Source organism: Dendrobates tinctorius, unplaced genomic scaffold, assembly GCF_039654945.1.
Source record: "Dendrobates tinctorius isolate UK_male_01 unplaced genomic scaffold, ASM3965494v1 ptg000022l, whole genome shotgun sequence".
In the NCBI taxonomy this organism is placed as follows: Eukaryota; Metazoa; Chordata; class Amphibia; order Anura; family Dendrobatidae; genus Dendrobates; species Dendrobates tinctorius.
The window spans coordinates 111,895,853-112,040,031 of NW_027361690.1; the positions used below are offsets into that span (position 1 = coordinate 111,895,853).

At 46.1% G+C, this 144,179-nt stretch overlaps 3 protein-coding genes across 7 annotated transcripts in view; 2 read left to right on the forward strand and 1 right to left on the reverse strand.

The window, feature by feature from the left end:
* The first annotated feature begins 1,170 nt into the window (after positions 1-1,170).
* Positions 1,171-110,250, forward strand: DUSP26 (dual specificity phosphatase 26). 5 transcript variants are annotated; one of them, XM_073569043.1, is made up of 5 exons: positions 1,171-1,257; positions 1,395-1,539; positions 102,600-102,762; positions 104,424-104,635; positions 109,811-110,250. In XM_073569043.1, the coding sequence occupies exons 3-5, from the start codon at positions 102,608-102,610 to the stop codon at positions 110,002-110,004; spliced, it is 561 nt and encodes a 186-aa protein (XP_073425144.1). In that variant the 5' UTR covers positions 1,171-1,257; positions 1,395-1,539; positions 102,600-102,607; the 3' UTR covers positions 110,005-110,250. The 5 variants fall into 5 exon arrangements, with proteins under 5 accessions (XP_073425144.1, XP_073425146.1, XP_073425145.1 ...); XM_073569045.1 differs by lacking the exon at positions 1,171-1,257 and adding an exon at positions 4,594-4,669 and having other exon boundaries at positions 1,292-1,539; XM_073569044.1 differs by lacking the exon at positions 1,171-1,257 and adding an exon at positions 66,523-66,554 and having other exon boundaries at positions 1,292-1,539.
* Positions 76,509-79,035, forward strand: LOC141084000 (uncharacterized). The gene is made up of 2 exons (XM_073568385.1): positions 76,509-77,426; positions 77,533-79,035. The coding sequence occupies exons 1-2, from the start codon at positions 77,119-77,121 to the stop codon at positions 78,371-78,373; spliced, it is 1,149 nt and encodes a 382-aa protein (XP_073424486.1). The 5' UTR covers positions 76,509-77,118; the 3' UTR covers positions 78,374-79,035.
* Positions 110,251-144,175: 33,925 nt separating the features above from the next.
* LOC141084354 (disintegrin and metalloproteinase domain-containing protein 9-like) overlaps positions 144,176-144,179 on the reverse strand; it is a 135,152-nt gene continuing 135,148 nt past the window's right edge. The window contains exon 21 of the mRNA XM_073569048.1: positions 144,176-144,179. This exon is cut by the window's right edge and continues 241 nt beyond it. The gene's annotated coding sequence lies outside the window, so the exon portion shown is untranslated.

Below are 144,179 nucleotides of genomic sequence, written 5' to 3' on the forward strand. Positions count from 1 at the left end.
GGGGCTGTTTCTCTGCAAAGGGGCCAGGACGACTGATCCGGGTACATGAAAGAATGAATGGGGCCATGTATCGTGAGATTTTGAGTGCAAACCTCCTTCCATCAGCAAGGGCATTGAAGATGAAACGTGGCTGGGTCTTTCAACATGACAATGATCCAAAGCACACCGCCAGGGCAATGAAGGAGTGGCTTCGTTAGAAGCATTTCAAGGTCCTGGAGTGGCCTAGCCAGTCTCCAGATCTCAACCCTATAGAAAACCTTTGGAGGGAGTTGAAAGTCCGTGTTGCCAAGCGAAAAGCCAAAAACATCACTGCTCTAGAGGAGATCTGCATGGAGGAATGGGCCAACATACCAACAACAGTGTGTGGCAACCTTGTGAAGACTTACAGAAAACGTTTGACCTCTGTCATTGCCAACAAAGGATATATCACAAAGTATTGAGATGAAATTTTGTTTCTGACCAAATACTTATTTTCCACCATAATATGCAAATAAAATGAAAAAAAAAACAGACAATGTGATTTTCTGGATTTTTTTTTCTCAGTTTGTCTCCCATAGTTGAGGTCTACCTATGATGTAAATTACAGACGCCTCTCATCTTTTTAAGTGGTGGAACTTGCACTATTGCTGACTGACTAAATACTTTTTTGCCCCACTGTATGTCTAACACTCTGGTCCACGTTACATCACCAAGAAATTATGTTCTAGAGGGCAAGAAATGGGCATCAGAAGCGACACCTTCCCCAATTTCCAACCACATAAATGCCACTGTCACAACAACTCCAGGGACTAAACTGCTGGCTCTATTTGCAGCAATTACTCTTATGTGCCAACTGTATACCACACCCGGCACCCGCACTGCATGGAGCAGTTGTTGGCCTTAGCCGCCATTACATTGATTGTGTTCCTGACCTCTGCGGGTTGCTATGGGCATCCATTTTTTTAAATGTTCTTTTTATTTTATCCTAAACATTAGGCTTGTTTTTATGCCAATAGTAAAGATGATGACTGCCATTTATATCCTGCTTTTTTCCTAATACGAGCTGCAGATTAGACAGGTGGATATTTTCTTTTCATATGAAAATTAAACTGGCATCTACAAGAAAATGGGAACAAAAAAATAAATAATGCTGCAAATGACTCATTATTTTCCTTTTTTTTTTCCCCCAATGCAGCATTGAAATGGAGGATTATTTTTCGCCGCCGTCCATTCACAGGACTGTCTGAGGGACACACAATGAGAAGAAATCATTTACCCGTAATTTACACATTGCTAACAAAAAATACCTATATCGACGGAAATGAAAGCGGGAGAGAGAACGTGCCGCCATAATGTAGAGTGTTTATATGTCATTAACTAGACATATCTGACTGTCTCCTTGTCTCCCTTCCCAGATCTGCACTTGTCACGGCTTAAAATAGATGTTTACTGAGCGGTTTCCTAGTGCCGCGGAGCAGGGATTATAATTAAGGCGCACCAAAACAAGCTACATGTTAACCCCACACACCGGTACTCGCTGCTAGACTCCATTACAGGAAGGTAAGTTGTGTCTGCTTTATTGTCCAGCTATGGTCTGGAGGGACATGGGGAGAATGGATTTGCTGCCTCCTAATTACACATGTAGGTCGCAGCACCGAATTCATCAGACGTAGCAGGAATGAGCTTGGGTGATGTGTTGTCTGTGGTTTTACATAGACCAGCGAGTCGATCTGCTAAGAGCAATGAGGTTTTAATTATGGGCAAGTAAGGCAACCCTATATAGTTCAGATCAGCAACAGTTTATATTTTACCCTTTGTTCCAGTTTGCTTTACTATCTTCCTAACTTTTTATATAGATTTGGGTGCTGTCTTTCTTTTTTATTAAAAGCGTTACCTATGGCATATTATTGAAGGGTTATTTCCCCGCGAAAAAAAAAAGTTATTCTATACCCATGAGATAGGGGATAACATGCTGATCGATTATGGTCTGACCATTGGGACCCCCAACAATATTGAAATAGGGGATATAGAACCCAGCAAATATGATTATGCAAGCCCCATCCTGAATGGAGTGAAAATGGGACCACCGAGTGCAGCCAGCGGCTATTTCCCACAAGTACCACAGACAGTGAAGGGAATGGAGGCTGAGCATGCACACCTCCACTCCAATCAGGATGAGGCAGCAGATTCTAGTTCTATAGGTTTCGAAGTTCCGTTCTCAGGATCATTTGGGTTCCCATCAGTCAGCAAGTTATCATCTTTCTTTTTGATCAAGAATAACTTGATTTTTGGTGGTGAAAAAACCCTTAAGATGTTGTTCACCATGCAATCTCACCGCATACAAAAAACCTATGCATAGACCCTCATCCACATAACATACAGATGTAACAATTGCCACCATGATAGTCAAAAAAATACATTAATAATTTAGTGCGCTTTGCTGTCCTATGCTATATACACTCACTGGCCACTTTATTAGGTACACCTGTCCAACTGTGTGTTAAGACTTAATTTCTAATCAGCCAATCACATGGTGGCAACTCAGTGCATTTAGGCATGTAGACATGGTCAAGACAATCTCCTGCAGTTCAAACCGAGCATCAGTATGGGGAAGAAAGGTGATTTGAGTGCCTTTGAACGTGGCATGATTGTTGGTGCCAGAAGGGCTGGTCTGAGAATTTCAGAAACTGCTGATCTACTGGGATTTTCACGCACAACCATCTCTAGGGTTTACAGAGAATGGTCCGAAAAAGAAAAAAAATCCAGTGAGCGGCAGTTCTGTGGCCGGAAATGCCATGTTGATGCCAGAGGTCAGAGGAGAATGGGCAGACTGGTTCGAGCTGATAGAAAGGCAACAGTGACTCAAATTGCCACCCGTTACAACCAAGGTAGGCAGAAGAGCATCTCTGAACGCACAGTGCGTCGAACTTTGAGGCAGATGGGCTACAGCAGCAGAAGACCACACTGGGTACCACTCCTCTCAGCTAAGAACAGGAAACTGAGGCTACAATTTGCACAAGCTCATCGAAATTGGACAGTAGAAGATTGGAAAAACGTTGCCTGGTCTGATGAGTCTCGATTTCTGCTGCGACATTCGGATGGTAGGGTCAGAATTTGGCGTAAACAACATGAAAGCATGGATCCATCCTGCCTTGTATCAACGGTTCAGGCTGGTGGTGGTGGTGTCATGGTGTGGGGAATTTTTTCTGGGCACTCTTTGGGCCCCTTGGTACCAATTGAGCAGCGTTGCAACGCCACAGCCTACCTGAGTATTGTTGCTGACCATGTCCATCCCTTTATGACCACAATGTACCCAACATCTGATGGCTACTTTCAGCAGGATAATGCGCCATGTCATAAAGCTCGAATCATCTCAGATTGGTTTCTTGAACATGACAATGAGTTTACTGTACTCAAATGGCCTCCTCAGTCACCAGATCTCAATCCAATAGAGCATCTTTGGGATGTGGTGGAACGGGAGATTCGCATCAGGGATGTGCAGCCGACAAATCTGCGCCAACTGTGTGATGCCATCATGTCAATATGGTCCAAAATCTCTGAGGAATGCTTCCAGCACCTTGTTGAATCTCTGCCACGAAGAATTGAGGCAGTTCTGAAGGCAAAAGGGGGTCCAACTCCTTACTAGCATGGTGTACCTAATAAAGTGGCCAGTGAGTGTACATAGCATGATGTATAATCCGATCATGTCTGATGCTCTGGCCGAGGAACTCCCACCAAATGGCGAGAGGACATAGCATGTAAAGACAGGAGTGCAGTGGATCCCGGGCACTGCTGCTGCTGACAAAGGTTAACCCATGAAGTAAGTGTAAAAACTTCCAATTTATTGCTACACTACTCCTTCCTCAGGCATAACTTATACTCTGAAACGCATTGAAATAAATTGGAAGTTTTTGATACTTACTGCCTGGATTAACCTTTGTCAGCAGCATTGCCCGGGATTCACCGCACCAAACTCCTCTCTTTTTTACATGCTACATGGGTAGTTGTGAACGACCAACCCTCCAACTTGCCCTCACTTGTTGCCCATGGTGTTGCACAGGGAGCGTCTCTAGCTTTTTATCTCTTTAGATACACAGAGCATGGTCACCATCGTTCAGTTTGAACAGGCGGCCAGCTATGCCAGCATGTGTGCCATGTTGCGACCAAAGCGCGCAACAACCTTCAATATAATGACTACAGTTGCATGCTACAGGAATGTTCTTTTGGCCTCCATCAGGCTGATATACATTTGTAAGGTCCCATTCAGACGTCTGCTTTTCATGTACATGTTCTGCGTTTTTTGTCTATGGAACCGTTCTCATGTCTGAATTTTTGAAAAAACAAAATGGGGACATCCATTTTTATGTTGCTTATGGATCAAATTCCCTAATGCAAATCTTTGGGTTAGTCAAAAACATACACAGAACTCATATGGCATCCACACTGTATTCTTGTGCTGTCTATTTTTTCCTGTTTGCTGGGAGAAGCTTGAGAAACCTCCATCAAGTATTTTTTCCATATGAGAAAAACTGAAGAAACTTTGATGGAAAAACTGACACAAAAAGCATCAGTGTCCCGGCCTTCCCTCACAGAGCATTGTGTTTCACTCTTCAGCGTACCTGCATCTCCAGGTTCGGGTCCCCCTGGGCACTTCCCAAGTGGCATTGGCTCTCCTCCAAGGCGACTTCCAGTAAGTGAGACACAGTCCAGAGTAACTTGAACGTTTCCTTTACTTAAAACTTCACACATTATATCCACAGTTGGCACATCATGAGATACACATTCAACTTCACTTGCTTCCTCAGCTCTCCCTACTTTGCTGACGCTTCTATATGGCACACGTCCGGACCGGACCATATTAGACTGTTTCCCAGCTTCTTCCTGGCCTAACCTTGCCATGATGACAATTCCTTCTGCCTGTTTTGCCCCAGAATTGAAATCATCAGCCATCTGGTTTGGTTGCCTCTGGAAAAGCATCCGACCCATCTGTAACGTTCCCTGCGAAGCTTCAACTTCCTTCTGTTCCTCACTCCAACTGACTCCCGCCCTAAAGGCGTCCACCCAGGCTATGAGTCGCCACATCTTCTCTCTACTGTACTGGCCCACTGTATTGATGTCCAGTGGCCGTGGATAACGTGGGCTGTCGCTGCTTGACGTTACGTGGCTACCGAGCCGTCCTGGGCCTATAGCCCATATGGACACTTCGGGCACCCTGGCCCCATCTGAACTAACTTCCCTTCTTCTCTAACCTTAACTCCTGGCAGCCCCTTCTACTTAACCCTATCCTACCTACTATGAGTGCTCCCCTCTAGTGTCCAAAACAGAGCACTACGCTTTCCCTGTACTGTGACTGACAAACATGAAGTGCAATAAACATTATCACAAGTATGTACAAGTAAATGCAACAACACAGTAAAACGTGAAGGGAAAACGATGGTAATACCCAGAAGGGGTAGCAGTACCATGTCATACGTGCGGTAATGCATGTAAACATGTAGCAATACCAGTTAGCAAAGAGTAATAAATACAACAAAGGACATAGAGCAAAATTGTTATTATGGAGACAACTTCATAGGTAACTGGAAGACCAAGCAAATCTGCTACAAGGCCATTATACTGCCAGACACAGGATCAATCACTGACATTTTTTCCGTTGGAATCACACCCTCTCAACACTGAAGATCATAACTAAGGGTGGTTTCACATTTGCCCTTCCAGCAGCAGCATCGGCCTGCACACGGCCACCGCTAAGCCCCGCCCCCTGCCGCGCCTCCTCCGGTAGCTCCGCCTAGAGGCGCATGACGCTGCATGCAACCTGCGTCCCCTATCTTTAGCATTGGGGACGCAGGCCATGTGCAGATATGCGTTTGCCAACACATCCGCCCTTTTGACGGTGTGCCGACCAGCGCCAAACGCAACCTGTTGCAATTTGGTGCGTTCGGCGCAAGTTCAAAAGGATGCATGCGCCGCCAAATGCATACCTGCGCACGGCCTGCGTCCCCAGTACTAGAGACAGGGGACGCAGGTCGCATGCAGCGTCATGCGCCCCTAGGCGGAGCTACCGGAGGAGGCATGGCAGGGGTGGGGCTTAGCGGCGGCCGTGCACAGGCCGACGCTGCTGCTGGAAACGCAAATGTAAAACCACCCTAAGGGAAATGTGAGCAGAAGCTCAATGAGCCACTTTTCACGAGGGCACAGCTGTTTTCACTTGTTGCATTTACTCTGCTTTCCACTCTGTGGTCATAATTTGAATTGCATATGTGGTGCCCCTGAGGCTCAGTCGCCACAGAGGTGGTGCCCTACCATCCAGGTAAGTTGGAGGCTCCTGACCACGCTCCAACAGAGTAGTTAAGCAAAACCACATTGTGGCTCCTTGCTTAGAGAGTAGCAGAGCACCTTTGGTGGTTCCCTGCTTGGAACACTAAACGTGCTGGGAGGCGGGTGGAGTGGAGAATACATAAAAGTGCGGGAAGATTTAGAAAGTCAGTCAGTCAGTAGGTCAGTCTGAGAGAGGAAGCCACTCAGAGAGAAGTGAGGAAAGAAGATCCCTGAGAGAGGGATGGAGGAAGGAGGTGCTGCAGCAGACCTGAGTGACCCGGGTCTGCTGGCACTGGAAAGGGAAGAAGGAGAAAGACATTGAACGGAAACCTGATCTTCCATAAGAAGGAAAGAATAGTACGGAACGTAGGAGTAAAAGGGAACAGAGAGGATGTGGGTTAGAGGAAGAACCCTGCCTAGAAGTTCTAAGCGCAAGGCCGGGGCCCGGTCCCCGAGGTTGTATGGACACTAATGGTTCTTCAGCAGACACCGGTGGAGTAGTGGGCTGTAAATGCACTACTCCCATCTAAGACTTGGGGCACAACAGCAACTCGGATAGTGAGCCGGAACTCAGGAGTAAGGAGTCCCCGAAGCAGGCTACAGCTGTCTGCCGTACAAGTAGAGGTCTTGGAAACATCAGTCAGGAGGCACTCCAGTGTAACTAAGTACAGGGAGTACTTCACACTTAAAGGCGCTATAGAGGAGACGTTCAGAAAGGTACATGTTGGCGGAGCATTGGAAGGGAGCATTCCATCTTGCCTGGAGGTTGACTGAGTCCCTGACCTGGAGGACATGACACGGAGGCAGGCACCTGTGTGTACTAGAGACTGTGAGTAAAGCTTTGGAACTACAAGCCCCAGTGTCCTCCATTCATTCTTGCATCAACGCACCCAGCACCGCTACATCTGGGTACCAGCTTCTACACCGCTTGTGCCTCTCCTCTAATTCCACATCTATACTGCCCTGGGACTACAGCTCCACCTGTGGGGAGCTTCACCATTTTGGCTGCAACACACCATCAGTCCCAGAGGATCTGCATGCAGCGTCGGCCTAACACCTCACTTGCCGAACACCACAGGTGGCATCACGAACTATTCATTTAACTACATTACACCACCATTCCAATTCCCCCATTATTGGGCGCCCAGGGCCACGGTCCGGGTCACCGCTGCTGTGACACATCCCGCTGATACCGGCCCGGTACCGAGTACCCCACGGCCGTGGGAGGGCGACCCATATGTATGTACGGTCGGGATCACACATCCAAGGAATACGGCCGTGACTGCCGCCGGCACTCAGGAGTGGAGCGTGCGGCTGCATGTATTGCTATGCGGCCGCACACTCCGCTCCCAAGTGCCGACGGCAGTGCCGGGTATTAACATGCGAGACTCGGCCGTGTTTCTCGCATGTGTGATCCCGGCTTAAAAAAAAATATTTCACAGCTCAGACCCAAATTCATCATGGCCAGCTGTTTTCACACCAGACTTGATGAGGTGATGAGGTGGTGTGGTAGAGTCAGACGCTCTTAATTCATAAAGAGGATCACACAGGTGACCGTTTGCCTCACCAAAAATCTCACTCTAGTCGTGAACTGGAATAAGATTTCTGATATATGGAATGCCACAGCTTGTCATGAATTAGGCCACGTTCACACGTTCAGTAATTGGTCAGTATTTTATATCAGTATTTGTAAGCCAAAATCAGGAGTGGAAGAAAGTATAACAGAAACCCGTCAAGTCTTCTGCATCATTCATCAACTCCTGCTTTTAATGTAAAATGCAGAACAAAGACTGAACGTGTGAACATGACTAAGTAAAACAGGTTTAGGTAAACAAGGCAACCAGTTCAGTAGTTAACTTATCAAACCAGCGACTTCAGCAGTTGGAGTCCTGGGTGTAAACGTTGGCACCAAGGCCATGGCACACATGGCATTGTCCTGGGGAAGATGGTGCCTTGGATCCTGGTGACGGCGGAGATGCCTCATGGTCCTGGCGACGGTCCTGGGTCAGAAGGATGAAGGGACAGGGAGAATAAAGTCTCTATCCTGGGCAGAGGTTAACACTGCGTGGCAACTGTATGCGGACTTATCAGGGTACAGTTCAAAACGGATCTCCCGTATTTCCTGCCAGTATGGGCGCATGTCTACGTTCCACCCACGGGCCTTATGACTCACGATCAGCAGTATCAGTGGCGTCGGTGGTGTCAGCGGTGTCAGTGGTGTCAGCGGTAGCAGCGATGTCAGCAGACATGGGACAGTTGTCTGTCGACAGTCTCTGGTTGTGGCGCTGCGGCCCCTCAGGCTTGAACCTACTCGATTGCGATGCTCTGAGGTCGGAGCACTCACTCTGTTCACCTGCGTGATGCACGTTCCCGCCAAGTCTCATAATAGCACATAATGAATTTTGGCATAGAGAGTAATAATCAATCATGAAAGGAAAGATCAAGGCTGAAAGGCACATACCGATATATTGTACTGTGAGGTTCTTAGTGACTGGGCTTTGTGAAATAAACCTGAGGGAGAATCAAGGTGCTATAAAAGCCAAAATAACTTTGTGAGTGATGAGATAACTATGTCACCTGAGTTACATACCAATCCTATGAGGAGGCACATGTGGCCGTCCCACTGCTGAAAACAAAGAACAGCGCTGAAATGATACTAGAGTGACGTGACTTGCTGCCACTAATCCATCTGTGTGAAGCATATAGATCTTACCGTGGTAGTATGTGGAGTGTGGACGCGGTATCCGCCGCGAATCCAAGGCGCTGTAGTGTGGGAGATTGTCAGGGTTATATAGCCCTGTAAATCATGAACCCTGAATGGGAGCGCGCCACTGGAAGTCGGTGGGCGTGTACTAAACATGTCATAGTGCGCTCAGGCGCTGGGAGAGAACAGGAGGGGGCGTGTCAGCAATGAGCCCGGGGAGTGTACTACAGCCTGTCAGGCTGGTTCACAGGGCAGTGCGGTGAAGAGGAGTTATAAAACCCTGGGGGCTACCGCGGTGCCGGTATCACAGGTGCCAATGGTGAAGATAGTGGCTATTCAGTGCTTTGGAGGTGACGATTCAAACAATCACAGTTGTTGATTCTGTAAATGAGATAAAGTATAATTAGTATCGGGGGGTATACAGTATTACAGTGGTATTCAAGAACAAATACAAAATTGGAAAGTCAAACGAGGTCATTATTTATACCATTATCACAATGGTGACGATTGCAGAGAGATAGAGTCAAGGTATCAGATAATGCCAGACATTATGATTGTAAGAAGGCCTGTGTGTCATAATCTTTATTTAACCCCTTGGGTGTCAGGGTGTTGAGCTCATGAATCCAATAGGCCTCTCTCCTTTTTAACATGTTAATACGGTTGCCTCCTCTGCGTAATGGATGAATTTGCTCAATAACTTGAAATTTCAATTGAGCAATGGTATGGCCAGCAGTAATAAAATGGTACGGGATGGGGAGAAGCATGTTCTTGCACCTGATCGTAGATTTGTGCTTGGATATACGATCCCTGATATGTTGTGTGGTTTCCCCACCATGTATATACTTTCTTTTGAATTTTATTATTTTCATCTTTATTTATATTTCACAGTACATTGATGAAGGTCCTAGACCGAAACGTCTGTGTATGTACAGTATGTACTGTTATTTATTAAAATCACCTTTCTGCATCAGAATCTTTTGGTGTGTGCCAAGTTTATATATATCAAGTTCACAGATTAGGATCCTACTTGGGCACCACCTCTGACCTCCAGGGTTGTGCCAACGGTTCTGTTCCCGCCAAGTCTGACTTGTTTTCCGAGCGCCGCAGTTTTTTAAACTTAGCCGCACCCCCTATCACTGAGTGCAACAACTGTTCCGGGACCTTAAGCTTTCCCCCGTGCAATAAAGGTGACAGCCCCGACATTTCCGGATCCATCCCGGAAAAGGTACGCCTGAGCTGGTTCTTCTCCTTACATTAGTGCTCTCCTTCGGAAATTAAATGTGCTGTCTCATCTAAGGTTATTATTGTATGCTTATATAGTTGTGTTATGTTACCTTTCTATGTGTTCAGTCTTGCATTTGGTCTGCTGCCACCTGCTGTCCTTTTTCTGTATAGCAGATTGCAGCTAATTATTTTTAGTACATGCCTTCAACTTCCTGGTCAGGTGACTCCTTCTCTTCCTGCCGGTGGCCATTACTAGTTTCTTTTTCTCCTGGGAGAGACAGGTTTACCAGGCTGTGAAAGGCATCAGTTTTTTGACCACTCACAGTTTGCTAAATTTGCTGAATCATCTTGCTGCACAACTTGCTGCACACACATTGCTGTGCCACCTCGGTCGTTACACCTGCATTTCTGGAGAAGTACTGCATTACCAATCATACGCTTTATGTCCAGATTTCCAATAAACAAGTCTGCACTTCACCATATCTGGTGTGTATCATCTCTCCGGACGCATGAACAGCAAAACAGCAACAATGGTCCTGTCTGCTCTGCATTGAGGTAACGGAAGGTAGGTATCTCTCCCAGCACCAATCAGCTACACCTCCATTTGCCTCATGTGGGGACAGAACAGTCAAAAAACTGCCTTGAAGCCCGGCAAAAAATCACCCTTATATCCTAACCCGTCTGCCCGCTCACATACTGCAGCCCTGCTCTGCTAAGAAATTCTGCAGTGTCACCACAGACCGCATTGTGCATAGAGACTGTCTGCATATTATACAACATCGCTGCAGATTGTCGGACTGCAAAACCCCACAATTCTCTAAAAGCACATTGGGAATCTCGTCAGGATGTCTTAACTAAGCTGCACTGCAATTTCCAGCACCCAATTCAAAAGTTCAGTTTCTTAAAGAGACAGTGCACCTTAAATCAAAATGGCCGAAAAAGACCCTGCACAGTCTCCCACTGCTGAAACAGAGCAAATACTACCCGATACTGTCCATTATGAAGAGGGGGAAATAGAGCCAGCTTCAGAAACATATTTTTACATATTTCCCATAAGGGATGGAGGCATTGCTCTAGAATCACTGCATTGAGAAACATGTGATGGTGTCTACGCAGTGTTGGATGTTGATCTCCTTGAGTTCATTCATCCTCATTTTTCAGTCTTCTACTAGGCATTGCTCCTACTGGCCAGTTTCCTACTCCACACGGATGAGGGGCAATACCCCGAAACAGCTGTCTGTGGATGGATACCATGTTTTGGCATAGGTGGTTTCCTTTATTGGAGACTGCCCTTCCCGTGGTTGTTCCTTCCCAGGGAAAGACCTGGCTAGTCATTGCTTGCGTTGAGAAACATGTGATGGTGTCTCCGCGGCTTGTGTTTTGTATATTTTTGCATATTTCCCATAAGGGATGGGGGCATTGCTCTAGAATCACTGCGTTGAGAAACATGTGATGGTGTCTCCGCAGTGTTGGATGTTGATCTCCATGAGTTCATTCATCCTCATTTTTCACAGTCTTCCACTAGGCATTGCTCCTACTGGCCAGTTTCCTACTCCACACTGATGAGGGGCAATACCCCGAAACAGCTGTCTGTGGATGGATACCATGTTTTGGCATAGGTGGTTTCCTTCATTGGAGACTGCCCTTCCCGTGGTTGTTCCTTCCCGGGAAAAGACCTGGCTAGTCATTTCTTGCGTGGAGAAACATGTGATGGTGTCTCCGCGGCTTGTGTTTTGTATATTTTTACATATTTCCCATAAGGGATGCGGGCATTGCTCTAGAATCACTGCATTGAGAAACATGTGATGCTGTCTCCGCAGTGTTGGATGTTGATCTCCATGAGTTCATTCATCCTCATTTTTCACAGAAACAGACCAAGACTCACGACCAAGACGCTCTGTCAAACCAACCATAAAGGTCGTCGAAAACTATCACAGTACAAAGGATGAGTTCAATGACAACCTGGATGACCTATGGGAACAAGTCACCTCCCTCATGTCAAGCATCCAACGCCACAAAAATGATGCAGCGAGTCTACAGGACTCTATAAAACGGCTAGACATGGCCCACGGAAGATACAAGATACAAGAGACTATCCGCAAGGTCCGTTGCCTTCCTAAAAGACTCTAATATTGATGAAACCTCATCAGAATTATGCAATGTAGATTCAACAGAAAGAGAAAGGGATGCCGTCGTGCAAGACGCCAAAGATAAAGCGGAGCTCCCTATTGCTCATCTGCAAGAATCAAGATCCCACAGGTCAGGCTCATCCAGACACTCTGCTCGGTCATACAAATCATCCTGCTCAAGAACTTCAGCCCTCAGCGACAGAATCCTAGAGGCCCATTTAAACGCAGAGCGATCCAAGCTAAGACGCTCCTACACAGAAAAGAAAGCAGAAGCAGAGGCAGAAAGCAAAAAGGCAGAGGCCGAGGCAGAAGCCAAGAAAGCAAAGGCAGAGGCCCAAGCAAAGATCCTTCAAACAGAAATGGAGGAAAAAATCGCATTAGCTGAAGTAAAAATACTTGAGCAAGCATTGAATCAAACCCTCGACCTGATTTGCCTACCACCACTGGAAGAAGAGGACCCAGCTGTCCGTACCAGTGATTACGTGCAGAAACAGATATCTGCAGCACACAACTTCTCCAGCGACGTTCAACCCACCAATGTGGAAACGTCCAAGTCAGCCCAATTTACGGTGCCAGTGTTACTCATAGCATCTGCAGAGACCCAAGACTAACGCCATAATGTGTCCCCTCAGGTGCAGCAATCATCACAAGACAACCTCAAGATGCACTTCAGTCCATCAACACAGTTCAAGCCGCAGTCATCAAAATCTCCAGAGGTTAAACCACAGCTCATCCCTGCAGCAACATCATTCTACCCGGGAACAATTCACCCTTCCACGCCACACAGCTTATACGCCCGAGAGGCAACACAAGCTAACATGGTAACAAGGAGTGAAGGATCGGATATGCCCGAGTTAGCCAGGTTTATGGTGAGCAAAGATCTAATCAGCACCAGCCTCTCAAAGTTTGACGACTGTGCAGAGAACTACAGAGCCTGGAAGGCAACCTTCAAGGCCACGATTGCTGACCTCAACCTATCTGCAGAACGGGAGCTCGACCTCATGGTAAAATGGTTGGGTCCAGACTCCACAAACCGCATCAAGAGTCTTCGGACCGTCTACATGGGGCAAGCTGACGTAGGTCTCGCTGCTGCCTGGCTGAGATTCGAAAGAACCTATGGCAGTGCTGAAGCCATAGAAAAGTCCCTATTCAAGAGACTGCAGAACGTTCCAAGGATCAACCTTAAGGAAGCCCACAAGCTTCTGGACTTAAGCGACCTGCTTATGGAGCTGGATCTTGCAAAAGGAGACCCTCGTCTGTCTGGGTTCACCCCATGGGCAGTGTCCAGGTAGCATAATCCAATCATCTCAAAGCTGCCGCATAGTCTGCAAGAGAAGTGGGCAGTATGCGTTTCCAGGTACAAAAGATCACATGATGTCACCTTTCCTCCGTTCAATCAGTTCTGCAAGTTTGTCGCCGAACAGGCCCAAATGAGAAACGACCCTAGCCTAGACTTCCTGGAGTCTAACACTACAGCTCCAGCAACACCGTCATCAAAGTATGAAAGCGTCACACATAGGTGCAAGGACTTGAGGAGCATTATAAGTGTCAGAAAGACTAACCTGCCACCACCTGCAGTAACCGCCGATAAACAGTACACTATTCCATCGAGAGATAAGTCTTTCAATCGTTAGTGTCCCATTCACAAAAAAACACACTCATTGAACAAATGTAGAGGCTTCAGGTCCAAAACCATGCAGGAGCGCAAGAAAATCCTCAGCGAACTTGAGGTATGTTTCAAGTGCTGCGCCTCATTAGAACACATGGCTAAGGATTGTGAATCTGCCATTAAGTGTGAAGAGTGTCATAGTGACAAACACCCTTCAGCTTTGCATCCAACCTCAGCCACCAGCGATCCAGCAGTCGCAATTACCTCTAGTCCGGCTACAAGCCATGAAAGGGAGCCACAGAATAACGCCAATTCTACCACGGCTGTCTCCTGCTCATGCTCAGAGGTATGTGAGGAGAGACAAAGTGATAAATCCTGTGCCAGGATATGCCTAATCAGAGTTTATCCAGAAGGGCAACCAGAGAAAGCCGTAAGAATGTATGCCATCATTGATGATCAGAGCAATCGATCCCTAGCTGGACCTAAGTTCTTTGAAGCCTTTGGAATCAAGGGACCAGCAACGCCCTATACTCTGAACACTTGCTCAGGCCGCATAGAGACTAGCGGCAGGAGGGCACAAGGTTTCATTGCGTCTCCTGTCAACGGAGGCGTATAAATACCCCTACCTACGCTAATCAAATGCGACCAAATACCCAGCCAAAGGGATGAGATTCCTACTCCAGAAGCTGCGTTCCACCAACCACACCTAAGGCACCTAGTCAGCGTTATCCCACCTGTGACGAACAGCCCACCGCCGTTCGTCCACTTACGGGCGACACTAACGGGAGTCCCGCTGCCACCAAAACGCGACGGACAGCGGACCCTGTGTCACCACTATGTCACAGTCCCACCACTGACACGGGTGTATCAGCGGACGGAGGGGCGTGACACAATGCCGGCACACGGCTATCACAGGCGCAGTGGGGCTTATCTTAGTTATCCCAACACTGGCACCATGTGACCAAAAATATCCAGCAAGCTAATCTCGCTCTACAATTTGCCGCAGGGGGAGTTTAATTTGGATGCCCCACCACTGCTATCAATCTTCCAAGTACTGCGGGGATTTATGTATATCCCACTTTCTCAGTTCCACTTTGGAACTCGCAGCTCTCCGGCGCCCCCCCTTACCCTCAGGTCAGTCAGGGAACTGCACCTAGGATAATTGGTCGCCGGACGGGCTGCCTGTTGTGAACCGGCAATTAGGCTTCTGCAGTAAGGGAATTATCAATGCTGTGGCTGAAGCCCCTTACTCAGCAATATAAGACCCTTCTAGACTGCCAGCCAGCCGTAATAGCCATACACAACGCGCTGCCACCAGTCACGGTTACTTAATTCACAGTGTTAAATTAAGAGGGTCCGTGGCAAACCCCTTGAATTAGTAGCGATTATCTATCAAAGGCGTATAGTTCGATTCTTAGAGCATGGAGACAGATCTAAATAATTTCATTTATTTTCCGAAAGAGGACAGTGATTACAGATAAAAGTTGCTATAAAATTGAGACATAAAATATGTACAGTACAGGTATAAAATAAAAGTGGAGAAAACAAAGAGATTACACTCACAGTTCCATATTGTTCCTTAGGCAGACCATGCGGCTTTAAGGGGGGAGGAGCCACACGTCTCCATTCATCTGGAGTTCTTGTCAGCACGGACTCTGCAGCTGTTCTGAGCTGGTTTGCCCAGGAAATGCCTTATAGACTTTCCTATGTGACATCACGGAGAGGTGCATTCTGGGTTGATCCCACCTCTCTTATCCAAGTTATGTTTTGGCTACAAAACTTAGATTAGCTATAACTTTATGGGAGAAGCTGGTATGGACTCATCAGTGGTATCATGTTTCCCAGCGTAATGAGCCCATCAAGAAAACATCAAACATCTATGCGATATGACCGTCCATTTGGGCGCAAATCATATCTCGGGTTCTGGACATCCGAGAGTTTTGCAACAGGCACCACAGCGAAGCTGGGTCTGCTCGGATCGCAGAAATATGATTTTTATATTTCTGCTGGGTATGGTTTTCGCGGGACAATCCCTTATTGTTTTATTCAAACTCCTGGTTTCAAACAAAGAGTTTAGTTCCCGCACTTTTTTTCTCTTTCAGCTGAGAGAAGCCAAATGGTGTGAGGAAGATGGTCTAGCTAATTAACATTCCTGCTCTTCCAGAGGAAGTGGCAGGGTTGATAACCTGGGGGGAAGGAATTCCTATTACTGACAGTTTACAATGTCCTAGGATGGAGGATTTGTTAGCACATTGCAACAGAAAACATATCTTCGGGCATTGTACATCACACCTCCCCCCTTAAGAGGGCGCTAAGGAGGCATTACCTCTCGGTAATCTGCCATGCGCACCTCAGCGGGTTCGCCCCGGCGGGACAACCCATCGGCATTGCCGTTTTCACTGCCCTTCCTGTGTTTTACAGTAAAATCGTACTGTTGAAGGGCAAGGCTCCAGCGGAGCAATCTTCCATTGGTTCCGGACACTGTGTGCAACCAGCTCAGAGGGTTGTGGTCGGTTACCACCGTGAAGGCGCGCCCGTACAGGTAGGGCTGCAAACGTTGCAGTGCCCACACCATGGCCAGACACTCCTTCTCGATGGTCGAGTATGCCACTTCCCTCGGCAGAAGTTTCCGGCTCAGGTACAACACGGGGTGCTCTTGGTTCCCCGAGTCGACCTGGCTAAGCACAGCACCGAGGCCAAACTCGCTGGCGTCGGTCTGTACCAGAAACGGGCGACTGCTGTCGACTGCTCTCAACACTGGAGAGTTGCACAGGGCTGCTTTCAAAGCTTGGAAAGCCGCCTCACAGTCATCTGTCCAGTTGACTGTTTGGGGTAGCCTCTGCTTGGTGAGGTCAGTCAAGGGTTTGGCAAGGGCGCTATAGTCCTGTACGAACCGCCTATAGTACCCTGCAGTGCCCAAGAAGGACTTCACCTGTTTCTTGGTCCTGGGGGTGGGCCAGGACACGATTGCGTCCACTTTTTCTGGCTCCGGACTCATGGAACCCCCGCCTACCCGGTGCCCCAGGTAGTGGACCTCGCGCATGCCTATCTGGCACTTCCCCGGCTTGATGGTCAGGCCTGCCTGGTGAAGACGCTTGAGCACCTCCTGGAGGTGCTGAAGGTGTTCCTCCCAGGTGGAACTGAAGACGGCAATATCGTCTAAGTACGCCACTGCGTACTCCTCCAGTCCCCGAAGCAGGTGGTTGACCATCCGCTGGAAAGTGGCAGGGGCATTCTTCATGCCGAAGGGCATGACCGTGGACTCGTACAGTCCAAAGGGGGTGATAAAGGCGGATTTCTCCTGCGCCTCAGGGCTCAGGGGAATCTGCCAGTATCCCCGACTCAAATCCATGATGGATATGTAGTTGGCGTTTGTCAACCGCTCGAGCAGATCCTCGATGCGCGGCATCGGGTGGGCATCAGAGGTTGTGATGGCGTTGAGCCCCCTGTAGTCCACGCAGAACCGGGTGGTTCGATCCTTTTTAGGCACGAGGACTACAGGTGAAGCCCACGCACCTTTTGACCGTCGAATCACTCCCAGCCTTAACATCTCATCGACCTCTCGGCGCATGACTTGTTGCACCGTTTCAGAGATCCGATAAGGTGTTCGCCGTAATGGGGCGTGATTCCCGGTGTCCACCTCATGAACCGCTAACTCCGTCCTCCCAGGACGGTTGGTGAACACGGGCCGGAAGAGTTCCAGGGTGGCCATCAACTGCAACCGCTGGGACACGGTGAGCGAACCACTTATCTCCATGTCCTCAATGGACCCATTGGCCTTGGCCTGGGCCAGCATGTCCAGGAGGGAATCTTCCTCCCCATCCTCTGGCAGATTGCAGACCGGTAGGATGCAAGCTTCACGTTCGTAGTGCGCCTTCAGCATGTTGACGTGAAAGGCCTTGCGCCTACCCCGAGCATGGTCAAGCGTGACCACGTAGGTGACCGGGTTGAGCTGTTGGTGGACGACGTACGGGCCTTCCCAGGCTGCCTGAAGCTTATCCGTTGGTACCGGGACCAACACCCACACCTTTTGACCCACCTGGTAGGTCCGCTCCCGGGCGTTCTGGTCGTACCAGCGCTTCTGGTCAGCCTGAGCCTGCGTCATGTTGTCATGCACCAACTGCGTCAAGGTCTGCATCTTGTCACGGAAGCGCATGACATAATCCACGATGGACACTTCTGTGGGGTTTGGCTCATCTTCCCAGGATTCTCTTATCAACCCAAGGGGTCCCCGGACTCGCCTGCCATACAGGAGCTCGAAGGGGGAGAACCCGGTCGAGGCCTGCGGAACTTCTCTGTAAGCGAACAGCAGGTGTGGGAGGTACCGCTCCCAGTCGCGCCCTTGGGTCTCAACCAGTATGCGGAGCATCTGTTTGAGGGTACCGTTGAAACGTTCACACAAACCATTAGTCTGTGGGTGATACGGACTCGATACCAGCTGCGTCACCTGCATTTTCTCACAGAGAGCCTCCATTAGGCGAGACATGAATTGGGGCCCTTGATCGGTAAGCATCTCCCTGGGAAATCCTACTCTTGAAAAGATGGTCACCAGTGCGTCAGCCACCTTATCTGCCCTGGTTGAAGACAGAGCTACTGCCTCTGGGTACCGGGTAGCGTAGTCTACCACGGTGAGAATGTATCGCTTTCCGGAGCTGCTGGGGACGGACAGCGGTCCTACAATGTCCACCGCGATTCTCTGGAAAGGCTCCTCTATCACCGGCAAAGGAATAAGGGGAGCCTTAAGAGCAGGCCCCGCCTTACCCACTTTTTGACAGGTGGCACAGGAGCGGCAGTAGTGTGTTACATCTGTCCCCATCTTGGGCCAATAGAAGTGTTGAGACAGCCGTGCCTTTGTTTTGCTGATCCCCAAGTGTCCAGCGAGTGGAATCTCATGGGCAATCCGCAACAACTCAGTTCTGAACTGATAGGGGACGACCAGCTGTCTTTCCCTCAACCACTCCTTTTTAGGATCTCCGGGTACTGTCTCCCGGTACAACCTTCCTCGTTCCCAGAACACCCTCTCCTTATCAGACTTGGAGGTGGGCGTCTCGGCGAGACCTCTCAATTTCTCCAGGCTGGCATCTGAGTGCAGAGCAGCCTGGAACTCCATGCTGGAGGCTGCCAGAAGTGACGTCAGGGTCCCCTCTTTACTGGGACCCTCTGGAACCGGCTCTGGGTTCACCTCTGGTTCAGTCTCTCCTGTAGCAGCAGAGGGTCCAGAAGACAGTGCGTTACCTGCGATCTGGGCACTCTGACTGCGTGTGACAGCTGCTATGTATGCTGTCTCCCTGGGGATTTCTGCAGACCCACCAGCTGGTGCTGCCCTGGGCTCTACCTCCCCATCCACCCCCAACACTTCAGGAGCAGTGCTACTTATGGGCCAGTTACCTTCCTCGGTGGCACTGGTCAGCTGCATGGCATTACCTTCCTCATGGTCCCCATGCACCTCCCCATTTCCTTGAGCACCGTTGCTTACTCCTGCCAGGGGTTCCTCAGCCGTCTCACTCCGCAGAGTGACGGGGCTGAGCACTTCGGTACCTGTGGACACATCTACCGCTTCAAAGAAAGGGTTAACGGGTTCAGTCGGCACAGATACATCAACATCATCATCATCCTTCCTAGGAGAAGAATGGTTATCAGTTTGCTTTGGTACATTCACATCAGCATCAGCATCGTACCTGGGGAAAGAATGGTTGTTAGTTGCATCATTACTCATCAAGGCATTAGCAGGTAACACATTCAGTTTCCCATCATCAACATCATCAGGGTTAACGTTACCCTTATTATCAGTTTGGGGAAGGGTGTCAGGGACATAGTATGCAACCATCCTCCCCAAGTCAGTCCCCAATAAAACATCAGTGGGCAAATTTTCAGACACTCCCACCTCCCTCAACCCGCTCCCGGCACCCCAATCAAGAAAAACTCGTGCCACTGGCAAGGGACAACGGGTTCCTCCAATCCCGGTGACAGTCAGGGTTTTCCCCTCAACAAACTCTTCAGGGGCCGCCAGTCCAGGACGGATGAGGGTTCGTTCAGCCCCGGTGTCCTTGAGGCCTGTAGCAAGACGGGCCCCCACCTGAACAGGTTGAACGTTGTCGTCAGCCCTCCCAACCACACCTCCCACCAAAAGAACAGAGGCGTTGGGCCCGGGGGCCTTGGCTGGGGGGTTCTTCGGCCTATTCGGACAGGTGTAAAAGAAGTGACCAGGCCGCTGGCAGTGGTGACACAGGCGACTGTCAGTAGCCGGCCTGCTGTTGGCAACAGGGACTGGGCCTCCGGAGGGACGGCTAGCTGGGGCATTGGGGTTGGTTGCTGGCTTACCCCCTTTCCAGCTGGTGGCGACTGGCCTCCGCGTCTCGGGCTTCCGGTTGGCCTCGTGGTTGTCGGCGATCTGCGCCGCTTTGTCCGCGTTCGTTGGTTCGCGGTCCAGGATGAACTGTCGGACCTCAGCTGGGCAGAGATGCAGGAACTGGTCTTTGATCATCAGGTCCCGTAGCTGCTCAAAGGTTTCAACGGACAGTCCATGGATCCACTGGTCAAAGTGGGTCCTGAGTCCTTGCACCACATCACTGTAGCTATCGTGTGGGCCACGTTGGAGGTGTCGGAACTTCTTTCGGTATACCTCAGGTGTCAGCCGGTATTTGGCGATCAGCGCCTGCTTTATGGCGTCATAGTCATCATCGGCTTCTGGCGGAAGAGAAGCAAATGCCTCCAGGGCTTTGCCTTTTAGCCCTGGGGTCAAGTACCTTGCCCATTGGTCTCTAGGCAGCTGGTACTGTCTGCAGGCTTTCTCAAAGGCTCGCAGAAATGTGTCCAAGTCCCCGTCCTTTTCCATCACGGGAAAATGCTCTGGCCGGGGTTTAGGAGTCTGGACGCTGCTGGGCTCACGGCTTCGGGCTGTGAGGGCATTCCCACCCCGCTGGAGTACCTCCAGTTCATGGGCCCTCTGCGCCTGGCGCTCGGCTCTCTCAGCCTCAGCTTGGCGCTCAGCTCTCTCTGCCTGGCGCTCGGCTCGCTGCTCTGCTCTCTCTCGAGCTTGCTGGATCAGCCTCACCCGCCCATCACTGTCTTCGGCGGGGAGTTCGTCCAAGGCCATTTGCAGATAGGGGTCCACCCCGTTCTGGTTGAATGTGGGGCCAGCGCTCAGGAGTGGAGCCTCTGCTGCAGCCCCATTGCAACTTGGGCCAACTTCTGCGCTCGCTGGATTCTGGTCGTTGTCCAGCTGCACTAGAGCCGCGATCATTTGAGCTCTGTTTTTGTTCGTGGCGTCAAGGCCTTGGTACGTGCATAACGCAGCAAGAACTTCCTTTGTCTGCCGGGTGTACCAAGGTTCTCCTTTTGCCGCCATGGTTGCCAAATAAAAGATAGAAAAAGAAAAACGAAGAAACGGGAGGGGGATACTTGCAAGTACACACTAATGTCTCAGGACTAGTAACCACTGAGTCTGTTCTCCAAAACCTATGATGCAGGATTCCCGCAGGAACCGTGCAGGTTTTTAGTGAGAGGAATGATTGCTCAAACCAAATCACTAATGCTCTAGGATTATCCCACCGCGCTGCCACCAATATGTGACGAACAGCCCACCGCCGTTCGTCCACTTACGGGCGACACTAACGGGAGTCCCGCTGCCACCAAAACGCGACGGACAGCGGACCCTGTGTCACCACTATGTCACAGTCCCACCACTGACACGGGTGTATCAGCGGACGGAGGGGCGTGACACAATGCCGGCACACGGCTATCACAGGCGCAGTGGGGCTTATCTTAGTTATCCCAACACTGGCACCATGTGACCAAAAATATCCAGCAAGCTAATCTCGCTCTACAATTTGCCGCAGGGGGAGTTTAATTTGGATGCCCCACCACTGCTATCAATCTTCCAAGTACTGCGGGGATTTATGTATATCCCACTTTCTCAGTTCCACTTTGGAAATCGCAGCTCTCCGGCACCCCCCCTTACCCTCAGGTCAGTCAGGGAACTGCACCTAGGATAATTGGTCGCCGGACGGGCTGCCTGTTGTGAACCGGCAATTAGGCTTCTGCAGTAAGGGAATTATCAATGCTGTGGCTGAAGCCCCTTACTCAGCAATATAAGACCCTTCTAGACTGCCAGCCAGCCGTAATAGCCATACACAACGCGCTGCCACCAGTCACGGTTACTTAATTCACAGTGTTAAATTAAGAGGGTCCGTGGCAAACCCCTTGAATTAGTAGCGATTATCTATCAAAGGCGTATAGTTCGATTCTTAGAGCATGGAGACAGATCTAAATAATTTCATTTATTTTCCGAAAGAGGACAGTGATTACAGATAAAAGTTGCTATAAAATTGAGACATAAAATATGTACAGTACAGGTATAAAATAAAAGTGGAGAAAACAAAGAGATTACACTCACAGTTCCATATTGTTCCTTAGGCAGACCATGCGGCTTTAAGGGGGGAGGAGCCACACGTCTCCATTCATCTGGAGTTCTTGTCAGCACGGACTCTGCAGCTGTTCTGAGCTGGTTTGCCCAGGAAATGCCTTATAGACTTTCCTATGTGACATCACGGAGAGGTGCATTCTGGGTTGATCCCACCTCTCTTATCCAAGTTATGTTTTGGCTACAAAACTTAGATTAGCTATAACTTTATGGGAGAAGCTGGTATGGACTCATCAGTGGTATCATGTTTCCCAGCGTAATGAGCCCATCAAGAAAACATCAAACATCTATGCGATATGACCGTCCATTTGGGCGCAAATCATATCTCGGGTTCTGGACATCCGAGAGTTTTGCAACAGGCACCACAGCGAAGCTGGGTCTGCTCGGATCGCAGAAATATGATTTTTATATTTCTGCTGGGTATGGTTTTCGCGGGACAATCCCTTATTGTTTTATTCAAACTCCTGGTTTCAAACAAAGAGTTTAGTTCCCGCACTTTTTTTCTCTTTCAGCTGAGAGAAGCCAAATGGTGTGAGGAAGATGGTCTAGCTAATTAACATTCCTGCTCTTCCAGAGGAAGTGGCAGGGTTGATAACCTGGGGGGAAGGAATTCCTATTACTGACAGTTTACAATGTCCTAGGATGGAGGATTTGTTAGCACATTGCAACAGAAAACATATCTTCGGGCATTGTACATCACACCACCTATGTACACAGATGCTGAAATCCTACTTCTGCTCAGCAGAGACAATTTAAGAATACATAAGGTCCGCCAACAGTGCAATGGTCCTGACTATGCCCCCTACGCACAGAGACTCGACTTGGGGTGGGTAATCATAGGAAATGTGCGCTTGGACCGAACAAGAGGCGATTCCTTTAAGACCTATATACGCAGAGACGGACGAGCTACTTTCTGCAAACCATGCCCTCATCACTATGAGGTGAAAGAGAAGCCTCCAGATCCCGTACAGCTGCCTGATGTCATTCCTTCTCCCTATGCAGATGACTTGGGAAGATCGGTGTTTCATACAACTAAGGATGACAACAAAGTAGCCCCGTCAATGGAAGACAAGGAATTTGTAAGGATAATGGACAATGAGTTCCTTAAGGATGAGACTAATCACTGGGTTTTTCCCCTACCCTTCCGAGCTATCAGGGGAAGACTCCCGAACAATCGTGAACAAACCTTGTCCAGATTCAACTCTCTCCAGCGCACACTTAGCAACAAACCAGAGATGAAAGAACACATTGTCACCTTCATGAGCAAGATATTCCGGAATAACCATGTGGAGCCAGCACCTCCCTTAAAGTAAAGCGAGGAGTGCTGGTACCTACCCTCATTCGGAGTATATCACCCACGGAAACCTAAGCAAATTAGAGTTGTCTTTGATTCAAGCGCCAAACATCAAGGTGTATCTCTCAACGATGTCCTCCTCACGGGTCCTTACTTTACAAACAACCTAGTAGGAGTGTTGATGAGGTTACGGAAAGAGCCCATTGCCATCACCGCCGACATTGAACAGATGTTCCACTGTTTCATAGTCAGAGAGGACCATAGGAATTTCCTCAGGTTCCTGTGGTACAAGGACAGTGACCCCAGCAAAGAGATGGTGGAGTATCACATGAGGGTGCACGTATTCAGGAACAGCCCTTCCCCAGCAGTGGCATCCTATGGCCTGCGGAGAACCGCACAAGAAGGAGAGGCAGAATATGGAACAGATGCCAGAGACTTTGTAGAGAATTCTATGTAGATGACAGACTAAAATCTCTGCCCACAGAAGAAGCGGCTATCGATCTACTCAAGAGGACCCAAGGTATGCTGAACCAAGCTAAGCTTAGATTGCACAAAATTGCTTCAAACAGCACGGTTGTCATGAGAGCCTTTGATTCAAGTGACCACGCACCAGGATTCAAAGACATAGACCTGGGACCAGACTGTCTGCCTGTGCAGAGAAGCTTAGGCTTGAGGTGGAACCTGTCAGTCGACACCTTCAGTTTCCATATAAACTGTGCAGACAAACCATTCACTAAACGTGGTGTCCTGTCAGTGGTGAATAACTTATACGACCCACTGGGGTTCGTAGCCCCAATTACCATACAAGGTAAATCCCTTCTGAGACAGCTTTCCAAAACCGTCAAGGACTGGGATACCCCACTCCCTCCTGAGAAGGAACCAAAATGGGAAACCTGGAAGCAGTCTTTGTGTGCCTTGGATGAGATCCACATACCAAGATGCTACACCAGAACCTCACTTTTTGCTAGCACTAGGAAGGAACTCCATGTGTTCTCGGATGCATCCACGGAGGCCATTGCAGCAGTTGCCCATCTGAAGGTGACGGGACCTGGCAATCAAGATCACGTTGGGTTCATCTTCGGCAAGGCTAAGTTGGCTCCCAAGCCTGACCACACTATTCCCAGTCTTGAACTCTGTGCGACAGTGCTTGCAGTAGAACTCGCAGACTTTATACAGCAAGAGCTTGACACCAACATAGACGACGTACCATACTACAGTGACAGTAAGGTTGTCTTAGGTTACATCTACAACCAAACAAGGTGCTTCTATGTGTACGTCAGTAACCGCATTGAAAGAATAAGGAGGTCTTCCAAGCCTGAACAATGGCACTATATCCCATCTGAAACTAATCCAGCTGACCATGCCACTAGACCTATGTCTATAAGGTCCTTTGCTAACTCTTCTTGGCTTTCAGGTCCTAAGTTTCTGTTTTTAACAGAAGGGAAGCGAACGTGTCCAGGAAGTCTTCAGCATCCAGGATCCGGATGGCGATCCAGAAGTCCGCTCTGAGGTCAGTACTTTGGCGACGAACACTAAACCAACCTCCAGCCTCGGTTGCCAGCGCTTCGAACGCTTCTCCAATTGGATAAGACTCGTCAAGACTATTGCAAGGTTAGTCCACATTGCAAGATCTTATCACAACTCATGTGGAGGCAAAAACTGTCACGGCTGGCACGTCTGCCATAAACCACTCTCTGCTGAGGACATTTCTCACTGTGAGTCCCTTATAATACGTTACGTCCAGCAGAGTGTATTCAGTACTGAATGGGAATACCTACACCACAAACAGCAGTTCCCTCTGAAAAGCCCCATTGCCCATTTGAATCCAGTAATGGACAGCTTCGGTTTGCTGAGCGTCGGTGGTCGTTTAAATCAAGCCAAGATTGCGGCTTCAGAGCAACATCCTTGCATCATTCCCAGTAAACATCATGTCACTGATCTACTGATCCGGCACTTTCATGAAAAAACCGAGCACCAAGGCAGGCAGATAACAGAAGGCAAGTTACGGTCTGCAGGGCTTTGGATCATAGGTATGAAAAGACGTGTAGCAGGATCACTACATCGCTGTGTGCAATGTCGGAAAACCAGAGGAAAACAGGTACATCAACAAATGGCCGACCTGCCCTCTGACAGACTGAGTGCCGAACCGCCTTTCACCTACGTTGGCCCAGATGTCTTTGGGCCATGGATGGTATCTGCACGCAGAACTCGAGGTGGCCATGCCAACAGCAAACAATGGACCGTACTATTCACTTGCATGAGTGTCCGTGCCGTCCACATAGAGGTAATAGAGTCTATGGACACATCCAGCCTGATCAATGCTCTCCGGCGGTTTCTAGCGATAAGAGGATCGGTGAAACAGTTGAGGTCCGACCCCGGAAGCAACTTCATCGGTGCATGTTGAGAGCTGGATATTGACATCAAGCCAATTCAGGATCAGCTGGCAGAAAGAGGTTGCACCTGGATCTTCAATCCTCTGCATAGTTCTCACATGGGAGGTTCCTGGGAAAGGATGATCGGGATCTCAAGCAACATCCTGAATTCTATGTTTATGGATGTAAACTCTTCAAGGCTTACGCATGAGACCTTGGTTACTCTTCTGGCTGAAGTTTCTGCCATAATGAATACCACTTGTCCCAGTGTCCATGGATCCCGAAAAACCGACCATTCTTACGCCAGCTACTCTTCTCACCCAAAAGACCGGGAACCCGCTAACAGTCAGCGGAGAGTTTACTCATGCAAACACCTACCAGAAACAGTGGAAACGTGTGCAGTACCTCGCTGAATACTTCTGGAACCAGTGGAGAAAGGAATATCTCGTGACTCTCCAAGGAAGAAGAAAATGGCGACAGAATAAACCGAACTTGAAAGAAGGAGACGTGGTACTAATGAAAGGACAACAAGCCAGAAGGATCGACTGGCCTATGGGAATCATTACAAAGACTTTCCCTAGTCAAGACGGTAAGGTCCGGAAGGTGGAACTGAAGGTCCTTAGGAAAGGCGAGCCTAAGACATTTCAGAGGCCAATCCACGAGCTCGTATTGTTACTACCAATTGAGGACATTCCGATAGGATGAACCACGAACAGAACACTACCCTACTATTTCATCCATTGGATTACCTTTGGGTGGGAGACAGTTTGGCCTAGTGCGGCTTCTCCGATCCGAAGATGGGTATCACCGGATTGTCTCACGAACTGACTGTCATCTATCTCCTTTTGAAGTTGTTATTATTGTATGCATATTTGTGTTTCGAAAAAAAAAATCTGCAAGATACATTTTTTTATCATTACTATTAAAACATTTTTTGTCTTTGGGGGGGATTTTTTCAGGGATAATTCTAAGTTATTACCCCTGTCTCCCTTGGCCATATGTTCTGACACCCTCTTTCTTCTTTCTGGGTGAGAAGTGTAGGGGTCAGTAAGGGTCAGCCCACGTGGAGCGGGGGCACCAGAGTAACGTAGGGTGTAAAAGCTCCGCTGTCAGGCAGGGAGACACCTAAATAGGGTTATTTAGACCCCTTTTTCCTCCCAAAGCAAATGTTTACAAATCTGCCAAAAATTAGAGTTTTTTCCAGTTACTATTCCTTACATTTTTGTCTTGGTGGTTTGTGGCATGGGGTTATTATCTATTATATTTTTGTCCCCGGCCATCTGGTGTACTCCAAGCTGATGTTATTTAGATAGGAGTCAACAGGGTGATTAGGGAGAGCCGCCGAGGGGCAGGGGCGCCATTTGCGTATCAAGAAGGTACAACCTCCGCTGTCAGGTAGGAGAGAGATATAGGGCCCTATAGGGACAAATAGGTTTGTGACCCTCTACCTGACATTGGAACGACTCTCTAGTGTTTGTGGCTGGATTTTGAAAATCAGCAATAAGCCTATTTTTGTTTGCCTGTTTTTTGAAGTTTTGAAAACTTTTTAATGATTGGTCAATAAAGTATCTTTTAAGGATTGATTTTTTTTTTGTATGAGCCGTTGAATAATTAATCCAGAATTATATTTATTAAGAATTGTTGTTACATATTTGTGTTTCCTTTCTAGGTTATTGAACTTTACTTAAACAAAAAACATTAATATAGTGAAATCCCTTTCAGACGGGGAGTATGCTGTCCCATCTAAGGTTATTATTGTATGCTTATATAGTTGTATTATGTTACCTTTCTTTGTGTTCAGTCTTGCATTTGGTCTGCTGCCACCTGCTGTCCTTTTTCTGTATAGCAGACTGCAGCTAATTATTTTTAGTACATGCCTTCAACTTCCTGGTCAGGTGACTCCTTCTCTTACTGCCGGTGGCCATTACTAGTTTCTTTTTCTCCTGGGAGACAGGTTTACCAGGCTGTGAAAGGCATCAGTTTTTTACCACTCACAAATTGCTAAATTTGCTGAATCATCTTGCTGCATAACTTGCTGCATACACATTGCTGTGCCACCTCAGTCGTTACACCTGCATTTCTGGAGAAGTACTGCATTACCAATCATACGCTGTATGTCCCGATTTCCAATAAACAAGTCTGGACTTCACAATATCTGGTGTGTATCATCTCTCCAGACGCATGAACAGCAAAACAGCAACAATGGTCCTGTCTGCTCTGCATTGAGGAAACGGAATGTAGAAATCTCTCCCAGCCCCAATCAGCTACACCTCCATTTGCCTCATGTGGGGACAGAACATTAAATTCCCACATCACTGTATTGTAATATGCTGCAGGTGCTGAGGATGTCGCCAAGGATCAGAGTCTCTTTGAGTCTGACTTTCCAGAGGAACGTTATTGCACTTACTGAGAAGTCTCTCTGCCACACTCAGGGGCTCCAGCCTCTCATCGCGGTCACCGGGACTACGCACTCGGGTCACTGTCTCTGCACTGTCAGGGGGAGGTCTCCTCTGGTCATGGAGGCCACATACTCATATACAGCGATTACTATGTCTTGTACTTCAGTCCCAGTCCTCTGACGGGGAGTTCTCTCTCTCTGGGAGTGCGGTGCAGCAGCCTGCTTTCTCTCTGGCACGCTCTCCCATCTCTGGCGCGCTCTGCTCTGTGCGTGTCGCGCTCTCCTTTCGCACCCTCAGCCTACACTGCTTCTGGCCCACCACGCCTTCCCTTCCCTCACTGCCCCTTACAGTCACACGGTCCAGTCGGTCCAGGGCAGAAAGTCTTCCCCCCAGCAACCCTACTGTCTGGCTAGGTGGTTCCGGATACGGAGTAGTAAAGGTAACCCCTTTTTGACTCTTCTTCCTCTTCACCCCCTTACAGTATCAGTAAAGTTTTGTCAATGTCAAATGCCAGGAAGTATCAAAAACAAATCAGCTTTAAAAATGACATACCAACAAGAGACAAAAACGCAGGTGTGGTATTTCCTGATGAAGGGGGCATGAGACCTCTGAAACGTGTTGAATAAAACCACTGCAATCCCACAACATTCTCCTGAAATTTGACCCAGCAGCAGCGCAGAATATAACTATGAATTCCCTTTATATCATTTCTTCTGGTCATTGAGGACCTGTGGATCTGCAGCAGCCGCTACCTACATGCTCTTATCTCATCCTAACCAGGTGAGCATATTTCATGATATACTCTATCCTTTGTAACGTGGATAAGACCCTATTGCGCGTTTTGTCTCCCTCCCTTTTTTTGCAAATGCGATAAAACATGGCATAGCATTTGGTCCAGTGTTACTGTATGGGGCAGCTCAGATCTGCGATAATTTACTCATGCCAATTCGGCATAAGAGAACAATTGCATCATGCTGTGATTAGGAGCGAGATTAGGCCGAATCTCAGCTCAATCGCACCCATATAAGTCTATAGGTGCGAGTGACACATCGCACTGCACTCGGATGCAACGGAGGTAAAATACTGACCAAATACTGAACATGTGAACATGGCCTTAGTGGTTTACCTTCCATTTAAGCTTGTTTTATTTTATTGAGCACTGGATGCCGGATGGATAAAGAAAATCCAACCCGAAGTCCAAAGGCAAAACACACAGATTAGAAATACATATTCTTTTTATATAAAGTCTTACTTTAATGAGCAGAGCCCTTAGGACGTTCTGTGGACAATAACACCGCTGCTCCACAATGCTAACACAGAGATTTGCAGTGATGAGAATAGCAGGTGGATGGAAAGTAAAGATTGCCCTGCAGTTGTGCTCCGTCTGGGTCTGCTTCGTCTATAATTAAACCCAATCTGTGGCTGGCTGCCATCACTGTGTCACTCCCTTATTATTTGGGAAAGCACCTGTTACCAGGAAGATTAGCGCGGCTGTGTGGTGCAGATAAGTGAGCTTCCAAGTATCTTTCCTTCCAGTGGAGTGCATTGTCATCGAGATCACGACTAGCAATAGGCACCATAATTAGGAAAATTAGCTCTTACAGAACAACTGTTTACAGACTTGTCTTGGATCGTTGAACGGGAAACCAAAATATATCAGAGAGGCTGCAGTACCAGGCTGGCCTAGATGGGTGTTGTAAGGGACAAGGACAAAGCATTTCATTTCTTAAGCTCTATAATCAGGAACTGATTGTGAAATTATAATGTTTTATAAGTTATTACAGCCCTTATTTTTGGATCATGCCCTTTTTCTTCAGTGCAGTTTGCAAGAAAAACACATCCTATGAGCAACTTTTATATCAGCAAAAAATGGCCCCGTAAGGAAGAGGGCCACCGCCATCTTCAAAGAAAGGTGTCCTCTAGCCTTCGAATAAAAATCAAAAAAATGCAGCACATGTTATAAAGTTAACTGTACTTACCTTTTCTCTTCCCTCAGTATTCCAGCAGAGAAGTACAGCCAGTCCAACCAGTCTTTGCATATAAGCGACTGACATGCGAGCACTTTAGTCAATCAATGGCCTCAGCGGTCCAGTGCATTATAAAGGGTCATTCACACAACCGATTATCTAACATATGAGAAAAACAAACCGATTATTTTGATTATAGTGTGGTCAGAGTACCATCAGTTTTTCTCATATTTGGATGGAAAAAAAAGTTTCTCCATCTTCTCCCTTCTGGCAGTCCGTGAAAATTGGACGAAACTCTGATGCTATCCGAGTGCGGACCAATCTTTTTACGGACTCAAAGACTTGCATTGGCCAGTTTGATCTGATGCTCGATTCAAAATCGGACATGTCTCTGAAAGTCTCCACGGACCACTCTGTCAGAGTTAAAAATCAGATTCCGGTATGTGACCAGCCCTCATAAGTGCAAGTGTTAGCTGTGAAAACCATGGATAGCATTCATATGAGGAAGTCAGACATGTGAACGAGCCCCAACCACTTTGCAGTGGAGGACCATGATATCAGTAACACAATGCAGCATTTTTCAATTTTTTTATAGCTGGAAAACCTCTTTCTTACACATACATGTTATGGTCAAAAATCACGGTGCGACATATGGTCTGATAACTCAAAGAAAAGACAGGAATGTCTAAAATATGTTCATTTAGGCAACTAAATCAAAAATGTGCCCAAAGGCAACATTTTCTTTCTAGTAGTAAATCTATTCTATTATTTCTAAACACTGTTTTTCGGTGACTACTTTGTATCCCCGTTCATACTGCACCCACACACACAAATGGTACACCATTTGAAAAGTAAACTTGCCCCCTTCAAAAAGAAAATAGCCCAACAAACCACATATCCACGATTTGATCACAAAATACAGTTTAAACATTTATTTTCATACACGTGCAGTAAGGAAAAATGACCTGCAGATGGCACCACAGTACCCCAAAGCACACTACCACAAAGCTGCTTACAGACTTCACAAACAAATCCAAACATTTGCCTTGGGGGCTTTGCAGCGTGCCAAACTGCTTACCCAGCCTATTTCAGCCAAATTGGAGGATTGCTCACTTCACTGCAGGTGAGGCACATATGCAAACACATTTGCAAACATGCACTGCCTATTGAATTGCACACTTGCTCCATTCATACTCCACTCACACAAACAAATGATACACCATTTGAACGGTCAGATTACCTGCAGGTGGAAGAACACTACCACAAAGCTGCTTACAGACATCACAAACAAATCCAAATATTTGCGTTGAGGTCTTTCCAGCTTACTCAAGTACTTGCCCAGCCTATTTCAGGCACATTGGAGGATTGCACACTTCACTGCAGGTGAGTCACATATTCAAACACATTTGTATACATACACTGCTTTTTCGGTGATTACTTCGCCCCACACACAAAAAGTGAGTCACATATGCAAACACATTTGCAAATATGCACTGCTTTTCCGCTGGTTACTTCGCCCCACACACACAAATGATGTACCGTTTGAAAGGTAAACTTGCTCCCTTCAGCAAGAAAAGAGCCAAACAAACCACACATTCACGATTTTATCACTAAATACAGTTTAAACATTCATTTTCATAAACCTGCAGAAAGACACAATGACCTGCAGGTGGCACCTCAACCGGAAGACATTTTTGGCCTCTACATATCAAGCCAATTTATTGTATTACCAATCTACATATATAATTATCTGTCTGTCTGTCTGTGTTCATCATCTCATGAAATACATTTACATTTGACCAGCTTGCTTTTTCTTAAATTGCCTGCACCCCCGATGACCAATGTGCGAAAATTTTTCACGGGCTAAGCTAGTTATCATCTATTTGGAGGGTAGATAAAAAGTTTCTGATTGCTGGAAGTCCAATGCTAGGATTCTGACAAATCACAAGACTGTGGTCCCTATTACTTCACCTGAATTAAACAGCCAGACCATTCAATCAGTCCATTCAAAATCTTTGGGACTGATGGAGATGGCCAACTGTGCAATGGCTGCCAGTCCCATAGGCTTTGAATAGAGTGGCAGTGCACATGCTGCTTCATTGAAATGGGGAAATTGTGGGCAGTGGGCGACTGGAGGGCACACAGTAATTTGGGGGTTTATAAGCTATTCAGCAATTTCAGAACAATGTTATATAGAAAGCAACACAAAAAAATCTATGCATAGACCTAGTCTAAAGTTGAGACAAACCCATAGTTTGTAGTAAATCCACATGACTGCATAATTTACAGTAGTATCAGCACCGTGCCACTCATAGATTTACAGAGAGCCTGTCATGAAAAATCGTATTTATTTGCAGCCATAGGGATAATCTGATTTGCAATTCTGTTTAACCCCTTCCTGACATGAGACGTACTATCCCGTCCACGGTACCCGGGCCCGTATGACCGGGGACGGGATAGTACGTCTACCGCGATCAGCGGCGCCCACGTGGTGAGCGCCGCTGATCGCGGCCGGGTGTCAGCTGATTATCACAGCTGACACCCGGCACTACGTGTCAGGGGCGGTCACGGACCGCCCCCGACACGTTAACCCCTTGCACACCGCGATCAAACATGATCGCGGTGTACCGGGGGTTAAAGGGAAGCATCGGCAGGGAGGGGGCTCCCTCCTTGCTTCCCTGAGCCCCCCACGGCAGCGCAATGTGCAGCGCTGCTGCGGGGGGCTCCTTTCCTCCAGGCCCCCGAATCCAAGATGGCGACGGGGGCCTTCGGGGGCCTGGGGAAGCTGGCTTCCTCAGTGCCTGCAAAGCGCAGGCATGAGGAAGCCTTGTGCACTGCCTGTGACAGATTGCTGATCTGTCACAGTGATCTGTGATGTGACAGATCAGCGATCTGTCACAGGACAGTGATGTCCCACCTGGGACTATGTAATAAAGTAAAAAAAAAATTAAAAAAAAGTGTAAAAATAAATTAAAAAAAATCGCCAAATAAATTAGTAAAAAAAAAAAAAAATAGTCCCCAATAAATTCATTTTTTGAAAATAATAAAAAAAACAAACAATAAAAGTACACATATTAGGTATCGCCGCGTCCGTAACGACCTGCCCTATAAAACTGTCCCATTAGTTAACCCCTTTAGCGAACCCCTTAAAAAATAAAAATAAAAAACGAAGCAAAAAATAATGATTTATTATCATACCGCCAAACAAAAAGTGCAATAACGCGCGATCAAAAAGACGCATATAAATATCCATGGTACCGCTGAAAACGTCATCTTGTCCCGCAAAAAACAAGCCGCCACACAGTATCATCAGCGAAAAAATAAAAAAGTTATAGCTCGCAGAATAAAGCGATGCAAAAATAATTATTTTTTATATAAAATAGTTTTCATTGCATAAAACCGACAAAAACATAAAAAAACGACCTAAATGAGGTATCGCTGTAACCGTACTGACCCGAAGAATAAAACCGCTTTATCAATTTTACCGCACGCGGAACGGTGTAAACGCACCCCCCCCAAAAGAAATTCATGAAACGCTGGTTTTTGTTCATTCTGCGTCCCAAAAATCGGAATAAAAAGCGATCAAAAAATTTCACGTGCCCGAAAATGGTACCAATAAAAACGTCAACTCGTCCCGCAAAAAATAAGACCTCACATGACTCGGTGGGTCAAAATAAGGAAAAATTATAGCTCTCAATATGTGGTGATGCAAAAACTATTTTTACAATAAAAAGCGTCTTTTAGCGTGCGACAGCCGCCAAATATAAAAACCGCCATAAATAGTAAATCAAACCCCCCGTTATCACCCCCTTAGTTAGGGAAAAATAATAAAATAAAAAAAATGTATTTATTTCCATTTTTCCATTAGGGTTAGGGCTAGGGTTAGGGCTAGGGGTGTGTTGGGGTAGGGTTGGGGTAGGGTTAGGGCTAGGGTTAGGGCTAGGGTTAGGGCTAGGGGTGTGTTGGGGTAGGGTTGGGGTAGGGTTAGGGCTAGGGTTAGGGCTAGGGTTAGGGCTAGGGTTAGGGCTAGGGTTAGGGGCGTGTTGGGGTTCGGGTTGGAGTTATAATTGGGGGTTTCCACTGCTTGGGCACATCAGGTGCTCTCCAAATGCAACATGGCGTCTGATCTCAATTCCAGCCAATTCTGAGTTGAAAAAGTCAAATGGTGCTCCTTCCCTTCCAAGCTCTGCTATGCGCCCAAACAGTGTTTTACCCCCACATGTAGGGTAGCAGCCTACTCAGGACAAATTGCAAAACAATTTTTGGGGTCCAATTTCTCCTGTTACCATTAGGAAAATAAAAAATTGGGGGCAAAAATATCATTTTTGTGGAAAAAAATGATTTTTTTATTTTCACATCCGAGTGTTATAAACTTCTGTGAAGCACTTGGGGGTTCAAAGTGCTCACCACATATCTAGATAAGTTCCGTGGGGGGTCTAGTGTCCAAAATGGGGTCACTTGTGGGGAGTTTCAATAGTTTAGGCACATCAGGGGCTCTCCAAACGCACATGACACCCGCAGACCATTCCATCAAAGTCTGCATTCCAAAACGTCACTACTTCCCTTCCGAGCCCCGACGTGTGCCCATACAGTAGTTTTCTCCCACATATGGGGTAGCAGCGTACTCAGGACAAATTGGACAACAACTTTTGGGGTCCAATTTCTCCTGGTACCCTTGGGAAAATAAAAAAATGGTGACTAAAAGATCATGTTTGTGGAAAAAATACGAATTTTTTATTTTCACGCCCGGGCGTTGTAAACTTCTGTGAAGCACTGGGGGGTCAAAGTGCTCACCACACATCTAGATAAGTTCCTTGGGGGGTCTAGTTTACAAAATGGTGTCATTTGTGGGGGGTTTCCACTGTTTAGGTACATTAGGGGATCTCCAAAGGCAACATGACACCCGCAGACCATTCCATCAAAGTCTGCATTCCAAAACGTCACTACTTCCCTTCCGAGCCCCGACGTGTGCCCATACAGTAGTTTTCTCCCACATATGGGGTAGCAGCGTACTCAGGACAAATTGGACAACAACTTTTGGGGTCCAATTTCTCCTGGTACCCTTGGGAAAATAAAAAAATGGTGACTAAAAGATCATGTTTGTGGAAAAAATACGAATTTTTTATTTTCACGCCCGGGCGTTGTAAACTTCTGTGAAGCACTGGGGGGGTCAAAGTGCTCACCACACATCTAGATAAGTTCCTTGGGGGGTCTAGTTTACAAAATGGTGTCATTTGTGGGGGGTTTCCACTGTTTAGGTACATTAGGGGCTCTCCAAAGGCAACATGACACCCGCAGACCATTCCATCAAAGTCTGCATTCCAAAACGTCACTACTTCCCTTCCGAGCCCCGACGTGTGCCCATACAGTAGTTTTCTCCCACATATGGGGTATCAGCATACTCAGGACAAATTGGACAACAACTTTTGGGGTCCAATTTCTCCTGGTACCCTTGGGAAAATAAAAAAATGGTGACTAAAAGATCATGTTTGTGGAAAAAATACGAATTTTTTATTTTCACGCCCGGGCGTTGTAAACTTCTGTGAAGCACTGGGGGGGTCAAAGTGCTCACCACACATCTAGATAAGTTCCTTAGGGGGTCTAGTTTCCAAAATGGTGTCATTTGTGGGGGGGTTCCACTGTTTTGGTACATCAGGAGTTTTCCAAACGCGACATGGTGTCCGATCTCAATTCCAGCCAAAAACGTCAAATGGCGCTGCTTCCCTTCCGAGCTCTGCCATGCGCCCAAATAGTGGTTTACCCCCACATGTGGGGTATCAGCGTACTCAGGACAAATTGCACAATAACTTTTAGGGTCCTGTTACCCTTGGAAAAATAAGAATTGAGGGTGAAAAGATCATTTTTGTGGAAAAAATATGATTTTTTAATTGTATGGCTTTATGTTATAAACTTCTGTGAAGCCCATGGGGGTTCAAAGTTCTCACCACATATCTAGATAAGTTCCTTAGGGGGTCTAGTTTCCAAAATGGTGTCATTTGTGGGGGGTTTCCACTGTTTTGGTACATCAGGGGTTTTCCAAACGCGACATGGTGTCCGATCTCAATTCCAGCCAAAAACGTCAAATGGCGCTGCTTCCCTTCCGAGCTCTGCCATGCGCCCAAATAGTGGTTTACCCCCACATGTGGGGTATCAGCGTACTCAGGACAAATTGCACAATAACTTTTAGGGTCCTGTTACCCTTGGAAAAATAAGAATTGAGGGTGAAAAGATCATTTTTGTTGAAAAAATATGATTTTTTAATTGTATGGCTTTATGTTATAAACTTCTGTGAAGCCCATGGGGGTTCAAAGTTCTCACCACACATCTAGATGAGTTCCTTAGGGGGTCTATTTTCCAAAATGGTGTCATTTGTGGGGGGTTTCCACTGTTTTGGTACATCAGGGGTTTTCCAAACGCGACATGGTGTCCGATCTCAATTCCAGCCAAAAACGTCAAATGGCGCTGCTTCCCTTCCGAGCTCTGCCATGCGCCCAAATAGTGGTTTACCCCCACATGTGGGGTATCAGCGTACTCAGGACAAATTGCACAATAACTTTTAGGGTCCTGCTACCCTTGGGAAAATAAAAATTGGGGTGAAAAGATCATTTTTGTGGAAAAAATATGATTTTTTAATTGTACCGCTGTACGTTATAAACTTCTGTAAAGCCCTTGTGGGTTCAAAGTTCTCACCACATATCTAGATAAGTTCCTTGGGGGGTCTAGTTTCCAAAATGGGGTCACTTGTAGGGGGTTTCCACTGTTTAGGTACATCAGGGACTCTCCAAACGTGACATGGCGTCCAATCTGAATTCCAGCCAATTTTGCATTGAAAAAGTCAAACGGTGCTCCTTCCATTCTGAGCTCTGCCATGCGCCGAAACAGTCGTTCCCCCCCACATATCAGGTATCTGTGTACTCAGGACAAATTGCACAATAACTTTTGCAGTTCAATTTCTCCTGTTACCCTTGGTAAAATAAAAAAAATTGAACCTGAAATATTTTTTTTATGAAAAAAAGTTAGATGTTCATTTTTTTTTAAATATTCAAAAAAATTCCTGTGACGCACCTAAAGGGTTAATAAACTTCTTGAATGTGGTTTTGAGCACCTTAAGGGGTGCAGTTTTTAGAATGGTGTCACTTTTGGGTATTTTCTATCATATAGACCCCTCAAAGAGGCTTCAAATGTGATGTGGTCCTAAAAATAAAATGGTGTTGTAAAAATGAGAAATCGCTGGTCAACTTTTAACCCTTATAACTTCCTAACAAAAAAAAATTTTGGTTCCAAAATTGTGCTGATGTAAAGTAAACATGTGGGAAATGTTAGTTATCAAGTTTTTTGTGTGCCGTATCTCTGTGATTTAAGGGCATAAAAATTCAAAGTTGGAAAATTGCGAAATTTTCAAAATTTTCGCCAAATTTCCGTTTTTCTCACAAATAAACGCAAGTTATTTGAACGAAATGTTACCACAAACATGAAGTACAATATGTCACGAGAAAACAATGTCAGAATCACCGGTATCCATGGAAGCGTTCGAGAGTTATTACCTCATAAAGGTACAGTGGTCAGAATTGTAAAAATTGGCCCGGTCATGAACGTGCAAACCACCCTTGGGGGTGAAGGGGTTAAAGTGTTTTCAATATCAGACCACCACCAATCTGATATTGATTACCTATCTTTGGGATAAGTCATCAATATGCTGATAATAAAGTATCTTGGCACTCAACTGAATGATCCTTTGCAAATTAAGTTTATTTTTTATGTTTTTTTGCTGTCCTAGAAAAACGTTTCGGCCCACAATCGGCCTTCGTCAGTCTGCCGACTGCTATCACGGTATAATGACCCGGTATCAAACCAAGAATTCATGTAAGTACCTGTTGAGAATACCTGTTGGTAGCTACCAGACGAGCGGGGGAAACCGCGTCTAGCCCTACACGCTGACACCACACTTCCAATGTCTCATATGGACCTAGCTTCCTACCGTACCTCACAGTGACAGTTCCAACAGGTATTCTCAACAGGTACTTACATGAACTCTTGGTTTGATACCGGGTCATTATACCGTGATAGCAGTAGGCAGACTGACGAAGGCCGATTGTGGGCCGAAACGTCTTTCTAGGACTGCAAAAACACATAAAATATAAACTTCATTTGCAAAGGATCATTCAGTTGAGTGCCAAGTTACTTTATTATTTACTTTGGTCTTGGTAACCTACTTGTGCACCTTGTGGTAATGCCACGCTATATTTGACATCAATATGCTGATGACTTTACAATTCCATACACATAGGAGCAAAAATATCAGAATATTCCAATTTTTAAGGATTGGACAATTATCTTGTGTATACCGTCTTGACCAAATGTTCTCAGATAGACAGAAATTTCAGTTATTACACAGTTCAGCAAATTGTGTGAAAACTGAAAATTTGCATCAATCTGAAAATCTTCAGTGTTTTTAGATCTTTTAGTTGGATTTTTCTATGGTTAAGTACAATTATGTTTTTTTACACTTTTATTGACAAATGCATCAAGTTTAGGCAGAGACTCAATGGTTACAGGGTTGATCATTATTTCGCAAAACTTCTGCGATTCGCGCTACCAAGCTGGATATCAGCTTCTGGGCCAAATCCTGACTGATGCATTGACAACTGATTCTTTCCTAATCAGTGCCTGGAGGTTATCACAATTTTGGTGTTCTCGCTTGCCCTCCTGTTTTTCTGTATTGACCGAAGGTTCTCAATTGCATTGAGATCTGGGGAGTTTCCTGGCCAAGGATCCAGAATGTTAATGTTTTGTTCACCAAGTCACTTAGTTATCACTTTTGCCTTGTGTCATGGTCTCCATCGTGCTGGAAAAAGCAATGTTCATCGCAAGATTGCTCCTGGATTGTTGGGAGAAGTTACTCTTGGAAGATGTTCAGATACCATTTTTTATTTATGGCTAGAGATGAGCGACTTTGCCTTTTTTCAGGTTGAGTCGGGTTTCATGAAACCCGACTTTCTCAAAAGGCGGGTCGAGCGCAATCTTTCTTCTGCACCTTCCTCTTTGTCACCATGTAAGGTGGTATAGTATGCGGGAAGGGGAACCTGAGTTTCATCAGGGTCAGATTCTGGCTGTGTAGAGTGCGAGGGGAATGTAGTGGTCTGGGTCAATGTACCAGCAGAATCATCTAGCAGTGTCTGGGCATCAGTGCACTTGTGGCGTCCCCGGGAGTACGGTCGCCACAGTGGCATTACCTTCCTCCTAGGGAGTGTGATGACATGCTTGGGAGCCACGAAGGATCTCTCTAGCAGTTAAACCAACACACACAACACAGTTCCCACTCCAGGCCAGCAGGGAGACCTCTGAATCTGACTGCTGAGGAGCTGCTCCCTGTGGTCAGGAGGAGGTAAGTTAGGGCAGTCTGTGAAGGGAAGGGGAAGTGTGTGGACGTGAGAAGGGGAGCTGGAGGATGAGCAGAGTTAAGGCTCACTCCTAGCTGGAGCGCATGGTCCAGATTCCGGTCTCCGAGTTTGTAGGAACACTGACGGTCCTGCAGCAGAAACTGGAGGAAGTAGCAGCTGTAAATGCTCTGTTCCCAACTAAGGCTCGGAGGCCCCAGCAGCGACGTGTGTGAGCCAGAAGGAAAAGGCTATGGCTGCCTGCCATACGAGAAAGTTCCAAAAGAGAGTCAACAGGGGGAACTTCAGTGAACGCAGTGCTGCGAGTACCTCAGATAAGCACTAGAACAGAGGCCACACTACCTATCTGCAGAGAGAGAATTCCAAATTTGCCTCCAGGCTGACCAACTCCTTCTCCATCTGTACTCTGGGTCCTGGACGGCACTTACCAAGTACAGGTAAAGGAACTGCACGACTGTGTCTGTCATCTTTCTCCTGCGCCTGGCACATGGCTCTGCTACATCCTGCACTGCACACCATCTACCAACTCTTTCATCTGCCCTGCGACTACGGCCCTACCTGTGCAAGGCTTCTACATCTTAGCTGCACCACAACATCTGTCCTAGAGAAGTGACACTGCAGTGCGGTCAATCTGATCAGAAACCACAGGTAGCGTCACGTATCATTCACCTATAAACGTTATTCACCCCTTTGCATGGACGCCCAAGGCCACGGAATGGGTCATCACCACCAATGTGACACATCCCTCTGAGACACCGGCCCGGTACCGATTAACCCCACTGCCCTGGCTGGCCACCCACACTCCATGTCAGATTCATCTTGGACTGGGGAATTCACGATTTGACTTGATAACTCAGGCATGGCATGATAGAGCTACATGGACTAATTTGAAGTGTGGCCTGCTGCATCATTCACTTTTGGTGGGGGTGAAGGACACAAGGAAAGGGGTTCTTCCTGACCAGGAGCCAGCACTTGATGACTCAGTGCTTGCATTTTTGGAAACTTCAGAAGAGGAGGGCATATTTGCTGGAGTCTGTTTCGGCAATGTAAGACAAAACCAGTTCCTGATGCTCCGGCTTTAAATGCGGTTAACCTACTCCCAGAAAAGGTAGCCTTCCAGGCATTCCGGAATCAGACGATGACGCAGGCTCAACACCTCCTGGCTTAGCTGCTATTGTGCTTTTGCCACTACCAGAAGATGCACCACCACCATCTGCACCAGCTGGCCCCCCAACGCCCACATCCGCGGCCTCTTCCACCAAACTTCAAAATTTTGCAGAAAATAAACCCAAAATAGCATCAGATATATGGTACTGTATCAGAAGCGTACAGCTCTATACATTCAAAGGATAATTGTCAATCTCCCTATATATTCCATCAGTCGCTCATAGGCTCAGTATGGATTAGACAAGAATATAAAAAGTAGAAAAAGTGTACAGTATCATCAGATAGCAGGTATATATAGTATAGTTTAAACATTCTAAATCTCTGTAGATATTTCAGGAGGCAGACTCAGACGCTCTCAGGCTCAGTATGGATTACAACACAATATAAAAAGCCATAAAACGGTAATGGATCTGAAGAGTACAGCTGTACACAGTGTAGGCGTCATTGTTGTCAATCTCAGTATTTATTTCCACAGTCAGACAATATCTCTCACTTGGTCAGTTTGGATTAGACCAGAATATAAAAAGCAGGAAATGGGTAATGTATCACAAGCGTACAGCTGTATACACTAGTGTTGTGGTAATTTTTATATGTACATCTAAATTGCAGGAGTAACCCACAGACTGTCACATGCTCAGAATGGATCACACCACAATATAACAAGAAGATCCGCAAGAAATAATCACACATGTGGGACAATGTTCCAAGTGTCAATGATACACTTAGAGTGGTGGGTGGAGGAGGACTTCCTGGCAGAAAGGGTACAGTATCACCAGATACCAGGTATATATAGCATAGTTTAAACATTAAAAATGTACATCTATGTATCAGGAGTAGTGTTGAGCCACCCCGCTTGTGTTCAAGTTCGTTTTGGTTCGTTGAACAGGAGGCAAGTTCGTCGAATGTTCGTCGAACGTTCGACAAACACCTTCGAACACCATTGAAAACAATGGCAGGCAAACACAAACACATACTAACACATAGAAAACAATTACAAAACACCTTAAAAGATGTCCCAAAGCAGACAAAATACTCAGAATACAAAGATAACATATGGAAAAGGGCTACTACATATAGAAAAGAGGTGGAGGAGTAAAAGGAGGAGGAGGAGACACAGATATAGGCATGTCATGACCTTATGAAGTCAAGAAAGGCTGGAATAAAAATGTAAAATACAAAAAAAAACAAAAATCTGAAATCGAAGACGATCATATACCGTCGGACTTCCCACCATAAATTATGCCAACTGCCGATCAGGTGGCGTTATTCCCACGAACCTGCGAACAGCGTCCATGAAGGCAAAGTGTTTGCTTTCTGGGGGCAGTATGGTTGCAAAGCTGAGCCTTAAAGGAATGTCCAGAAGGGCACCACCAGGAGTGGAGCCTGCGGCTTAATTCGACTCCACCCGGGAATCCTCAACCATGCCAGCAACAGAAAAGATGGACAGATTGCAAGCTTTGTCGATTCAGTGGGTGGTGGTGGATGTCCATTTTTAGTTGTGCTAGCGATTTGTCACCTTAATTCCGTTAACGAACGAGACTCCGGCATGCCCCCGCGAGGCTCTGGCACGTGAGATCGAGCAATAACAGGTCTGTCATGCCCTTACATGTCCGGGGCTGCATGCGCGCTACACTGAAAGGACCAGCATGTGTCGCTTACGGGTGCAGATAATCCGCTGAACACCGTTAGTGATGGGGATCTGGGATTACAATTCTTCCCCGTGAACGAGGATTTCCCAGTAAGTGCAGGACAACCGGAATTCCGGAATTATGCCTAACCGGCATTCCAGAAAGAATGGAAAAATTAAGTGTCCAAACCACAGGTGCTGTAGCTTGCTTAACAGCTGGGCTCCTATGCTGAGTAGCATGCAGTTCTTACATAAACAGGCGGCATAGCTTGGTTCACGGGTGGGAAACTCTGCTGAGTAGCAGACAGTGCTTACATAAACAGGCGGCATAGCTAGGTTCACAGGTGGGCTCCTCTGCTGAGCAGTAGACACCGGTAATAGTCCCAAAGTATTCACTGGGCTAAATGGAGTTAAAAAATGGTTCTCACATAAACAGGCGTCATAGCTAGGTTCACTGGTGGGCTCCTCTGCTGAGTAGCAGACAGTGCTACAAGGTCCTAAAGGATTTTCTGGACAAGATACGGTAAAAACTTATTAGAAACACACACGGTGTAGCTCCTTGACAGGTGTACTACACCGCTTGCTACCACACACCGCTACTATGCCATGAAACAGTCTATTAACATTGAAAACCATTATTAATGTGAAAATGAAGTTACGCTTTTGGTGAATGAACCGTTCTCAAACGGAACCTCAAACAGCCGAATTTTAAGCAAAGTGTTCGAGTTCGACGAACGGCTTGAACACCGCCCAAAACAGCTGAAATTTTAACTTGGCGAACAGGTCGACTCGAACACCGCTCATCTTTAATCAGGAGGCAGACTCAGACGTTCTCAGGCCCAGTATGGATTCTACAAGATTGTAGAAAGTTGAGAAAGGGTACAGTATCACTGGATAGCAGGTATATATAGCATAGTTTAAACATTCAAAATCTGCGTGTATATTTCCGGAGTCCAACAAAGACACACAGCCTCAGTATGGATTAGACAAAAGTCTAAAAAGTAGAAAAAGAGTTATGTATTCGAAGCGTAAACCAGTATACACTGTTGGGGTGTTTTTCAATCTTCATATATATTTTAGTCTCAGTAAGACAGTCCAGACTCTCCGCAAGAGGAAGCAAGATGGATACAAGTACAGACGGAAAGTCAAGTGATTGCAGAAATTTTGGAATTACTAATCATGGGAAAAACTCCCGGGAGAATTCTCCGTGGCGATGCTGACCCTCAATTACTTTGTCTGTGGAGACAGCGAATACAGTTCTTGAGAAGAAAGGTTTGCTGTATCGCAGTACCGTGGAACCCATCACCGTTACGCATCTCCATCAAATTGTGATCACAGGGAGAGATGTAGACATTGTCCTCACTGCCTATCATGATCTATCAGCAAACTTTGGAGTGCAAAAGACACAAGCCACAGGCCGTAGGCGATTCTATTGGATTGGCATGACAGGACACATTTAAAAATGTGGGCAGGAATGTCACACGTCTGTGAGTGGGAAAACAGTGAAAGCTGATGATAAACCACCACTGCATCTCATTGTGAGTCGACGTCCATAACAAATGGAAGCCATTGATCATCTGAAGATAGAGCCCAGCAGGACAGGGCATACCTACATCTTAACCATCATCTATCATTTCACCAAATTTGTATTGGCAGTCCCAGTGAAGTATTTAACAGTCCAGACTACACAGTGGTGGAGCAGGGAGAGGTAAGTATTGCAAGTGCTGGTGCCCTGAGCAAGCGGGGGGGCCCACTCGTGGCCGGCGGTACTGGCACAGGGCCCTCATAGTACGCCGGTGTGTCTGACAGTGGGTGTGCACCCCCACCGTCAGAGACACTTGATTGTACTATGAGGGACCCTGTGCCAGTGCCGTTGCCCAAGAGTGGACCCACCCAACTGTCCAGGGCAACGGCACTCGCACGGGTGCGTGCGCTAGGTGGTGACCCCGGCCCTGTGGGGGGAGGCAGCCCAGTTAGGGAGGTGGAAAAAATGGCATATGTTGATGTTGGACATTCAGCAGCTGCAAATGGAGGAATTGGAGAAGTCCGCGGAAGAGGAGGACAAAAGCGAGCCATTTTTCTGCCAACCTACGTGTCAGCAGGGGAGGGTGGGACAAAATCCTTTGAAACCCATGCATGGTTCATTTTAATGAAGGTTAGATCATCAACATTTTGGGTCGACAGACGGGTCCTTTTTTCTGTCAGGATTGATCCAGCAGCACTGAAGACTCTTTCAGATAACACACTAGCAGCAGGGCAAGCGAGCTCCTGTAAGGCATATTGTGCCAATTCAGGCCAGGTGTCAAGTTTACTGGCCTAATAGTCAAAGGGGAGTGACCGGTGAAGGAGAACATCGATATGGGAGGAGAAGTAGTTTGTTACCATAGTTGACAACTGCTGTCTCCTGTCACTTTCAATCGATGCAGTATTACCAGTCGTGTGAGCGGTACTTGAAAAATCAGTCCACAACATGGTCATGAAACCCCTGTGTCCAACGCCAATTCAGCTGTGTGCTCCACGAACACCTCTTCCATGTTGCCCCCTACGGCTCGTGGGAGAAACATCACCGCCGCTGTGTGCTTGGAATGCCTCAAACGGTTTACCAGAGTTGCTTCTTTGTTAGCCAATACTAGCTCTAGGCTCTCCTGTGGCATGATGTTTTGGAATTTGCCTTTATAGCGTGGATCCAGTAGTCATCATCGTTCTTCATTTTGGCAATGTGGGGATCCCTTTTTAGATCTGCAAGGCATAATCAGACATGTGGGCCAATGTTCCAGGTGTCAATGATGCATTGCGAGTGCTGGGTGGAGGAGCACTTTCTGGCAAATCAACATCCCTCCAGTCACGCACAAACCCTGTACCTGACCTTGCCATGCCAACATTTTTTCTTGCCCCCTGAGAAGCATTTTCCTCCTCAAAATAATCATCCCCATCATCCTCCTCCTCTTCCTCTTCTTCCTCCACCTCGTCCACGAGACTTCCCTGAGCAGACAATGACTGACTGTCATCAAGGCTTCCCTCCTCCTCTTCCTCCTCGGCTGCAGACGCCTGCGCCTTAATGTGAGTCAAAGTTTGCATGAGCAGACGCATAAGTGGGATGCTCATGCTTATGATGGCGTCATCTGCGCTTACAAGCCGTGTGCATTCCTCAAAACACTGAAGGACTTTAAAGAGGTCTTTCAGCTTCGACCACTGCACACCAGACAACTCCATGTCTGCCTTCAAACTGCCTGCCCGTGTATCCTCCCACAAATGCATTACAGCCTGCCTCTGTTCGCACAGACTCTGAACCATGTGCAGGGTGGAGTTCCACCTTGTTGCAACGTCGATAATCAGGCGGTGCTTGGGAAGGTGGAGCAATCGCTGCAGCTTCCGCATACGACTGGAGTGTACGGGTGACCGGTGGATGTGTGAGCACAGTCTTCGCACCTTATGGAGTAGGGCTGTTAACTCTGGATAATTATTAAGGATGCACTGCACCACCAGGTTCAAGGTGTGAGCCAGGCAAGGTATGTGTCAGAGTTTTGAAAGGGCTATGGCTGCCACAAAATTCCGACCGTTATCATTAACTACCTTGCCTGCCTCAAGATGTAGACTGCCCAGCCATGACTCAGTTTGTCGCTGCAATTAGTCGGCCAGTACCTCCGCGGTGTGTCTGTTGTCGCCCAAACACATCATCTTCAACACAGCCTGCTGACGCTTACCACTAGCTGTTCGATAGTGGGACACCTCGTGTGCAACACTGGCAGCTGTGGATGGAGTGCTCATGCGACTGCGCTCTGTGGATGAGCTTTTGCTTCTGGAGGAGGGTCGAACGCCTACAACCAACTGTTTCCTATACCGTGGGCTAGGCAGCACTGTCCCACCGCCGCTGTCCCCTGTGGACCCTGCATCCACCACATTAACCCAATGCGTAGTGATGGACACGTAACGGCCCTGGCCATGCCTACTGGACCATGCATCTCTTGTGAGGTGCACCTTTCCACTCACTGATTACTTGAGTGCATGGACAATGCGGTCTTTCACATGCACATGGAGGGCTGGGATGGCTTTTCGCGAAAAGAAGTGCCGACTGGGTAGGTCATAGCATGGTACTGCATAGGCCATGAGCTCGCGGAAAGCTTTGCATCATTAGGGCATCATCTCTAATGAGATTAGTTTGGCAATGTTGGCGTTCAAAGCCAGTGTATGCGGATGAGAGGATGAGTACTTTCTTGTCCTACTCAGAGTCTCTGGTAGAGTGAGCTGGACTTGAGAGCTGCATATGGTGGAACTAGCGGTGGACATGGCGGAATGAGAGAGGGTTGGTGATGGTGATGGTGTTGGTGGTGTTGCTGATGGCCTAGATTCAGTCTTTCGTAGCAATAACATTGTGATTCCATGACTGCTTTGCCCTTGCGACGATACCTCGACAATTGCTGCTGGTGGTGTGCTAACCGGTGGGCTTACAGTGGGGGAAGCGATGTAGCTTTGCTAACTACCTTCATTCGGAGCAGGTGCACATGTGGTACGTGAGGTTTGGTAGTCCGTCCACGCTTGCAAGTGTGGGTCGCCCCTTACACCCAGGGCAGCGGGGTACTCGGTACCAGGCCGGTGCCAGGGGGATGTGCCACAGCAGCGGCGACCCGGTCCGTGGCCCTGGGCACCCAATATCAATGGCAGTGATGTCAATAGTGTTATAGCTTAGTTGAATAGTTTGTGACGCCACCCGTGGTGTTTGGCAAGTAAGATGTTGAGCCAACGCTGCATGCAGATCCACTGGGAGTGATGGTGTGATGCAGCAAAGATGGTGTAGCTCCCCACAGGTGGAGTTCTAGTCCCAGGGCAGTGTGGGTGCAATGGATGAGGAGAGGCGCAGAATGGTATATATGCTGGTACCCAGATGTAGCGGTGCTGAAGGTGTTAGCGTCGAATGAATGGAGGACACCAGGGCTTGTAGTTTCAAAGCTTTACTCACAGTTCATGGTACCCACTGGTGCCCACCTCCGTGCTGTGTCCTCTGGGGTAGAGACTCAATCAACTCCCGGGCAAGTCAGGGTTCTCCTCTCCAACACGCCGCCAACATGTGCCTTTCCTGAACGACTCCTCTATTGCGCCTTTTAATGTGAAGAGCTCCAGTACCGTAGCTCTCTGGAATTCCTCCTGTCAGATGTTCCAAGAACCTTATTTGTATGACAGACAGCTGTAGCCTCTATTGGGGACTCCTCTCAGAGTACTCGCTCGTAAATCGGTTGCTGTTGTGTCTCAAGTCTTGGATGGGAGTAGTGCATTTACAGCCAACTACTCCACCGGTGTCTGCTGCAGAACCATAAGTGTCCATACAACCTCGGGGACCGGGCCCCGGCCTTGCACTGAGAACCTATAGGCAGGGTTCCTCTTCCAACCCACAACTCCTCTCTGCTCTCTTACTCCTTCGTTCCACGCTGTTCCTTCTCTCTCTTATGGAAGCTTAGTCTGCAGGTCTACGTCTTTCTCCTTCTCTTCTCCTTCCCGTGCCAGCTGGCTCAGATCACTGAGGCAGCTGCAGCACTCTTTCTAAACTGAACTCAAACTGAACTCAAAACTGAACTTCTCTGGGACTCACCCCAGACTGACCTTCTGTCAGACTGACCTACACTTCTTCACTTTCCCCCTCTTTTATACTAACTCCACCCACTTCCCAGCACATCTCGTGTTACGAAGCAGGGTTCCACGAAGGGTGCTCTGCTACCCCCAGCCTGAAGCTGCTAGGAGGACCTACTGAACTATCCTGTGTGTGGGATGCAGGTGTTGGAGTGTGGAAAGGAGTTCCCAACCTACCTAGTTGGTGGGGCACTACACCTTAGGAGAAGGTGCAGTACCTCTGTGGCGACTGAGCCTCAGGGGGCGCCACATACCCCCCATTAAACACAGCACGTCCGCGGGCTGCAAGATAACAAAGTTGACAGTAAAGAAACATACAAAAATTTTGTAATGCATAACAACTTTTCTTATACTAATCTTCCTAGTATAGGACGTACTCATCTTGAACATTACAAACAATTCTATCTTAGATTCTATCTAAAAATTTTAATTCTAAGTGCAATTCTCAATTCAAAGTTCTATTCTCTGCAATACATTTTCTCTCATTTTTCCTTCTTTCTAGTACACATTTATTTTTCTACTTTCACTGTCTCTTCTAGACGCAAGACACTGACCGCAAGTACCTGGTCTGTCACCTGTCTACTTTCAATTCTTTATTCATATCACTCATCTTTATATCAGACATTCCTAATTCTTCTATAAAAGCCATTTCTCAATTACTAATACTCAATAAACACATTATCAAATACTTCACAGTAAAACATTCAACAGTTATTCTTGTAAGGTGCTGGACACTGCTTCCAGCCGGGATATCTTGCAGTGTCCTTTGAGGTAGACATCATCTTCGAAAAGTGTCCATGCAGAAACATTATCTTCGCAAAGAGTCTCTAAATGTAAAACCAAGAAAGGGCACCTAAAGAGGTGCAACTATTTACAAGTAAGAGTTTTTGGATCACTCCAAGTTCATGATCGCTAGTTCAAATTGTGAAAACGCTGCCATTGCAAAAACTAGGCAACAAAAGTGCTACCAGAAAAACAAAAACATGATAGCAAAAATAGAAAAAGGCACAACTGGTGCAAACAAACGATCCTGGGTAACGAGATTTGAAAAGTGTAATTCCTAGTGCTGATCCCCTCCTGGGGTTCTGGAAGCTGAACTGGAACTGTTCTCAGAGGTGGTATCATCGTCAATTCGGTGGCCACCCCCTGATGTCGGCGCGATCACGGGACCGTTTCTGTCTGCGGGTGCGGCTCCCAATACTAGGATCATGGTGGGGGCAGTCATCATACCTGCTACCTCCCGTTGCTGTTCCAACTCCTGCGGGGGCACTGGAAGGTGAATGATGGCAGCCGCAACCCCAGGGGTTGTCTGTCGTACGGCCGGTAGCTGTATCCGTTCCGGTTCAGGACCAGGACAGGCCGGCAGGAGCCTACGCAGCCGCGCCTGCTTCGGGCTGGGACTCCGCTCCCGTCCCACAATCTCCGGGACACTCAGGTATCTTCTCCTGGCATGCCGCATCCAGTAACAGCACCGGCCTGGCGGCAGCGGCGGCCGCAGTAAAGGGTGTCAAAGCAGCAGTACGCTCCGCAAGCGCTGCCTGGGGGAAGGTGGCTTCCCCCCGCCATTTCCTTCTGGCCTCCGCGTTCCTTCCATCATGGCGTTCTCGCGTTCTTCTTCCTGCCTTGGCCCCTTTCCCGCCACTGGCTTCTTCTGCCCCTCCTTCCGGGGGTGGCGTCTTCTTCCCGCGCCTCCATACCAAGCCAGGATGTGTGCCCCTCGGGGGGTGGGCCATGTATCTGTCACATAGTAATTCAGGCAGGGAAGGCCCAATACTCTTCGCGGTCTTTTCTTAGGACCTCCCATCTCTTCATGCCCTTCTTCTCCGTGACAGCGGCCATTTCTAATGTCCATTTTACAGTCTATTAAATTTGGTCTTCTGCGCATTTTCTAAAGCACAGTCTCACAAATGTCAGGCACACAGAACCCGATGGCATCGGGTCTCGTCATCCTGTTCGTGATGCCAAAATTGGGTCGCCCCTCACACCCAGGGCAGCAGGGTACTCGGTACCGGGCCAGTGTCAGGGGGATGTGCCACAGCAGCAGTGACCCGGTCCGTGGCCCTGGGCGCCCAATATCAATGGCGGTGATGTCAATAGTGTTATAGCTTAGATGAATAGATTGTGACGCCTCCCGTGGTGTTTGGCAAGTAAGATGTTGAGCCACGCTGCATGCAGATCCACTGGGACTGATGGAGTGGTGCAGCAAAGATGGTGTAGCTCCCCACAGGTGGAGCTGTAGTCCCAGGGCAGTGTGGGTGCAATGGATGAGGAGAGGCGCAGAATGGTATAGATGCTGGTACCCAGATGTAGCGGTGCTGAAGGTGTTAGGGACGAATGAATGGAGGACACCAGGGCTTGTAGTTTCAAAGCTTTACTCACAGTTCGTGGTACCCACGGGTGCCCTACTTCATGCCGTGTCCTCCGGGGTAGAGACTTAATCAACCTCCCGGGCAAGTCAGGGTTCTCCTCTCCAACACTCCGCCAACATGTGCCTTTCCTGAACGACTCCTCTATTGCACCTTTTAATGTGAAGAGCTCCAGTACCGTAGTTCTCTGGAATTCCTCCTGTCAGATGTTCCTAGAACCTCACTTGTATGACAGACAGCTGTAGCCTCTATTGGGGACTCCTCTCAGAGTCCTGGCTCGCAAATCAGTTCCTGTTCTGTCCCAAGTCTTGGATGGGAGTAGTGCATTTACAGCCAACTACTCCACCGGTGTCTGCTGCAGAACCATAAGTGTCCATACAACCTCGGGGACCGGGCCCCGGCCTTGCGCTGAGAACCTATAGGCAGGGTTCCTCTTCCAACCCACAACTCCTCTCTGTTCTCTTACTCCTTCGTTCCGCGCTGTTCCTTCTCTCTCTTATGGAAGCTTAGGTTGCAGGTCTACGTCTTTCTCCTTCTCTTCTCCTTCCCGTGCCAGCTGGCTCAGATCACTGAGGCAGCTGCAGCACTCTTTCTAAACTGAACTCAAACTGAACTCAAAACTGAACGTCAGAACTGAACTTCTCTGGGACTCACCCCAGACTGACCTTCTGTCAGACTGACCTACACTTCTTCACTTTCCCCCTCTTTTATACTAACTCCACCCACCTCTCAGCACATCTCGTGTTACGAAGCAGGGTTCCACGAAGGGTGCTCTGCTACCCCCAGCCTGAAGCTGCTAGGCGGACCTACTGAACTATCCTGTGTGTGGGATGCAGGTGTTGGAGTGTGGAAAGGAGTTCCCAACCTACCTAGTTGGTGGGGCACTACACCTTAGGAGAAGGTGCAGTATCTCTGTGGCGACTGAGCCTCAGGGGCGCCACAAGTGCATGGCGGTTAAATGTCTAAGCATGCAACTGGTATTCAAATTTTTCAGATTTTTCCCTCGGCTAAAGGTCTTTGCGCACTTCTTACAGATAACTTTTGCCTGATCATTAGGATTTTGTTCAAAAAAGTGCCACACTGTACTCTTCCTACTATGGAAGACATTTTGAGGCCTTGCACGCTGTGCTAATTTGACCGTCTGGCCAAGCTGTCCTGCTACTCTTTTGGTTTTTGTAACACGTTTTTGGACTGCTACGGTCCTGCCAGATAACAACTGTTGCGATGTCGTTGCCTGCTGCGGATCCTCCTCCTCCTCTTCTGAGCTATTGGCAGTGGCACCCTCTTCCCCCAATAGATGCCAATCTGGGTCAACAACTGGGTCATCCATCACCTCCTCTTCAATTTCATGTGCACCTTCCTCTGTGTCACCGTGTAAGGTGGTATAGTATGCGGGAAGGGGCACCTGAGTTTCATCAGAGTCTGATTCTGCCTCAGTACACTGCGAGGACAATGTAGTGCTCTGAGTGAATGTACCAGCAGAAAAATCTAGCAGTGGCTGTGCATCAGTGCACTCCATGTTAGATTCATCTTGGACTGGGGAATTCACGATTTGAATTGATAACCCAGGCATGGTATGTGAAAAGAGCTCCATGGAGTAATCTGTAGTGTGGCCTGCCGCATCCTTCACTTTTGGTAGGAGTGAAGGACACAAGGAAAGGTGTTGTTCCTGACCAGGAGCCTCCACTGACAACTCAGTGCTTTTATTTTTTGAAACTTCAGAAGAGGAGGCAAGAGAGCTGGAGGCTGTGTCAGCAATGTAAGCCAAAACTTGTTCCTGAAGCTCCGGCTTTAAAAGCGGTTTACCTACTCCCAGAAAAGGGAGCCTTCGAGGCCTTGTGGAGCCAGACGATGACGCAGGCTCAACACCTCCTGCCTTAGGTGCTATTGTGATTTTGCCACTACCAACAGATGCACCACCAACACCACCACCATCAGGACCAGCTGGCAACCCCCACCCACTTCCACGGCCTCTTCCACCATACTTCCTCATTTTTGTGAAAATGTACCCAAAATACCACCAGCTATTTGGTACTGTAAAACAAGGTAGAAGGTGTATATAGTATTGGTGATAATTTGAATCTCACTAGAGATTTGAGGACGCTGAACTAGTATCTCAGGCCCAGTAGAGATTACACCTCAATGTAACAGGCTGAAATTGGATGGTGTATGACAAGGTGGAGGGTGTATATAGTATTGGTGAGAATTTGAATCTCACTAGAGATTTGAGGACGCTGAACTAGTATGTCAGGGCCAGTAGAGATTACACCTCAATGTAACAGGCTTGGATGGTGTATGACAAGGTGGAGGGTGTATATAGTATTGGTGAGAATTTGGTTCTCACTAGAGATTTGAGAAGGCTGACAATGATGCTCTCAGTCCAAGTATGGACGTAGGCAGCCTAATTAGCAGGACTGCTGCACACAAAAGGGTGGAAAAATGAGTGCTTGGTAACTGTGCAGAAAAGAGGAAGAAAAGTAGAAAAGTATTTTTGCTTTTAACAAAGCAGTTTGCACAGCAGTGTGCAAACAGCAATGCAGCTATCAGGGAGCCTTATAAGGCAGCCTAATAACCAACAGAGCTGATGCACAAAAATATAGCCTCCTGTTATGAATGGGTCACCGAGGAGAAAAAGCACAACAAGCTAAGTCACAGAAAACCAGAGAGGTTGGTAACTATGCAGATTGCAGATCCCTGATCTTACAACACAACTAGCAGTAGCCGTGGAGCGTGCCTACGATGTTCCTAGACGCCTCGTCATGGCCGAAGGACTGCATAAGCCTAAAGCAAGAAAAGGGAAAACTAACTGCCCCAGAGCAGACCCCAAAGGAATAGATAGCCCCCACACATGTATTTATGGTGAAACAAGATGAAGGCAGAAACACAGGCAGGAAAATAGGCTGAGCAAATGATGGGGCCCAAACTAACTAGACAGGAAAGGAAAGGAAAGGAAAGACACTGTCTGCAACCTGCAAAAAACCATACAAAAATCATGTCCAACACTTCTGATAGCAAAATTAACCCTGAAGTCACTAGACTTCTCCCACTATATCAGCACTCTGAAATATTCTGAGACAGAGCAAAAAGAGATCGAACTAGTAAGGGAAAAAAGCCAATTGGCAAAATACTGATAAATAAGAGTGGAAATTCAGCACAGCCCCCAGCAGGGGCTGGCTGACCACACCAAAAACTGACTAGACCAACAAAATCAAGTGTGAACATTAGCAGAAAAACTTAGCTTTAGATGACTGGAACAGAGCTGAAAACCAAGAGCTGACAAGCCAGGAGGAATCACCAGCAACTGAATAGGGCGTCGGCTGTCTTAAATCCAATCTGAGACTCCTGAGATCCAATCGTCATCCTCATTCTCAGGTGGCAGATTTCCATAGATCAAATCAGCCTCTCTACCTCCTGTTACCACCAGAGGGAGTCTGGAAGGAGAACTCACAACTAGTGAACCAGAGAATGAACTCACAACAGCCTCCCCAGTCACTGCACACAAACTGTTGTGTTGTAAGTGGAAAACGCTAACAGCAGAAGCAGTTTTTTGGTTCTTCTTCCCTGCCTACCGCTCTCCCTTATTCTGAATCAGCAGCAGCAACCTTTCCCTAATGCTAAGATCGGCAGAAGTAAGATGGAGGTCGGCGTGCATGCCCTTTTATAGCCCCTGTGACGCCACACAAAGCCAGCCAATCACTTGCATGCCCTTCTCAAAGATGGTGGTGACCGATGCCTATGTCATCGCGTTGCCCACAGTGTGTGCGTCCTTCATCATTGGCTGAAAAAGGGCACTGGAAGCATCATTTGAAACGCGACTTTGGCGCTCTGGTCGCCGACCTCGTGGCCGACCTCACGCTATGGTCGGGTTTCGTTTCATGAAACCCGACTTCAGCGAAAGTCGCCAACTTTTGAATTTGACCGACCCGTTTCGCTCAACTCTATTTATGGCAGTCATAATTTTGAGTGACCCACTCCCCTGCAAAGCTGCCCCACACATGAATGGCCATGAATATTCTCAGGATGCCTCACTATCTTTCAATCCCCAAAAAAGATGGCGGACAAACACAGAAATTGTATTAAATTCCAAGCAGAAGCAGATATCAAGCATGTTAGGGCAACTTGCATAATATTTGGAGCTGCAACTATATCTAGCAGTAATCTAAAAAGAAGCTTGAAACAAGTAATGTTTTGTAATGCATATGAGCAATCATTTCGATCATATATTAGTGCGTATTATAATCCATAACTTATTATAACTTATTATAACTTATCATTATCTACTACTAAATTATTGCTACTTATTATAATCTACTGCTAAATTAGCCAAGTGTAGACAAAAACTGATCTGTATTATACCAGCCTCTATGGCTTCGGCATGGTCACTTTGGCACCTTGGCCCTTGACTGTGAAGCTCACATTATACAATTAGGGATCCAATACAACAGAAGGCCAGGAGAAAAAGCAGATGTCATTTTTCAGTGTACGAAAGACCTTTCTTCACAGGGTTTTGCTGAGAAATATAGAGATTCTTATTACATAAACAAGCTAAATTCTTCCCATGGTTATAGAAAGTAATGCAGCATTTTCAGCACAAAACAGAAGAATTTGCTGAGCCGACTTCAAGATTTGACAAGTTTATTGTATTTTGGCGTTCTATAAATTAGCAGGCAAGCATAATTATCTGCTAGAATGTAACAAGGCAAAACATGAAAAAGTAGAGCTTTAATTTATTGCATATGAACTCTAACATAACACAAGACAATAACTTAGTGATAAACTTGAAGGTTTCCAATTGTTTGCAATAAATCTATAGATGAGTAGTCTGTTAAAGGGAACCTGTCACCCCCCCAGGGCGTTTTTCAGCTAAAGAGCCACCTTCAGCAGCACTAAGGCTGCATTCTGTGAAGGTGGCTCTTCTTTCTCTGACCCCTAGTAACGTTGAAATATCGACATTTATAACTAGCTCCTCATACCTGTAATGTGTCCCATAGGTTTGGTGTGTCCCCCTGTATCAGTCGCCTACCATCCGTCCATTATGCCTGTCCGGTGTCGTGGCGCCGCCCACCATCTGTCCATCATGATGCCCCTGTGCGCCACCACCTCCTCCTGTTTTGAATGCCGGCGCTTGCGCTGTGACAAGAGTTCTCGGGCATGAGCAGTGCGCACTGCCCGAGAACCGACATCAGGCTATTGCACCTGCGTGTCACAGAATTCAGCCTTTATAGATGACCTATCCATGAATAGGTCACTAATATCAGATTGATTCAACTCCAGCACCCCCACTGATCTACGGACATTAATGCCCCCTTTACACGTCCGTTTTTTATGTCCATATGCAGCGCATTTTTTAAGGACCGCAAATACGGACACATGCACACCCATTGTATCCGATGGTGGTGCGGACATGTCTGCGGATTTTTCACATGGACACATGATACATGTGAAAAGCCTGATATGTGCGCACAACCATTACATTTGACTATGAGGTTAGTAATGGATGTGTCTGATAAACACCTCTCCATTGCTAACCCCTGGGCTTGATGTCAGCTGATATTACAAAGCTTGCAAAACAGAAGCCGCAGAGACACCATCACATGTTTCTCAACACAAGCAATGACCAGCCAGGTCTTTCCCTGGGAAGGAACAACCACGGGAAGGGCAGTCTCCAATGAAGGAAACCACCTATGGCAAAACATGGTATCCATCCACAGACAGCTGTTTCGGGGTATTGCCCCTCATCAGTGTGGAGTAGGAAACTGGCTGGTAGGAGCAATGCCTAGTAAAAGACTGTGAAAATGAGGATGAATGAACTCATGGAGATCAACATCCAACACTGCGGACACACCATCACATGTTTCTCAACGCAGTGATTCTAGAGCACTGCCCCCATCCCTTATGGGAAATATGCAAAACATGCAAAACAGAAGCCGCGGAGACACCATCACATGTTTCTCAACGCAAGCAATGACCAGCCAGGTCTTTCCCCGGGAAGGAACAACCACGGGAAGGGCAGTCTCCAATGAAGGAAACCACTTATGCCAAAACATGGTATCCATCCACAGACAGCTGTTTCTTTTTTTTTTTTTTTTTTTTAAACCATTCAGGTTAGTTATAAACAACTCAATATAAGCTCATCAACTTAAACGTCGTTGTTTTTTCAACTCTCATCATCATGGTTCATATTTATTTTAGTATAACAAACCAAGGGTATACACAAAAGACATCCTGAACATCAATAAGCATCACTAAAATTCATTGATATTTAATCAGGTGCTGCCATTTTTTAAATTTCCAGACACCCTCTGCATCAGAACCACCACCGCCTTCGCTGCCTAATTTATAAATCAAGTATAATCTAGAAAGGATCAGCCCGACACATTTATTCACAGATACATGCTTCTCTTTGAAAATTCTTAAATTCCTCACATCCCACAAACTCTGCATCACACAAGTCATAATTAACCATAGGATTCTATTTTTCACACGACCACATGCACCAATTCCAAACATCGCAACCCGCCAGTCAATAAAACTCACACCTGCTAACTCCTTACACAACCCACCTACACACTTCCACACACTGAACGCGTAATCACAGTCCCACATAGTATGCCACACAGTTTCACATCCACCACATCCTTCCCTCGGGCACACATCAGTTCTGGTCAGACCTCGTCTCTTCTGAACCTGTCGCACAGGCTAAATATTGTGCAAGGACATCCATACAATATCCCTTTGTCTATTAGACATCCCGTGCATTTCCAAACTCTTCCATGCAACCGAAACTTCATTCCCTCTCAACCCCACAATATTACATTCCACATCGTTCTTACGTATTATTTTCATCACATTCTTAGCCATTCTAAAATCATTCATCGGTACACTCAGCAAATCATGCTTCCTCACAAACTTCTCAATCACCTCATACCAGACCGGACACTTGAAAGCAACAGGCACTCTAGCATCCCTCTTTCTCCAACATAAGCCATATAACATCCAACCAGCAGAATAACTTGCCATATACGCTCCCTTATTTCCTTTATTCAGCAAAATAACAACAGTTTTGATATACTGAAGCCCCAGAAAAATCTCAATGTTTGGAAAGGCCATGCCACCATGGTGACACGCCTTGAAAAGACTCTCTCTCTTAAGTTTCTCTATTTTACTGCTCCAGAAAAAAGTAAAAACTAACTTTTCCACTCTTTTTATTTTCCTACATGATGGTGAAAAAACTGTTGCAATAAAAAGCAAAATCGGAAGAATCACCGCTTTTATGACCAAAATCTTACCACTCAAGGTCAAGTCTCTCAGTCGCCAAAAATTTAACTTACGCTCTATGCGCAATCCACACTCCTCCCAGCTCTCCTTACCTTCCAAGTCCTTATTAAATAATACTCCCAGCACTTTGATAGCACCCTCCTCACACTTTAACCCCTCCATTTTAACCATGTCATCCCCAAACATTTAAAACTACATTTATTCCAATTCACTCTAAAGCCAGATGCACCACAGAAAAACTCCAGAAGCAACTTAACCCTACTCATAGAGGCAACACTTTCACTCACAGCCACAACATCATCCATATATCCAAGAACTTTCTCATGCTTCTCACCACTCCCAGGTACCAACAAACCTCGCATCATTTTATCACATCTCACTAAGCACAACAGAGGTTCAATCACACATACAAACAAGACAGGGGACATGGGACACCCCTGCCTTACACCAGACTTAATATTCACTTTCTCACTCAACCACCCATTAACAAGAAACTCACTTGACACACAATCATACAAAGACATTATCCCATTCACAAATTTTTGAGGAAATCCCATTCTATCCAGAACTTTAAACAAAAACACATACGAGACCCTATCAAACGCTTTCTCAAAATCAATTGACAGAACCATACACTTCCGTTTCCTTCCCATGCAGTCTCCAATCAAATCCCTTAATAACGATAAGTTATCACTCATACTTCATCCAGGCACAGCACACACTTGATCCTCATCCACAACACTACCAATCACCTCACGCATACGATTCGCCAACAATTTGCTATAGATTTTGTAATCTGCGTTCAGCAATGTTATAGGTCTCCAATTCTCTAAACACTTTCTCTCACCTTTCTTATGCACAAGCACAACCACCCCCTCTTTCATTGATTCACACAACTTACCACTCTCCCACATATACTTACATATCTCAGTCAAATCAGCACCCAGAAAATCCCACGCCTTCACATAGAATTCTACCGGCAATCCGTCTTTACCTGGAGTCTTATTCTTTTTAGCACTCTTCATCACATTTTCTACTTCTTCCAAAATTACTTCCTCATTCAAAATATCACATTCTCCACTATCCAACTTGTTCTCTAACCCATTCAGCACTTCTGAAACAAGACCAGAATCAATCCATTTTTTATCATATAACTTGCTATAGAACCTATTCACCTCCTTTATCACAATCTCACCTGACACACACAAACCATTCCTATCCAGGATTTTATCCATATCAGCCTTCCTCCCATTCATTTTCTTAAAAAAGAACCTCGTGCACTTTTCATCTTTCTCAAGATGTTCTATTTTGGTGCGATAGATGATTTCTTTCCCTTTTTCATCCATAACACTCTTTAATTCACTCTTTGTCTCAGCCAGCAGATCAGACACATCCATGCCACTTTCTCCACACTTCCTTAACCAGTCTAAGCGCCTGTTTAAATCATTAAATCTACTCCGATAAATAGCAGCTTTTTTATAGCCCCACTTTTTGAAGAATTTTTTGCAACACACCTTAACCCAGTCCCACCATTCCAGTACACACGCAAAATCCCTCTTACATACTCTCCACTCTTCATACTTTATTTTTAATTCATTCATCACATCCTCATCTTCTAACAATCTTGCATTCAGCTTCCAAACCCCACCCCCATACACACGGTCATCAATCGCACTAAACACACCTGTCAAACACTCATGATCAGAAAAAGGTACAGCATTTTGTTCAAAATTCATACACAACATATTTTTGGAAAACAACATTTTATCTATCCTGGATGCAATACCACCCCTATCAGCATTGTACGTTGGCGGTGGTGGGATGCCAAATTTCAGAGCAGCAGCATCTAGAAGGGAAAAATCAGAAATAAGATTGGATAACTTTTTACCAGTTATGTCACAATTCCCTTCTGTGGTGCAGTTAAAGTCTCCAACTAAAACTGTAGGCATTTTGCCCGGAAGAAACAAAATTAATTTTTCCAAAAGAGCCAGACGCTCCTTTTTCCTGTCGTGTCCTGATGGACAGTACACATTAATAATTCTAGACTGCCACCCCCTATAGCTAACATGTGCAATTATGCATCTACCCACCTCTACCACCGTGTAGCTATCTAAACTAATCTCCCTGTTACCCATTAATATCCCTACACCATTGTTCCTATTAACACATGAGCCAGACCATACATGCTGTCCGTTAGGCCAGTCCTTATCGCTTGGAGCGTCCACAATCCCACATTCCTCCTCAGTAGCAAACCAAGATACACTGGGGGTATTGCCAAGAGTACTCTCCAACTCCCCCTCCCCACAGACATCAGACTGAAGAGGGAGCTCACATTCAACATCAGTAGCTTCCAAAACTGCCACCTCTGGGCTGGGAGACTCCGTTTGGGGCTGGGCCTCCTCATGTGCCTCCATGATTTCAGGTTCCTCAATAAGTTCCGAGTCTGAAACCTGTGGAATGTCAACAACAGCAGCAACTGCGTTGAGAAACATGTGATGGTGTCTCCGCAGTGTTGGATGTTGATCTCCATGAGTTCGTTCATCCTCATTTTCAGTCTTTTACTAGGCATTGCTCCTACCAGCCAGTTTCCTACACCACACTGATGAGGTGCAGAGTGTCCTGAATACCTTGAGTGTTGTCTCTTGGCCTTCCGGCATCGCCACTTCAGTGGCTTAAGCCGGTCGCTGCTTTTGGGAGATAGCCAGGAGGTTTCGGGTAGGAAATCCTTGGAGCTGTGGACGATGGGAGTCTGCCTTCAGTTCTCTGGGACCGGTGATAGCCGGGTCAAAAATGGATTCAGGATTGACATCGCTGAAGATAAGAAGTTGCATTTTTCCCTGGGATATTTGGTCAACATGGTGTTTTATGACATCCTGAAGATTCGGAAGTCCGATATAATATGCCTGCAGGAGTTTAGGAGAGAAGGCAGGTATGTACTGGTGCTATCTTCTATGGCGGCTTGCCAGAATTTGTTTACTGCCCTGAAAAATGGAGTGGCAAATCCTTTGCTGGAAGGTCTTACCTTTACTGTGCTGTACTCTAAGGGAGATATCCCAATTGTAGTATTCATGCACAACCCTTTTGTTTCCCTGGAGGACATTGCTTTATTTTTGAAAAGACATTGCATTTATGTTCAGTACTCCCACAGGGTCCTGAATGGAGAAGGGCTCTGGACTGGGAAGTACAAATTTTTTGTGAGATTTGGGATGGATCCCCAAGGCCCGGGAGGCATCCATTACCCCCCTCTTAATTTTTCAATTGGGAAAAATACTGGTTTTTTGTTCTTTCCAGATGCCCGATGTATTGCAGGAGGTGTAAAAATTTCGGGCATACCCAGGATAGTTGCAAGGAGATGCCAACTTGCAGGAATTGCAATGCTTCTGGCCATATGGCAAAAGACTGCACAAATCCTGTTATGTGTAATGCTTGTGGTGAGGAGGGCAATAAGTATCGGGACTGTAAGGCCAGGATCAGTCCTAGGTCTTACGCTGAGGTCTCAGGTGGGGCAGCTGCACCCCCTGCTGCTGTTGTTGACATTCCACAGGTTTCAGACTCGGAACTTATTGAGGAACCTGAAATCATGGAGGCACATGAGGAGGCCCAGCCCCAAACGGAGTCTCCCAGCCCAGAGGTGGCAGTTTTGGAAGCTACTGATGTTGAATGTGAGCTCCCTCTTCAGTCTGATGTCTGTGGGGAGGGGGAGTTGGAGAGTACTCTTGGCAATACCCCCAGTGTATCTTGGTTTGCTACTGAGGAGGAGTTGGCCAGTTGTGGAGATCAAGGTGACTTCACTCTTGCGAGGTCCTCTGAGGATGAGGAGCCTGGAAATTCCTGTAAGAAGCCCAGAATGGATTGGGCAGACCCCGGTGAAGTTGGTTTAAGTCCGGTGAGTGAACGTAGTTACCCTCAGAATGTCTTCTCTCCTGACACCAATGCTTTTTTAGGCATTCCCGCAGACGTAAACAGATTCAAGGAGTTGCAGTTCCAGATGGAAGACGAAAACGGCTGAAGAGGAAGTGGCGTGTTTGTCGTCATGTAAATTACACAGTCATGTTATGGCTCCCCAAGCTGGTTGGGGCATTGCGTCCCTGAATGTCAGGCAAATTAGATCCAAATTCAGGAGGGCAATCGTTCTAGATTATATTAAACAGATGAATGCTCACATCTTTTGTCTTCAGAAATGTGGGATTGTGGATGCTCCAAGCGACAAGGACTGACCTAACGGACAGCATGTATGGTCTGGCTCATGTGTTAATAGGAACAATGGTGTAGGGATATTAATGGGTAACAGGGAGATTAGTTTAGATAGCTACACAGTGGTAGAGGTGGGTAGATGCATAATTGCACATGTTAGCTATAGGGGGTGGCGGGCTAGAATTATTAATGTGTACTGTCCATCAGGACACGACAGGAAAAAGGAGCGTCTGGCTCTTTTGGAAAAATTAAGTTTGTTTCTTCCGGGCAAAATGCCTACAGTTTTAGTTGGAGACTTTAATTGCACCACAGAAGGGAATTGTGACATAACTGGTAAAAAGTTATCCAATCTTATTTCTGATTTTTCCCTTCTAGATGCTGATGCTCTGAAATTTGGCATCCCACCACCGCCAACGTACAATGCTGATAGGGGTGGTATTGCATCCAGGATAGATAAAATGTTGTTTTCCAAAAATATGTTGTGTATGAATTTTGAACAAAATGCTGTACCTTTTTCTGATCATGAGTGTTTGACAGGTGTGTTTAGTGCGATTGATGACCGTGTGTATGGGGGTGGGGTTTGGAAGCTGAATATAAGATTGTTAGAAGATGAGGATGTGATGAATGAATTAAAAATAAAGTATAAAGAGTGGAGAGTATGTAAGAGGGATTTTGCGTTTGTACTGGAATGGTGCGACTGGGTTAAGGTGTATTGCAAAAAATTCTTCAAAAAGTGGGGCTATAAAAAAGCTGCTATTTATCGGAGTAGATTTAATGATTTAAACAGGCGCTTAGACTGGTTAAGGAAGTGTGGAGAAAGTGGCATGGATGTGTCTGATCTGCTGGCTGAGACAAAGAGTGAATTAAAGAGTGTTATGGATGAAAAAGGGAAAGAAATCATCGATCGCACCAAAATAGAACATCTTGAGAAAGATGAAAAGTGCACGAGGTTCTTTTTTAAGAAAATGAATGGGAGAAAGGCTGATATGGATAAAATCCTGGATAGGAATGGTTTGTGTGTGTCAGGTGAGAATGTGATAAAGGAGGTGAATAGGTTCTATAGCAAGTTATATGATAAAAAATGGATTGATTCTGGTCTTGTTTCAGAAGTGCTGAATGGGTTAGAGAACAAGTTGGATAGTGGAGAATGTGATATTTTGAATGAGGACGTAATTATGGAAGAAGTAGAAAATGTGATGAAGAGTGCTAAAAAGAATAAGACTCCAGGTAAAGACAGATTGCCGGTAGAATTCTATGTGAAGGCGTGGGATTTTCTGGGTGCTGATTTGACTGAGATATGTAAGTATATGTGGGAGAGTGGTAAGTTGTGTGAATCAATGAAAGAGGGGGTGGTTGTGCTTGTGCATAAGAAAGGTGAGAGAAAGTGTTTAGAGAATTGGAGACCTATAACATTGCTGAACGCAGATTACAAAATCTATAGCAAATTGTTGGCGAATCGTATGCGTGAGGTGATTGGTAGTGTTGTGGATGAGGATCAAGTGTGTGCTGTGCCTGGAAGAAGTATGAGTGATAACTTATCGTTATTAAGGGATTTGATTGGAGACTGCATGGGAAGGAAACGGAAGTGTATGGTTCTGTCAATTGATTTTGAGAAAGCGTTTGATAGGGTCTCGTATGTGTTTTTGTTTAAAGTTCTGGATAGAATGGGATTTCCTCAAAAATTTGTGAATGGGATAATGTCTTTGTATGATTGTGTGTCAAGTGAGTTTCTTATTAATGGGTGGTTGAGTGAGAAAGTGAATATTAAGTCTGGTGTAAGGCAGGGGTGTCCCATGTCCCCTGTCTTGTTTGTATGTGTGATTGAACCTCTGTTGTGCTTGGTGAGATGTGATAAAATGATGCGAGGTTTGTTGGTACCTGGGAGTGGTGGGAAGCATGTGAAAGTTCTTGGATATATGGATGATGTTGGGGCTGTGAGTGAAAGTGTTGCCTCTATGAGTAGGATTAAGTTGCTTCTGGAGTTTTTCTGTGGTGCATCTGGCTTTAGAGTGAATTGGAATAAATGTAGTTTTAAATGTTTTGGGGATGACAGGGTTAAAATGGAGGGGGTAAAGTGTGAGGAGGGTGCTATCAAAGTGCTGGGAGTATTATTTAATAATGACTTGGAAGGTAAGTAGAGCTGGGAGGAGTGTGGATTGCGCATAGAGCGTAAGTTACATTTTTGGCAACTGAGAGACTTGACCTTGAGTGGTAAGATTTTGGTCATAAAAGCGGTGATTCTTCCGATTTTGCTTTTTATTGCAACAGTTTTTCCACCATCATGTAGGAAAATAAAGAGTGGAGAAGTTAGTTTTTACTTTTTTCTGGAGCAGTAAAATAGAGAAACTTAAGAGAGAGAGTCTTTTCAAGGTGTGTCACCATGGTGGCATGGCCTTTCCAAACATTGAGATTTTTCTGGGGCTTCAGTATATCAAAACTGTTATTTTGCTGAATAAAGGAAATAAGGGAGTGTATATGGCAAGTTATTCTGCTGGTTGGATGTTATATGGCTTATGTTGGAGAAAGAGGGATGCTAGAATGCCTGTTGCTTTCAAGTGTCCGGTCTGGTATGAGGTGATTGAGAAGTTTGTGAGGAAGCATGATTTGCTGAGTGTACCGATGAATGATTTTAGAATGGCTAAGAATGTGATGAAAATAATACGTAAGAATGATGTGGAATGTAATATTGTGGGGTTGAGAGGGAATGAAGTTTCAGTTGCATGGAAGAGTTTGGAAACGCACGGGATGTCTAATAGACAAAGGGATATTGTATGGATGTCCTTGCACATATTTTGCCTGTGCGACAGGTTCAGAAGAGACGAGGTCTGACCAGAACTGATGTGTGCCCGAGGGAAGGATGTGGTGGATGTGAAACTGTGTGGCATACTATGTAGGACTGTGATTACGTGTGCAGTGTGTGGAAGTGTGTAGGTGGGTTGTGTAAGTAGTTAGCAGGTGTGAGTTTTATTGACTGGCGCGTTGCGATGTTTGGAATTGGTGCATGTGGTCGTGTGAAAAATAGAATCCTATGGTTAATTATGACTTGTGTGATGCAGAGTTTGTGGGATGTGAGGAATTTAGGAATTTTCAAAGAGAAGCATGTATCTGTGAATAAGTGTGTCGGGCTGATCCTTTCTAGATTATACTTGATTTATAAATTAGACAGCGAAGGCGGTGGTGGTTCTGATGCAGAGGGTGTCTGGAAATTTAAAAAATGGCAGCACCTGATCAAATATCAGTGAATTTTAGTGATATTTATTGATGTTCAGGATGTCTTTTGTGTATACCCTTGGTTTGTTATACTAAAATAAATATGAACCATGATGATGAGAGTTGAAACAACGACGTTTAAGTTGATGAGCTTATATTGAGTTGTTTATAACTAACCTGGTTTAAAAAAAAAAAAAAAAAAGAAACAGCTGTCTGTGGATGGATACCATGTTTTGGCATAGGTGGTTTCCTTCATTGGAGACTGCCCTTCCCGTGGTTGTTCCTTCCCGGGGAAAGACCTGGCTGGTCATTGCTTGCGTTGAGAAATATGTGATGGTGTCTCCGTGGCTTCTGTTTTGCATGTTTTGCATATTTCCCATAAGGGATGGGGGCAGTGCTCTAGAATCACTGCGTTGAGAAACATGTGATGGTGTCTCCGCAGTGTTGGATGTTGATCTCCATGAGTTCATTCATCCTCATTTTCACAGTCTTTTACTAGGCATTGCTCCTACCAGCCAGTTTCCTACTCCACACTGATGAGGGGCAATACCCCGAAACAGCTGTCTGTGGATGGATACCATGTTTTGGCATAGGTGGTTTCCTTCATTGGAGACTGCCCTTCCCGTGGTTATTCCTTCCCGGGGAAAGACCTGGCTGGTCATTGCTTGCGTTGAGAAACATGTGATGGTGTCTCCGCGGCTTCTGTTTTGCATATTTCCCATAAGGGATGGGGGCAGTGCTCTAGAATCACTGCGTTGAGAAACATGTGATGGTGTCTCCGCAGTGTTGGATGTTGATCTCCATGAGTTCATTCATCCTCATTTTCACGATATTACAAAGCTGACATCAACCCCACAAGTATTACCCCACTTGCCGAATCAGGGAAAGTGGGAAGAGTGGAGGCTAAGCGCCAGAATAGGAATTCTCACCATGATCAGCGGTGAAGTCACTGAGCTTGAACTGCGGTGAACTAAGCGACTTTTTCCCATGGTGCCGAGGTCACTGCAGTTCAGCCTGGCTGAGAACGCAGCCTCAGTGACCCGTAGTAACCTTGATGATGTCACCGCCGGTCACTGATGCTGCGCTCTCAGCAGCTCATTCACCAGTGGTTCTCAGCCTGGATGATTGCATTTTGGCACCATCCAGATTGAAAACTATTAATCCACAGATATGGATTACGGCGTAGGACAGAATGATGGAAATATAAGAGATATTGTTGATTTTTATTTTTGTTTTATTACAGGAGACGAGCGATTCAGTGGAATTAGGCATTAGGTGAGTATAACTGTGTTTTGTTATTTTTAAATAAAAAGAAAAAGTGTGGGTTTTTTTTAATTTCTAATGGCTGTGTCTTTATTTACCAGATAACTATAGGATTAGTAATGGATAGGTGTCTTATAGATGCATCTACATTAATAAGCCATGGGCTTGATGTCACCAGACAATGCAAAGGTGATATCAACACCACAATTATGAACCCCACTTGCCACGAATACAGGGCAAGTGAGAAGAGCTGGGCAAAGCACCAGAGTTTTCACATCTAATAGATGTGCCTTTTCTGGGTGGCTGCGGACTGCTATTTTTAGGCTGGGTAGTCAATATCCTTGGCCCCTTACCAGCCTGAGAATACCAGCCCCCAGCTGTCAGCTTTAGCAAGGCTGGTTGTCAAAAATGGGGGGACCCCATGCCATTTTTTTCATTTATTTATAGCGCAGGCAACAGTTGAGGAATACTCCCATCAGGCTCTCCTGCTGTCACTTTTATTAGCAGCAGCAGGTGTAGGCAGATGGGAGTAATAATCTCAAAAGTCGCCACCTGCTGTCATAGTTCTCACTTGAATACAACTATCATCATTCTCCCCTGCTCATGCTGATCGCCGACAGATCAGGGGAGAATGATGAGAGTCGTCCTCAGTACTCGGCGCTGGGGAACAGCCCTTACTGTACTGCTGCTTTCTCTAGTCACCTTCCACGACAGCCACCTTGGAGGTTGTCTCCCTGCCCTAATGGGGGACAGGAAACACAAAGAGGTTAAATAACCCTCCCCTTCCTGCTACCTCAAGTGTTTTTCCTGTCCCTCACTGGGGCATGAAGAGGTTACAAGGGGCTGTAACCTCGTCGGCGCGCACTTCCGTTTCGCGTCCTCCAGCGTTCCCTGTGATGGAGGACGCGCGTCGGCATCCAGCAACCCGGGAAATCCTGTAGCAGCATGGGATCGGGCGATCGTTCCTCCCCACGGACCAGGAGAAAGGAGGGGCACGAAACAAGCAACGCTGCAACACCCATATAAGGGTGCCACAGTCTCCAGGTAAGCGCAGTGTGTCTGTGGTGTGAGTGCAGACATGGATGGTGAAAAGCCTTCGACTGCTGCATCTGCAGAGCCCAGCGTTCCCCCTCCTACAGTGAGTAGCAGGGCCAGTCCTTTACTTGTCAAACTTTGGTGGCACGGGTCTGAGTAAGCCTTCTCTCTCTTCTTACAGGAAGTCAAGGCCTCTGCCCCAAGAAACCCCCGCAAATGTGTTATCTGTGGTGCCAGGTTCCCTTCTGATTATAAGAAGTTATGCCAACCCTGTACGCAAAACATTTTGTGCACTGAACAACCCTCCCTGCTTGACAACATAAAAACTCTTATTAAACAGGAGGTTCAGACCTCCATGGCAGCCCAGTCCCCAGTGACCCAGGGCCCTCCCCCAAAAAAGAGGTGTTCCAATTCAACACATCAGCACCCTTTTTAGTCAGATCAGTCAATGGCTTGGCAATACTAGAAAATTTTGCTATAAATTTCCGATAAAAATTAGCAAACCCCAAAAACTTCTGGAGGGCCTTCAAAGAAGTGGGCTGAACCCAATCATAAATGGCCTGTACCTTGGCCAGGTCCATTTCAATAGTTGACGGAGACAAAATAAATCCCAAAAATGAAATCCTCTGTACTCCAAAAAGGCATTTCGATCCTTTGACATACAGGGAAGACTCCCTCAAGATCCGGAACACAGTCCGAATATGTTCCACATGAGAATCCCAATCCTTGGAGAAGATCAAAATATCATCCAGATAGATAATCAAAAATGTATCGACAAAGTCTCGGAAAATATCGTTCATGAAGCAGTGGAAGACAGAAGGGGCATTAGTGATCCCAAAAGGCATCACCAGGTACTCAAAATGTCCCTCCGGAGTATTAAACGCCGTCTTCCATTCATCCCCCTGCTTAATGCGGATAAGATTATACGCCCCCTGAGGTCAAGATTGGTGAACCAGCAAGCACCTCTAACTCTAGAGAATAGATCCGAAATCAGGGGTAACGGATACTGATATTTAATAGTAATTTTGTTGAGGGCACGATAATCAATACAAGGCCTTAAAGAACCATCCTTTTTGGCCACAAAAAAAAACCGGCACCTAAGGGTGAAGAGGATGGTCTAATATGACCCTTCTCCAACACCTCCTTAATATAGGATCGCATAGCCTCGTGCTCGGGTACAGATAAATTGAAGAGCCGACCATTGGGAAATTTACACCCCGGGCTCAGTTCAATTGCACAGTCATAACTCCTATGAGGAGGCAAAGATGCAGACTCATTCTCACTAAATACATCATAAAAGTCTGCCAAATAGTCAGGAACATCATGCAACTGAGGAGAGGTGGAAAAAACCGGAGCCTCACTAAAGGCACACCAACAACCCCAACTCACCACAGACACAGATTTCCAATTCAAAACTGGATTATGAATTTGCAACCAGGGAAACCCCAGAACAACGGCATCATGCAGACCATGCAACACCAAAAATCTGCAATTTTCTTGATGGTCTGGGGTGACCCGCATGACCACCTGGGTCCAAAACTGAGGTTTATTTTTCGCCAAAGGAGTAGCATCAATCCCCCTCAAAGGGATAGGCGTCTGCAGAGGTGTCATCGGAAATCCACAACGTTTAGCAACATCCAAGTCCATTAGGTTTAGCGCTGCTCCTGAATCCACAAAAGCCTTGGCGGAAAATGTGGACAGGGAGCAGATCAGAGTAATTGCCAGAAGAAACTTAGGTTGAACACCACCAACAGAAAACGTGTGTGCAAAGCGTTTCTTTCGTTTACGACAAACAGAAATAATATGCGAGGCATCTCCACAGAAGAAACACAGCTTATTACGCCTTCTGAACTCCTGACGTTGCGCCCTAGACAAAACTCTATCACATTGCATAGGTTCAGACGTCTGTTCAACCAGTGGCAACACCTCTCGTGCAATCCTGCGTTCACGTAAACGCCGATCAACCTGAATGGCTAATGACATAGAATCGTCCAGACCAGAGGGAACAGGAAATCCCACCATAGTATCTTTTACGGCTTCTGACAAACCCTTCCGAAAGAGAGCAGCCAAGGCATTATCATTCCAGGTAGTAAGGACCGCCCACTTTCGGAACTTTTGACAGTACAACTCTGCAGAATCTCGACCCTGGTTCAATGCCAACAGGGTCTTTTCAGCCTGATCAATAGCATTAGGTTCGTCATACAACAACCCCAAGGCTTGAAAGAATGCGTTCACAATAGTCAGAATAGGATCATCTGGTTTCAAAGAAAACGCCCAATCCTGGGGATGGCCACGCAGCAAAGAGATGACAATTTTAACCTGCTGCGCGGAGCTCCCTGACGAGTTAGGCTTCAAGGCAAAAAATAATTTACAATTATTTTTGAAACTCAAAAATTTAGATCGATCCCCAAAAAATACATCAGGTGTAGGGATCTTTGGTTCAACAGCATGCGAACGAGCAAGGTAGGCGGAAATTCCCCGCACTTCAGCAGCGAGCTGCTCCACCCAATCAGACAATTGCTTGATCTCCATTGAGAGAAAAAAAAAATTCCCCCTACGGCCTCAGAGATATAGAGGAAAGAATATACATACTTTTTTTTTTTTTTGTTAAACACAATTCTTTCCTGCTATTGAGTACCCTAGGATCTGCGGTATGGCGGGTGATTCTGTTATGAATGAGTCACCGTAGGATGCAAAAAAAGGAATGCTATCTAAGTCCAGAAAACCAGAGAAGTTGGCAGCTATCGGATTGCAGACCCCTGAACCTATCAACACAACTAGCAGTAGCCGTGGGGGGTTCCTACGATGCCCTAGACCCCTCGATCACAGCCGGAGGACTATATAGCCTAAAGACAGAAAGGGAAATCTGAACTGCCCCAGAGCAGACCCCAAAGCAAAAGGCAGCCCCCAACATATAATGACGGTGAAGCAAGAAGAAAGAAGACTAACACAGACAGAAAGATAGACTGAGCAACGACGGGGCCCAAGCTAACTAGATAGGAAAGGACAGGAAGGCTGCTGTCTGCAATCCGTGAAAAACCCTATGAAAATAAGAGCCAACAGACTGACAGTGAAAAAGGCCCTGAAGACGCTAGGCTTCAAAAAGCTATGTCAGTACTCAGGAATATTCTGAAGACAGAGCAACCGGCAAAAGGAGATTCAGCTCACCCCAGCAGGGAATGGCAGAATCCAGAAAAGCAAGGCAAACAAAAACAAAACACAAATGCTAACAGGCAAAGCAGAAAACTTAGCTTTAGAGGAGCAGGAATCAGACTGGTATCCTAGAAGACCACAGAGAAATCACACGCAGGGCAGAAGGGCTTCGGCAGCCTTATATCCAGTCCGTGACTCCACTCAGCCAGTCATCCTCATTAGGCTCAGGTGCCTGATAACCAGGCTCATTACCTTCCTTTACCAGAATAGGGAGTTCACCAGACCTCAGTGACGAAGGGGAAAATGAACTCACAACATGGCTCCTTTGTGGCCAGGACGGAGCTGGTACAGCGCCCTGTTGGACATGGCCCTGGAGGGTCCCTTGCTCCTACCCCGAAAGACCGACCTCCTGTTCCAGGGTCCCTTACTGCACCCAAACCCCAGCAAATTAAGACTAGCGGCTTGGCTATTGAGGCCAATATTCTGAGGGCCAAAGGACTATCAGATGAAGTAATCCGGACCCTTCAAAAAAGTAGAAAGCCGGTAACAAATGCCATTTACGGCAAAATATGGAAAACATTTTCGTCCTGGTGTCTTCCTAGGGTTTCTGATCCCTTCCATCCCAATATTGCCCAGGTCCTAGGTTTCCTGCAAAAAGGGTTAGAGCTAGGACTTACTCCAAGCACGCTAAGGGTACAGGTATCTGCCCTTAGCTCCTTTTTTTACCAGGACCTAGCCAGACACCACTGGGTCAAACGATTCATGACCGCTGCAGGTAGAATACGGCCTTCACTCCCTAGTCGGGTTCCCCCCTGGGATCTTAATATAGTGCTGAATAGCCTAACACAGGCCCCGTTTGAGCCCTTGTCAGAAATTTTAATTTAAGATCCTCACTCTCAAAACAGTCTTTCTCGTAGCAATCACCACTGCTAGATGGGTAGGGGAGCTTCAGGCCATATCGATACAGGAACCATACCTACTGCTCAACTCAGACAGTATAGTGCTGCGCTTAGACCCCTCCTTTATGCCCAATGTGGTGTCACACTTCCATAGAGGTCAGGATATTGTGTTGCCCTCATTCTGCCCGAATCCTTCTATTACGAAGGAAGAGAAGTTCCACACCCTGGATGTCCGCAGAGTGGTTCTCCATTACCTTGAACTAACCAGGGATTGGAGAATCGACCAGAACCTGTTTATTCAATATTCAGGACGGAACAAGGGAAAGAAGGCAGCAAAAAACATGATAGCAAGCTGGATCAAGCAGTCCATCTCCCTGGCATATTCATCAAGAAATCTCTCTCTCCTCCCGAGATGCTAAAGGCCCACTCTACTCGATCAGTTGCTCATCATGGGCAGTAAGAGGGAACGCGTCTTCGGAGCAGATATGCAGAGCTGCCACCTGGTCCTCTGTACACACCTTTACCAGACACTACAGACTGAATTTTAATAGGGATCTAACATTCGGCAGACGCGTTCTGCAAGCCGTGGTCCCTCCCTAAAAATTAGTGTTGGTATAACTCCAAAGTGGCTGTCGTGGAAGGTGACTAGAGAAAATAGAACTAGACTTACCGGTAATTCGGTTTCTAGGAACCTTCCACGACAGCTCTAATTTCCCTCCCTATCTAATATCTTTACCGGACGATTCCTGCTCTACTGGTGGTAACTATTCATGTTAGTATGTCCAGAAAAAACACTGGAGGTAGTAGGAAGGGGAGGGTTATTTAACCTCTTTGTGTTTCCTGTCCCCCATTAGGGTGGGGAGACAACCTCCAAGCTGGCTGTCATGGAAAGTTCCTAGAAACCAAATTACTGGTAAGTCTAATTCTATTTTCCTGGTGCTCACCATGTGGTACTGATGTGGAACATTGGGCGCTACACTATTGCACACGTCTGCCACACGTATTACACACACGGACACATGGACACTGACATCTCCGGTACCATTTTTTTTCCGATACCAGAAATATCAAGACATGTGAAACCTGCTTTAGAGTGTAAATCGGATGCTAGGTTTTAAAAATCGGATAGTACTCCCATGAAAAACACGACACTTGCATTACACTCATCTGACTATGCAGGAACAAAACTGGACCGATTTTAAAATCACTAGTGTGACTCCAGGCTTAGGCTATGTGTTCACGTCTAGTATTTGCTTGCAGAAATCTCTGCAAAGTCTCTGCATCTCCTGGCAGCAAAAACTCTGTGGCAAAAATGAGTGTTTTGACACTTTTTTTGGCTCGTTTTTGTACAGCAATGAAGGCTTTTTTGAGCTGAATAAAGATATTTGAAAAAAAGTTTTGTGATGTAGTTTACTTTTTCAACACTTTCTTTTACATTCTGATGCAGTAGCATCAGGGTAATGGGATTAGGGCTTGGTGTCAGCAGCTGTCATTGACACCAAGCCCTAGGTTTAGGAATAAGTTGTCAGTCAGACACCCTCATTACTAAGCTGGTAAGTAAACACATGCATATGCATGAACACATATGCATGCACGTACATGTAATTGTTAGGCGTCGGGTTCCTGCAACTGCCCAGCAGGGATCCAGAGCCTCTCATTCTGCGGTCTCCCATTCTCCATCGACCGCGGAGGAGCTTGCTCAGCAGCCCCGTCGTTCCCGACGCTCTGCTCAGACCAGCTCTGTGGGCCTGGCTGTTGCTGCCACAAAAGCAATAGCAGTGCAGGCTGATCAGCAGCAAGTCACTCCAGAGGCTAAGTCCTTCCGTCGCTCCGCTGAGCATGCTCACGAGACGATCTCCCATTGGAGATCGGGAGTCACATGCACAGGTCCTTCTCCAGATCTGATTGGTCTATCTCAGGGATCTGGAAGCTTCTGGAAGGTCCTGGCTATAAAAGGTTCACATGGCCACTTGGCCATGCGCTAGTATAGACTCTAGTTGCTAACTGTGTGAATGATGATGAATGTATGGACTTGCAAATGACTCATTAAGATTCCCCTCCCTCTGATATTATGAGTGTGTATAGGGAACTAGTGATAGAGTCAGCGCCAGTCAGTGGCAAGCCACAGTGAACATCCTCCACAGTGCTAGCGTCCGACAGTGCGCCTGCTACCGGGCATTGTCATATAGCAGCAGTGTCTATCGCCTCACTGCAGTCAGCAGCTCTTCTTGGCGTCCGTGGTTGCGGTGCCGCACGCACGGTAGGTCTAGACAGATGTGGACTCTGTCTTTTGGGCCAAGTCCTGTGAACATATACCATGCTGCATTCCTCTGAGCCCTGTGACGTTAACAGGCTCAGCCTTTGTGTTTAGCACTTCGGCGTCTCTATGAAGGAACAGAGGTCACCCAGTGCACTCCGGGTGACGTTCAACCCGCGTGTGTTACACCACCATATAGTGCATCTGCCATTACCTAGCAGCAGTGTAACACCTTCTGCACGGTGGACCCTGGGCGGCGAATGCACTTATTATTTAGTGCGTTCCGCCGTCCCTAACATGTAATAACGTGCAGGAATGAGAGTATGTCACCACGGAACTGATGTACCAACAGTTAAAGGGAGGGTTTTTTAAAGGGAATAATACAGGCAAAATAAAGATGCAGTATTGATATTATGAGAACAAATTAAGCAAGCAACCAAATAAACAGTATTAAACAGTAATAAAGGTGATTGTCCTATGGGCTGCAGGGGTCTTGATTGAAGGGTCACTCTTCTCCAACGTTGGCGCTGAATCACCAGCAGCACTTGTAATCTGCTGTCCTTCTGTACTGTGTCTTTACGGTCCTCCACTGGGGTCTCAAGGGTTAATGCTGGAGGCAGAGGGGGTACTGGGCAAACCGGGTCCCCTCTGCTATGAGTCCTTTATCTAAGCACAACAGCCTCTCCCAGGGGAAACAACACTCCGTCCCCTGTTAGATTTCTAAGCACGGATCACTACCTCTGCACGTGCTGCTGTCTCCACACTAGCTGCTGTCTTCACACCAGTTGCTGCCTTTGCACTAGACACAGACTTCAGGTCAGGACGCACCTCATCAGTCACTGCAGACTCCAGCTTTACGTAGTCACAGGCTACGGTCTCTGCTCTTGCCTGTCTCTATATAGGCCTCCGCTTCTCTGCCCCTCTCAGTCTGTCCACAAGAGTCAGGGCGCACCTTTGAAGTCTCCGCAGTCCACAGTCTCACGTACTCACGGTCTGCCATCTCTGTGCGCGGTACCCCGGTCTTTATTCTGTGACTGGGAGCTCTGTCTCTTCCCCAGTCTGCATCAGCATCCTCCCCATCTCCTGCCCAGGCTGCTCTGAGGAAAGCGCATGCTGTTTTCCCGCTCTCTGCTCTGCTGGCTTCCTGTGCTCATCCCCTTCTATGTCCCACGGGGAACCTGCTGCCCTGCTCAATGGTTCCGGGCATGGAGCAGAGGAGGCAGCCCTCCCCCGACTCTTCCTACACTTCACCCCCTTACATGCACACTGTAACCAACCTATGTAGGAGTGTTATCAGAATGAACCTACATAGGCTGTAACCAAACAGCAACTGTTAATTTTTACAAAAAAAATGTAAAAAAAATAATTGCGTGGGCTCCCTCATAATTTTCATAACCAGCAGAGGGAAAGCTGACTGCTGAGGGCAGATGTTAGTATTCTGCAAAGGAACCAATAGCCATAAAGTTTCCCAAGCTATTAGTATCAGCTCACAGCTGTTTGCTTAGCCTTTACTGTCTAGTTTACAGGGGGACCTCAGAAAAAAATTGATATAGGGTCCCTCTATAAAATCTAGCAAAGGCTAGGCAGACAGCTGCGGGCTGATATTAATAGCCTAGGAACGGTTGATGGATATTGGCCCCCTCCCAAACATCAGCTCTCAGCTGCCCCAGAAAAGGCACCGCTATAAGATGTGCTAAATCTGGTGCTTAGGCTGGTTTCACATTAGCGTTTTTCTGTGCAGCGCATCGTGCGCTATCAGTCGCATGCGTTATGCGCCCCTATGTTTAACATGGCGGGCGCATGGTCTTGCGCTTGCACGCGTTCGTCTGCGTTATCGTGTGCATACGCTTTTTCCAGGTGTGCGCCTCAGCGAGCCCGATGCAACATGTTGCATTTTTTGTTCAACCTAAAGGCGTTAAAAAAAACGCATGTGTTCACTGTGCGCACGGAATGCGCCAAAACAAAAAATTATGGGAATGCATGGCCCGCGCTTTTTAACAAATGCATTTTTCTAATTAACTTGTCTAGACACTGCTTAATACGAGTACACCCCCTAAACAAGGAAACATTGTTTGGGGGGTAGTGTGTATAAAAAAAAGGTGTTGTCACTGGCAGTCCACTACTCTACAGCCAGCCTGGAAGAGAGAAGCAGCCAGAATTTTTTGAAGAGAAGCCATTTGGAGACTTGCAGCGAATTTAATAATGTAAATATTAAACCTTATGTCTGCCTGTACTTTTTTCTCAATTTATTATGTACTAATGTCTCTTTTTTTATTGCAGCATGTCTTCTGGAGAGGAATACAGACCGGCCCGTGGTGAACTGGCCCAAGCAGAGCGTGAAGTGCGTACCTTCCTGCCCTACAGTTTGGGTAAGTATTCGCTGTCGCATCTACACATGCACCAAATTAATTTTTGTTCTTTTTCAGACCTCATCGTCCACAGCAAGTGAGGAGGAACAGCGCCGATGGGGAGACGGCTTGAAAGTATAGACTGACTGTGATTGTACTCTTTTTTTTTTTTCTCTGACTTTTTTCTGTCCTGTTTTTCATCTTCAATCTTGCTTCTTTTCTGTGTTTTTTTCTATCTTTTTAATTTCCAAATCTTTCCAAGATTAATGTTTTTCTTTCTTTTCTAGGCTCCACAACAGGATGAAGTGCTTGCCCTGGACAACGATGCCCTCATCCAGTTGGTCCAGGAGCGAGTCCCGTTGTGGGACAGCCGTGATCCACTGCACTCGGACAAGTTGGTGACCCGGCGGCTCTGGAATGAGGTGGCCGCAGCGCTGATGGATGACTGGGACAACTCTCCACGGGTCCGCAAGGATTTTCGTAAGTGCGGCAGTGACCTGATGATGATGATGATGTTGCTGTATACTGATGATGTTGTTGTATACTGATGATGAGGCTGGATACTGATGATGATGTGGACTGTATAGTGATGATGAGGCTGTATATTGATGATGACCGCTGTATACTGATGATGGGGCTGTATACTGATGATGAGGCTGTATACTGATGATGATGTTGCTGTATACTGATGATGATGGGGTCTGTATACTGATGATGAGGCTGTATACTGATGATGATGTTGCTGTATACTGATGATGATGGGGTCTGTATACTGATGATGATAGGGGCTGTATACTGATGATGAGGCTGTATACTGATGATGATGAGGCTGTATACTGATGATGATGGGGTCTGTATACTGATGATGAGGCTGTATACTGATAATGATGTTGCTGTATACTGATGATGATGGGGTCTGTATACTGATGATGATGGTGCTGTATAATGATGATGTGGCTAAGGCACCACACACATTTGTTTTATCCCGGCCTACAGTACATTGTCTAATTTTGTTTTTCATTTTTTCCACAGTGAACAAAGTCAGAACCCGTTGGCACTCGATGAAGGACTGCTTCATCAGGGATGTACAGCAGGAGAGCAGAGTTCCCAGTGGTGCTGCAGCAAGGACCTCCAGAAAATACAGATACCATCGGGCGTTGGCCTTCTTAAAACCGGTCCTTGCCATCAGAGCGTAAGTATTTTGTAGTTCTATTGGATGGTGTTTTTCTCTTCCACGGGAGTTGTCGCTTTAACTATTGTAAATGCATAATACTAATATTTTTCTTTTCTTTTCGCAGCACCTGGAGCAGCACCCTGCAACCTGTTCCTGGAGCGGTCCTTCATCAAACAACCTCGGACCCGTCCCAGCCATCCGACAGCCAAGAAGCAACTTGTGGGTCAGCACCACATACAGCTGGAGACCAGGAAGCTGGTCAATCAGGTGTTCCCCTTTCCCAGGTCTCTGTCACTGGTTTTGCGGGCACTTCCCGCCAGCGGCAGAAGGCCTCGGACAGGAATATCATGCCCGAGTTCCTTCACTTGAGCTCTGTCTTTCAGAATGGCCTCAAGGCGCTGTCAGACAGACTGGAGAGTGGTTTTGCCCTCATGGAAAACCGCTTCCAGGCTGTCGACCATCTCCTTGACCGTCTGGAAGCCGACCTCAACAGACCAGTGCACCATTTTTTCCATGAAATTGAACAGGGTATGGCGGAACACCTTAGTCCAGATCTCCAGCTGAATGTCATGCAGGCTGTGCAGCAGAGTCAGTACATGCAGCAGTCAGTGGTGGCATTTCCAATGGTGCCACCACTGACTCGCTTCACCTCACTACCGACTTCTGCATACCACTGCATGGCCACCTGCATTCCAAATCATGCCGGACACCAGTACACCACCACAAGGCTGAGTGCTGCTGGACACTCCCCCACCACCACCATGGCAAGTGCTGCTCCTTCCTGGACCACCACCGCCACCACTCCTCCTGCCTGGACCACCACGGCCACCACTCCTCCTGCCTGGACCACCACCGCCACCACTCCTTCTGCCTGGACCAGCACTGACACCACTCCTCATGCCTGGACCAGCACTGCCACCACTCCTCCTGCCTGGAGCACCACTGCCACCACTCCTCCTGCCTAGAGCACCACTGCCACCACTCCTCCTGTCTGGACCACCACCGCCACCACTCCTTCTGCCTGGACCAGCACTGACACCACTCCTCCTTCCTGGACCAGCACTACCACCACTCCTCCTGCCTGCAGCACCACTGCCACCACTCCTCCTGCCTGGAGCACCACTGCCACCAGTACTGCCTAGACGACCACCGCCACCACCGTGCAGCAGCAGCAGCGGCTGGGGACGCACATTCACTGTTTGCGCCAACGGACCCTGTCAGGACTTCCACCACCACTTCCAGCATGCCTCAGCAGCAGCTACAGGACCCTGCCAGGAGGTCCCCCTGCTCCAGGAGGTCCAGAAGCACCAGGCACTCCAGGCAAGACACACCCACGGGCCACAGGAAACACAAAACTGGACATAAAAAGAGGAAAAATCTTACCCTCCCTCCCCCTCACCTCACACCGTGTCTCACCCTGCCTCCAGTTCCATCCCTGAGCTCCCTTCACCCACCACTTTTGTCAAAATATTAACTTTTATAAATAGGTCCTTATACCTGTTATGCATCCCATAGGTATGATGTATCCCCCTGAAGCAGCCGCCTCCCCGCCTTCAATCATGTCTCTGCAGCATCTGGGCCCTGCCTCCCATAGCTGTCCATAAAGCCCCTGTGCTGCCTTCTGGGCCCCGCCTCCCATAGACATCCATCATGCCCCTGTGCTGCCGTCTGGGCCCCGCCTTCCATAGACGTCCATCATGCCCCTGCTCTGCCGTCTGTGCCCCGCCTCTTTCTGTCTCCTATGCCGGCGCCTGCTCTGTGGAAACTGTTCTCTCACACTGCGTTGCCCGTGAACTGACATCAGGCGATCACGCCTGCGTGTTGTGGAGGCCTCAGAGCAGGGGCATGATGGACGTCTATGGGAGGCGGGGCCCAGATGCTGCAGAGACATGATTGACGGCTGGAGGCGGCTGCTTCAGAGGGACACAACATACGCATTACAGGTATGAGGACCTATTTATAAAAGTTAATATTTCGGCGTTACTGGGGTCACAAACTGAAGAGCCACCTTCACAGAATTCAGCCTTAGTGCTGCTGAAGGTGACTCTTTTAGTTAAAAACGCCCAGGGGGTGACAGGCTCCCTTTAATTGTGAAGTCTGCATATACTTTGCCTATTTTATGATATGTATCTTCCTTTTTCCGCTTTGGTTTGCATATCAAGTAGCCTCCGTCAATCACATATCTTTCCGTACACATAACTGAACCAGTTGATGTTTGATCGTCACAATGCTCATTAATGGTATGGGCTAATTGTGGTTTATCTGCCTTTCTCAAAATGTGCAAGTCCTCAACCAGTGATGGTGGGTATGAACTAAGCTCATACATCATCATCTCCTCTAGATTTTGTTGTCCTGTCTTAGAGACCACAAGAAATCGCTAGAACAGTAAGCCAGGATCAATGCTTTTGCCCTGCACAACTGTGACTTCAGATGAATTACTCAGGGTCTAAACTTTGTTCGTTCGCTAAAAAGCAAATGAAAATTAATTTTGTCCAATTATACTGTGCAAAAATCTTCTTCCTACTGACTCGTACACACGTACATTGACGTCTTCCTTCGTCACAATACCATTGACGATATTTCTCAATGAGGGGTCAGCTGAGAAAAATGAACATTGGTGACAGCTTTGCATAAATTTTTGAAATGTCTAGAGTATGTCTTTCAATTCTTGATACAGTGGAATCTTTGTGCTGCACACTTGTGGTGTAAGTGATTCTATTAAAGTCCTGCATGGCAATATAGTAGTCAGACATTATGGTGGCTGACATAGCCCACAACGCTTGTTGGAATTCCGTCATCTTGCTTCCATGAGTTAAAACCGCCTGAGGTTTTAAGTGACTTCATAAATGTTGGTTCAATCATGAGATCACAACCTAGGCCAACCCAAGCAAGCTGTTCACAATATAACGTGCTATACCCCATCTTACTAAGCTTATCCAAGAGGAACTTAGATAAATAGTGTTGGTACATTTGTACTGCTAAACCAATCTGCAATGGTGCAATGACAGCTCTCGGTCTTGCTGCTTGAATGATGGCTTTCCCTATATTGGCAACATTCCGTTGAATTTGTTTCCCTACAAAAATTTTGTTCAACAGGTTTCATAGCATTTCTGGAATGAATTAGAGTGTAGAGTGGAGTGTCACATTCTGAATAGTGATGAGCGAATGTTCTCCGATAACGTCTTATCCGAGCATGCTCGTGTGTTTTCCGAGTATCTTGTAGTGCTCATATATTATGTTTGCGTCCCTGTAGCTGTTTGACTTTCAGTTGCTGGACAGACACAACACATGCAGGGATCGCCTTTTTTTAGGGATTCGCCATACGTGTTAAGGATGTCTAAGAGCCGCAATTCATGCAGCCACAGGGACGCAAACATAACATACGAGTAAGATGTTATCTGAGCACGTTCGCTTAACACTAATCCTGATTCCTAAACCTTTGGGTAGAAATTAATAGTAAACACAAAATTCTTTTTTATTTAGCTCCTAATCAACTATGGCTGCTGTGTCAATTATGGTTTTGTTTTGTGCACCTTCATCACGTTGTACTTGGGAATCTTGGCAGTATGAGCAAAGTATATCTGAGGTCTTCTCTTTAAATGTGACAATATTATTTAAGCCGTTCCCTTCAGCGATGAAGATTGTATCTCCGAAATTTCCTATGAGCTTCTTTTTAAGATATATTCTGCTATAAGAACATAAATCGTCGGTATTCAAGAACTCCTTCATTTTTTTTTTTAATGTCTGAAATGGTAAACTGTTCTTCATCATTTTCTTCGAGATAAGCACACATTTTTTAAAAAAGCATGTTCTTCGGCAGCATCTTTAGGATGCCCACATTTACTACGCTTTTCCGCATAACCAGATGAAGCATCCCGAAATTGGTGTTGTAGATCATATCTGTTGTAAAAATTTACACTGCATACATGATGATATATTCAGTCAGCTGCATGAAGATCTCCACCATAGTACTCAATTCTTCCTTTTACTTTCAATGACCAGTCATCTTAATGACTTTCACAGCACTCCTTGATGGTTCTGGCAAATGTGTCTGTCTTTATCTAGCTGTAGTGAGAACCTCCAAGGGAAACAAGTGTCCCACAGGAAAGACAATCACGCCTACTCATGAATGGCCCAACAGACGCCCGTTCACTTTTCTTCGGTTCGGGTTTACTGGACTCACGTTTTATCAAATGAATGTCTTTTTTTTCACAATACATTTTCAATATTTCACATGCTCTTCACAGCCAGTAGTAACAACAACACTGTCACCTATCAGAATTCTTTCTGCATTTATGCCATCAGCGCCCTTATCAAGAACTTGGACTGTGGCGCTGTCTGTCACACTTTGTTTGCAGATGGAAAAACTTTCCCACTAAGAATAGTACTCGTTCTTCAAACCTGGAACAAAAGAAAACATACAGTTAATACCATAAAATGTTTGGTCTGATAAAATAAGAAAGTGAAAAAGCCTTTTTTTCCCCTTAAGTGCGCTTTCTTAAGATGTTATAATATGATTCTAATGAATGCATTTCATTATAAGCTATAGGTTCTCTATGTAATGTATATTTGTATTTTTGTTATTCTCTTGTCCAAGTGGATTTGATTGTGCGTTCTTAAAATTTTAATTACTGCACCTGTTTTGTCATGTGCAGTTAATCATTTAAGGTTTGGACAAGGGATCTCACTTCATACCATGACTAAAGGCCCCGTTACACATAGCGATGTCCCAGCGATCCCACCAACGATCCGACATGGATGGGATCGCTGGGACATCGCTGGTGAGCTGTCACATAGACAGCCCCTCCAGCGATCAGGACCAGCGAGCAAGCTGGTTTCCAATGTAAACAGCGAGTATCTAAGAGCCGCGCAGCTCTTGGATACCAGTGTGCGCTGGTATCTAGGGTAAACAGCGGGCATCCAAGAGCCGCGCGCGGCTCTTAGTTACACGATGTTTATGTTGGAAATCAGCGTGCAGCGTCGCTGATCGCTGGTCTTTCGCTGCCACACACAGCGATGCGCGCTGGCCAGCGGGAGACCAACGATCAAAAAATGGCCCAGGACGATCCTGCACAATCAGCGATACCCGGAAGGGGAGCCGGTCGCTGATCCCCATCACACACAGTGATATCGCTGGAGAGATCGCTGATGAGTCACAAAATCAGCACTCTCGCTAGCGATCTCGCTGTGTGTGATAGGGCCCTAAGACCGCAAGAGGTTGAAACGCGTTGGTTGTTATGGAATCCCATCCTTCCTTTCCTTTGTTCATTTGTATTTTTGATTCATACATTTTAATATTTTATACAGTACATCTACCCCAACAACGGAGCAGGGGAGAAAGAGGCATAGGCAAATATGAAATAAAATGTAAATATTTATTTAAGCAATTAAAACACAATTTCAAAGGAATCTCTGAAACAGGAATGAAAAAAGAGTACAATGAGCAGAAACACAAAACCAGTAGTGGCAAACATACATTAGCAAAGGTTATATTATATTAATGGCTAAATCTATCATTAGATATCACCTAAAAGCAACACAATTTCCATATGCATAGTGCCCATATATTGCAATGGTGTCAATCAAAATTAAATAACTATATCCCAGCCTATAAAAATGCTTCAGTGCTGTCATGATCCAAGGTGGATCTGACAAGTAAATGGAGAAAGTGAACTTTTTTCCTTTGGCTTGGTGCCAAAGTGGGTTGATTGCCCCCGGTGGCCATTAGAATTATTACACGTGGTGTCGTTTCTTCTAAGTTGTCCCGGTGGTGGTGAGTGGTATTACACTATAGTTTTAATGTGCACGTATTACAAATCAGGTGTGAGGCTCTATAAAAGAGTTTCAGGTGTGTTTGATGATCGTTGGTGATATTGATAGTTCGTTATTTGGGAAGCAAGCCTGGGTGATGAAGGAGCTGAATGACAGTCCTGGGCAGCCCAGCCAGAGGGGTGGAGTCAGCTATGGAGTCTGCAAGGAGTGCTGGCATGGATTGGTGGAGTTCAACGTTGGTGTCTGCAAGAAGGGCTGGCATGGTGTGGTGGAGTCGCAGTTTATGGTGTCAGCAGGAAGTGCTTGCATGGCTTGGTGGAGTGGCGACTATAGTGAGAGTTGCACTCAGCATGCTGGACTTGGTTGCTGAAAGCTGGACTCAAGCATGCTTGACTTCTTGGCAGAAAAGTTGGACTCGAGCATGCTGGACTTTTTGGCAGAAGCTGGACTCATCTTTGGGACTCTGTTTACTTGGCAGCTGCAACTGGTGGTGGACTCTGCTCCAAGGCTGCACTAGGGTGATGGTTGGAGAAGATGCACGCAGGTGGTGGGCTCTCTTGCTAGGAGCGTACGCAACAGAGCAAAGCTAAGTGGTGTTCCCCCTGTATTGTCATTTTCCCTTATGTGTGTTTAGTGCAGTGGTGGGATTAGTTTCCGCACTGACCAATTCCCTAGTGAGGGTATAGGTGCAGGGCGAGTCAGGGTTTGAGGTACGCGTGCGTCGCCCGGTGCGGAATGTTAGGAGTGCAGGGACACTGGCTCAGGGGAGTACAGGAGGACTCCATGTCCCTATTCCCTATCGCAGGGCCCACCATTGTTATTGTTACCCAGGGTTCTCCTTTATTATTTAAATTCGCCTTACTGGAGGCAGGGTTTCCAGACTACTGTATATACAGTTGTGGCCAAAAGTATTGACACCCCTGCAATTCTGTCAGATAATACTCAGTTTCTTCCTGAAAATGATTGCAAACACATATTCTTTGGTATTATTATCTTCATTTAATTTGTCTTAAATGAAAAAACACAAAAGAGAATGATGCAAAAAGCAAAACATTGATCATTTCACACAAAACTCCAAAAATGGGCCAGACAAAAGTATTGGCACCGTCAGCCTAATACTTGGTTGCACAACCTTTAGCCAAAATAACTGCAACCAACCGCTTCCGGTAACCATCAATGAGTTTCTTACAATGCTCTGCTGGAATTTTAGACCATTCTTCTTTGGCAAACTGCTCCAGGTCCCTGATATTTGAAGGGTGCCTTCTCCAAACTGCCATTTTTAGATCTCTCCACAGGTGTTCTATGGGATTCAGGTCTGGACTCATTGCTGGCCACCTTAGTAGTCTCCAGTGCTTTTTCTCAAACCATTTTCTAGTGCTTTTTGAAGTGTGTTTTGGGTCATTGTCCTGCTGGAAGACCCATGACCTCTGAGGGAGACCCAGCTTTCTCACACTGGGCCCTACATTATGCTGCACAATTTGTTGGTAATCTTCAGACTTCATAATGCCATGCACACGATTAAGCAGTCCAGTGCCAGAGGCAGCAAAGCAACCCCTAAACATCAGGGTACCTCCGCCATGTTTGACTGTAGGGACCCTGTTCTTTTCTTTGAATGCCTCTTTTTTCTCCTGTAAACTCTATGTTGATGCCTTTGACCAAAAGCTCTACTTTTATCTCATCTGACCAGAGAACATTCTTCCAAAACATTTTAGGCTTTTTCAGGTAAGTTTTGGCAAACTCCAGCCTGGCTTTTATATGTCACGGGGTAAGAAGTGGGGTCTTCCTGGGTCTCCTACCATACAGTCCCTTTTCATTCAGACGCCGACGGATAGTACGGGTTGACACTGTTGTACCCTCGGACTGCAGGGCAGCTTGAACTTGTTTGGATGTTAGTCGAGGTTCTTTATCCAACATCCGCACAATCTTGCGTTGAAATCTCTTGTCAATTTTTCTTTTCCATCCACATCTAGGGAGGTTAGCCACAGTGCCATGGGCTTTAAACTTCTTGATGACACTGCGCTCGGTAGACAGAGGAATATTCAGGTCTTTGGAGATGGACTTGTAGCCTTGAGATTGCTCATGCTTCCTCGCACTTTGGTTTCTCAAGTCCTCAGACAGTTCTTTGGTCTTCTTTCTTTTCTCCATGCTTAATGTGGTACACACAAGGACACAGGACAGAGGTTGAGTCAACTTTAATCCATGTCAACTGGCTGCAAGTGTGATTTAGTTATTGCCAACACCTGTTAGGTGCCACAGGTAAGTTACTGGTGCTGTTAATTACACAAATTAGAGAAGCATCACATGATTTTTCGAATAGTACCAATACTTTTGTCCACCCTCTTTTTTATGTTTGGTGTGGAATTTTATCCAATTTGGCTTTAGGACAATTCTTTTTGTGTTTTTTCATTTAAGACAAATTAAATGAAGATAATAAAACCGAAGAATTTGTGTTTGCAATCATTTTCAGGAAGAAACTGAGTATTATCTGACAGAATTGCAGGGGTGTCAATACTTTTGGCCACAACTGTATAATGTGTATTACCTAAATTCGCCAGTTGGAGGCAGTGTATCCAGCTGCACGTTTTATTATTTAAATTTGCCCTACTGGAGGCGGTGTATCCAGGGTCACACGTGTCATGGGTTCGCCTTGCGGTACTCGCTGCGCCCAGACACACGTGACCGTGACATTATCACCAACCCTACATTTTTTTTTCTGGTGAGCCTTGGCCATGTGGAGACCGCTGAGTAATTGCTGCCGGGCCTTACTGAGGTGAGTGAGGAGCGGCATGGTGTGTGAGAGCCGCTGCAGCAGTAGTTATCAGGGTCTGGGGCCTTCTCTTTGGCTTCACCAGAAAATCAGGTGGCGGCTGCGGTCTGGAAAAATGCCCCTAGAGTCGCTGCTGGGGAGCGGGACTTGTTCATACAGGCGGATGTACCCAGACAGGTGGGTGGAGTTGTTGATCCCCATGGTGCTGTCTGGGGTTCCCCGAGGTGAAGGGTTACATCCCTGTAGTGAGCAGACTGGTGTTTTAGTCCACGGGGCTGACGCCAAATCTTCTATACCACCGAAGAGGCCGCAATTGTCTGTGTTGAGGCTCGCTGAGAGGGCGGTTTGGCTAATTCGCATAAGCGGCAGGTCCGGCAAATTTCGTTCCCAACAGCCGGCAAGCGTGGGTGGTAAGCTTTCTGTTGCAACCATTGCAAGGTCTTTTTAGCTCCGAAGTGGGCCCCTTTTTTATGAGCCTCTCGAGCCAGTTTGTGGAGTTGAGCTCCGGGCGTAACCACCTGCCAAACCGTCATTGAGGTTGTCTGCGATGTTATTTTACGGTACAATAGTCCCTTTTGGATAACTAGCCTCTCCCATTGTCGCAACATCAGCGACAGGTCTTGTGTCAAAGTTTGTCGTTGAGAATCAGTGGGTAATTGGCCAGCGGCGACCCACGTCCGGAGAAGTCCAACTTCTTCATCTTCTTGTTGCTGTTGTATCCACTTATCCCGAGATTGTTCCAGTATGCCCCTTAGGGTCTCGGGTGAAGATATTTTCTGATTAGCAGTTGTGAGCACGGCAGAAGTGAAGGCGAACGGTATTTCCTCTCCTTCTAATTCTTCGTCTCGATTTTTCCCTGGAGTCGTATGTCGAATCCTGGAGAAGGCATCAGCATGGACATTCTCGGTCCCTCTTTTGTAGATTATTTTATTATTGAACTTCGCCATCCGGGCCACCCATCGCTGTTCCAAAGCCCCCAATTTGGCGTTTTCCAAATGAGCCAGCGGGTTGTTGTCAGTCCGCACCACTACCTCGGAGCCTGCTAGGTACTCTGCGAATCTCTCCGTCATGGCCCACACCACTGCGAGGATCTCGAGCTTGAAGGAGCTGTAATTGTCAGGGTTGCGCTCGGAGTCATGGAGTGAGCGGCTTCCATATGCGATCACCCTCTCCCGGCCGTCTTGAACTTGTGACAACACAGCCCCCAGCCCGTGAAGACTCCCGTCAGTGTGTAAGATGAACGGTTGTGAGAAATCCGCATAAGCCAATACCGGGGCATCCGAGAGCGCAGCCTGAGGTCTCGGAAGGCCTCTTCCTGAGGGTGTTGCCACTGGATTCTTCGTCCACTTGCCCCAGCGGGAACCCCCTTTAGCAGGTCGTGCAGGGCTCGAGCTCGACATGCAAAATTCTTTACGAAACGATGGTAATATCCGGCCAGCCCTAGAAAAGCCCGCACATCTTTTACTGTCTTGGGGGTAGGCCATCCCTGGATAGCAGTGTTAGGCGTTGGGTTCCTGTTGCTGCACAGCGGTAATCCTGAGCCTTGCTTCCGGCGGTCTCCCATTCCTCCCCAGCCGCAGAGGAGGTTGCTCAGCAAACTCATCGGTCTCGGCACTCTGCCCAGACCAGCTCCGTGGGTTTGCTTGCTGCTGCCACCTCTGGCATAGCTGCGGCAATACATGCTGTTCTGCAGCGAAATTCTCCAGGGACTAAATCCCTATGTCGGGCCACTGAGCATGCCCGTGGAGTGATCTCCCATTGGAGATCGAAGGTCACATGCTCAGGTCCTGCTCCTGTTCAGATTGGCCCATCCGAGAAGTCAGGAAGGTCCCGGACGCTCGCGGCTATATTAGGTTTGCATGGCCACTCGGCCATGCGCTAGGATAGACTGTATTTTCTAACTATAAGGAGTGAGTAATGTATGCACGTATGAATGTCTCTGGTGACTGACTCATTATGAAACCCCTACCCTTGGTACGCATGTGTTGTGCAGCCTAGCCTGCTAGCGCCCAGGCTTAGGCGTAGGTAGGTCAGAGTTTGAGTTAGACATTAGTCACCATCAGTGACTCGGCATGTCTCAGGGCAAGTGCTCCACTCTCCTTAGCTAGCGTCTATAGCAGCGTTCGTGGCAGCGACGCTGCGTGCTCAGTGGCCTAGAGGGACTCTGACCCCGTGTCCTTGGGGTAGAGTTCTGTGGCTGTTTGCTGTGCGCTCTGTGGCCAGGCTCTGTGAGCTAAACAGGCTCCAGCATTCACGTTCAAGCGGCTGTGCGGTTCTGTGAAGTAACAGAGTCCGCTCCTTTTCACACTGGGTGATGTAACCCACGTGTGACTGTTTTCACGCCGATCTACTCTTCCGCCATTACCTAGCAGCAGTGTACCACCTCTGCACGGTGGACCCCGGGCTGTGAATGCACGCTACTATTTTATAATCTCGTGCGTTCCGCCAGCCTTAACAAGCAGCAACCTTCTCCCGTGATGGCCTCACACCCTCTGCCAAAACGACATGACCCAGATACTCAATGTGGGAGCGAAATAGGTGGCATTTCTGAGGCCTTACCTTCAACCCATACTTTTGCAACCGGCTGAGTACCTGCCCCAACCGCTTTAGGTGGTCCTCGAATGTGGCGGCATAGACAATGATATCGTCCAGGTAGATCAACGTGGCCTCAAAATTGAGATCTCCCACACACCGCTCCATCAACCGCTGAAAGGTCCCTGGGGTGTTGGCCAGTCCAAACAGCATTCAATTGAACTCAAATAGTCCCATAGGCAATATGAACACCGTCTTGGCTCTATCTTCTTCTGACATGGGCACCTGCCAGTACCCGCTGGCCAAGTCAAGGGTCGAAAAATATGTCACCTTCCCCAAGGCGGACAAGGATTCTTCTATGCGGGGCAGTGGGTATGAGTCTTTAATAGTGCACGCATTCAGTTTCCGATAGTCCTCACAGAATCGTAATGTACCATCTTTTTTCTGGACCAACACGATTGGGGCCGCCCAGGGGCTTTGGCTTTCTCGTATCACCCCTTTCCGCAGCATCTGGGCCAACAAAGTTTTCACCTCTTGGAAGAGTTGTGGGGGAATCTGTCGATATCGTTCCCTGATGGGGGCCGCTCCTGCCGTGGGGATTTCATGAGTGATGGCGGTGGTACACCCCAAATCTTCCTCATGACTAGCAAATACTTCATGGTACTGTCCGAGCAGTCTTTTTATCTGGGAGAGCTGGGCTGGAGTTAGTCTGGAGAGCTTGGCCCACATCTGCTCCAGAATCTTTCGACCCCTCTCCTGAGCCAAGACTTTAGTGGCCAGTAGGGTTCGAATCGTTACTTCCCAAGGATCCTCGGATCGTACTCGCAATTGTACCGCAGGAGCTGGCAGCACTTCCTCTAAAGGCCTTACTAGTTTGGTCAGTTCAGTTCGTGCTTTCAGAATGATGTCTCGGTCTTCAAGGTTGACGCATCGCACCAGGATGGTCCCTTTTTGCACGGTAGCCAGGGAACGGGCCACCAATATGCCAGGAGGTAAGCGCTCTGAGTGGCACGGCTCCACCTGCACCTCCACGCCCTCCAAGGGTATCGAGGCTCAAATTGGCAGGGCCACCACTGTCTGCCCAGGAGGTAGCACAACCATGGGAGCCGCTGGCGTGATGACCTTGCCCAGAACCTCGCCCTCCTGGCAGTCCTGATGTACCCGCACCTCACACACCAGCTGCTGGAATACCTGCCCCTGAGCGGTGCGAGAACCCCACTGCTTCAGAATCTTCTGTGTAGGATCATTGAGCAGTAGTTTGCCGAACTCCCGTAAAATATTCATGCCTAGGGTGATGGGATGCTTTTTATCAGTTTCTCCTTGAGTCAGCACCACCCCTCTGCGACCAAGGGATCTACCGCACAACGTCACCTGTACCCACACCACCCCGGCAACCAGGACCGGCAGTTGGTTGGCGGCTATTAGTCTGATCATTGGTCCCCACTGAGGTCTTGCTGCCTCCGGGAAATTTTATTGAAAATACGTTGCGGGCATAGTGGTTACTTGTGACCCCGTGTCCACCAGGCACCGAACGACCTGGCCCTCCACTTCTGCCCAAACCACTGGACATTTTGCTACCAAATCTTCGGGACTTCCACCACCCCTAGTTGTGGTCTTCGGCTCCGAGCGGCGTCCCCCCAGCCCGGAGCCCTTTAGTTTAACGGCCGTCGGGGTGGGTATCTATATGGGGATCCTTCACTCTATGGGAGTCCTCCTCCCCACATAGCGATCAGGAGATGTAGGCAATCAAGGCCACAGTGCATAGTACTAAGAACATTTCAGCAATTACATACTCTAGGAGGGTATTAAGATGAAAGGGAATGAGGTGAATTACACAACTTGAGATGCTTTTGGCACAACATAGAATCCCGATTAGCTATGCAGAGAAATAATAACTATTTAATGACTTTGCAAATATTGTAATATGCAATTAAAATAAAGTCATTAAGAGTAAGAATGGGATGAAATCTTTTTAATATGCAACGTATTATAATATGCAATATTACGAGAACAGTAATTTTATAAAGGAGACGTTCAGCTCCAAAATCTTCATCTACCTGTTCAAATTGTAAAGTTAATAAAATATGATTAGGTACAATTCTCCTCCAGCATATTATTACTGGACCAGCGTATAAACCACGTAATGAAGATACAGGGATTTATGTGAGGTGCATTAAATAAGACCAAGATTTATTTATACAGTACGAAGTAGGGACATCACCTTTATTCAAAGGACCCTACAGTAGAACTGCAGATTAAGCCTCTACCTTTATACTAAAAGAATAAAGACACTGACTGCTACTGTATCCAATTGCTACCCTAGCCATTTATTAACAAATCGTCATGTAGCACATATACTACATGTAATGAATAGGCTAGAGTCGATTTTTGCTTTCCAGCAGCCTGAGGCGAAAATTAAAATAGCGCTCCTCCCAACAGCAGAATATAAGCCTGCAGTGCATTTCATGTTGTTCTTTGACAAAATGTATTTTATGGTAAAAAGGTAGACCTGTAAACACGATTCTCCACTTCAGTGTGATACCAGACTTTAATATTTTTTCATTGTAAAAATTGGGTTTTGGGGGTGTTATTTTTTTGAGACCCGTAACATTTTTGTTTTTTCTATCAAAGGTGGTGTGGAAAACCTTATTTTTTTGTTCAGTGAGCTGGCGGTTTTAGTTATACAAAATTGGGGTGCATATGATGTTTTGATCACTTTTCATTGAATTTTTTTTTTGTGAGGTAAGTTGGCAAAAAATTGTATTTCTTGGATTTTGATTTTTTTCTCTTTACCATACAGGGTAAATAATTTAATGTTTTGATGATTTATAATGACCATCAGTTCATGAATACAGCACCAGTGCCAACATCAGTACATGAACACAACACCAGAACCATAATTGGTACATGAATACATCACTAAAACAATCATCAGTACATTAATTCATGACCATAACCACCATCAGTAAAGGAAAACTTCCTTTAGAAACACCATCAGTACATATATACAGCACCAGAACCCCCATCAGTTTATGAATACATAACCAGAATTACCATTAGTTCATGAAACCAGCACTAAAACCACAACTTCAATGCAGGAATACATCATCAGACCCACCAATTGTACATGAGCACCTCACCAGAACCATCATCAGTACATGATTATAGCACCAGAACCATTTTTAGCTCATGAATTCATCATCAGAACCACCGTTAGCACATGACTATAGCCACAGAAATCTTATCATCCCCTATCCAATCATTAGTACATGAATACATAACCAGAACCACTTTCAGTACAGAAATACATCACAAGAACCACTATCAGTACATGAATAGAGCATTAAGGCCAACAACAGTACATTAATACATTACCAGAACCACTAGGCTTTGCAGCGATAACTTGCAATGTAAGGTTGGCCACGTCTATGTACACGTGTATCACATGAACCTATAAATTCCAGTATGCTCATAACAATGGTAAGGAGATACTGAAGGTTGCTGTTATCAGACATAATCAGACTGTGGAATATACAGGAACCATAGCACTGATTTAAATGCAATGAGTATCACGAATAAACATTTACATCCAGTTACAATATAAGTGATGTCTTCTCTAATCTTTTTTATACCCAAGTTGTCAACACGTTTCTGAAAACTTCTCTTTTCTCCAGCCTTTTGCAGTACATTCTGACATGGTGCCCTAGCCATCTCACCTCACTGCAGAAGTGACTCTGCAATTCTACTGCGGCCGCTCTCTTTTATAAGAGACAAGTTAACATCTTCCTCAGCAGCACCTCAGCGACTCGCTGAAGAATAAATTTAACCACCACGACACATTAAACCCCCTCAATAAACCAAAGTCAAAAATAGTATGTCTTGGCTTAACCAAAGGTTATCATACCTCATTATGAAACTTTACCTACCTCAGTCATCACCCCTAGGTCAAAGACCAATGAAAGCATTGTGCTATAACATTGCACTTCACTTCAACTATTCAACACTCCACCCAAACCACCAACCACATTAAATAGTGGCTGGAGGGCAGTATGCTGTGTTAAAAGACAAGGTATTGACCTTCACCTCTGTAGTTTAAGATAACCCTTCCCTCCCACCAGCCAATCACATCTTCCCCAGGCCATGATATTTGAAAAAAATAAAAAATCGTATATATATATATATATAAATATAAATATATATATATATATATATAATTTATGATTATATATAAATAAGTATATAGTCTCCCTATCTACTTTCTTGTCACAACAATCCTCTACCCCAATCAGGTTTCAGGCCATAGCTTTGCTTGTGGTATGAGTGGTGAATGGCAGAAATAATCCCAGATCAACAGTACAAGAGTCTGTGGGTACAGGTGGTCTGGTGAGTTTCACATGTCTGACATTCATTGTCCTAGGATGGACTGCGATGACTGGACATGCTGTTTATCTACTGACCCAAACAGCTTGATATATGCTTATTTAGATGTTGAGTTTGTGCTAGGAGACCATTGGTATGTCCGGATATTGTACTCAGTACACAGACTGTCAATGTTGGATATATCATAGAATGGTAGAGTTGGAAGGGCCTCCTGGGCCATCTGGTCCAACCCCCTGCTCAATGCAGGATTCACTAAATCATCCCAGACAGAAACGGGCCTTAAGCAGGGCCGAGACAGGTGTTTTTCACAGTTCATATATGGACCACAATGACTTAGCCGCTTGTGCCACTTACTGAATTTGACACATCTTTCAGCTTCCATGCTCCACTGCCAGAAATTTATTTAGCCTGAGGGCATACTTATGTGTTGTAAATCATTATGAATTTGCCGGGCATGCTTGGTCACTCCCTGTTCTGCCCATTATTCAAAAAGTTGGCAGAGCTGGCCAGGACTGGCATATAAAACACTAAAATCAGCAAAATGTTTGCACGTCTTTAAAATTTTGATGAATCAGGCGCCATAACGTTTGATTTTTCAATCGATGGAGCTCTGTGAGGGCTTGAATTTTGCATAAGTGACTGTGACTTTCATAGATACTATTTTGACATACCGTATATACTCGAGTATAAGTCGAACCGAGTATAAGTCGACCCCCCTAATTTTGCCACAAAAAACTGGGAGAACTTATTGACTCGAGTATAAGTCTAGGGTGGGAAATGCTCCATAGATTATTCCCCCATATGGTGTCCTCAGAAGAAGCTCCATAGATTGTTCCCCCATATGCTGCCCCCATAAATAGCTCCATAGATTGTTCCCTCATATGCTGCCCCCATAAATAGCTCCATAGATTGTTCCCCCATATGCTGCCCCCATAAATAGCTCCATAGATTGTTCCCTCATATGCTTCCCCCATAAATAGCTCCATAGATTGTTCCCTTATATGCTGCCCCCATAAATAGCTCCATAGATTGTTCCCTCATATGCTGCCCCCATAAATAGCTCCATAGATTGTTCCCCCATATGCTGCCCCCATAAATAGCTCCATAGATTGTTCCCCCATATGCTGCCCCCATAAATAGCTCCATAGATTGTTCCCCCATATGCTGCCCCCATAAATAGCTCCATAGATTGTTCCCTCATATGCTGCCCCCATAAATAGCTCCATAGATTGTTCCCTCATATGCTGCCCCCATAAATAGCTCCATAGATTGTTCCCCCATATGCTGCCCCCATAAATAGCTCCATAGATTGTTCCCTCATATGCTGCCCCCATGCTGCTGCTGCTGCATGTAAAAATAAAAAAAATGACATACTCACCTCTCCGTCGCTGGGTGTCAGATTCTCATCTGTCCTGCGTCCATGGCTGCTCACCGCTATCTGCACGTCATCAGTCAGTGACGTTCAGACTGCAGGGGGCGCGGCGCGCACTAACCACGTCACCGCGCCCTCTGCTGTCTGAAGTCACTGACCGATGACAGACAGCAGCAAGCAGCCATGGACGCAGGACAGGTGAGTATCGCTATACTTACCCGTCCTGACGCTGTCGCTTGAGTCCCCAGCTTCTCCGCGCTCTCTCTTCCTGCATTCAGCGGTCTTGTGATACCGCTCATTAATATGCGCATATTCATGAGTTTTAATGAGCGGCACCACGTGACCGCTGAAGGCAGGAAGAGAGCGCACGGGGAGAAGCTGGGGGCTCAAGAGACAGCGTCAGGGCGGGTAAGTATGACCTGACACCCCCGCCCCCCCTCCCCCTCTGACCCCCTTTGTATATGACTCAAATATAAGACGAGAGGGGGACTTTCAGCCCAATTTTTTGGGCTGAAAATCTCGACTTATATTCGAGTATATACGGTAAGTACATTTTTTATTTACTTTTCACTCTATTTTTTGTAGGTGTTATGTAACCAGCAATTCTTGTTTTTTTTGTAACTTTTTATCAATGACTTTACCTTCTTTCTGCAGGTCAATTACAACAATATCGTCTATGTTTTATATTTTAATACTTTGCAACAGTAAAAGCCTTTTGTCACGCTGCTGCAATGCAGGTAGGTGCAGGCTACACTAGATGGCAGTAGAGTGGAAGCAGGACTGCACCTAAACAGAGTTGGCAGCAGAATAGTCAAACAATCCGGGTCAGATCCTAGACTGTAGCGCAGTACCAAAGGAATAAGCAAACTCACGCTCAGAGACAAGCCAGGGGATCAGTAATAGTCAGGAGCGGATAAGCCAAAAGACACAAGACAGAAGCAGGTCAGGATACAAGCCAAGTCAAAACCAGGGAGCCAGCATTCTAAAGGGAAACACTGATTCAAGTCGGGAATAGGGGAAAACATAGGCACAAGTTCAGACAGCAAACGCAGCAGAACAAATCATAGCAATCGAAGTTATCTACAGCAGCGCTAGGCAAAAACTATAACTGACATCGCCTGCAGGAAGCAGCGGCAATAAATAGCAAACCTGAGCCCAGACTGAGGCTGGGAAAGGTTAACTCTTGACATGACCAGACTGGGAAAAAGGGAAAACAGGACTCAAAACATAGTCTGGATCATGACATCTTTAAAAAAAAAAGTTTTTGTGTTGCAGTATACTATCTGCTGATAGACAGAGACACAGAAATGCCTATTGTGTTTATAGGTAAATTCATCCCTGTAGGTCAATATTTGGTTCCTAGTAGTCAAAACTAGAAGTGCAAAGAAGAGAGGGAAAGGCACAGCAACAATTAAATGAGGCTAAAGACATGCAGGCTTGACATTTGTTTGCATTTCATCCCTTTTCCCAGAGGCCCACAACCCTAACTCCTCCTGCCTGTCATCATAATTTCAACGGTATCTACAGTGCATATTTTGTGACGGGGCATAGGTGACATACTGTGTGTTGATGCCCTAACACTACCTGTGAGGTCTAGGAGGGACATCATATTGTGCGTAGGAGCCCTTATACCTTCTGTCGGAGAGATTATCCTGTGTGTAGCACTATTCTGACTCCATAATTAAGCTGCAAGTGTAGGGCGCAGAGACACCATTTCTAGGCTATCTATTTCAACCGATACTCACATAGCATGATGTCCTCAGATATCTTGAACTCAACTGTATGAGGCACGTCTGAAGATTCCAAAAGAAGGTTCATTTTCCAGCTGAATTCTTGTAGATATGCACACATACAGTTGGTAAAAAACCACAGCTGCAAACACATGGGCTTCTAAGATGGCTGATGGACAGTAATGAGGAAGAAGAATGGGGAAGAAGGGAGGAGTTACTGACATCAGAACTACACCAGAGAGAGACAGGGAGAGAGGAAGGACAGCTTTTAAAGAAAGCAAACTTTATTGTATAGCAACAAAACAGCATAATATAACAACACAATGATAGTGCAATACTGTCTGTATGAATCCCAAATCATGGGACATGACACTCTCCATTTGAAATCTTTAGATTTCATGATGATCCATTTTGACATGATGTCTTTTGATGTCCACTGTCGATCTGAAACCAGAAAGATAAAAAAGAAACACACGAATGTGCAACAGTAACTAACAGTTTTAAATCCAGTTTGATGGTCTGAAGTCCACGACAGTAGGAAAATCCAAATTCAATAGAAAATACGTCTTCAAATTGGGGAAGCTGCAACATGCAAACACTTCCACCAACCAAATAATCCAAATGATGAAAGTTCCAGGTCCTAATACAGCTGGATGTATGCTCGCCGCCGTAAGCTGTGGCTAGTAGCAATGTTCTTAATGTGATGCCTTCTCTCATGAAGCATTTGGCAATACAAATCTAGCTAATACTATCCTGCACGGCCCATGAGCAGCTTGAGATGCGTCCAGAGTGATGAGGCCTCAGCTTCAACCTTAGTGCCATAGATGTGTGGCATGTAGAGAAGGCTATTTTGATCTCTCCATCAGTTTCCAGTTCCTCAAGCAAATTTGTGCTGCTGGCATCAATAGAACAAGGGTCCTCATATAGAAAACTTGAAGACAACATTCAGGTATTGCCACAAAGGCTAAAAGCAGCCATGAGTCCTGTTCCTCAATCAGCTGATTTTAGGCCAGTGGAGAAGTGGTGCCACTGTTCAGGGGAAAATTCAGTAACGTCCGCCAGACAGATTTTGGGGTTAATTTGGCCTTATCCATGAGGAATCCACAATGCACCTAGTTCTGAGGTCTTCAGCTAGGCTACTGCAGCTATGACCTTTGTAGATGTGTCAGAGAAAATGTGGACTTTTCTTCTGATGGCATCCCAAAAGGGACCTTAATGAATAACAATATGGGACTTGGAGATATTCTAAGACCTTCAGAGACTTCTTCCACATCTTCTCCCTTTGTTCTTTCTGGGACTGTAGTGGAGTGTCCCATTCGGTCTTGTTGGTGGTCAACTGTGAATGCCTTGAATGGTGAAAGGTCCTATACATCTGAGAGGATCGTGGATGCTGTTCACAACAGATAAGACTCCTCGTTTGATGAAGGGGTTATCGCAGACTGACACATTGAATGTGAACATATCCTGTTTAATGTCCCAAAGCAGAGCAAGGCTGTGTTGCATAGGAGTAATATCAGAACCCAAATCGAGGTCTTTTAGGCTCATTGCTTGGTCCTCAGATGGGAATGCCTTTATACCGCCTGGCTGTTGGAGATTGTCTTGTGAATTCTGAGGATTTGCTGCAGACAGCATTTCTTGTGTCGTGGAAAGCAGATGAATTGCCTCTTTACTTGTGGGCAAAAACTTAAAGGGAACCTGTCAGCAGTATTGTGCACAGTAACCTATCGGTGTATAGAGGTGATCTGATAGCTGCTACTGCACATGTGCAGGTGGCACAATCTTGCTAGAGAAGAAAAAAAATTTCCTCCTCAAAGATGGCGCCACCGAGCCTGCACAGTAGCAGTTATCAGCCATAGCCAATAGCTGCTACTGCGCATGCGATGGCGGCACCATCTTGAACGAGGAAATATTTTTTTCTCTAGCAAGATGGAGCTGCCAGCGCATCAGAAGTAGCAGCTATCGGATCACCTCTATATACACCAATAGCTGCTACTGCACAGGTACGTTGGGCGCCATTTTCATATGGATTTTTTTATAGATCAGGATCACCTCAACCATAATAATTATATGCACATTAAACATATGATTATGCTGCAGCGCAGGTGTGGCTGCCTGCAGAAAGGTTTTTTTTTCAGTATGTATATATAGTATTCATTATGTTAACTAAGGAACAGGTCACTGAGGGATCAGTGACCTGTCTTCAGTCTTCATTATGATTATCTAATCAGAGCACCACATGAAACCCCCCCCAACAGCCCCGCCCCAGAGCACAAGCATATCATCAACTCAAAACTGAAAATAAAGATTAAACAACAACCACAAGACAAATTTCATCAACCAAGGTATCATTTTAATCAGTATAACAGAGCCGACCTGTCACTGTCTGTAAGTTATTGTGCACAATCCTGCTGACATGTTCCCTTTAAGTCCATCTATGTAGAAGTTCTTTTCCACAAATAGCTGAGGATCAGAGCCATACTCTATCTCACCTTCCTGGGCTGTCCGTCTCAGTCCAAAGATTGCCACAGCAGGTGAGGGGCTGTTGTGGAAGACATGCTCCTTCATCTGGTAGTCTACAACCTCATTGTGGACATCATTGTACTTTTGCCAAAGAAACCTGAGGTAGTTTCTACTGTCTTCACTCGAGATAAAACAATGAAACATTTGCAGAATGTCAGCCATTACTGCATCAAGTTCTTGTCTGAAGCAAATCAGTACTCCTATAAGGCTGTTGTTTAAGTTAGGCCCAGTAAGGAGCAGGCTACTGAGAGATATGCCTTCATACTGAGAACTGGAGTTAAACACCACTCTGATTTGGTTAGGTTTGTGAGGGTTATAGACACCAAAGGATGGAAAGTACCCGCATTCTTCTCCTTCCTTCAGTGGTGGAGCGATCACTGCGTGACCTCTGTTAAAGATACTCTGCATGAAGTCAACAAAATGTTTCTCCATCTTTGCTTTTGAAAACCTTGCAGTTGCTTGTTGCAAATTGTTTGGCAACTTTGTTCTTGGAGAAAGAAAAGGTAAAGGTGCTCTCCTGCAGTTGAAATCATTCTGAGCGAATTCCTTTTCCACAACTCTTATGAACGCCTTGTCCTCTCTTGCAGGTGCCAGCTTATTGTTTTCACTTGTAGAATTGAACACTGTTGACCCGATATTGTCATCACAGGATGGGAGCTTCCTGTGTTGTCAGGGATTTCTTGCTGCCACTTACTGTCACTCAGTTTCTCCTTCACCCAGTAATGATGTAGGCATCGCTAAAAGTAAATGCTGTGACCATTTGACCAAACAGGAGTCTTAAATTTGGAAATCTTTCTAGGCCTCTTCATCTTATCTATGCAGACATTACCTATGATAACCCAGCCTAGATCAAAGCATTGGACAAATGGTGCATCATGTGGTCCATTGATTTGTTGAAGTACGTTGTATAGCCGTAGAATGGGTCTGCTGAGCAGAATCAGGATATTTGCGTTGTTATCAAGGGCTGGTATCTTGTTGGCCATAGTTTTTAAATGAGTGATGAAGAGCAACCTCTGGTTGCACTTGACTAGAATCATAGAATCATAGAATCGTAGAGTTGGAAGGGACCTCCTCGGCCATCTGGTCCAACCCCCTGCTCAAAGCAGGATTCGCTAAATCATCCCAGTCAGATGTCTGTCCAGCCTCTGTTTGAAGACTTCCATTGAAGGAGAACTCACCACTTCTCGTGGCAGCTTTTTCCACTCATTGATCACTCTAACTGTCAAAAAGGTTTTTCTAATATCTAATCTGTGTCTCCTCCCATTCAGTTTCATCCCATTGCTTCTAGTCTTTCCTTGTGCAAATGAGAATAAAGTTGATCCTTCTACTATGTGACAGCCCTTTAGATATTTGTAGACAGCTATTAAGTCTCCTCTCAGTCTTCGCTTTTGCAAACTAAACAATCCCAAATCCTGCAACCTTTGCTCATAAGACAGGGTTTGCAGACCGGTCACCATTCTGGTTGCTCTTTTCTGAACTTGCCCCAGTTTGTTGATGTCTTTTTTAAAATGTGGTGCCCAAAACTGGACACAATATTCCAGATGAGGTCTGACCAAAGAGGAGTAGAGGGAAATAATGACTTCACGTGATCTAGACTGTATGCTTCTGTTACTACATCCTAGAATTGCATTTGCCTTTTTTGCTGCTGCATCATACTGTTGACTCATATTCAGTCTGTGATCTATTAGTATACCCAAATCTTTTTCACATGTGCTGTTGATTAAGCCTAGAGTGGGTAGGGGTATCTTCACAATGCTCTCAAGAGAAGATACTATGCGTCCATTGACTTTTCTCCTACAGACTTCTGTAACACCACTACAGATGCCCAAAGTGAAGCATTAATCATTTCCCTTTGATTTGAACCGTTCAAAGAGTTCTGACGTTGCAAATTATCTATTGCTCTGATAGTCCAGGATGACGTACACCTTTGCGGTTTTCTCTGGCTGACCCTTGGGATGCACATTCACCAAACATATCTGCGCACACAAATTGTCCCAGAGGCCTTCTCAACAGACCTCGGCGCATGAAGAAGATATTGTGGTAGCACTCACTGTTTTATCTGCATCCTCCCATGATATGTCTTGTGGTAGAAAGTGTAAGCGGTACTGAGTTACGTTGAGATGGATGCAGTGCTTGTACTTGGTCCTCACTGCCGCACTGCAAACATTTAAGAGAAATTTTACAGTGTTTAGTAAAGTGTTCAGTTGAAGCACAACATCTAAGAAGCCACATCCCCTAAAGAAGTGTATTGGTTTCAGAAAGAAACTGCTCCAGGGACACAAGGATGCACTTCTATATGGGATGTGGTTTTTTATGAATGGGACACATTTGATTATGATTTTCTATCCTTTCATCTTGGCTGCGTTCTTCTGGAGTCGATGTAAATATAGGAAAAATGTCAGTCTTTTTCACTGACACTGGACTGAAGTGGTTTCTGATGTAAGAATGTGGACGCTCATACTTAGAGGAGATAAATCAGGGCCACTGAGTTCGCCATAGGAAAAGCTTGGGTCGGTCTTATTTTCCAGCTGAATTCTTGTAGACATGTGCATATAAAGTGGGAAAAAAAATATTTTCTGGCCAGAGCTGCAAACACATGGGCGTCTAAGATGGCTGATAGAGAGTAATGAGGAAGAAAAATGGGGGAGAAGGGAGGAGTTACTGACATCAGAGCTACATCATTAAGAGACAGGGTGAGAGAAAGGACAAACTTCTAAAGCACGCAAACCTTATTTCATAGCAATGAAAAAGAACAATATAACATCATGATAATCCAATACTGTCTGTTTTCCAAATCATGAGGCATGACAAGAACTGTGGGGGGCCTTATGCTGCCTGTGTATAGGGGCTGTGAGCCATCATGCTATTTATAGGGGAGTTGCGAGGCCATCCTACTGTGTGGGGGGGCACTTTAGGGGCATCATGCTGTGGAAGGTATTATACTTTGTTGAGGTTAAGGTGGCACCATCATAATTTGTGGGTGTCACTGTGGTGGCATCACTCTTTTCTGGAGGCACTGTTATGTCATCATGCTGCACATGTGTGGGGCTATTGAGTGAAATTAAGGAGAGAATTCACTGTGGGGGTATCATGCACTATGGGGGGGATTTTTAGGGCATTATACTGTATAAGTGGCCATAAAAGGGGTATAGTAGTGGGTGAAAACACTAAGGGGCTTCAGTATTGCCATAATCACTGTATATCAGTTGCATTATGTGTCTCTCCCCCTTAATTTGGGAAGTATGAGCTAGCTTACTCCTCCGAATATCTCTTTTGGGGTGTGTGTAGAGGCCGGGAGAGCACCATTACAACATTTGCTATGGGGCCCCGTGATTTCACTGTAGGCCACACTGCTTTTTCCATAATCATTTTATTACATATTCACTCCATTGTTTGCTAAACCTATGAACAGAGGATCCCTGCACATTCTACCCTATTAAAAAGGAGTGCCAATTTGTTACATTGCCTTTACCACTGTGATAATGTCAATAATGCGATCCTCAAGGTATCATGTAAGCAGTAGCCTAGCGCGGGTTACCTGCAACAAGGGCAGGGCGGGTATCGCACCCTTATTCCTATAATAATACCTCCTAAGTGCTTCCTTAAAACAATGAATGACCCCGGGATGAATCCTTTAGAAATGTTTAATGCCCCCTTAGTTACCCTATAAAAAGTAATGATGACTCCTAACTGCATACACCAAATAATGCTACCTTTTTGACATAGCTTGCAAAAAAGTCAAAGGTATACTCACTTAATTAGTGCCACAGAGTCCTCTTCTATCCTGCATGGAGGGTGGGCTGACATAGGCGATGTATTGCATTGATATCAGACTGCATCCAAAAGGATGAACGTGGTGGGGCCTACGGCTCCCTGCTCTATCACAAAATCCAACTGTAACAGCATCATAGTGACACCGATTCAGTTCCCAGTGGCGCTCGCCCAATGATTCAGGGCACGTGGCCACCAGTCCCTGATCCTGGTTATGTGCACTTCCCAAGTGTTGGCGACATCACTTTTTAATAGCACAAAATTTCAAAATAACAAAATGGTACTTTATGTGTCTAACTGCAGCATGATATAAACTTTTACATTGACCCTTTTCATTCATCTTACAGAGCACATCATGACTTCTTATCGCAGCTCATTCGTTAGGGGACCATTACAACGAGCCAGCCATCCAATACTTAGTGTGTTTGACCTGGAAAAGATACTATATACAGGGAAATGTATACGGAACCATGCGGATGAGGTGTGGCCAGGGCTCTACTTGGGAGATCAGTAAGTCACATCCAAGAAAACAATATTTTGTTACTGCATAGACTCATATTTGCTGTGAAAAACTGCTATATAGACTCAGACTTTGCTATATCCATCAATGCATCATAATGGGCTGTGAATTGCAAACCAATTTGTGGAAATCCAATTTATTAAAGTTCAGTGGTCCAGATATTATTATTGCCCATGATTCTTACCTTACTATTCTACCAATTTCTTTCTTATTCCTACTCTTGTAGAATACATTCCTGGTTTTATTTATAGGAGATTTTGTAGTGTAATATGTAAAACAATTCCCATTACAGGTCACAATAAAAAATGGCAAAAAAATATATATTAAAATCTAAAAATAATATCTAAACAACGAAATCACTCCTTAGTTCCATAATGCAAATAAAATCTAAAAAAAAATAAATTAGTAGTTATATTTTTGATATGGCCACATGCATAACTATTGGAACTAATTTAATGTTATAATATTTATCCCAAACAGTGAACTAGTGAACACCGAAACAAGGGAAAAAATCGAATTGGCAGAATTGCTGCTTTTTTGGTCAGTTAACCTCCCCAAAATATGGACTAAAAAGATAAAAGAAAGTCTCATGACCCGCCTAATAGTAATGATGAAAGCTAAGGTTGTAACCCCCCTCCCCCCCAAAAAAAAACAAAACGTGATAACATTTTATTGACTGAAAACAAGGAGAAGGAAAAATCAAAAGTTAAGAGGGTACTACTGGGACTTTTTCATTTAAGAGCCGGTGTAAATCTGGAGCTGGTCCTGACTGACACCCTCTCCCTCCAACACTACCCCCACTTTCCTGCTGATGGTTACACAGACCCCAGTTGAATTTGTTTCAGTAGGCTACAGAACCCAGTGTGCCATGCTTGACATGTGACCATGTCATCCAAACTAACTTCACTGCTGTAGACTACAATACTCAGTGGTACAATTCTAACAGAAATTTTCCTATGGCATGGTTCCCATTTTATCACAATGTTCCTGCATATAAGAAAAATTTAAAGGGAATCTGTCACCCCATTTTTGCTCTATGAGCTGCGGCCACCGCCATCAGGGGCTTATCTACAGCATTCTGTAATGCTGTTGATAAGCCCTCGATGTAACCTGAAAGATAAGTAAAACAAGTTAGATTATACTCACCGGGGGGCGCGGTCGGGTGCGATGGGTGTCGCAGTCCCATCTGGCGCCTCCCATCTTTTAGCGATGACGTCCTCCTTCTTACTTCTGCCGCGACTCCTGCGCAGGCGGACTATATCTGCCCTGTTGAGGGCAGAGTAAAGTACTGCAGTGCGCAGGCGCCAGGAAATGTCAGACAGGTCCAGCACCTGCGCACTGCAGTACTTTACTCTGTCCTCAACAGGGCTGATAAAGTACGCCTGGGCAGCAGCCGCGGCAGAAGTAAGAAGGAGGGCATCATCGCTAGAAGATGGGAGGCGCCGGACCGGACCCCTGGGTGAGTATAATGTAACTTGTTTTTCTTATCTTTCAGGTTACATCAGGGGCTTATCTACTGCATTACAAAATGCTGTAGATAAGCCCCTGATGGCGGTGGCCGCAGCTCATAGGGCAAAAATGGGGTGACAGATCCCCTTTAAATCCTTATCAAGTATTATTTACCGAGAGGCTTTTCTTATTCCGAGTCCAGGGAGATAGCGGCCAATAAAGGTGAACTCTATCAGATGCGTATTACCCACATCCTGAACGCTACGCACAGTCGCTTCAGAGGAGGAGAGGAATACTACAAAGGAATGAACATTTCGTACATGGGGATTGACGCTCAGGACTCCCCCACTTTTGATATGAGTGTACATTTCATTCCCGCAGCAGATTTTATTCACCGGGCACTCAGAGAAAGAGGTAAGACCACTGGGAATGCTGGGTGGCAAATTCTATGGAAACGGTATTGGTTTGTCACCAAACGTATCAAAAAGAAAAAAATTACCTTAGAAACCATTTGTGGTTCTCTTGAGAATTGTTGCATGCTTGTGGTATAATGGGAAACTAGCACATAGCAGTGGTGTTCAGTAGAGGCTTCTGATGGCAGTGACGGGCCATCAACAGCCATGCTTAGGGTGAGAATGTCATGCAGGAGACTGCAATAATTGCCACTGATATGTTAATATATATGTTATAAATTAATATATATGTTGTATATGTAAATTATGCATTATGCTATTTCCAGCAGCTGTACAAAAATAAACATAATGGGGGGGATTTCTCAAAGGCTTTTTTGGAGTCCAATAGTGACACATTTTGCCATATAGTCCATCGTTTTTTCACAAAAAAATGGCAATTTTTTGTTAAGTTACACCTCACTTTATTTGTATAGATATCTATGTCCAGATTACATAAGGTTTAAGCCAAAATTATTAATTGTGAATTTAAAAAAAAATAAATAATAATAAAAATGTTCATTTGACTTTTCTAAAAAGGCGATCTGGTTTATCTTTCAAAAAAGAAGTGAGATTGTATGTAAAACTAATCAGGACATCATTGATTTATGTTTCGTATAAAAACTTTTCAAAAACAACAAAGAAATAGAGACATTGTCTCGCAATATCCAGCAACATATTAAAAAAAAAAGAGAAACCAACTTGATCGCCCAAAAAACTGAGTAAATTTAAGTGGGTCAATGTCCCGTAAAAACTCACATAATTTTCATTTACCGTAAATAGCCTCTTATTTTGTCTTCTCAATTTGTGACCCTAGATGAGTACCACAATTCTACTTGTAATAAACAAGGAGGAGAGCAATTTTGACTTCTCATTTCACGAGAATACTATGTTATGCCGGCTTCAGACTCTGTTCACACTGGGGAGTCTATTGTGCAGTCTTAAGGCCCCGTCACACTAAGCGATATCGCTAGCAATATCGCTATAACGTCACTGGTTTTGTGACGCTGCAGCAGCAATATCGCTATGTGTGATACTTACCTCCGACCGGCTCCCCCGCTGATTATCGCTGATCGCGCGAGAACGGCCTGGGCCGTTTCTCGTCATCAGCTTCCTGCTGGGCTTCCTGCTGTGGAAACGAGCGACGCGTGGACGCGGGCGGGAGGACGTCTTCATCGCCTCGTCTGACAGGTAAGTAATGACCGCCAACTGCTGCTATGTCGCTGGTGAGATCTGCCTGTGTGGCAGCTCACTAGCAACCATTTAGCGATGCACCAGCGATCCTGACCGGATCATAACGTTGTTGGGATCGCTGGTGCATCGCTAAGTGTGATGGTATCTTTGGACTTTTCTGGTGCTGAGCCTGAGGTTGGGTGTCAACGTTGGTTCATTCTCTGATGTCCAGCTTGGCAGGAGTTAACTTTTTGATTTCTGGCTGAGGTTGCTGGGAATGCCTTCTTCCTTTTAGTATGGCCCAGAACATTCCTGGGTGCCGATTATAGTATTTGATTACCTCTTGCAAACCGGTCAACTGTTGGAGTTTCTGTTGTTACTGATGACTTCACCTAGGAGTTTGGTGAAGTATGCCGTGTTGTTTACTTTGTTATTAGTGTTGTGTTTATCCCACACGTATATTGTATTGTCTATTAAGTTAGCTGTGTGCAGTTGTCTACTTTAACCCCTGTTGTTTTCTATTTTATTATATCCTTTGCTGTACACCTCCTGGGGTGGGGGCTGGGGGTTTAGCTCAGGGTTAAAAAGGAGATAGGGACAGGTGGGTGACTTGGGCCTCCCTACCTTCAAGGGTACCCCCAAGTTAAGGACAGATAGAGCCCCCTTTAGTCCTAGGGGCAGTGCAGGAGCCCAGTTTCCTCATCTCCTGTTTTCCCGTGACATACTAGTACCCCAATATGAGTTGTACCCTCTAAGGCTATGTGCACACGTAGATTTTGGTCCTGTGGATTTTTCCGCGCGGATTTGTAAAAATCCACAGGTAAAATCTCAGGTCAAAAGACCTGTGGTTTACCTGCGGATTAGCCTGCGGTTTAGCCCTCTGGTTTCACACCTCTACAATGGAGAAGGTGTGAAACCGCAGCAAAATCCGCACAAAGAATTGACATGCTGTGGATTTGAACCCGCAGCAAATCCGCGTGGAAAAATTTGCAGCATGTGCACAGCGTTTTTCAGTTTACCATTGAAAATAATGGTATTGTACAATGCACCTAAATCTGCTGTGGACCCGCAGAGCCTGAAACGCTGTGGATCCGCAGCAGAATCCGCACCGTGTGCACATAGCCTTACTGGCACTCGATACCTCTCTCACCTTGCGTTATTGTGACCAAGGAAAATACTGATAGACGCAACTCTAGTGCCGAAATCAGATCATTGAACCAAGTGATATAACTAATAATAGTTATTCTGAACCTAACAAATATTGCATTGTTTTTGAGGACATTAATGACTTTACACCAGCTGAAAATTATGTTAGGCTATGTGCACATGTAGTTTTAGGTGCTGCGGATTTGTCCGCGTGGATTTGGGAAAATCCGCAGGTAAATCCGCAGGTCAAAAGACCTGCAGTTGACCTGCGGATTAGCCTGCGGTTTAGCCCTGCGGTTTCACACCTCTACAATGGAGAAGGTGTGAAAGCGCTGCGGATTCCGCACAAAGAATTGACATGCTGCGGATTTGAACCCGCATCAAACCCGTGTGGAAAGATCCGCAGCATGTGCACAGCGTTTTTCAGTTTACCATTGAAAACAATGGTACTGTACAATGCAGCTAAATCTGCTGCGGACCCGCAGAGCCTGAAACGCTGCGAATCCGCAGCAGAATCCGCAACATGTGCACATGGCCTTAAAATGAAACAGGCGCGACCCACTACATAGGGAGCTCAAATATTTTATAGAGATACAGAATTGTCTAGTCTAGTCCACTCCATTAATACATTTATTGGCATCAAGCAATAGATACTGTACATAAACTAACACTCCAAAAATTTGTATTAAACAAGTTAATAATGATTGTAATAGTAATAGTAAAAATGAAAACCCACTAAGAAGACAAAAATCTTGGGACCATAAGAATAAAAATAATCCTGAATGTGTTCACACTATTTTAACCCGAAAATATAAATACAATCCCATTAAAGAGTATTTTACGGCATTATTGGAAAATATGGTTATTGGAAAGATACGTCAATTAAGAGAGCTCAAAAAAGACTCATTGAATCTAATTGATAACATAGTGTAAAAAAGAGAATGGCCATTATCCAATTACAGACAAACCATATCACTATCCTCCCAGCAAATAAGGGGGTGGCTTAGTGGTTATGGACACTTCTGCTTATCATGTTTTTGGATACATAAAACTTTTTAATCACTTTTTATTTCATTTTTTTGTGAGACGTGTGAGGTAGCGCTGTCATTTAAGTAGGGGATACTCGCTCAGCAGCCACAAAATCACATCCGGCACAGGTATTCCATAAGCTCATAACAGTCCCTTCGGTTTATTCATCATCATAAACCATCACAGCAACAGAAAGTTCATTTAACAGCATATAATCAGCATAGCAGCCATTACAGAGTTTCCCTCTGTTAGCAATGTCCTATAGTCATATAAGCTAAGCAGTGTTCGATGTGCAGGCTTCCTAGCCCAAGTGATCTCACCCACGTCCGGGTAACCTCACGGTTCCTTTATCATGCAGCAGACATTCATTCCCTCCAGGGAACTAACAGGTGCTGGCCGCCATTTCACCCAGCCACACACAGGCTGTTAGCCAGGAGATGCTTCTCCTAGTGGGACCTTCCACACTGGACCAACCAGGTCCCTGCATTCACCACTTGTGACTCACCCTGGCCACATTATATCGTTCATAGCCACACCCACTGGGTCACCTGACTCTGACCTCATCACAGGTCCTTCAGGCATTTTCATACTCTTTACAACAGTGCTCTAAACACACCCCCTGGGTGGGTTTGTAGGTAACCAGGCCCTCCCAACTCTCTAGTTACCTGGAGACTTCTCCCTAATACGTGGAAACGACACCTCAGCAGTATCACTGCTGGTCAATACACGCATCAGTCTCCATCTCAAGGCCACCCACCTTGAGATACATAACGGTCCTTCATGGTTCTGCCACTCATCCTTTCTCCTAGGACATCCGCACAGCGCCCCCTAGCGGACACAGTGGTCACTACACCACAGACGGGATAAACAAAGCAGCTCTTTTGGCAATGTTCTTTCTGGTTTGTTTTTTTTTTGCAAGGTTCACATTGTTGTATAAATTATGATATAGCGTTACAGTACATGTCATTTATTTTTCTCCTGATTTTGCAATTTTTTTTTATTGTGAAAGCTGAGATTGCAGGAATACTTTTTCTCTTTTTTTTAAACACTTGGAAAAATATTTTTCTACCAATATTATTAATTTCCTAAAGGGACTTGAACATGCTATCCTCGCATGGGTAATATACTCCTCTCATTAAGTAGAGCAGTGAATTATACTATCCTGTCAGTGTTTGAGAAGAAGACTGTAGCCAATCTAGTAAAGAGAATGAAAGATAACACAAGTCAACTTGTATATCCAATGTAAAAAAAGCGCTATGATATGGGGTTAATCTGCAGGTTAATAGCATTCTGAAGCTGCCCAATACCTGCACTGAAAGGCCCGCTGCTGGGCGGAAATTAACGTTATTCCTCCCAGCACCCTCAGGCTTTCAGCCACTGAGGCACGGCTTCGGTCACCAATCAGTACATAGTGAGCAGCGACTGAAAACCGCACCCCAGGACTGACTGACAGCCAACACAGCAGAGAATCAGTGCAGAGCTGGCTGTCAGTCAGTGCTGGGACCTGGTTACAGTCGCCGCTCACTGTGTACTGAGTGGTGACTAAAGCCACGGCACCGCCCCTCTTTGACAGAAAGCCCAAGACTGCCGGGAGGAATAAAGTTAATTTCTTCCCATTGGCCAGGCTTTCAGTGAGGGCTGTGGCAGCTGCAGAACAGTATTAGCCTGCAGATTAACCCCATATCTGCAGGTTAATTGCATTTTTTCACATGACAGTTTCCATTTAAGTATGGGATTTAATGCACGCTATTATAATTGTTTGCTAAAAAAAATATTTTGTTTTCTTTAATAGGCAAAATTTTGGTTCATTGTGCTGTGGGGGTGAGCAGATCGGCCACACTGGTGCTTGCATATCTCATGATTCACCATCACATGACTTTGGTTGAAGCTATTAACACAGTAAAGGACCGAAGAGGAATCATCCCTAATCGTGGATTTCTCCGTCAGTTACTAGAGCTAGACAACACCTTGAGGGGAAAGCGTTAACAGATTGCTATCAATGTATTTCAACCAGCAGCTAAGATTCATTTGCTCCTCAGGGAAAATTCTATTATATATTCTGGGACTATGTAATAACTTGTTTTGGTTCCATCATGTTGGAAGATAGGCATTTATTAGCATTGTTAAGAAAAGAAAAATATTTTAAAAATAGCAAAGGATAGCGGTCTCCACAATACGCAAGTTAGTTTTAATAAGGAAAAAAGTCAAACAAATAAATAATCCAAAATGTAACACACTTACCATACTAATTATTGTACCATAGGTACCCTCTTGCCCTCAGTTGTTCATATTTATTTTTCTTTCACAAAAGCATAGCATTCAAATTTACATCTAGAGATGTGCAGATCTTTGGGGAAAATTGAGCAAAACTGCAAATTCGAATTTCCAAATATTTAAATTGTGTTGAATAAATTCAAACAAATCTCAATAATGGAGGTTGCTTGGAAAATACACGTGATGGAGAGGAGAGAGAGAACCCCAATGACAATAAAAGCTTACACTTTAAGGCCTAATTCACACATCCATGTTTAACCAGTACTGGTGTCATCAGTGTTTTCCATCAGTATGTGATCAGTGTGTCTGTTTTTACCATTAGTGTATTTCCAGTATGGATAAAGAAAGAATTAAACAGCACTTCTCCTATACGTTGCAATGATAAATGTGGACAGCATACTGATGACACATGGACGCCATCCGTGTGCTGAACATGTTTTTCATGGACCCACAGACTTGTATTGGCCCTTGTCATCCGTGCTGCCGGAAAAAACGGACATGTGAGCAACCTGATAGGTTATAATGGGTACGTCCACTAATTGGAGGAATAAACCACCACCATGGAGTATAATCCAAAAAATACGATCTTTATTTAGATATACTGTATAATACATCATAGAGATAGATAAAAATCTGCTAAATACCAGATTGCAGGGGCCAAAGTTACAAAAGAAATGTTGCTACGCAACCTTTTTTAGTAAATTACTCAACAAGCAATAAAGTGATAGTATAGCAACAGTGGCGGATTATAATGAGGTCAATCTGGGCGGTAGCCCAGGGCCCAGTGGTGTGGGGGGACTCATCAGCCCAGGGTAAATTTGCCCCATTATAATCCGCCACCATAGCGCCACGGCCGCCCATGTACCAACGCCATCCTCGCCCTCCCAGACAAGCCCACCAGTGCCACTGCAGCGGCTGCCCCTCACTCATAAATCCCTGCTCTGTGAGCACAGGACCTGTGATGAGGTCACAGGAGGGGAGGAGTCAGGGGGTCACATGATCAGAGACTTCAGTCCGAGTCCCCTGATCATGTGACTCCTGTGACCTCATCACAGGTCCTGTGTGCACAGCCCTCGATCTATTGTATGCAGGACTCTGTTGTGCAATGAGAGATTATATTAGAAGAGTCATGAAGCCGGAGACTTATGAGTAGAGTTGAGCGACTTTTGGTTTTTTAGGGTCGGGTCGAGCAAGATCGGCCGATTATAGGGAAAAGTCGGGGTCGTCCCGAAACACGAAACCCAATGTAAGTCAATGGGGAATAAAAGTCGGAAGTGAGAGGAGGACAGGAAACACACCTACAGTGCCCATTTGAATGCCAAAAGCATCAATTCTTCTTACTTAAGCTTGTCAACCTTAATTAACTTCATAATACAAGTTACGCACTGAAAAATGGGGGTTATTTGGCTAAAGTTGTGGGGGGGTAGGGCTGGCTCCAGGTTTTCATGTGCCCTGGGCGAAAGAGCGCCCCTTTAACACATACCACAACTCATCATGCTCCGATACGGCAGAGAAATAGCGGTATAGTACAATGAAAAATACTTCACCTTTTACATCTCATGACGAGGCCCATCTATTTCTCCATACAGAATCATTGGTCCCATATAATGTTTGAAACAGTATATGATGAGCTCCACATAATGCTACAGTATATGTTGGTCCCCATGGATGAAGCTCCACTGTCTTATGGGCCCAAATAATGCTCCAAACATAATTGGCCCCATTTCTAATGCTCTAGTGTATAATGGGCCCTGTAAATGCTGCTCCAGTGTCTGATGTCCACCTTTGGAATGTACCAGTGTATGGTGGGCCCCATCTATCATTCTCCAGAGTATAGTGCTCCCCAAAAATTGCTGTCCCAACATTGAAAACAATCAAATAAGTCTCCTCGCTTGGGAATCCCTGTACTAGTCTGGACTCCTCGTCGTCCCCATCTTCCATCTCACTGCACAGTATTTCAACCTTGCAAGTGCTGTGATCCTGAGCAAGCAGGGGGGGCCCACTCATTGGCGACGGCACTGGCACAGGGCCCCTGATAGTACGGTGGTGTGTCTGATGGCGGTTGGGCCGAACCTGCACTTTCATCTGCAGCTTCCTCTTTGTCACCGTGTAAGATGGAACTGTATATGGGAAGGGTAACCTGAGTTTCATCAGGGTCAGATTCAGGCCGTGTAGCGTGCGAGGGGAATGTAGTGGTCTGGGTCAATGTACCAGCAGATTCATCGAGCAGTGGCTGGGCATCAGTGCACTTGTGTCGCCCCCAGGAGTACGGTCGCCACAGTGGCATTACCTTCCTCCTAGGGAGTGTGATGTCATGCTTGGGAGCAACGAAGGATCTCTCTAGCAGGTTAACTGATTGGGCGGCGTTATTCCCACGAGTCATGACCCTCCAAACAGCGTTCATGAAGGCAAAGTGTTTGTTTTACGTGGGCAGTATGGTTGCAAAGCTGAACCTTAAAGGAATGTCCAGAAGGGCACCACCAGGAGTGGAGCCTACGGTTAAATTCGACTCCACCTGGGAAACCTCAACCATGCCAGCTACAGAACAGATGCACACATTGCAAGCTTAATTCCGTTAACGAACGAGACTCCGTCATGCCCCGCGGTCCGAGTCCGGCTTACTAGAGGGACACGTGAGGCTCTGGCACATGAGATTGGCCAATAACTGGTGTGTCATGCCCTTACATGTCCGTGGCTGCATGTGCGCTACACTGAAAAGGCCAGCGTTTGTCGCTTACAGGTGCAGATAACCCGCTGAACAACGTTAGTGATGGGGATCACTGATTACAATTATTACCCGCGAACGATGATTTCCCAGTAAGTGCAGGTCAACCGCAGTTTCGGAATTAGGCCTAACCGTCATTCCTGAAAAAATGAAAAACTTACGTGTGCAAACCACAGGTGCTGTAGCTTCCTTAACAGCTCGCCAGCCGTTCTCACGCCCAGTATGGATTACACGTGATTGCACACAGGTGAGAAAGGGTACCGTATCCCCGGATAACATGTATGGATAGCGTACACATTCAAAATATATGTCAATACATCAGGAGGCAGGCTCAGACGGTGTTAGGCCCAGTATGGATTGCACGTGATTGCACAAAGGTGAGAAAGGGTATCGTATCCCCGGATAACATGTATGGATAGCGTACACATTCAAAATATATGTCTATACATCAGGAGGCAGGCTCAGACGGTGTTAGGCCCAGTATGGATTGCACGTGATTGCACAAAGGTGAGAAAGGGTACCGTATCCCCGGATAACATGTATGGATAGCGTACACATTCAAAATATATGTCTATACATCAGGAGGCAGGCTCAGACGGTGTTAGGCCCAGTATGGATTGCACGTGATTGCACAAAGGTGAGAAAGGGTACCGTATCCTCGGATAACATGTATGGATAGCGTACACATTCAAAATATATGTCTATACATCAGGAGGCAGGCTCAGACGGTGTTAGGCCCAGTATGGATTGCACGTGATTGCACAAAGGTGAGAAAGGGTACCGTATCCCCGGATAACATGTATGGATAGCGTACACATTCAAAATATATGTCTATACATCAGGAGGCAGGCTCAGACAGTGTCAGGCACAGTATGGATTTGACGGCCCAGACTACACAGCGGAGGAGCAGGGAGAGGTAAAGATTGCAAATGCTGGGGCCCTGCCCAAGCAAGGGGGGCCCACTCGTGGGCGTCGGTACTGGCACTGGGCCCCTCATAGCAAGGCGGTGTGTCTGATGGCGGGTGTGCACCACCACCGTCAGAGACACTTGATTGCACTATGAGGGACCCTGTGTCAGTGCCCGCGCCCAAGAGTTGGCCTACCCACCTGTCCAGGGCAACGGCACTCGCACGGTGTCGTGCGCTAGGTGGTGACCCCGGCAATGGGGGGGGAGGCAGCACAGTTAGGGAGTTTTAGAAAGTGGCATATGTTGATGTTGGACATTCAGCTGATGCAAAAGGCGAAATAGGTCAAGTCCCAGGAAGAGGTGGACCAAAGCAAGCCATTTTTCTGTCACCCTATGTGTCATCAGGGGAAGGTGGGACAAAATCCTTGGAAGCCCATGCATGGTTCATTTTAATGAAGGTTAGATCATCCACATTTTTGGTTGACAGATGGGTCCTTTTTTCTGTCAGGATTGATCCAGCTGCACTGAAGACTCTTTCCGATAGCACACTTGCAGCTGGGCAAGCGAGCTCCTGTAAGGCATATTGTGCCAATTCAGGCCAGGTGTCCAGTTTAGCGGCCCAATAGTCAAAGGGGAATGACCTGTGTGGGAGAACATTGATATGGGAGGAAAAGTAGTTTGTAACCATAGTTGACAACTGCTGTCTCCTATCACTTTCCATCGATGCAGTATTACCAGTTGTGTGAGCGGTACTTGAAAAATCAGTCCACAACATTGTCATGAAACCCCTGTCTCCAACGCCACTTCTGCTGTGTGCACCATGAACACCTCTGGCAAGCTGCCCCCGGCCCGTACGGCTCGTGTGAGAACCATCACCGCTGCTGTGTGCTGGGAATGCCTCAAGCAACCGATTTACCAGAGTTGCTTGTTTATTAGCCAATATTAGGTCAAGGTTCTCCTGTGGCATGATGTTTTGTAATTTGCCTTTATAGCTTGGATCCAGGATGCTGGCCAATCAGTAGTCGTCATCGTTCATCATTTTGGCAATGCGGGGGTCCCTTTTTAGGATCTGCAAGGCATAATCTGACATGTGGGCCAATGTTCCCGGTGTCAATGATGCACTGCGAGTGCTGGTTGGAGGAGCACTTTCTGGCAAATCCACATCCCTCCAGTCACGCACAAACCCTGTACCAGACCTTGCCACGCCAACATTTTCACTTGCCCCACGAGATGCATCCTCCTCTCCTAAGTAATCATCCCCATCATCATCATCCTCCTCCTCTTCTTCCTCCACCTCATCCAGGAGAGGTCCCTGAGCAGACAATGGCTGAATGTCATCAAGGATTCCCTCCTCCTCTTCCTCCTCATCAACATTGGCTGCAGACGCCTGCTCCTTAAGGTGCGTCAAAGTTTGCATGAGCAGACGCATAAGTGGGATGCTCATGCTTAGGATGGCGTCGTCTGCGCTTACCAGCCGTGTGCATTCCTCAAAACACTGAAGGACTTTACAGAGGTCTTTCAGCTTCGACCACTGCACACCTGTCAACTCCATGTCTGCTCTCAAAGTGCCTGGCCGTGTATCCTCCCACAAATGCATTATGGCCTGCCTCTGCTCGCACAGCCGCTCCACCATGTGCAGGGTGGAGTTCCACCTTGTTGCAATGTCGATAATGAGGCGGTGGTTGGGAAGGTGGAGCAATCGCTGCAGCTTCTGCATACGAACGGAGTGTACAGGCGACCGGCGGATGTGCGCGCACAGTCTTCGCACCTTCTGGAGCAGGGCTGTTAACTCCGGACAATTTTTGAGGAAGCACTGCACCACCAGGTTCAAGGTGTGAGCCAAGCAAGGTATGTGGCTGAGTTTTGAAAGGGCTATGGCTGCCACAAAATTACGGCTGTTATCACTAACTACCTTGCCTGCCTCAAGATGTACACTGCCCAGCCATGACTCAGTTTGTCGCTTCAAGTACTCGGCCAGCACCTCGGCGGTGTGTCTGTCGCCCAAACACATCATCTGCAACACAGCCTGCTGACGCTTTCCACTAGCTGCTCGATAGGGGGACACCTCGTGTGCAACAGTGGCAGCTGCAGATGGAGTGCTCGTACGACTGCGCTCTGTGGACGAGCTTTCGCTTCTGGAGGAGGAGGGTCGAACGCCTACAGCCAACTGTTTCCTATACCGTGGGCTAGGCAGCACTGTCCCACCACCGCTGTCCCCTGTGGACCCTGCAACCACCACATTAACCCAGTGCGCAGTGATGGACACGTAACGGCCCTGGCCATGCCGACTGGACCATGTATCAGTTGTGAGGTGCACCTTTCCACTCACTGACTGCTTGAGTGCATGGACAATGCGGTCTTTTACATGATGGTGGAGGGCTGGGATGGCTTTGCGAGAGAAGAAGTGGCGACTGGGTAGGTCATAGCGTGATACTGCATAGGCCATGAGTTCGCGGAAAGCTGCGCTTTCCACCAACCGATAGGGCATCATCTCAAACGAGATTAGTTTGGCAATGTGGGCGTTCAAACCCAGTGTACGCGGATGAGAGACTGAGTACTTTCTTGACCTACTCATAGTGTCTGGGAGGGTGAGCTGGACTTGAGAGCTGCATATGGTGGAAGTAGCGGTGGACAGGGCGGACAGAGAGAGGGTTGATGATGGTGATGGAGTTGGTGTTCTTTCTGATGGCCTAGATTCAGTATTTCGTTGATATAACAGTGGGATTCCCTGACTGCTGTGGCCTTGCAACGACACCTCAACATTTGCTGCTGTGCTAACCGGTGGGCTTATAGTGGGGGAAACAATGTAGCGTTGCGGACTACCTTCTTTGTGATCAGTTGCACATGTGGCACTTGAGGTTTGGTGTTGTGTCCATGCTTGCAAGTGCATGGTGGTTAAATGTCTAAGCATGCAACTGGTATTCAAATTTTTCAGATTTTTCCCTCGGCTAAAGGTCTTTGCGCACTTCTTACAGATAACCTTGGCCTGATCATGAGGATTTTGTTCAAAAAAGTGCCACATGGCACTCTTCCTACTTTGGCAGACATTTTGCGGCCTAGCACGCTGTGACCTTTTGACCCTCTGGACAACCTGTCCAGCAACTCTTGATTTTTGGAACCTGTCTTTGGAGTGCTCTGGGCCTGCCAGATAACAGCTGTTGCGATGTCGATGTCTGCTGCGGATGCTCCTCATCTGAGCTATTGGAAGCAGCACCCTCTTCCCCCAATGGATGCCAATCTGGGTCAACAACTGGGTGATCCATCACCTCCTCTTCAATGTCATGTGCACCTTCCTCTGTGTCACCGTGTATGGTGGTATAGTGTGCGGGAAGGGGAACCTGAGTCTCATCAGGGTCAGAATCTGGCTCTGTGCACTGCGAGGACAATGTAGTGCTCTGAGTGAATGTACCAGCAGAATCATCTATCAGCGGCTGTGCATCAGTGCACTCCATGTCAGATTCATCTTGGCCTGGGTAATTCACCATTTCACTTGATAATCCAGGCATGGTATGTGAAAACAGCTCCATGGAGTAATCAGTAGTATGGCCTGCGTCATCCTTCAATCTTGGTTGGGGTGAAGGACACAAGGAAAGGTGTGGTTCATGAACATGAGCCTCCAATGATGATACTTTTTTTACTTTTTACAACTTCAGAAGAGGAGGCGATAGAGCTGGAGGCTGAGTCAGCAATGTAAGACAAAACTTTTTCCTGGTGCTCTGGCTTTAAAAGCGGTTTGCCAACTCCTAGAAAACTAAGCCTTCGAAGCCTTATGGAGCCAGACGATGACGCAGGCTCAACACCTCCTGCATTCGGTCCTATTTTGCTCTTGCCACTACCATCAGATCCACCACAACACCATCATTACCAGCTGCCAACCCCCGCCCAATTCCATGGCCTCTTCCACCAGCCTTCCTCATTTTTTGTAGAAATGTAGACAAAATCCAACAAACTATATAGTAATGTAAAACAAGGTACAAGGTGTCTATAGGACAGGGGAGATTTTGAATTTCTGCACACACTTGTGGACACTGGACACTTATGGATTGTGTGAGGCCCACTGAATATCACAGCGCTATGTCACAGGCTCGATGGCACAGGTGTGAAAAAAGTGACTACAGGATAAGGGAGATTTTGAATTTCTGCACACACTAGTGGACACTGGACACTTTTGGATTGTGTGAGGCCCACTGAATATCAGAGCACTATGTCACAGGCTCGATGGCACAGGTGTGAAAAATGTGACTACAGGATCACAGAGATTTTGAATTTCTGCACACACTAGTGGACACTGGACACTTTTGGATTGTGTGAGGCCCACTGAATATCAGAGCGCTATGTCACAGGCTCGATGGCACAGGTGTGAAAAAAGTGACTACAGGATAAGGGAGATTTTGAATTTCTGCACACACTAGTGGACACTGGACACTTTTGGATTGTGTGAGGCCCACTGAATATCAGAGCGCTATGTCACAGGCTCGATGGCACAGGTGTGAAAAAAGTGACTACAGGATAAGGGAGATTTTGAATTTCTGCACACACTAGTGGACACTGGACACGTTTGGATTGTGTGAGGCCCACTGAATATCAGAGCGCTATGTCACAGGCTCGATGGCACAGGTGTGAAAAAAGTGACTACAGGATCACAGAGATTTTGAATTTCTGCACACACTAGTGGACACTGGACACTTTTGGATTGTGTGAGGCCCACTGAATATCACAGCGCTATGTCACAGGCTCGATGGCACAGGTGTGAAAAAAGTGACTACAGGATCACAGAGATTTTGAATTTCTGCACACACTAGTGGACACTGGACATTTTTGGATTGTGTGAGGCCCACTGAATATCAGGGCGCTATGTCACAGGCTCGATGGGACAGGTGTGAAAAAAGTGACTACAGGATAAGGGAGATTTTGAATTTCTGCACACACTAGTGGACACTGGACACTTTTGGATTGTGTGAGGCCCACTGAATATCAGAGCGCTATGTCACAGGCTCGATGGCACAGGTGTGAAAAAAGTGACTACAGGATAAGGGAGATTTTGAATTTCTGCACACACTAGTGGACTCTGGACACTTTTGGATTGTGTGAGGCCCACTGAATATCAGAGCGCTATGTCACAGGCTCGATGGCACAGGTGTGAAAAAAGTGACTACAGGATCACAGAGATTTTGAATTTCTGCACACACTTGTGGACACTGGACACTTATGGATTGTGTGAGGCCCACTGAATATCAGAGCGCTATGTCACAGGCTCGATGGCACAGGTGTGAAAAAAGTGACTACAGGATAAGGGAGATTTTGAATTTCTGCACACACTAGTGGACACTGGACACTTTTGGATTGTGTGAGGCCCACTGAATATCAGAGCGCTATGTCACAGGCTCGATGGCACAGGTGTGAAAAAAGTGACTACAGGATCACAGAGATTTTGAATCTCTGCACACACTTGTGGACACTGGACACTTATGGATTGTGTGAGGCCCACTGAATATCAGAGCGCTATGTCACAGGCTCGATGGCAGAGGTGTGAAAAAAGTGACTACAGGATAAGGGAGATTTTGAATTTCTGCACACACTAGTGGACACTGGACACTTTTGGATTGTGTGAGGCCCACTGAATATCAGAGCGCTATGTCACAGGCTCGATGGCACAGGTGTGAAAAAAGTGACTACAGGATCACAGAGATTTTGAATTTCTGCACACACTAGTGGACACTGGACACTTTTGGATTGTGTGAGGCCCACTGAATATCAGAGCGCTATGTCACAGGCTCGATGGCACAGGTGTGAAAAAAGTGACTACAGGATAAGGGAGATTTTGAATTTCTGCACACACTAGTGGACACTGGACACTTTTGGATTGTGTGAGGCCCACTGAATATCAGAGCGCTATGTCACAGGCTCGATGGCACAGGTGTGAAAAAAGTGACTACAGGATCACAGAGATTTTGAATTTCTGCACACACTTGTGGACACTGGACACTTATGGATTGTGTGAGGCCCACTGAATATCAGAGCGCTATGTCACAGGCTCGATGGCACTGGTGTGAAAAAAGTGACTACAGGATAAGGGAGATTTTGAATTTCTGCACACACTAGTGGACACTGGACACTTTTGGATTGTGTGAGGCCCACTGATATCAGAGCGCTATGTCACAGGCAGAAATTGGCTAGTGTATCACAAACTACAAGGTGTATGTAGAATTTTGCAGAATAGGAATCTCCCTAAAGTGTAGGTCTGTAAGAACGGAACAAGTCCTCCACTTATCCTTCCACAGTGACACACAGATAGCTTCACTGTGGCCATGATAACAGCCGTTACACGGTACTGAGAGGAGCGTGCACGTACACGGCTGTCCGGTGTACGTAAAATTGTCAAGCTCCGTGTTTTTTAAGTATACGGACTGACACATGCTGTCTCTCTATAGTTTTGAATGTGATCAAACAGCAAATATATTTAACTGTTTGAAAGCTAGACAAAACTAGTAGGTGCAGGTCTGTAAGAACGGAACATTTCCTTGACTTATTCTCACAGAGTGACACACAGATAGCTTCACTGTGGCCGTGATAACAGCCGTTACACGGTACTGAGAGGAGCGTGCACGTACACGGCTGTCCGGTGTACGTAAAATTGTCAAGCTCCGTGTTTTTTAAGTATACAGACTGACACACGCTGTCTCTCTATAGTTTTGAATGTGATCAAACAGCAAATATATTTAATAATAATAATAATAAATTTTATTTTTATAGCGCCGACATATTCCGCAGCACTTTACATTTCAGAGGGGATTTGTACAGACAATAGACATTACAGCATAACAATAATCACATACAGTAGATTATAACAAATAACAAGAGGAGTGAGGGCCCTGCTCGCAAGCTTACAGTCTATGAGGAAAGAGGTAGACACGAAAGGTGGGTGGTAACAGTTGCTCTGATTGTATGGACCAGCCATAATGTTAAGTGTGTAACAGTACAGACACAGAGGGCTAATGGATGCATAAAGCATGTGGGAACATGATGCTGGGAACCTGGTTATGGTAAAACTTTTGGCTCTGCCACACAGGGATAGGTTAGGTTAATGTGTTGAGGCGATAGGCCAGTCTGAATAAATGCGTTTTCAGGACACGCTTAAAATTGTGGGGATTGGGGACTAATCGTATTGACCTGGGAAGTGCATTCCAAAGAATTGGCGCGGCACGTGTAAAGTCTTGGAGACGGGAGTGGGAGGTTCTGACTATTGAGGATACTAACCTCAGGTCATCAGCAGAACGGAGGGCGCGGGTAGGGTGGTATACTGAAACAAGGGAGGAGATGTAGGGTGGTGCTGAGCCATGGAGGGCTTTGTGGGTGAGGGTAATAAGTTTATACTGAATTCTGGAGTGGATGGGTAGCCAGTGTAATGACTGGCACAAGGTAGAGGCATCGGTGTAACGATTGGTGAGGAATATAATCCTGGCTGCAGCATTCAAGACAGATTGGAGAGGGGAGAGTTTGGTAAGAGGGAGACCGATTAGAAGAGAGTTACAATAGTCGAGACGAGAATGAATAAGAGAAACAGTAAGAGTTTTTGCAGAGTCAAAAGTAAGAAAAGGTCGAATTCTAGAAATGTTTTTGAGGTGCAGATGACAAGAGCGAGCCAGTGATCGAATGTGGGGGGCAAAGGAAAGCTCGGAATCAAGTATGACCCCAAGACAGCGGGCATGTTGCTGGGGAGTAATAGTGGAACCACACACAGAAATAGCAATGTCGGGTATAGGTACATTAGTAGCGGGAGGAAACACCAGGAGTTCAGTCTTTGACAGGTTCAGTTTCAGATATAGTGAGGACATGATATTAGACACAGCGTTTAGACAATCGCCAGTGTTTTCTAGAAAGGCTGGCGTGATGTCAGGAGAAGAAGCTTATAATTGGGTGTCATCAGCATAGAGATGGTACTGGAAACCAAATCTACTGATTGTTTGACCAATAGGGGCAGTGTACAAGGAGAAGAGGAGGGGGCCTAGAACCGATCCTTGAGGAACCCCAACAGTAAGGGGAAGGTGAGAGGAGGAGGAACCGGCAAAAGAAACAGTAAAGGAGCGGTCGGAGAGATAGGAGGAGAACCAGGAGAGAACGGTGTCCTTGAGGCCAATGGAATGGAGCATAGTGAGGAGGAGCTGATGATCCACAGTGTCGAATGCTGCAGAGAGATCCAAGAGAATTAGCATGGAGTAATGACCATTTGATTTAGCTGTTAGCAGATCATTAGAGACTTTAGTGAGGGCAGTTTCAGTGGAGTGTAAAGAGCGGAAACCGGATTGGAGAGGGTCGAGAACAGAGTTTTCTGAGAGATAGCGGATAAGATGGGAGTGGACCAGGCGTTCCAGGAGTTTAGAGATGAAGGGAAGATTAGAGACAGGTCTATAGTTAGCGGCACAGTTTTGGTCGAGGGATGGTTTTTTAAGTAGTGGATGTATGATGGCATGCTTAAATGAGGAGGGAAAAATACCAGAAGAGAGAGAGAGGTTAAATATTTTAGTTAGGTGAGGGGTGACAGCAGGGGAAAGGGACTGGAGGAGATGTGACGGAAATGGGTCACTGGTGCAAGTAGTTGGGCGAGAAGATGCAAGGAGCCTGCTTACTTCTTCTTCTGTGACTGGTTCAAAATCAGAGAGTGAGTTAGATGCAGTGGGGGAGGGAGGACAGTGCATGGTATGAGGGGATTTGGAGATAATTTCCTGTCGGATCTGGTCAATTTTTTCTTTGAAGTAATTGGCCAGATCGTCAGCTCGGAGCTCCGTGGTTGGGGCCTGTACTCTTGGATTGAGTAGAGAATGAAAAGTGTCAAAGAGACGTTTCGGGTTATTGGACAGTGAGGTGATGAGGGTGTTGAAATAGGTTTGTTTGGAGAGGTGAAGGGCAGTGTTGTATGTTCTAAGCATAAACTTAAAATGGATGAAATCTTCGTGTAGATTGGATTTTCTCCACAGACGTTCGGCGCACCTGAAGCACCGCTGCAGGAAACGTGTTTGCACCGTGTGCCAGGGTTGTCGCCGTCTGTGTTGTGGTGTTCTATTTATAGGGGGTGCAAATTCATCCAGGGCACTTTGAAGTGTTTCATTGTAATGCTTCAATGCAGAATCTATATTTAACTGTTTGAAAGCTAGACAAAACTAGTAGGTGTAGGTCTGTAAGAATGGAACATGTCCTCGACTTATTCTCACAGAGTGACACACAGATAGCTTCACTGTGGCTGTGATAACAGCCGTTACACGGTACTGTGTGAGGAGCGTACACCGCTGTATGGTGTGGAAAAATGCACGCTCAGTACCTCAGCAGGACAAAAAAAAAATTGGGATTGCTTTTAAAAAAGCAGTTTGCAGAGCAGTGGGTAAACAGCAATGCAGCTGTCAGGAAGCCTTAGAAGGCAGCCTAACAACCAACACCGCTGATCCACCACAATATAGCCTCCCCTTGCACTGCACACACAGTGACTGGTGTGTTGTACAGGCAAAATCGCTAGCAGCAGAAGCAGTTTTTTTTTCTTCTTCCCTGCCTAACGCTCTCCCTACAGAATCAGCAGCAGCAACCTCTCCCTATGCTAAGATCGGCAGAAGTAAGATGGCGGTCGGCGTGCACGCCCTTTTATAACCCCTGTGACGCCCACCAAAGCAAGCCAATCACTTGCATGCCCTTCTGAAAGATGGTGGTGACCCCTGCCTATGTCATCACGTTGCCCACAGTGTCCGTGGATCCTGATTGGCAGAAAAAGAGCGCAAAACTTTTGAAATGCGACTTTGGCGCGTAAGTTGCCGACCTCGTGGCCGACCTCATCCTAGGGTCGGGTTTCGCTTCATGAAACCCGACTTTGCCAAAAGTCGGCGACTTTTGAAATTTTTCGACCCGTTTCGCTCAACTGTACTTATGAGCACATGTTCTGGTGTGTTGGGCTCCACATTTGGAATGTTCTGACCATGATGTGTTCATGTTCTCAATTCAGAATAAGTCAGAAGATTTATGAAGCTGGGGACTTGTGAGAATTTCATCTAGAATGTTTGTCTCAGCATCTGATATCTTCTCGATGTTAGAGTGTTCTAAACTGGTAGACATGTAAGAACATCTTCTGAAGCATGGGGCTCCACATATGTTACCCTCTGACTGTGTATGTGTCCATGAGCTCAATGAAAGCATATACAGTGCAGGTTGTCATCGTGCCGGATGAGGGAAGTATGTGTGGGGTCAGGAGGGGTTTACAGGGTGGATGAAGCAGAGCTGTGTGCGCGAGGTGTACGGTGCGGAGCCATGTGTGTGCGTGAGGTGTACGGAGCAGAGCCGCGCGTGTGCAAAGTGTACGGAGTGGAGCCGCGCATGCACGAGATGTACGGAGCAGAGCGTGCGCGAGGTGTAAGGAGCGGAGCCGTGCATGTGCAAGTTTTGCAGAGTGGAGCATGTACGAGTTGAGCGGAGCGTGTACGATGTGTGCGGAGCCGTGCGTGTACGAGGTGTGCAGAGCAGCGCGTGTGCGAGGTGAGTGTGTACGAGATGTGTGGAGCCATGCGTGTGTGAGGTGAGTGTGTACAAGGTGTGCGGAGCAGAGCCGTGCATGTACGAGGTGTGCGGAGCGGAGCTGCGCGTGTACAAGGTGTACGGAGCGAAGCTGCGTGTGTGTACGAGGTGTATGGAGTGGAGCCGCGTGTGTACGAGGTGTACGGAATGGAGCCCTATGTGTACAAAGTGTACAGAGCTGAGCCGTGTGTTTACGGAGCGGAGTCGCGTGTGTACGAGGTGTATGGCACAAAGCCGCATGTGTACAAGGTTTACGGAGTGGAGCCATGTGTGTACAAGGTGTACAGAGCATGGCCGCGTGTGTACAAGGTGTACGGAGCAGAGCCGCATGTGTACAAGGTTTACGGAGTGGAGCCATGTGTGTACGAGGCATACAAAGTGGAACCGTGTGTGTATGAAGTGTGCGGAGCTATGCATTTACAAGGTGTATGATGGGGAGCATTCATACCTCCCAACCGTCCCAGATTTTGAGAGTCTGCCCCACTGCACCGACCAGGAGCTTACTTTTCCAGCAGACACAGGAGTACACGGCGGAGCCCCGAGGAGCACTTGAAAACTCGCACATGACATTCCATCGGATGTGACGTGCTGGAAGCTGAGTGGAAATGAGGTAATTTTCGGGAGGAGATTGTGACGGAACCATGGAGGCACTTCAGGGAATTCTTCAGATCCATCACCGTGTCCTCCAACAGTGATGACTAGAGTTGAGCGAAACGGGTCAGTCAATTTCAAAAGTCACCGACTTTCGCAAAAGTCGGGTTTCATGAAACGAAACTCGACCATAGCGTGAGGTCGGCCACGAGGTCGGTGACCATGGCACCAAAGTCACGTTTCAAAAGATGCTTCCAGCGCCCTTTTTCAGCCAATGATGGAGGACGCACACTGTGGGCAACGCGATGACATAGGCAGCGGTCACCACCATCTTTGAGAAGGGCATGCAAGTGATTGGCTTGCTTTGTGTGGCGTCACAGGGGCTATAAAAGGGCGTGCATGCCGACCGCCATCTTACTTCTGCTGATCTCAGAAAAGGGAGAGCTGCTGCTGCTGATTCTGTAGGGAGAGTGTTATGCAGAGAAGAAGATACAAAAAACTGCTTCTGCTGCTAGCGATTTTCCCTGTACAACACACCAGTTAGTGTGCAGTGCAAGGGGAGGCTATATTTTGGTGCATTTAGCTCTGTTGGTTATTAGGCTGCCTTATAAGGCTCCCTGATAGCTTCATTGCTGTTTTCACACTGCTGTGCAAACTGCTTTTTTAAAAGCAAAAATATTTTTCATCCTCTTTTTTGCCCAGTTACCAAGCGTTCATTTTTCCACACTTTTGTGTGCAGCAGTCCTGCTTATTAGGCTGCCTGCTGCCATACTTGGGACTGAGAGCCTCATTGTCAGCTTGCTAAAATCTCTAGGGAGATTCAAATTCTCCCCAGTCCTATATAGACATTTTATACACCATCCAATTTCAGCCTGTTATATTGAGGTGTAATCTACACTGGGCCTGAGATAATAGTTCAGTGTCCTCAAGTCTTTAGGGAGATTCAAATTCACCCCAGTCCTATATAGACATTTTATACACCATCCAATTTCAGCCTGTTATATTGAGGTGTAATCTACACTGGGCCTAAGATAATAGTTCAGTGTCCTCAAGTCTGTAGGGAGATTCAAATTCTCCCCAATACTATACACCTTGTACCTTGTTTTACAGTACCATATTGCTGGTGGTATTTTGGGTACCGTATATACTCGTGTATGAGTCGAGATTTTCAGCCCATTTTTTTGGGCTGAAAGTCCCCCTCTCGACTTATACACGAGTCATATACCGGGGGGATCGGCGGGGGAGGGGGAGCTTGGGTGTCAGATCATACTCACCCTTCCCTGCAGCTCCACTGCTTGTTCCATGTTGTCGGTGCTGCTCTCTTCCTGCTTCAGCTGTCAAATGGAACCCGCTCATTAAATATGCGCATATTTAATGAGCGGGTACCACGTGACCGCTGAACCAGGAAGAGAGCAGCGCCGACAACATGGAACAAGCAGAGGAGCTGCAGAGACAAGCGCCAGGACCCGGTGAGTATGAAGGGGGGGTTGGGAGGCATATTCACCTGTCCCTGAGCTCTGCTGTCTTGCGTCCTCTGCAGTGACATTCAGGTCAGAGAGTACTATCGCTCTCTGCCTGCACAGTCACTGCAGAGCGCAACGTCAATGAGCAGGGGGCAGCGACTGAGGGGAGTATACAGTTTTTTGGGCTTTTCTGTAAGAGAGGCAGCAGCAACATGGTGGGGCCACACACTGTGCATCATAACTGGGGCCACATACTGTGCATCATAACTGGGGCCACATACTGTGCATCATAACTGGGGCCACTCACTGTGCATCATAACTGGGGCCACATACTGTGCATCATAACTGGGGCCACTCACTGTGCATCATAACTGGGGACACATACTGTGCATCATAACTGGGGCCACTCACTGTGCAGATAACTGGGGCCACTCACTGTGCATCATAACTGGGGCCTCTCACTGTGCATCATAACTGGGGCCACATACTGTGCATCATAACTGGGGCCACATACTGTGCAGATAACTGGGGCCACTCACTGTGCAGATAACTGGGGCCACTCACTGTGCATCATAACTGGGGCCACTCACTGTGCATCATAACTGGGGCCACATACTATGCAGATAACTGATGCCACTCACTGTGCACCCTCGGCTTATACACGAGTCAATAAGTTTTCCCAGTTTTTTGTGGCAAAATTAGGGGGGGTCGACTTATACTCGGGTCGACTTATACTCGAGTATATACGGTACATTTTCCTAAAAATGAAGTGTGTTGGAAGAGGCCGTGGAAGTGGGCGGGGGTTGCCAGCTGGTAATGATGGTGTTGGTGGTGGTGGTGGATCTGCTGGTAGTGGCAAAAGCACAATAGCACCTAATGCAGGAGGTGTTGAGCCTGCGTCATCGTCTGGCTCCACAAGGCCTCGAAGGCTCCCTTTTCTGGGAGTAGGTAAACCGCTTTTAAAGCCAGAGCTTCAGGAACAAGTTTTGGCTTACATTGCTGACACAGACTCCAGCTCTATCGCCTCCTCTTCTGAAGTTTCAAAAAATAAAAGCACTGAGTCATCATTGGAGGCTCATGGTCAGGAACCACACCTTTCCTTGTATCCTTCACCCCTACCAAAAGTAAAGGTTGCGGCAGGCCACACTACAGATTACTCCATGGAGCTCTTTTCACATACCATGCCTGGGTTATCAAGTCAAATCGTGAATTACCCAGTCCAAGAAGACTCTGACATGGAGTGCACTGATGCACAGCCACTGCTAGATTTATCTGCTGGTACAATCACTCAGAGCACTACATTGTCCTCGCAGTGTACTGAGCCAGAATCTGACCCTGATGAAACTCAGGTGCCCCTTCCCGCATACTATACCACCTTACATGGTGACACAGAGGAAGGTGCACATGACATTGAACAGGAGGTGATGGACGACCCAGTTGTTGATCCAGATTGGCATCCATTGGGGGAAGAGGGTGCCGCTGCCAATAGCTCAGAAGAGGAGGAGGAGCATCCGCAGCAGGCATCAACATCGCAACAACTGTTAACTGGCAGGCCCGGAGGAGTCCAAAAGCGGGTTACAAAAACCAAAAGAGTTGCAGGACAGCTAGGCCAGATGGTCAAATTAGCACAGCGTGCAAGGCCTCAAAATGTCTTCCATAGCAGGAAGAGTGCAGTGTGGCACTTTTTTTTAACAAAATCCTAATGATCAGGCAAAGGTTATCTGTAAGAAGTGCGCAAAGACCTTTAGCCCAGGGAAAAATCTGAGAAATTTGAATACCAGTTGCATGCTTAGACATTTAACCACCATGCACTTGCAAGCGTGGATGGACTACCAAACCTCACGTACCACATGTGCAACTGCTCCGAATGAAGGTAGTCAGCAACGCTACATCGTTTCCCCCACTGTAAGCCCACTGGTTAGCACACCACCAGCAGCAAATGTTGAGGTGTCGTTGCAAGGCCAATGCAATTAGGGAATCACAATGTTATTGCTACGAAAGACTGAATCTAGGCCATCAGCAACACCACCAACACCATCACCAACCCTCTCTCAGTCCGCCATGTCCACCGCTAGTTCCACCATATGCAGCTCTCAAGTCCAGCTCACCCTACCAGAGACTATGAGTAGGACAAGAAAGTACTCATCCTTTCATCCGCGTACACTGGGTTTGAATGCCCATATTGCCAAACTAATCTCGTTAGAGATGATGCCCTACCGTTTGTTTGAAAGCGAAGCTTTCCTCGAACTCATGGCCTACGCAGTACCATGCTATGACCTATCCAGTCACCACTTCTTTTCTCGCAAAGCCACCCAGCCCTCCAACTTCATGTGAAAGACCGCAATGTCCATGCACTCAAGCAATCAGTGAGTGGAAAGGTGCACCTCACAACATGCATGGTGCAGTAGGCATGGCCAGGGCCGTTACGTGTCCATCACTGCGCACTGGGTTAATGTGGTGGATGCAGGGTCCACATGGGACAGCGGCGGTGGGACAGTGCTGCCTAGTCCACGGTATAGGAAACAGTTGGGTGTAGTCGTTCGACCCTCCTCCTCCTCCAGAAGCGAAAGCTCGTCCACAGAGCGCAGTCGCACGAGCACTCCATCCGCAGCTGCCAGTGTTGCACACTCAGTTTCCCACTATCGAACAGCTAGTGGTAAGCGTCAGCAGGCTGTGCTGAAGATGATGTGTTTGGGCGACAACAGACACACCGCGGAGGTACTGGCCGACTAATTGCAGCAACAAACTGAGTCATGGCTGGGCAGTCTACATCTTGAGGCAGGCAAGGTAGTTAATGATAACGGCCGGAATTTTGTGGCAGCCATAGCCCTTTTAAAACTCCGACACATACCTTGCCTGGCTCACACCTTGAACCTGGTGGTGCAGTGCTTCCTCAATAATTATCCGGAGTTAACAGGCCTGCTCCAGAAGGTCCGAAGACTGTGCTCGCACATCCGCCGGTCACCCATACACTCCAGTCGTATGCAGAAGCTGCAGCGATTGCTCCAACTTCCCAAGCACCGCCTAATTATCGACATTGCAACAAGGTGGAACTCCACCCTGCACATGGTTCAGAGCCTGTGCGAACAGAGGCAGGCTGTAATGCATTTGTGGGAGGATACACGGGCAGGCAGTTTGAAGGCAGACATGGAGTTGTCTGGTGTGCAGTGGTCGAAGCTGAAAGACCTCTGTAAAGTCCTTCAGTGTTTTCAGGAATGCACACGACTGGTAAGCGCAGACGACGCCATTATAAGCATGAGCATCCCACTTATGTGTCTGCTCATGCAAACTTTGACGCACATTAAGGAGCAGGCGTCTGCAGCCGAGGAGAATGAGGAAGAGGAGGAGGGAAGCCTTGATGACAGTCAGCCATTGTCTGCTCTGGGACCTCTCCTGGATGAGGTGGAGGAAGAAGAGGAAGAGGAGGAGGAGGATGATGATGGGGATGATTATTTAGGGGAGGAGGATGCTTCTCGTGGGGCAAGAGAAAATGTTGGCATGGCAAGGTCAGGTACAGGGTTTGTGCGTGACTGGAGGGATGTGGATTTGCTAGAAAGTGCTCCTCCACCCAGCACTCGCAGTGCATCATTGACATCTGGAACATTGGCCCACATGTCAGATTATGCCTTGCAGATCCTAAAAAGGGACCCCCGCATTGCCAAAATGATGAACGATGACGACTACTGATTGGCCAGGATCCTGGATCCACGCTATAAAGGCAAATTCCAAAACATCATGCAACAGGAAACCTTGACCTAATATTGGCTAACAAACAAGCAACTCTGGTAAACCGTTTGTTTGAGGCATTCCCAGCACACAGCAGCGGTGATGTTTCTCCAACGAGCCGTAGGGAGCAACATGGAAGAGGTGTTCGAGGTGCACACATCAGAAGTGGCATTGGAGACTTGGGTTTCATGACCATGTTGTGGACTGATTTTTCAAGTCCCGCTCACACGACTGGTAATACTGCATCGATTGAAAGTGACAGGAGACAGCAGTTGTCAACTATGATTACAAACTACTTCTCGTCCCATATCGATGTTCTCCCTCACAGGTCATTCCCCTTTGACTATTGGGCCTCTAAACTGGATGCCTGGCCTGAATTGGCACAATATGCCTTCCAGGAGCTCGCTTGCCCTGCTGCTAGTGTGCTATCGGAAAGAGTCGTCAGTGCTGCTGGCTCAATCCTGACAGAAAAAAGGACCCGTTTGTCGACCCAAAATGTTGATGATCTAACCTTCATTAAAATGAACCATGCATGGGTTTCAAAGGATTTTGTCCCACCTTACCCTGATGACACATAGGTTGCCAGAAAATGGCTCGCTTTTGTCCTCCTCTTCCTCGGACTTCTCCAATTCCTCCATTTGCAGCTGCTGAATGTCCAACATCAACATATGCCATTATTTAAACCTCCCTAACTGGGCTGCCCCCCATGGCCGGGGTCACCACCTAGCACATGCAACCGTGCGAGTGCCATTGCCCTGGACAGGTGGGCGGGCCGACTCTTGGGCGCCGGCACTGGCACAGGGTCCCTCATAGTGCAATCAAGTGTCTCTGACGGTGGGGGTGCACACCCGCCGTCAGACACACCGGCGTACTATGAGGGGCCCAGTGCCAGTACCGACGCCCACGAGTGGGCCCCCCTTGCTTGGGCAGGGCCCCAGCATTTGCAATATTTACCTCTCCCTGCTCCTCCGCTGTGTAGTCTGGGCTGTCAAATCCTTCCCTGGGACTGCCATTACAAATTTGGTGAACTGATAGATGATGGTTAAGACGTAGCTATACCCTGTCCTGCTGGCCGGGCTCTAGCTTCAGATGATCAATGGCTTCCATTTCTTATGGACGTCGACTCACAATGAGATGCAGTGGTGGTTTATCATCAGCTTTCACAGTTTTCCTACTCCCAAACGTGTGACATTCCTGCCCACATTTTTAAATGTGCCCTCTCGTGCCAATCCAATATAATCACCTACAGCCTGTGGCTTCTGTCTTTTGCACTCCAAAGTTACCTGACAGATCATGATAGGCAGTGAGAACCATGTCTACATCTCTCCCTGTGATCAAAATTTGATGGAGATGAGTAACGGTGATGGGATCAACAGTACTGCGATACAGCAACACTTTCTTCACAAAGAACTGTTTTCGCTGTCTCCACACACAAAGTAATTGAGGGTCAGCATTGCCTCTGAGAATTCTCCCGGGAGTTTTTCCCATGATTAGTAATTCCTAAATTTCTGCAATCACTCGACTTTATGTCTGTACTTTTATCCATCTCGTTTCCTCTTGCGGAGTGTCTGGACTGTCTAACTGAAACAGAAATATATATGAAGATTTAAAAATACCCCAACAGTGTATACTGGTGTACACTTCAAAACATTTCCTTTTTTCTACATTTTAGATTGTTGTCTAATCCATACTGAGGCTGTGAGTGTCTTTGTCGGACACCGGAAATAAACATGGAGATTTTAAATGTTTAAACTATGCTATATACACTCACTGGCCACTTTATTAGGTACACCTGTCCAACTGTGTGTTAAGACTTAATTTCTAATCAGCCAATCACATGGCGGCAACTCAGTGCATTTAGGCATGTAGACATGGTCAAGACAATCTCCTGCAGTTCAAACCGAGCATCAGTATGGGGAAGAAAGGTGATTTGAGTGCCTTTGAACGTGGCATGATTGTTGGTGCCAGAAGGGCTGGTCTGAGTATTTCAGAAACTGCTGATCTACTGGGATTTTCACGCACAACCATCTCTAGGGTTTACAGAGAATGGTCCGAAAAAGAAAAAAAATCCAGTGAGCGGCAGTTCTGTGGCCGGAAATGCCATGTTGATGCCAGAGGTCAGAGGAGAATGGGCAGACTGGTTCGAGCTGATAGAAAGGCAACAGTGACTCAAATTGCCACCCGTTACAACCAAGGTAGGCAGAAGAGCATCTCTGAACGCACAGTGCGTCGAACTTTGAGGCAGATGGGCTACAGCAGCAGAAGACCACACTGGGTACCACTCCTCTCAGCTAAGAACAGGAAACTGAGGCTACAATTTGCACAAGCTCATCGAAATTGGACAGTAGAAGATTGGAAAAACGTTGCCTGGTCTGATGAGTCTCGATTTCTGCTGCGACATTCGGATGGTAGGGTCAGAATTTGGCGTAAACAACATGAAAGCATGGATCCATCCTGCCTTGTATCAACGGTTCAGGCTGGTGGTGGTGGTGTCATGGTGTGGGGAATTTTTTCTGGGCACTCTTTGGGCCCCTTGGTACCAATTGAGCATCGTTGCAACGCCACAGCCTACCTGAGTATTGTTGCTGACCATGTCCATCCCTTTATGACCACAATGTACCCAACATCTGATGGCTACTTTCAGCAGGATAATGCGCCATGTCATAAAGCTCGAATCATCTCAGATTGGTTTCTTGAACATGACAATGAGTTTACTGTACTCAAATGGCCTCCTCAGTCACCAGATCTCAATCCAATAGAGCATCTTTGGGATGTGGTGGAACGGGAGATTCGCATCAGGGATGTGCAGCCGACAAATCTGCGCCAACTGTGTGATGCCATCATGTCAATATGGTCCAAAATCTCTGAGGAATGCTTCCAGCACCTTGTTGAATCTCTGCCACGAAGAATTGAGGCAGTTCTGAAGGCAAAAGGGGGTCCAACCCGTTACTAGCATGGTGTACCTAATAAAGTGGCCAGTGAGTGTATACCTGTTATCCGGTCATACTGTACCTGTCAGAGACACCGCACTGCACTTGCTCATAGAGCCAGTGTGCGTGTCCTGAGTACAGAAGCAGTGCTAACAGATACCTGTGGAGCAGGGCAGCAGAGGTGACCATGCGTGCTTCAGGCTAATAGTGTCAGGGTCCTGTCAGCGCTGGAAAGTAAAGAGGCATAGAACCTGCGGACACTGAAACTGAATAGTCTGCACGGGACCTATGGTCATGTGACTGCAAGGGGGCGGGGCTTAGCGTCCTGTATTCAGATAGGACAGTGCACCATACAACAACTCAGAGTCAGGCAAAACAGAGGTCACAGCAGTACGGGCAAACGAGGTACAGGAGGGACAAACAGACGGGTAGTCAGACAGAGCCAAAGGTCATACACAAGAGGGGGACATGGTACCAAGGGGAGGAGCAGAGAGAAATCGGGTCACAAGCAGAGAGTCATACACGAGAGGTAGCGCAGTACAAGAGGGTCAGGCAGAACTCGTAACAGGGACAGAACCAGATCACAACCGAACAAGCAAGCAAGATATCAGGCACAAGGCACACGTATACAAGAGGTCACTTAACTCAGCCGAGGGCAGGAGTATAACTGACACCGGACCCAGGTCCAGTGAGCACTAAATAGCCTCCTGCTGCCAGAGAGAGGCAGCACAATTAACCCATAGTCTAACCAGGACGGGTCAAAGCGAAATCCCGTCCTGGATCATGACAGTACCCTTTCTCAACTTTCTGCAATCTTGTCGAATCCATACTGTGCCTGAGACCGTCTGAGTCTGCCTCCTGATTACAGATGAGTGCTGTTTGAGTGGAACTGTTGGCCAAGTTCAAATTCTAGCTGTTTTGGGCGGTGTTAGATCCGTTCGTCGAACTACAACACTTTGATAAAAATTCGGCTGTTCGAGTTTCCGTTCGAGAACGTTTCATTAAACAAAAGCGTATCTTTTTTTTCACATTAATAATGGTTTTCAATGATAATAGACAGTTTTAGGGCATAGATCAAGACACTAAAATGTCCTTACAACTAATTTTGGCACTTCAGACACAATAGTACACATAGGGATAAGAAGAATTCACTAATTATCCCAAAAAGAAGCGAACCAGCTAACCATATTTATAAAAATATTATTTTATTAAATATCAAATATACCAATTTTCATAAAAAATTGCAGACTACATAATACTTTGCCAATAACATACCCCAACGGGGAAAATGCACAGACCATAAATACAGACAAATATTCTTCTATGAATAATCATAATATCCCTGCATAATAAATGACAAAAATCCAATATTAAAGCTCTCCTAAGCAGAAAAACAATCTAGCCTTGTCGTTATAGGGCATCTCCGACGTTTATAATATATAATCATATGTCTCACTCTATGTATTAGAATTTAAGGTACAAACACCTTGTATAATTGCAGACGTGAGACACAGTGTCAGTACCATATAAAGCCATCGGGAAGGGATAAATCCCCACAGTGATAAAGCGCCAATATAGCATAGGCAGGAAAGAGCTTGTCACCAATTAGAATAACATAGTAGAGAAATCACCAGGCTAATAATTACCTTAAACCGATTATGCAGAGGTAGATGGTCCTGTGCAAAAATCCCCGCGCCCCGACGCGCGTTTCGCCCTCTAGCTTCTTCCGGGAGAATATTTGTCTGTATTTATGGTCTGTGCATTTTCCCCGTTGGGGTATGTTATTGGCAAAGTATTATGTAGTCTGCAATTTTTTATGAAAATTGGTATATTTGATATTTAATAAAATAATATTTTTATAAATATGGTTAGCTGGTTCGCTTCTTTTTGGGATAATTAGTGAATTCTTCTTATCCCTATGTGTACTAGTTTTAGGGCATAGTAGCGGTGTCTGGTAGCCAGCGGTGTAGTACACCTGTGAAGGAGCTACACCGTGTGTGTTTCTAATAATTTTTTACCACATATTGTCCTGAAAATCCTTTTGGGCCTGCCTAGTAACTGTGTCTGCTACTCAGAAGAGGAGCCCACCCGTGAACCGAGCTATGCCGCCTGTTTATGAAAGAACCAGATTTTTACTGCATTTACACCACTTAATACTTTGGGCCTAGTTACTGTGTATGCTACTCAGCAGAATTGTCCACCCGTGAACCAAGCTATGCCGCCTGTTTATGCAAGAACTGTGTGCTACTCAGCAGAGGAGCCCAGCTGTTAAGCAAGCTACAGCACCTGTGGTTTGGACACTTAATTTTTTCACGTTCTTTCTGGAATGCTGTTTAGGCCTATTTCCGGAATTACGGGTGACCTGCCCTTACTGGGAAATGCTTGTTCGCGGGGAAGAATTGTAATCTCAGATCCCCATCACTAACGGGGTTCAGCGTGTTATCCGCACCTGTAAGCGATACACGCTGATCCTTTCATTGTAGCACGCGTGCAGCCCCGTACATGTAAGGGCATGACAGACCTGTTATTGGCCGATCTCGGGTGCCAGAGCCTCGCGTGTCCCTCTAGTAAGCTGGACGCGGAGCACGGGGGCATGCCTGAGTCTCGTTCGTTAACGGAATTAAGCTTGCAATCTGTGCAGCTTTTTTGTGGATGGAATGGTTGAGGTTGCCCGTGTTGAGTCCAATTAAGCCGCAGGCTCCACTCCTGTTGGTGCCCTTCTGGACATTCCTTTAATGCTCAGCTTTGCAACCATACTGCCTTCGGAAACCAAACACTTTTCCTGACAGTGACATTCTGGTCAAAGAGCGCGATGACATCACGTCTGTACGCCCTCTGCCTAAACTGTCTAAGTGCAGAGAGATGGAAGATGGGGACGACGAGGAGTCCAGAGTACAGGGATTCCTTAGCGAGGAGACTTATTTAATTGTTTTAAAGGTTGGGAGCAATTTTTGGGGAGCACGATACTCTGGAGAATGATATCTGGGGCCCACCATACACTGGAGCATTCCAAAGGTGGACATCAGTCACTGGAGCAGCATTTACAGGGCCCATTATACACTGGAGCATTAGAAATGGGGCCCATTATATATGGAGCATTATTTGGGCCCATAAGACACTGGAGCTTCATCCATGGTGAACAACATATACTGTAGCATTATGTGGAGCTCATCATATACTGTATTGAACATTATGTGGGACCAATGATTCTGTATGGAGAAATATATGGGCCTCATTACTCTGTATGGCGCACTATGCGATGGCCATAATACTGTATGGAGGGATATACTGTCTGTTTTTGGAGCTATTGGAGAATTTAAAATGGATATCAGTCATGTGATGTAAGAATTGAAGTATTTTTCATTGTACTGTACCGCTATTTCTCTGCCATATCAAAGAATCATGAATTGTGTCATGTGTTAAAGGAGCCCAGTGACAGTCTTTGCCCCTGGGCCCACGAAAATCTGGAGCCAGCACTACCCCCCACAACTTTAGCCAAATAACCCCCAGTTTTCAATGCCTAACTATTATTATAAAGTAAATATAGGTTGACAAGCTTAAGGAATAAGAATTGATGTTTTTGGCATTAAATGGGCACTCTAGATGTGTTTCCTGTCCTCCACTCACTGCCGACTTTTCTTCCCCATTGACTTACATTGGGTTTCGTGCTTCAGTCGGACTTCGACTTTTCACAATAATCGGCCGATTTCGTTCGACCCGACTTTCAAGTCGGGTTTCGTGAAACCCAACTCGACCCGAAAAAGTCGCTCATCTCTAGTGACGACAGCGGGATCGCCTTGGACTCAGGGATGTCGGCCATGTGAGTGGATCATGATATGTCCTGCACCAGGAGGCTCAGGTGGTCATTACAATTGGAGCCGGGCTGCGATAGTATCTTTATAGAATCTTTCTTTCTTTCTCTCTGTTCTTTCTTTTCCCTCTTTCTTTCTTTCTTTCTCTTTCTTTCACTCTCTGTATTTTCTTTCCCCTCTTTCTTTCTCTCTCCCTCTCTGTTCTTTCTTTCTTTCCCCTTTCTTTCTCTTTTTTTCTCTCTCTGTTCTTTCTTTCCCCTCTTTCTTTCTCTTTCTTTATCTCTCTGTTCTTTCTTTCCCCTCTTTCTTTCTCTCTCCCCCTGTTCTTTCTCTCTCCCTCTCTGTTCTTTCTTTCTCCTCTTTCTTTTTTTCTCTCTGTTCTTTTTTTCTGTCCCCTTTCTCTCTCTTTTCTTTCTTTCTCTCTGTTTCTTTCTTTCTTCTTTCTTTGTCTCTGTTCTTTCTTTCTCTCCTTTCATTCTATCTCCTTTCTTTCTCTCTCTCTGTTCTTTCTTTCTTTTCCTCAGTACCAGTCAGTGTGCCCACAGTACCAGCCACTGTGCCCACAATGCCAGCCATTGTGCCCATAATGCCAGCCACTGTGCCCTCAGTACCAGTCAGTGTGATCAGCAGTGCTAAATGGGTGTGGTTTGGGCATGGGTGTGACTAGTTGTGAAAATGGGTGTAGCCGGGGGCCAGTAACCAATCATCATAGTGGAAGTCGTCTGTTTCCATCAACTTTGTTATATGTGGGCAGTGGGCACCTGTAGTAAGGTGGGCATGAGATGGCGGGTCTTGTCACCTCTGCCTCACACATAAGTTACTATGAGGTGTACTTTATTCCTGCCACATTTCTTTCTTGGCCTACTGAGAAAAATATTTTGACCAGTTGAAAGTTATACAGCCTGAGGATTGTGCATGTGTGCGCTGCCCTCATGTAGCAATATGTGTGTGTGTTTATATTTACTTACCCTGACCCCTATATAAACCCTGGCCCTCCGACTGCTGTCCACTTTCCCATGCTCCTGTTGCAATCCTGGGGTCTTTTTGTCCCCCCTTGGTCCTCCACATGCTGAACATCTGGGACGTGACTAACATTGCGCAATGTGCGCTTGTTCGTCGCCAGATGCAGCGTCGTGTCCAGTGTGTGAAGAGATGGGACTTGTCTGTGGTGTTAAACCCTCTGCTGCCATGTTGGGCACAGCCTGTGATGAGGAGCATCTCTTCCTGTGTATCCGACCACAGGCTGCACATCGGAGGCTGCTTCTTCTATCTGAGGAAGTTCATGAAGCAGAATCCCCTGTGTGACTCATGTGAAGTAACTTGTCTGACAGGTCATGGGTCCAGGTCAGCAGGTGATTGCAGACTATTAGCTGGTTTCGATGTTAGGTACAGGTGAGTCAGGACTAGATGTTGGGTGGAAGCCTTCCAGTATTTGTAAGGCCTCGTGCACACACTGAGTATTTGGTGAGTTTTTACCTCAGTATTTATAAGGCCTCGTGTACACGTTGAGTATTTGGTGAGTTTTTACCTCAGTATTTATAAGGCCTCATGCACACGCTGAGCATTTGGTAAGTTTTTACCTCAGTATTTATAAGGCCTCGTGCGCACGCTGAATATTTGGTGAGTTTTTCGCTCAGTATTTGTAAGGCCTCATGGACACGCTGAGTATTTGATGTTTTTTACCTCAGTATTTGTTAGGCCTTGTGCACACATTGTGTATTTGCTGAGTTTTTAACCTCAGTATTTAACCCCTTTCCGCCCCTTGACGCACCGTATGCCTCATGAAAACTAGTGACTTCCCGACCCCGTCACATGACCCCATCACATGACCAGGGGGCCCACAGAGTCTGAACAGCCCGGGGCCCTGGCTACCCTTAATCCACCCCTGATAGCAAATAATTTACCTTCACATTATAGAAGATAATACTTATAAAAATAGTATCCCATAAATAATATGACTCCAGGTGACAGTGCAGGATGTGGGCAACCTAAAGAGGTGATTAGGTTGCTCAACGGATGTTAGCAACAAAGGAGTAGGATACAGATGAATAGCTTATTGTAATACATAGATAATGGGCTGTACAAAGTGCAATGTATGATCAATCTATCTCTATGATGTATTATATATCTAAATAAAATCGTATTTTTTGGATTATACTCGGTGGTGGTGGCTTATTCCTCCAATTGGTGGTGGTATCCTTTTTATTGAGTTCTCTTGTCCAGAATTAATTTATGCTCGGGCATTTTTGTGTTAAATGTAATGAGTACATGCACTATACGTAAAAGTAAGGCTATGTTCACACGTAGCGGAACTCTCGCGGAAGTTACCGCGAGAATTCCGGATTCCATTCCGCGGGAAAATAGCATTTTAAATTCCAGCGATTTTCCCACGGAAAAACTAGCAATTTGCAAGCGTAAATGGAGCATCGCTTGGAGAACTGATTGACAGGTTGGTCACACTCGTCAAACATAGTGTTTGACGAGTGTGACCAACTTTTTACTATTGAGGCTGCCTATGCGGCATAAGTAGTAAAAGATAAAATGTAAAAAATAATTAAAAAAGTAAAAATATTGTTATTCTCACCTTCCGGCGTCCCGCGCAGCCTTCCCGCCTCTGTCCACGCTCCCGGTTCCAGTAATCCTTTGCGCGAATGACCGCGAGACGTCATGCTCCCGCGACATCATCGCGAAAGACCGGGAGACATCGCGCTCCCGCAAGATCTCAACGTCATCGCGGTCATTGTCGCAAAGGATTACTGGGACCGGGAGCGTGGAGAGAGGCGGGAAGGCTGCGCGGGACACCGGAAGGTGAGAATAAACAATATTTTTTATTTTAATTCTATTTTTTACAGGGATATGGTACCCACAGCCCGGAGGACAGTCTCCTCTCCTGCGGGCCGTGGGTACCATCCGCAAACGTTGTGCTTACTTTTCGCATGGTGTGCACAGCCACATGCGGGAAGTAAGCGGAACAATACAATCCTATGGGTGCGGGATCGCCGTGATTCCGCTAAATTAATGAGCATGATGCGTTTTTTACCGCGAAGCGATTCCGCCGCAAAAAAAACAGCAGCATTAGCACAGCAATGCGGAATCCCATAGGATTGCATGGGATGCTTATTTTTCGCGTTTTCGCGGCAAAATCGCGTGTTTAAAACCGCCACGTGTGAACTCAGCCTAAATGGATACCATTCAAACTGGAAACACGGACGTGTGAAGGAGGCCTAAAGGCGAGAAAGAAAAAAGTTGCTTACACTTTACAGCTAATTTAAATTTGATCCTCTGCAGATGATCCACTCATCATTACTTATGCACCATTATTGGGTGATGTCTGTCATCTTTGAATAAGGAAGATAAATAGAAATGACCAGGCCCACTATTGTCACATGGACATCAGAGAATTACAAGCCCTATTTCTTCCATACATCTCAGAGGATAATTTTAGTAGGTGGAGGCACCCAAAGAATTCAGACCAAACTTCCTTTTTAAAAGATAATCTTTGTGGATGATTTTCCTAATGAAATATGACATGGCTGTGTAGGTCCTAGAGCAAAAAAAAAAATGATACCAGTTTTGTAGTCGTCCAAGGTGCCATTTCTGAGCCTAGCAACTATGTCCCTAATTGCTACTTACTTGCCTGTTGTGCACGGCACTGTTCTTTCCCGACACAGAGTGGTCACAGACTGCCTCTCCTGATGTCATGTCGACAAAGCGGCTGCTTCTTTTCTGTTCTGCTCTATCGAAGGGGCGTAACTTTTGATATCATTATGATTGACAACCATCTTCTCCAGTTAGGCAGACAAAATCCGGATCCAGCTGTCTATCAGAATGATGTCGGAAATCCCGCCTTGTCAACAGAGTGGAGTGGAAAAGAATCCAGTGCTCTGTCAGCGTGGTGTCAGCACAGGCAGTTGAATCCCCGCCAGGAGCGGTCTGTGACTGCTCTGTGCCAGGGAAGAACAGAGCTGTGCACAACAGGCAGGTAAGCAGCAACTACCTGCTTGATAGTGCTTAGGCACACTTTTTGCTTTTCAAAAATCCCAGACATACCCTTTAAGCTTTGAAAGTATGTGCAAATTAGATTGGAAGTGCATTAACATGTTCCAATAGAACTTTATGGCAAATTTGCATGTGACTTCACAGCTTGTTTTCTTAATGCCAGCAAATTGGATTACTTCAAAGCAAATCTCATTTTTAGCTTTGTTTTAGGACCTATACAGCTATACCACTAGAGTCATTTGGTAAAATTGTCCTGACAAGTTCTCTTTAATTGGCCTTACAATAGATTTGATTTTTTATGATCAATTTAAAAAAGTCCCTCCAATCCAAAAATCAAGTTGAGAGATCAAAATCCCTGCAGATAATCTCGAAGGTCTAAAAAATGTGATGGACTACATACTGTATTGTATTGAGGACAAATAGAGCAATAAACATCATCATCCAAGTTAGTAAAAATGTCAGGACATCTATATTGGGTTTAGTCTAATTGTCATGGAAATGTTTGGGACAGGACAAGATTTTGAAACATGGATATCCTTCCATTTGTTGAAATTTCAACAATTTGTATATTATATTAACTCAGATTAAACAAGAAAGAAACATTTATTAAAATGATATGTATGTTGCAGCAGCAATGCTTGGGAATGATAATAGCCTTAGTAACGCTGTGATTTTCAATTACATTAGTGATTAATACAATTATAATATATTTACATGAATTAGGCTAGGCTCACATTGCGTTTAGTACAATCCGATTAACGGATCCGTTAAACGAATGTGCTAAAATGAGACAAATTTGGTGGAAAATTTGCTTCGCGTTAACGCTTGCGCTAACGCAAGTGACTGCATACAGAAAATGGTCTACAATAAATATGTTACTTTATCTATGCGTATGTGATCAATATATAAGATTCTTATCCTTTATGCATGACATAATACATGGTGATTCAAAAAGGCCGTTGCACAAGTAAAGGCCTGTAGTTAATGTAACATCAGTGGTAAATGGCCAGTGACTGAAAAGAAAAGCAAAACTGGATTAGTTGGCCATAGAAACCAATGACTGCACAGGTTTTTTTTATTCCCAAGAGCTAAATTTAAAATGTGCTTACATCAGAAGAGACGGTGAAGAGGATTTGACTGTGAGGTCCTAGAAAGTGAACCAGGCTGACTAGAATGGAACTACAGGTGGTACAAGCCACAGTATCAAGTATCTAACAAAAACTTTGCGTTGTAAGCCATATAGCCCACATCTTTGTCAGAAGCTGAAAACCAGAAGAAAACACAAAATCACTTTATTTACAAAAAGAGATAATAGGGATTTTGAACAAGCACGCAGATCAGGAAAGTGAGAGCCATGAATAGGAGAACTGCTCTGGAAACTGCAAATTGAGGGTGCCCAGGGTAGGAGTGGAAATTGGCATTCTGCAGAAACAGGCTTTGCAACAGAACGTATCCTTGCTACTATCCCTTCTTCTTACAATTCTCCACCTAAATTAGGTTCATTTGTTTCAATTACATGTGAGAACACATTACTTCTGGGTCATCAGTGCTCTTCGGGCCTCTCCAGGTGCATACATAATGCCCTCAGCAATGCAGAGCAAAGTACGCCTGTGCAGGAGCATGATTGGGGGATACTGTGTGGATGATGTGGGAAGTGTCATCCACATGAAGCAAGCAAGAGGATGGTGATTGTGACGAGAGTGGAGGCGCCAGATTAAGATCAGCGACCATCGTCGGACTGAACTGCACCATATGGGAGTATAACCAATGGTATTTTTTGTGCTATGCAGAGGGAATTGGGGAATTACATACAGCTTACTAGATTGCTGTAAAAGAGGCCTTAAAGGTGGTGGCTGCTAAGAAGCAGTTAAAACTCTTATAGGTTACCTAGCAGGCCTTAGATGAAAATTGTAGAAATCACAGGAGTATAAGGAGATGATGGCAACAGAAGACACTGGATGGTGGCAAATTCTAAAAGGCATCACATTCCAAAGTCAATATTCAGATAAAGGGGTGTGATTAATTAGGCCTTAATTGGGAGATGGGGTCACGGAGGAATGCCGTGTCAATAGTAAAACCCAACATGAAACATAGTAAAGGGTGTCAGACAAATGGAAAGGGAGCGGAGCCCGGCCCTAAAGACAAGGCAAGTGCGTAACATATGATTGTTTATTTCCAGGGGATAAAATCTGTGGTGATCATGTCGGGATCACATGTGCTGTACTCGCTACAAGACACAGATCTGATCACTGTAACAATTCCTACACCTACAATGACAGCAAGCAGACAGATTGAAGTAAAATTGAAAGTGTATTAAAAAACCTAACTTTTTAGAATAATAGAATTTATAATCTATATTTGTCCAAACAGTAATACACATTTAAGGAATATTGACACCAAATCCCCAGTCAGCGTCATAAATACAATAACCTAAAGGGAGGATAGAAACCATGAAAAGAGCCTGAATATTTGCCACTTTCTGACCCAACTTGGAGAATTACAGTACATCACTGCCATGAGCGGAAATTGAAATGGACAATCCTTTTCTTTCATATATTGATGGCTTGGAACACTTTGTCACTCTAGAATTTGTAGTTTATGATAGGCTATCCAAAAATATGTTGGCACCAGGCAGAAAATAACTTATTATGGGAATTAGTTGGAGCGTGGACATATTTGGTGACAGACGAATAATTAGGCTCTGCTCACAATCCTTCTGAATTAGCATTTCTCTGAGGAAGGCTATGATATGTTACTACATAAGTATTTGTCGACCTTTGTCCCCAGCGTAAAGGCCTCCCACTAATCAGACATTGATCACCTGTCCTGTGTATGGTTGATGACGAGTATAATCGGTGGAATATCCTATTATCAAAAAGATTTTTGAGAACACCACACAAACTTGCATTAGATTAGTATGAATCAGAAGGGCCTGTGCTAAGGCAATAGCACTCATTACATATCATTACCCAAATAATTGATAGATATTTATCATACTCATCATGGAATTTTTAAATATGGAACCCATGATGCTAATGTGACCTGTGACTTATCTACTGTGACCAAGCTATCATGGTGTAAAAAGGAAACAGGCAATAGACGTGTGTAGGTGCAAATGTGCAAATATTCTTGAAGGGTAACGTCTGTGTTCTATATAAAATAAAAAGTCAATCCTCGCATTAA

Excerpts from the sequence above, each read along its gene's own strand:
- DUSP26 (XM_073569043.1), top strand. The coding sequence starts at position 102,608 with ATGACTTCTTATCGCAGCTCATTCGTTAGGGGACCATTACAACGAGCC. Across the intron at positions 102,763-104,423 it reads GGGCTCTACTTGGGAGATCA|GGAGATAGCGGCCAATAAAG; the intron begins GTAAGTCACATC and ends TTCCGAGTCCAG. Across the intron at positions 104,636-109,810 it reads CCGGGCACTCAGAGAAAGAG|GCAAAATTTTGGTTCATTGT; the intron begins GTAAGACCACTG and ends TTTCTTTAATAG.
- LOC141084000 (XM_073568385.1), top strand. The coding sequence starts at position 77,119 with ATGATGTTGCTGTATACTGATGATGATGGGGTCTGTATACTGATGATG. Across the intron at positions 77,427-77,532 it reads CCGGTCCTTGCCATCAGAGC|CACCTGGAGCAGCACCCTGC; the intron begins GTAAGTATTTTG and ends TTCTTTTCGCAG.